Here is a 106,052-nt window from a genome sequence, read left to right on the forward strand (position 1 = left end):
GAGCTGGTATTGGCATCATGTTTGGAATATACATTGTTGGCCAAAGAGGCTGTTCCTGTGCTTACTGACTTGTACAGGTTGAGTGAGTGGACAGATGCAACATGTTATCCACTTTGGTGGCAAGAACAAGAAGGCAGATTATTATCTCAATGGTGTCAAATTAGGAAAAAGGGAAGTGCAACAAGACTTGGGTGTCCTTGTACACCAGTCACTGAAAGTAAACATGCAGGTACAGCAGGCAGTGAAGAAAGCTAATGGCATGTTGGCCTTCATAACGAGAGGATTTGAGTATAGGTCCTTCTGCAGTTGTACAGGACCACATCTGGAGTATTGTGTGCAGTTTTGGTCTCCTAATTTAAGGGAGGACATCCTTGCTATTGAGGCAGTGCAGCATGGTTTCATGAGGTTAATCCCCGGTATGGTGGGACTGTCGCATGAGGAAAGATTGAAAAGACTGGGCTTGTATTCACTGGAATTTAGAAGGATGAGAGGGGATCTTATAGAAATGTACAAAATTATAAAAGGACTGGACAAGCTATATGCATAAAAAATGTTCCCAATGTTGGGGGAGTCCAGAACCAGGGGCCGCAGTCTAAGAATAAAGGGGTGGCCATTTAAATCTGAGATGAGAAAAAACATTTTCACCCAGAGTTGTGAATTTGTGGAATTCTCTGCCACAGAAGGCATTAGAGGCCAATTCACTGAATGAATTTAAAATAGATAGAGCTCGAGGCGCTAGCGGAATCAAGGGATATGGGGAGAAGGCAGGCACGGATTACTAATTGTGGATGATCAGCCATGATCACAATGAATGGCGGTGCTGGCTCGATGGCCATATGGCCTCCTTCTGCACCTATTTTCTATGTTCTGTGTACGAAGGAACTGCAGATGCTGGTTTAAACCGAAGATAGACACAAAATGCTGGGGTAACTCAGCAGGACAGGCAGCATCTCCGGAGAGGACTGTGTGATGTTTTGGGTCAGTCTGAAGAAGGGTCTTGACCCAAAACATCACCCATTCCTTCTCTCCAGAGATACTGCCTGGCCTGCTGAGTCACTCCAGTATTTTGTCTCTATCTTACTGTTCTGTGTTCTATACTGACAGCCAAAAATGAATTAATAAAAAAACATTACTGCTAATTCTAACCATCACAAGACTACAATACTGATTGCAGGCCCAAAAGGCAATGTCTTTGTCTCCAGGAAAAATAGGATTAAAGGTATGGAATTAATGAAGCCACACACACTGTGGTATCTGGATTTATATGCCCCAAACTCTGAAGTGTAACTTGTCCTCATAATTGACTAACAAGAGCACCTCCCACTGAACCAGGGTTGACACAAGTAGGCCCAGAGCACATTTTGGATAAATTATTGATTGTGGTTTACTGCCTCTTCCATGATGTCTTAACTTTCCATCAAGTTTTTGGTTATCTATCAGAATACTGCAATTCTTCCTCATAAGGTTACACATAATTTAAAAATACTGTACAATTAGAAGTAATTTTGCTGTTGCTTAGTCACAAATTAGAAAACCCATAAAACAAGCATCCTCATCAACACTGTATTTAGTGTTAGAGATATTGGCAAATATAGGTTTGTAAACATGGCATTTACAATTGTGTCATTGTGTTACCAAACTGTAGATATCAAGATAATGTTACAAAAGTTATAGTTACCCTTTTAAATATGAGAAAATGTTTTAAAGAGAACATTGTGTGCCAGATAGGAAGTATGTTTCCAACCAACCTTTTCTCTTCATGAAATCAGTGGTTTCTTGATGTAACAGGAATAGCCCTTTACATCTCAATGTTCCCTTGAGTATCAATAGAATCTTAACAACAACTTGAATTTAAGCAGCATCTTTCACAGCACCAGTAAACTTTCCAAGGGGCTTTGCAAGCGAAAAGATTTTATTGTCCAGCAAAAAAAAGCCAATTTTGTCAGAAAACAGAGATTTTCTCTCAAACAACCAACGGTTACACTGGTGCACTGGACTGGAGGTAGTGGTGAATTTTGTCATCAATGTCTGTTTTAACAGAGAGGTGGCTCCCAAACTACATTCCACATTCAAATTGTTATTATCCGGCTGTGGGAATGAGGAGATACGGATTAGTAAAGGATCTTAATTTTAGAGAGCTTTAGTTTAGTTTGGAGATGCAGCGAAGAGATCACCTTTCAGCCGGCTGAGTCCACGCCGACCATCGATCACCCATACACTCATTCTCGGTTATCCCAATTTGACATTCTAACGCTAAGGGCAATTTACTGAAGCCAAGTAATCTACAAACCTGCACGCCTTTGGTATGTGAGAGGAAACTGGAGCATCCAGAGAAAACCCACATGGTTACAGGGAGGTAGTACAAACTCTGCACAGACAGTACCCGTTGTCAGGATTGAACCCGGGTCTCTGGCGTTGTGATGCTGCAGCTCCACAGCTGCCCCAAAGTATAAGCCCCATTCTCTTCTATGCTTCAGTGAACCGGTTAATGATTACTGGAAGCTTAGACTCTGAACATGCATGTAAGTAAGTGTCATCCGCATAAGATTACTTAAGTTTGAGCAACTCTCATTCCAGAGTGGAGGTGTCACAGGTTACACAGCTTCCCATTCATCCTGCAGATTAGTTCCACTCTAGTAGGAAGCAGATTGGATCAGAGACGCAATGTTATCAAGAGGAAAATTGAAGAAGGGTTGAAATGATGACATAGATTTGCTTAAACCACTGTGCATTGGAATTGATTCTGTAGTGTCCCCATAGATTCGTCATGCAATGGATGTAGAACAGAGATGAATTTCTGTGAGGAAGCCAAATTTGAGAAGGGTTGTCTAAAGTCCCTCATGATTCAGTCAAAGGCATTTCTTCGGACAGCAAGGCTATGTATGACAGTTGAAACTGCTTGCTGTATTATTTTTTGGAGTTGCCACCAGTGAGCATCCTTTCCACCATAGCTTTTCATGGACAGAATCCACTGCAACTTTGGCTACCGGGAGGAAGGTGTTGAGGAAGATCCTTTTGTTGACTTTCTCTTTGACAAAAAGCAGGGGGATTCCCCCAGCAGTCAGTGTAATTTATAACTCCTTTCTTGAAGATGGACACAAATATGGTTTTTCCAAAGTCCTTTACTGTGCTTTCCTCTTTGAAATGAAAAACAAGAGTTTCTGTTAGATGTTCCTCTCTACTAAGTTTTATAAATTCAGCAGGATACCATCTGGGATGAGTTTCTCAGTTGGTACAGGGCCCTTTTAACCCCTTGCCAGTCCACAGTGGTTGTGAGACCTAAATGGATAGTGTGGTTGGGAAAGGAGTCAAGCACATCATCATCAAGGATATTAAATTGGTTTGGATAGTTCTTCAAAGTGTTTCTACTGCTGGCCACTGTCTTCCTTTCTGTCTTGGTTAAAATGTCCTCTGTTGGTTCTCAATGGGGTGGACCCTTGGGTGTTTGATTTTTGGACAGTTTTGACCATGCTGATGGTTCCACTTGTTGCTGGATCACCTGCACACATTTCACCTGCCCTTTAGATCACCATTTTTTGTTGGATCTTGACATTCATCTGCCTTTATGGTTGACTTTTTCCCTTGAGACATGATAAGTTTCAAACCCAAGAACTACTAGTATTTGTGAGTAATTTAGCTCCTGAATCTCTTGCCCAAGTTCATCAAACATAAGTCTGAGTGTTTTCAGGTAGAGAAGCTATGTCTCAACAACTAATTTAGTGTAATACTGGAAACAACATTTTAATTATTTTAAGTTTTATATATTCTACTTTATAGGCGGTCCCCCAGGATCAAAGGTGACTTACTTCCAGTTTTGTAGGTTCTGCGGTGATGAAACCAATGTGGGAACAACAGACAGGTGGGGCAGAGGGTAAACAGATGGGTGATTTGTGGGTTTGTGCTGCCTTTCCACCATTTAAACAGAGCCTCTATGTTTCCAGTGCATGGACTCAAGGTCTTCTACATATATTTATATCTACGAAGAATATGTACATACTGACTTTGCCATGGTTGCTGGCGTCCTGTGAATGAATAAAAAATGCCGTACAGGTTAATGTTTTAAGGTTGTGGTCAAGGCACATTACTACAGAAGGGCAGAACATCTTCAGTGGCTAATCCAAATTGCACAAACTCTGCGAATACTTGGGCCCCTGAAATTTACATGCATATGTAGAATTTGATAGCAGAGACTGCCTAACAGATCCCTGCATGACAAGAACCTCCTCCAACCTAATTATGCAAAATATTCTAGTATTGAGAATGCTTATATTGGGTAAGATACAAATTTCACAGCAATCTTGAAGAAAATATTAAAATTATGGCCATTGAACAGATTATCTTAAAATTGCAAAAAATTCAGTTTTCCCCTGATGAGTATTTTTTGAATAGTCATGCCTGCAGTTCGGGAGATAAGGATGAAGGTGCGGCAGATTCTGATGTCTGAATTTTCTCTATCTTCAAATTCTAAGCATTTCTTTTTCTTCTATTACCCTCTTATACCAATTCAATTCTCTAGAAACCTGTCCACAAAGCAACCAGCTTACATACAGACCTAAATATTGAATTGCTGAAGGAAGGCTGGGTCTTGTCATTCTTTTCAAGGATCTCCTGTCAGAAACATAGTACAAATTGCTTCTGGAGGGTAGCCTCAAGCAAGTTAAGCAAAATGCAGTTTACTGACTTTATGGACAAACCTCTGGAAAAAATAGCCTTTTTGTGAACGTGTCCATAGTTTTATGCTAAAGGACCAAAGATCGATTCACAATAAGAGCACCAATAATGAAGGTGAACATCAAAAATATTCCATTCTAAAATGGAAATAAGATGAGGAGCATAGCCTCTTGTATGTTAAGACTAAACATTTTGGAAAGAAAAAAAAAAGAAAATAGCATGGATTTATATAGCACCTTCAGCAATCTCAGGACATTTAGTTTAGCTTGGAGATTCAGCGCAGAAACAGGCCCTTCAGCCCACCGAGTCTGCACCAAACAGCGATCCTGCACACTAATACTATCCTACACACACTAGGAAAAACACAATTTTACCAAAGGCTGAACCTACAATCCTGTACGTTTATGGAGTATGAGAGGAAACCAGAGCACCCAGGGAAAACCCAGGGAGAATGTACAAACTCCATACAGACAGCACTCGTAGTCAGGATCGAACCCGAGTCTCTGGCGCTGAAAGGCAGCTACTCTACTGCTGTGCCATTGCCCCAGTACATGCCAAAGTACTTTATTGTGTGGTGTTATCATGTCGAAAATGCAGAAACCAATTTGTACATAGCAAATACCCACAAACAGTAATGTGATACTGACTCTTTGCGGTATTAAAAATAAAATGAGAAAATGCTGGAAATACTCATTAGGTCAAGAAGCAGCATCAGTGAGAGAGAACACAGTTAACATTTCAACTTTGTATTTTCTCTTTCCACAGATGCTGCCTGAGTATTTCCAGCCCATACATTTCTATTTCAGATCGATAATTTTTGTTGTCTTTGTGATATTGGCAATCTGTTTGGCAAGATGTCCTCTACTCAATTGCAAAATAAGTGCCTTTTTGAAGATGCTTTTGGGCCTCTGTTTAATGTTTCATCCAAAAATCAACAACCCTTCAGCACTGTCTGGGATGTCACCTTGGGTTTTATATCTTTAAAAGATAAAGAAGAATATACCTTTACTCATAAAAATTCATCTTTTTTTTAATTAACCACCAAATATTAGAATTATAATGACATAATATAGAGAAGTGGCAATCTGGGGTACAGCTGAATTGAAGCATTAATCTGCAACTGTGAAAAAGGAAATTGCCTGAAAATTGGACTTCAGGGCCTATTGTTGCACTGAATGGGTTCTGGATAAAGTGTTAATGTCCACAGATTTTTCCTGTGAAAAATCCCTGGATTGGCTAAAAATACTGTTAAGAAAACAACCTAGAGTGACAAATTAAAGTGGCCTGAGCTGCTTCACATGACAATTTATCAGACAAGCACACATTTGGCTGTGCCTTGACCTCACAGGGGCATATTCTCCAGCAATGCAAATAGCATCCATGGTAGCAAGGGTTGACAGTGGCTGCAGGGAAAAGGGAGAGAGCTCTTCAATTCACCCACATGACTGCCAAGAGAAGCCAGGCTGATGCTAAGATATTTTGGAAGAGCTGGTTGGCAAGTTGTCTTGTTGCAATAAAAATCAAAGTACCACGGGAGAGTAGTGTGAGTGGGCCGAATGGTCTAATTCTGCTCCTTTGACATGCGATAATGATGGAAGTATCATGATTTGAGTATAATGTCACCTCGGACTTCAGATATAACTTGGACTCGAGCCACCTGCAGAAGTTTTCAGATGACTCTGCAATTGTGGGCTGCATCAGTGAGGGGAGGGAAGCGGAATACAGAGGTGTAGTCAACAACTTTGTTGAGTGGTGTGAGCTGATTCACCTGCATCTCCACACCAACAAGACTAAGGAGTTAGTGGTGGACTTTAGGAGGAGAGGAACACCCCTGTCCCCCCTGTCTCCATCAATGGTGTGGATGTGCAGTTTACCAGGGAGTACAAATACCTTGGAGTGTATCTGGAAAGTAAACTGGACTGGTCCAGAGTGCTGAGGCCCTGTATAAAAAGGGACAGAGCAGGCAGTACTTTTTGAGAAGGCTTCGCTCCTTCAACATCTGCAGTATGGTGCTGCAGGCATTCTAACAATCGGAGGTAGCCAGTGCCATCTTCTTCGCTGCCGTGTGCTGGGGCAGCAGGGAGAAGGCCGCGGACGCCATTAGGATTAACAAACTTATCAGTAAGGCTGGCTCCATCCTGGGAGCGGGGTTGGATTCATGGGAGGTGGTCTTGGAGGGGACGATGCTCCTCAAACTGCGGAGCATCTTGGACAATACCGTTCACCCCCTCCATGACACACTGGTCAACCTGAGGAGTACCTTCAGCAACAGACTGGTTCCACCAAGATGCAGCACAGAATGCCACAGGAGATCCTTTTCCCTGTGTCTATCAAACTGTACAACTCCTCCCCTTCTGTCACAGGGTAGACTGACCCCCCCCCCTCCCCCCAATCTTTGCACATCCCCAATCCTTTCCACTCGTCCCTATTTCATGTATTTTGTGTTTTTGATGACTGTTGGCAGATCAATTTTCCTCCTGGGATAAATAAAGTTCTATCGTATTGTATCATCTCGAGATACATAAAGTCATACAGCGTATCACTTTTGATACACATGCACACGTACACGAGGACACATAATAGGACACACACACACCACCATCAACATTTCAGCACCACAGTCCCTACTGGGAGGTTGAATATTTTCGCAGAAACTATCACGAGTCTACTAATATCATTTATCTTCCTCTGTTTGGGCAAAAGTTGCTAAAAGTAAGAGAGATACATCATATACTGCAGGGAGCCCCCACAAAAGGCAACCGTTATCAGACAGAACATGAGGAGTGTCCAAGTAGAGCGTAGAGGGTGTCATGCCATTAGTGGAGGTCACAAGCACTTCCTGGCAAGAAATGTCATAGTGTTCAATTGAGCAGGCACCATCTGCAGTGGACACACAGATTGACGGTCCATGGTCTGAATGCATTCATGCAAACCCCATGTACTCTGTAACGCATCTGACACATGGAGGTTGCTTAGTGATCTAATGGAACCGTTATTGGATGTCTTGTGGAAAGGATTGAAAGAGATGCCACAAGTAAGCAGACAGCTTTTCTCATGAAGCAAAGAAATGCCAATCATGAGCAGGTTATTGAGGAATGTTACCTCATCAGCTTCCAGGAACAACGGGATGCTGCTGTGGACTATGGGTGAATATGTTGCTGAGAGATTGTAGTGCGCAGTAAGAGAGATAAAACATGTCATCTGATTTGTCATCCTGCATGAACAGAGGAAAAAAAACATGTAGATAGAATTCTGATCATTATCCAACCATTGCATCATTGTCTGCCCTGTTTTCTGAGAGGTGCCCTGCAGTGCAGGTCAGGACAGTAATAACTCATGGGCTGTAAAAATACCAGATACAACATTTCTTCCATATACATACCCATGCCTCACAACCAACAATCCCATACTGATCCCTCAGATGGCTGTGGACAGCAGTCTGAAGTTAGCCTCTCTCACACAACAATTTCTCATGGGTTTTCAATGTAATTTGTTCACAGTCGTAAGGGGCAGCCTTCCAAAAAGGAAAATCTAACCACACCCAGGAGGTATCAATGAAATGTTAGGAAATGGAAATCCACATGTAAAGCAGCGAAATGTGAGGGGCACTAAGGTGATCCTCTCAAAGACAGATTGTGTCTTTAATTTAAATTCATGTGGATGAAAAGTGTATTGTTATTTTTGTGATCATTCCTATCAACTGAGTGCAATTGACCATGCTGTGGCATCTGCTGGCTGGTATGCCTCAATTTGGAAATGTGCAAACTGGATGCATGCATTGTGATTGTGCTCCATGCTTTTCCTCATTTGAATGATGCCTTCCCACTGATGAATACAGTTGAATGGCAGGTATTGTAAGATTTGAGAAGTTTTCCCTCATTCTGAAAGCAACACCAAAACCAAAGAGTTGCAGTTTGGACATTTTAAATGGGAGACTGGGGCTGATAGCGGAGAAAGGCTGCAGTCAGTTTACCAAGGGATGTCACAATCTGTGGGTCCTAAGATGGCTGCAGGACCTCGTGACCAGCCACAAAAGTAAAAACCTTACAGCCCAGTCTCTAGGTTTCTGCAAAGCCACGGCCAGAACAATGGATGGGTATTGGCCATGCAGAAACCTGCGAAACCAGGTCGAAGTCCAGACACTGGGGCGCTGACATCAGCATACTCACAATGCCCCAAGCCGACCTATACAGTTAATCTCGTTAAGGGGGCACAATAGCCCATAGAAAACTACCTGGTAGGTGATGGGAAACCAGTTAAACCCATCACCTCGCAACGAAATACCAATTAACACCGTCTGGCCATCCCCGGTACCCCCGGACATAAGCGCAGATCAGAGAGAGAACTCATACATATCTTTTTAAACAAAGAGATCCCAAGATCTGGCGGGAGATAGGACGGGCCAGAAATATTATAACTGGCCACGACCTTTGGGTTTTAAAGTCAAGCTAGAAGAAACCTGCAACTCACGCAAGAAGGAAGTCAAACGGATGCAGGACGAAGAAAAGACAGGCAAGAAGAACGGATGCAAGAGAGAGGAACAGGCACGCAACTCGAGAAGAAATACTGAAAACCGAACAGCCAGTAACCCCAGTAATAGCCCCATGGTGAGCATGTACCCCGATCTTACATATCCTGGACATAGTTTAGTGTAGAGGGGAGGGTGGTTTGAATAAACGTGGGTGTGTTAAAGGAATATGTGTTGGTCAATTTTGCGATGTGTCGTACGTTCCCCATCTTACAGTCGTGTATATGTCTTGTAGAACTGTGCGTTTTAGAATTCGGAGTAAAAGGTATTCATGTATTCGGTATGTGTCTTATGGATATGTCTTATAGAACTGTATAAGTATTCATGTACAATAGTCCCAAGCGCTAAATAAAAGCATTTTTCATTTAAACCCTGGTTTTCAAATCTGGTCTGGTGGAATTTTCTGCACAATAAACGCTCCTGCATCTAAGTCCAGTGTCTAGAACCGTAAGGGGTGAGTGGGTCGAACCACTCACGGGGAACCAGTGTGCGCGGCCTGGTCAAGGGATCAGAGCAAGGCACGGGGACCTTAGGTCGGGCGAAAGCTCGGCGCAGAAACCCCTTACAGATAATGGCGACCACGAAGGGACACTGGCAGCAGGATGATAGTGTACCAGAAAAGGATTTTAAAACTAGGGATGTAATGGACGAGCGCATTGCGGACTATGTTTTTAGCAAGGTGAATATCACCAAACAATGGATGTGTGGTTTGTTAGAGAACAAGCGCCCACTGGATGCAGCGATCCGGTGGACGGCCAGTAAAGCCCACAAGAAATCGGTAGAGAAGGCGGTCTGGCTGACCTGCTATAAGAAACAGGTCCAGCTTTTGGACCGCGTGGTTGTGGCACAGGCAGCCCAGATCAGGGACCTTCAGGAGGAGGTAGAGGAGAAGGCTGCGGGTGGGAACCAATTGATCGAGGCTCTGGACTCTTTAAACAAGGAGCGCCGGGTCGTGACCAACCGCCACGAAGCCAGGGTAGAGCTGATGGAGTGTCAGATCACTGAGGCTATGCGCAGTGAGGGCAAGCTCAGGGAGCAGTGCGCTGTCCTGAGCCGCCAGCTGGAGACCCAGGAAGAGAACCTCAAGGGGGTTAGGGCAGCCTACAAAATGGTTTTGGAGGACAGGTCGGAAGGGGCCGACCACGGGGCCTGCCTGCAGGAGATAGAGGGTCTGCGGAGTGCTTTAAATAAAGTAAAAGGGTTGGTTTATCTAATGAACCCCCCAGCGGGCCAGTCGTTGGCGGTTGCGAAGGTCCCGGTTCCGGTCCCCAGAAAGACCGTGGTGGCTTCAGCCCCCAGACTCCACAATTCCCCTAGCTACGAGGCATCCTGGGAAAGGGGTAGTGTAGGGGAGAGAGAGAGAGGGGAGCTCCCGGTCGAGGACTCGGCACCGACGCCCATGTGCCCGGTCCTGGAAACCAGACGGGGACCCCGGACCCATTCAGAGCGAGATCGTGGTGCCCCACAGCTCCCAGCAGTTAAGAGCTATGATCGGGCATGTAGCAAAATTGTCCGAATCAGGGGACCCTTCGCTGCATTTTAGGGAGGTTGAGCAAACCGCCGCAATCAACGGTTGCGACGAGGGAGAACGGGCAAAAATGTTGCTGTTCTCCCTGGACAGCTCGATCCTCCAATGCCTCTCAGATGAGAGTAAAAGAGGGACCAGGACCTACGATCTCCTATGGGACGAGGTCCTGGAAGTTTTGGGGATGGGCGATGAGGGTCCATTTGCCCGATTGGGGAGGATCCTCCAGATGGAGGGAGAACCCCCAAAGGTTTTTGCGGCGCGACTGTGGACAGTGTATCAGAGCAGCTGCCCGCACGTCCCCGCGCGGGATGTCCTGGTCGGGAATGGGAGAGCACAGTGGCTCCGATGCTTGGTGTCAAACAGCTTGGCAGCCGTCAGGGAGCAGGCGAAAGCCTGGTTTGATCCCACAAATAGCACGGAGGAGGCGGTTTTGGACCGTCTCACGGTAGGGTATAGTAACACCCGGAGCACGTCTACCCGACTAGTAAAAGGGAAGGTGCACGTAGCGGAGGCTATTGCACCGGCCCAAAAGGGGTGGCGACAGAAGGGTAACCCTACCGCACAGTCCAAGTGTTTCAGGTGCGGTAAGGTGGGGCACTGGCGGAAGGATTGCAGGGCCCACACCAAGGAAGATAGGGTTGGCACCACCCTGCGCGCCGATGTCCCAGTTAAGCCCGAGATCATCGAAACGATGATCGAGGTGATGCGGTCCCTCATGACCGCACAGGGGAAGGTGGCAGTCGCTACCGGCTCCCCGGGTGCGAGGGGGCACTGGACATTCCCCAATGACATCAGCCCGCGCAGCCTGCCTATCTGTGTCCTCTCCGCTACGATGCGTGGAAGAGGCCGCTTGTGGAGATGGTAGTGGAGAGGCAAAGGGGCAGTTACCTGTCGGACACGGGGGCTTCATGCACCGTGGTCCACACAGAGGAACCCTTTGACTCTCCACGGGGATCCCTTTCGCACTGGCGGGGTTCACAGGGAAGGAACAGGCTGGCGCGCGTTCCATCCCGCTGCCCATTCATTTGGGAGCACTCCATACCACATGGGAGTGTATCCTGATGAAGTGGCCTAGAGCACAGGGGTCAACCACAGTTGCCAGCCCTGTGAGTGGGGACTCACAGCCAAGGATGAGGCAGGTCACGCAGGCAGGCAAGGTTGCCTGCGTGAGGGGGGAAGACATTCTCCAGGAATGGAGGGTCTCGCGTTTTGGGTGGGATTCAGATGAGGAAGGGCCTGATCAGCTCGACCAGGGGCTGGATCCCATTACGGAGGAAGAGGAGTCAGAGGGAGACGACAGTAACGTCCCCGACTCAAGCACCAGGAAGGCGAGGGTAGCGGGCGAAGGCTCACCACCTGTAGGTACAGGCAGGGTGAGGCCGGATGCCGCGGGTATACCCAGCACCAAGGGGGCAGAGCTGGATGAGGCGGGGCCAGGGTTGGCAGCTGCGGGGGGTACCCGAGCTGCGGCACGGCAGGAACCGGTCCTCAGCCAGGCTGTCCAGGGGGCAGTGCCTAAGGTGATTCTCCGTAGGTCCAGCAGGAAACCCCAACGTAGAAAGCTTTGACCAGAGGTCAATCACGCCCCGAGGTACGGGAGCCAAGTGAGGAGGAGGGAGCTAACGTTTCAGAGGAGGCCTAGCCCCCGCCAGGCAGCGACAGGCTGCGGAGGATCAAAGGTGGGAGACAGCGCGGTGCAGCCGCAGGAGACGACCCGCTGCAGCCCTGACAGGGATTAGCTGAGCCGCCCTGGGAAGGCGGCGCTGTATTATATTTTAGGTAATATAGATAAGGATTAGGTATTTTAGATAAGGATAAGTATTTTAGATAAGTTTGTGGGGATACATAGTTGTAAATAAAGTTGATGCGTCCAGGATGTGTGGGTGTGGGGTGCAGGCTGGGGGTCAAGAGACCCGCAATGGAACACTAGTTTAGTTAAAACCTCAGGGGTCTGGATGTGGAGAATCGGGAAAACATTGCTCAACCACATTATTTAATTGATTTGATAAGCTGGGGTTATGCAAATCAACAGGAGGGACTATACGATTTGAGAAGTTTTCCCTCATTCTGAAAGCAACACCAAAACCAAAGAGCTGCAGTTTGGACATTTTAAACAGGAGACTGGGGCTGATAGCGGAGAAAGGCTGCAGTCAGTTTACCAAGGGATGTCACAATCTGTGGGTCCTAAGATGGCTGCAGGACCTCGTGACCAGCCACAAAAGTAAAAACCTTACAGCCCAGTCTCTAGGTTTCTGCAAAGCCACGGCCAGAACAATGGATGGGTATTGGCCATGCAGAAACCTGCGAAACCAGGTCGAAGTCCAGACACTGGGGCGCTGACATCAGCATACTCACAATGCCCCAAGCCGACCTACACAGTTAATCTCGTTAAGGGGGCACAATAGCCCATAGAAAACTACCTGGTAGGTGATGGGAAACCAGTTAAACCCATCACCTCGCAACGAAATACCAATTAACACCGTCTGGCCATCCCCGGTACCCCCGGACATAAGCGCAGATCAGAGAGAGAACTCATACATATCTTTTTAAACAAAGAGATCCCAAGATCTGGCGGGAGATAGGACGGGCCAGAAATAGTATAACTGGCCACGACCTTTGGGTTTTAAAGTCAAGCTAGAAGAAACCTGCAACTCACGCAAGAAGGAAGTCAAACGGATGCAGGACGAAGAAAAGACAGGCAAGAAGAACGGATGCAAGAGAGAGGAACAGGCACGCAACTCGAGAAGAAATACTGAAAACCGAACAGCCAGTAACCCCAGTAATAGCCCCATGGTGAGCATGTACCCCGATCTTACATATCCTGGACATAGTTTAGTGTAGAGGGGAGGGTGGTTTGAATAAACGTGGGTGTGTTAAAGGAATATGTGTTGGCCAATTTTGCGATGTGTCGTACGTTCCCCATCTTACAGTCGTGTATATGTTTTGTAGAACTGTGCGTTTTAGAATTCGGAGTAAAAGGTATTCATGTATTCGGTATGTGTCTTATGGATATGTCTTATAGAACTGTATAAGTATTCATGTACAATAGTCCCAAGCGCTAAATAAAAGCATTTTTCATTTAAACCCTGGTTTTCAAATCTGGTCTGGTGGAATTTTCTGCACTATAAACGCTCCTGCATCTAAGTCCAGTGTCTAGAACCGTAAGGGGTGAGTGGGTCGAACCACTCACGGGGAACCAGTGTGCGCGGCCTGGTCAAGGGATCAGAGCAAGGCACGGGGACCTTAGGTCGGGCGAAAGCTCGGCGCAGAAACCCCTTACAGTATTCATTGAGAGTTGCAAACTCATGGCATTGGTGACAAACTGTAATGCCGTTGACTGCATCTGAGTGATGCCAGGTTAATTCTGCCTTCATGATGTTTCATCCCTTCGTGTTCTGCACTACCTCCAGTTATCATAGCCACTTATGAGGCAGGTAGTAAATTATGGGTGAGAGTTAGTTGCAGAGATTTAAAATCTTTTACCATGGTTCTAAGAAAATTATTGACCTTCATTTTGGAGCAAAATCAAATGAATATGTTTCTGTGAAACAGAAGTTGATTGTGCAGGGAAGATGGTCGTGCATTGTATTATGCTAAGAGTTTAGTGAAGAAAAGAGTTTCCAGCACTTATAATCAACAATGCACCAATTTCTCTCTCCCTGCAACACTCTGGTTTAAAAAAAAGGCCCATTTGTTCAATTATCCTGGATGACCCTCAATTGGAATCTTGTCAGGCCGTTCTCAATCATTGAGGTCAGACTTGACTGCCTGGAAATGTTAACCTCTTGGAAAGCTCTCACAGGCCACCAAATACCAATCAGATTGCAACATCTATATATCTATATACTAAAACTCTTATGTTTGTATGCTTGTTTATTCCTGAACTACAGCCAAAACGGTACACAGAACGCAACAATTTTAGGCCCACCTTACTCACCGACGTCCCTTTGGTGCTAATAGAAGTTTCAATGAAATCAGTGTTATATTTTTGAAGTTATTCGCATTTTAAAGTTTAAATCTATCTCCTAGGGAGGGAGGGGGAGGGGATGGAGGGAGGGGAGGGGGGCGGGTGGGAGGGGGGAGGAAGGAGGATAAGGGGTTGAGGGGGATGGAGGGGAAGGGGGAGGGGAGGGGAAGGGGGGTGGAGGGAGGGAGGAGTGGAGGGGGAGGGGAGGTGGAGGGAGGGAGAGGGGGAGGAGGGAGGGGGAGGAGGGAGGGAGGGGGAGGGGAGGAGGGAGGGGGAGGAGGGAGGGGGAGGAGGGAGGGGAGGAGGAGGGAGTTGGTGGGAGGGGGAGAGAAGGGAGAGGAGGGGGAGAGAAGGGAGAGGAGGGAGAGAAGGGAGAGGAGGGAGGGAGGGAGGGAGGGAGGGAGGGAGGGAGGGAGGAGAGGGTGCTGCACCAATGCAGGAGCGGTTTGGGCCCAACGGGTCCACTTGGTCTAGTTGCTATATAACAGGGTGTGACAATAGACAATAGACAATAGGTGCAGGAGTAGGCCATTCAGCCCTTCGAGCCAGCACCGCCATTCAATGCGATCATGGCTGATCACTCTCAATCAGTACCCCGTTCCTGCCTTCTCCCCATACCCCCTCACTCCGCTATCCTTAAGAGCTCTATCCAGCTCTCTCTTGAAAGCATCCAACGAACTGGCCTCCACTGCCTTCTGAGGCAGAGAATTCCACACCTTCACCACTCTCTGACTGAAAAAGTTCTTCCTCATCTCCGTTCTAAATGGCCTACCCCTTATTCTTAAACTGTGGCCCCTTGTTCTGGACTCCCCCAACATTGGGAACATGTTTCCTGCCTCTAATGTGTCCAATCCCCTAATTATCTTATATGTTTCAATAAGATCCCCTCTCATCCTTCTAAATTCCAGTGTATACAAGCCCAATCGCTCCAGCCTTTCAACATACGACAGTCCCGCCATTCCGGGAATTAACCTAGTGAACCTACGCTGCACGCCCTCCATAGCAAGAATATCCTTCCTCAAATTTGGAGACCAAAACTGCACACAGTACTCCAGGTGCGGTCTCACCAGGGCCCGGTACAACTGTAGAAGGACCTCTTTGCTCCTATACTCAACTCCTCTTGTTATGAAGGCCAACATTCCATTGGCTTTCTTCACTGCCTGCTGTACCTGCATGCTTCCTTTCATTGACTGATGCACTAGGACACCCAGATCTCGTTGAACTCCCTCTCCTCCTAACTTGACACCATTCAGATAATAATCTGCCTTTCTATTCTTACTTCCAAAGTGAATAACCTCACACTTATCTACATTAAACTGCATCTGCCATGTATCCGCCCACTCACACAACCTGTCCAAGTTAGAATCTGCAACACACTACCTGAGAGGGTGTTGGAGGGAGGTGCTCACCCATTTAAGAAGTGTCCAAATGATCTCTGTATTACTAATGCAGAGAACGTTAACCCTCAAAGTACCCATGTACTTGGCAGTTGAGATCTTTGAACAGAAGTTAGGGAATTCTGCTCAGCATTAGCCTGGGGCATCTTAGCCTGGGGCATGATGATGATCAAAAACATTTCAATGCAATTCAGATTTGATCAGTAGTGTTACACAGTCCAAAGGTTTAGTCATGGCTCCTTCCTCAGTGCTTAAAGTAGTGAAACATCACGTGATCCATTTACTCATATAATTTAGGAAGATTAAATTATTTAAAAAAATAAAACATCAACACCAGACATCATTTAAAAAAAATGCAAATTGGGAGCTTGGATGCATGAATCCAAAATCTAAGTGCACACCTCTGAAAGCATTGTTTTCTACAGGAAGCCACAATTTCATAAAATTGCTCAGTTTAATGGCGTTTTAATTACCATTCATCATATTTTGAGCAGTATGTTTTAAAAAATATATCGACTCATAGGATATTCAAAATAAATATATTGATCATATACATTTAGGAATTGAAATTGTTTTCACTTCATGAATTTGTTTCAATGCTTCCTAAAACATTGTGGTTTGGTCTCCCATCTGTACTCTAAATGTACCATCTAGATGCATATAACACTGCTGAAATAACTGTACTGTAACAAAGTATGACAAATAGTTCTGTTTAAGACATTTTCTCATCTGATATGTATGTTTTCAAACTTTTCACTACTGATGTGATTTACACCAACGTAGTTGTTTAATATGGCTTAATGGTCCATAAAAGACACATTTTTACTTGATTTTTTGCTGATGTTCCATTCTTTGTCATATTATATAACGGTCCTGAATCCAGCCTTATGAGTATATTAAAACAATGAATAGACTGTAAATGCTAATTGGGTGTTCAAACATTTTGGGGTATTCTGAGATCATAAAAAATGTTACTTAAATGAAAATGTTCCTTTTATGTCTTATTATTTTTGTTCACCTTAATTGGTGGTAATAGCCATTGAAGATAAATGAAAATAATGTGATGACTGTTAAGTACTTTGTATTGGATTGCAAACAAGATATCTAGTTAAATTAAATAGTTTTGAATAAGTAGCTGCCGGTTATAATCTTAGCATTGCTTTAACATTAGGTGTGTACATTGGTGCTACAAAATGCAGCTTTTTGCAAAATGTATTTTGTTTTGAAATATTTAATTGTGAATTGTCAAAGAAAAAAGGAATCATATAAAGTATATTAGAATAGTTAAGCAAACCAATAACCAAAGTCAGACAACGTTTAAACTTGATAAGAAAGCTCTTAAGTCCACTTCTTAACATGCAAATTTAATTAAGAGCTACAATAAGTAGTCGTGCATTATAGTATTTTGGGAAATCTATTATTCCATTTGGTTTTGGCTGGGCATTTCCCTCATATTCATTTTCGTTTGTTCATCTTGGGGAACTGTTCAATCATCATGTGACTGAAAAAAATGCTATTGGATTCTGCCAGATCCCTTGTACACATAAGATAACGATGCCTGCGTGGGTGTTGACATTGAAACAGCCTAATCCAATTTTTAAAAACGAACATAACTACCTTGTTCAAACTCTTCCACTTCGCAAGCTCAAAGAGATAAATAATTCTCAGCAGTGTGGAGAAAATGGACACAATGGAGAGTACCCAGAATACCAAGGATCAGAAGATTCCAGGTAACATTGTTTATCACAGTCAGTAACAATAGATGTTGCACCTGCATAAAATTCATTTGGTCTACAGTTTCTTTGGATCATATGTTCGTGGTTGAATATTTCTCAAAATTTTATTTAAAAAAATCTTATGCATTATATTGCGAATATGTGAAAAAAGTCAACAAATGAATAAGGTGTCTGCTAATAATAGCAAGGTTTGACTTTACGAACTAATATTGCACAGTTCTGAAGCTTCTGATGAGTTATGTTTTAGTTGTTTTCAACTGATAGCTATGAATTGGTGTGTAATATAGACTGTTTTAGCAAAATGTGTATGCTATTACATAAACATTATTGTTATTAAAGTTAATATAAAATTGGCAATGTTAAGGAGGAATTATATTTTACTGTTGTGTGAAACCCACTGAGCTGTAATAATCTAAAACAAGACTGATCCTTACATCAATGAAAATGCAAATTATCCTGATGGTGGAATGGGCATTGAAATATTTTGTAAAGTTTGAGAGAGTACGTAAAAATGGCACAACAATATATCCATGTCCCATTTTAGCATCTGAAAATCAAACACTTCAGATACTGGAAATTTGAAATAAAAACAGAAAGTAAGGGAAGCATACAGCAGGTCAGGCAGCATATGTGGAAAGAAAAACCAAGGTAACTTTTCACATCAGAACAATCTCAACCTGAAAGGTTAAACATCTTTGCACTGTTGCTGCCTGGCTTGCAGAGTGTTTGCAACTTTTACTTTTTTAATGGCTCCATACCATCAAGTGGCACATACGTTTGCACCCTAAACTAGCTGTCCTTCATTAGTTTCTATGTGAGCTCGATGGACAATGCCAGAATATATTCTCAAGAACTATTCAGATACACTTGCTGAGGAAAATTTAACCATATCTTCCCATTTAAAAATATTGCTTATGATGTGTATGATATTTTAAATGCCTTGAATATGAATGCAACAAGTAACTTTGCAGTAAAGTTATTGAAACTTTGATAGTTATTTTGTGTTAAGTAGAAACTTTTACTTAGCAATTTATTTTTCTTCTGTATTTCTTCAAGCTTCGCAATGTTTCGACTTGCACAGCTTAAGATTCTGTCCCCTTTCGCAATCATGAGACCTTTGCAACATCTCAATCTTATCCTCACACCCAACCTTGTTGCTGGCACACCCTTCTCTGAGATCCCCAGATCTGGATTCTTGTGGGTCTCCATTTTTTTATCACTAGATCCAATGATGCCTGTGACTTCATCTGCTAAACTTTAAAACTTGACCATAAATCACTTCTTACTTTTAAATGCTGCTTCCAATCTTCCTCTTTAACCAAGTTCCTGTTCACTCAACCTTGTGTCTCTTCATGCAGTTTTAGGTCACATACTTAAGTTTCTGAAAAATGGAATCAGCATGGTCAAAGATACAACACAAATGCAATTTTGAATTTTGTGTTGACTGCTCAACTGCACTCATGCATAAAATTTACAAAGTAATTAATTCCATATTTGTGGAATGCATGAACCATTTTATGTTTCAAACATTTAGATGCACTTTAAAAAAAAACTACATTAAGAAGAAAGACAGTTGTAGACAAAAAGAGTGAAGGAGTGAGACTGACTGAATGGCTCATTGTGAAAGCTGATGCAAACTAGTTGGGACAAATGGCTTACTCTTGTCCTCTGGTATTCCACAGTTTCATGCCCTGTAAGTCCTTCCCACTATGTTACTCTTCTCAATATTATTTTGGGTCAACTATTCCTTTGTTTTGTGCTCTTACATTGCATTTATAATTTGTACCATGCTTACAATTATTAAGTAGCAGACATTTTTGCTCTTTAAACTCGTGGTCCTCCTCAATTTCTTCCGATCCTCATAAGAGCAGCCTGAGGAAGGCAGTTAATGTCATCAAACACCCACAGCAACCTAGCCACGCTCTCTTCTTGCTGCTACCATTGGGAAGAAGGTACTTAGAACCTTTACCTCCAGGTTCAAAAACAACTTTACTCCATTAATCATCAGGTTCTCTAACCACCCTGCACAATCCTAACCATAATCCTGCCTCTGTACCTAACAACTATGAACTTCGTTTCTACCTACTATTAATTTTGTCATTGGGTCTAGTGTGCCTCTGAAGCTGCAGCAAATAAGAATTTCATTGTTCCAGTTCTTATCCAGTGTATTTGACAAATAAACACTCTTAATCTTGATCTTGACTCAATTAATTCTGATTTGAAAAATGCATCATAATATTACAACCTTCATTTTAAGTTAATTTCTTACAGAAAGATGAAGTCTCGTAATGATAATCAGTATCAGATTAATTTTTGGTGAGCATTTTAAAAATTAACTGCAAACTACCAGATAGACACATCAATGAGACACTCAAATACCTACATATCTTTAATATGTTATTTTTCTATTGATCCCCATAAGCATTTATTTTGATTGCAGGTGATAGACATTCTCCTTGTCCTTTGCAATCGCACATTCTGGTCATATGCGCCTTTCCACGCATAATAAAAGTATCACAATAATAAATTACAATGAAGCGGCATTTAGAAAACAAAATCTCATGGCTGCATGGAATCAATAATTATCTTAATTTACAAAGGATAAACAAGAAAACTAAGTATAAAATTGAGCATAAATCTTGGGTTTCTTAAAGAATTATTAAGGTAGATTAGGTAGATTATTAGGTTAACACAGCTAAGCTAGCGTGAAAACACAATAGCCAAGGATGATTTTCTCCTCCATGAGTTACTTGAAATGTAAGAATATACTTGAGAAAAGTAGAGCATATTAAATCAGAGATTATGTTAATAAGAAAATTTACAGTGCGTGAAATGTTTATTTGCTCTGCCACTAGGAGTCTTTCCATACCGTTTGAGAGACCGTGAACAACTCAGGAAAAGAAAGCTGGAAGCACAAGAGCATAAAGGCTCACAGTGGGTGTTTAAGTAAGATGTTTTATGATAACACGGAATGGAATAATGATTTACACCCAGGCCAAAGTTAATGGGATGGAAGTCTGCACTCTCTGTTGCCTGTAAGGAATTCAAGCGAAATGACTCTCAGGCAATACATGATCGATGTGAATTCAAGACCAAACCTGATCCCAACTTGGCATGGGTGGGATTTATAGATTAATTTACTGTCATGAGAATTGGTTCCAAGGCTGCTTGTTCATTTAACAGCATTTTTTCCCCCTTGATATAATATAAAGGTAGGCAATATATTTTTTAATCTCAGGCTGTATGAAAATACCCTTCTACATAAAGAGTGTGTGTGTGTGTGTGTGTGTGTGTGGGAGGGGGGGGGAAGCAGGAGAATTTGTTTTTGTAACATCAAAATACCCATGTTTTATCTGTTCATCTGGCCTCAAACAACAGGTCAGGGGATAAAGATTTTTGCTGAGCAATATTGTCATGAACGGTGGCGCAGCGGTAGTGTTGCTGCCTTACAGCACCAGAAGCCTGGGTTCAATCCTGACTATGAGTGCTGCTTGTATGGAGTTTGTATGTTCTCCCCTTGATCACGTGGGTTTTCCCCGGGTGCTCCAGTTTCCTCCCACACTCCAAAGATCTACAGGTTTGTAGGTTAATTGGCTTCGGTAAAAATTGTAAATTGTCCCTAATGTGTAAGATGGTGCTAGTGTACGGGGATCGCTGGTCGGCCTGGACACAGTGGGCCGAAGGGGCGATTTCTGCGCTGTATCTCTAAACTAAATTAAATTAAAAATACATTCCAGAAAAGTACATCACATGTTTCAGTTTACATAACAGAATTTCTGCCCCATATTCCTTTGAAAGAACACACTTGCAATCTAGTCATGGCTTGAGTATATGTAATTTATATAAGCAAAATTAGAAACCTGCTGAATAACCTCTCTCAGAGATACTCGGTTTACAAAAATGTTAAATCTTTCTTCAGCCCTCACTGTGGAAAGTTTATGTTGATTTATATTTCTCCAGTGTTCGTCCTTTCACCCAGTGTCTTCTCCAAGTTGATCTTGTCCTGGCAACCTGTCTTCTGATTCCCCCAACCCTATACCCTCTTGGCTGCTATCTAATCTGATACTTTTAGCCGTTAGCTCTCCTCAAGTGCCTTCCTTTTTTTAATCTCATCACACCCTTTGAAAAAACATTGACCCCTCTATCCTCACAAACTCCAGCTCCATTTTTAACATCTTGTTCCTCGAGGTCCTTGAAACGGCTGTTTGCTCCCAAATCTGCACCTAATTTTTATAAAATCGCCTGTTTAAAGTCCTCGGATCAGGATTCTCCATCTGGTACGTGACTGAAACAGATCTTATCAAATATCAATAACTTCCTAAGTTACTGTGACAAAGGTGATCCATCCCTCCTTGTCCTCTCAACTCTCCACAATTTTTGTTACTGATAATCACACTATTTACTTCCAATAACTCTCACTCAACATCCAATAGGTATAACTAAACCTGTCCCATTCCATTTTTATGTACTCAGCTGTGACCTGTGAGGATCCTGTGCCCTTTCCTATTCTTGTCGACGTGCTTGTTAATATCATCTGAAAATACAGTGCCAGCTCCTATTACCTCTCCAGATCCCTCCACTGCATCAAAATTGCCATACTCCTTGCCTTAGATTCATTCCGAGATCCACAGAAATGTCCTCAATGTAAATATTGAGAAAGTCTGACGCGACTATCAATTTGTCCTTTCAATATAATTCCTGGAATGTTATTTCATCCTTAGCCCTCGTAATTTTCTGAAATAGCACCAGACTATTTACAACCTAGGAGTCTCATCTGACCCATGGATGGCATCACATTTCACGTAGGAATGAGCAGCCAACCAAATAATGAAACTATTTCTACCTTTACAACATCACGTAACTGTGATCCTACCTCAACCAAAACAATCACCACCTTCTTACTTTTTTCCTTGCATAAACTTTAGGTTTTTCAAAACTCTGCTACCTGTGTCATAATTTGCACTATCACTCTCGTTATTGCTAACTTACATCAGGGATTGTACACTTGGAACAGCAAAAAATTCGAGGACTTTCAAGGTCCAAAAATCCCATTTTCAAGGACCAAAATCCAGCAAACATTGATGTTTTTCCCCAGTTTTTCTCCGTATAGGTAAGAAAATACTGTATTCAAAACTGTTCATTTGGTGTACATATGGTTAATTAGTAAAAACTACGATGATTTTGTAGGTTTTTTGCTTTATACGACGAGTTCCCCTCAACTCTCCCGGACTCTTTAACGTCGCGGAGCTGTGGAACCGCGGCTGTGGCTGCGGGGACTGGAGGCAGAAGCTGCCAGCGAAGTTTCACCGGAGAGCGGACTGCCACTGACCCAGAGCCGGGACAAGGCGAGAGATCGCAGCGCCCCCTCGCAAACAACAAACCCAAGGAAACTTCCCTCCTTGCCACCACCGCCGCCGCTCACCCCGGGGATGCGGGGCTTCTGAACAACAACTACAACACTTGTGTTTGTTCTTATTTCACTGCGCTAGATGGAGACGGGGCCGGGGAAGAGACTGGAGGATCGGCGCAGATCTCGCTGGCACTGGGAGAGAGAAAGTGGAGAGAGAAAGGGGAGAGAGAGAGAGAGGGGGGAGAGAGAGGGGGAGAGAGTCAGGGTAGACCCTGGAGTAGCGGGTGAGAGTGGGAGCGCGGGGAGGGGGTCAGAGGGTCTGGTGAAGGAGTGCCGCCTCTTGCGGGGGCTGCTCCCTCCCTCTCCTTCTCCCCTCTCTCTCTCCCAGAGCCAGCAAGATCTGCGCTGCACCTCCATTCTCTTTCCCGGCTCCGTCTCCCTCTACCGCAGTGAAATAAGAACAAACACAAGTGTTGTAGTTGTTGTTCAGAAGCCCCAGGGTGAGCGGAGGCGGCGGCGAGGAGGAAAAAATCGGCAAACATGTCTAACAATGTTTCCCAACTTTTAATAAAAATACGCATTATAAACAACGAAAAAACGCCACATTACTCTGCATGAATTAATACTTTTATAATAAAAAGTGAATTTTTAAGGACTTTCAAGGACCTATGATAAATCCAAGGTCTTTCAAGGCCTTGAAAAACAGTTTCAAATTCCAGGACTTTCAAGGACCGTACGAGCCCTGTTACATGGGCTCTCAGTTAACCAATGCTTCAAATTTAATATTCTTATGTATGTTTATAAGATCCTGAAAGGGCTTGCCTTCATCTACCTCTGTAACTTGTTTCAGCACTACAAATCTGTGAAACAATTGCACTGCCCCATTCCTAAATTCTGAACATATATTATCTTGTATGGTCATGTCTTGTGACATATTCTTCCCATGGATTATTTTTAGATGAATAATTAGTTAAATGGAATCAAGCCATAGTTTGTGCAATAAGAAACCAGTAGAAACTGGGGGGAAACAAATTCCAAGGACCACATGAAATATCAGTTTTTATTTTTGATTAAACAATAAAACTTTGAACTAGGAATACTAGTCGAGCAAGCAGAATCTACAGGAAAATAACTGCAGATGCTGGTACAGATCGAAGGTATCAAAAATGCTGGAGTAACTCAGCGGGTCAGGCAACATCTCTGGAGAGAAGGAATGGGTGATGTTTCGGGTCGAGACACTTCTTGAGACTGATGTCCTGTCCCTCTCATTCCCCTCCCCTTCCCAGTTCTCCCACTGTCTTCCTGTCTCCAACTACATCTTATCTTTGTCCCGCCCCCTCTCGACATCAGTCTGAAGAAGGATCTCAACCCGAAACGTCACCCATTCCTTCTCTCCTCAGAAGTTGCCTGACCCGCTGAGTTACTCCAGCATTTTGGTTATACAAGCAGAATCTACACCTTCATTCATTTTGCTTTCGGAATGTTGCACGCCATTTTCAAAATGGTTATAAATCTATTGACCAATTGGATTTGCTAACGGAAGATAGACACAAAATGCTGGAGTAACTCAGCGGGACAGGCAGCATCCCTGGAGAGAAGGAATGGGTGATGTTTCGGGTTGAGATCCTTCTTCAGACTGATGTCAGGGGATTGGGCGATGCAGATTAAAAATGTAGTCGGAGACAGTAAGACTGGTGGGAGAGGGGGAGGGGATGGAGAGAGAGGGAAAGGAAGGGCAATTGGAAGTTAGAGAAATCAATGTTCATACCACTGGGGTGTATACTGCCCAAGCAAAATATGAGGTGTTGTTCCTCCAAATTGTGCTGGGCCTCACTCGGACAATGGAGGAGACCGAGGACAGAAAGGTCTGTGTAGAGATGGGAAGGAGAATTAAAGTGTCCAGCAACCGGGAGATCAGGTTGTTTCACGCGGGCTGAGCAAAGGTGTTCCGCGAAACAATCGCCCAGTCTGTGCTTGGTGTCGCCGATATATATGAGTCCACGTCTTGAACAACAGATACAGTAGATGAGATTGGAGGAGGTGCAAGTGAATCTGCCTATCCTGAAAGGACTGTCGGGGTCCCTGGACAGAATCGAGGGAGGAGGTATAGCGACAGGTGTTACATCTTCTGCGGTTGCAGGGGAAGGTACCTTTGGAGGGGGTGGGTTGGGTGGGAAGGGATGAGTTAACCAGGGATTTGCGGAGGGAACAGTCTCTGCGGAAGGTGGAAAGGGGTGGAGATGGGAAAATGTGGCTCGGATGCCGTTGGAGGTGGTGGAAATTTTGGAGGATTATGTGTTGTTTGCGACGACTGATGGGGTGATAGGTAAGGACTAGGGGGACTCTTACGACTAGGAGGAGGGGGAGCAAGGGTGGAACTGCAGGGTACTGAGGAGACACGAGTGAGGGCCTCATCTACGATGGGAGAGGGGAACCTCCATTTCCTAAAGAATGAGGATATCTCGGATGTTCTAGTATGGAACACCTCATCTTGGGCGCAGATGCGGCATAGACAGGAATTGGGAGTAGGGGATAGAGTCTTTGTAGGAAGCAGGGTGCAAAGAAGTGTGATCGAGATAGTTGTGGGAGTCAGTGGGTTTGTAAAGACATCAGTCAATAGTCTATTTTTTGTGATGGAGACTGAGATCAGGAAAGGGGAGGGAGGTGTCGGAGATGGTCCAAGTAAATTTGAGTGCAGGATGAAAATTGATGGTGAAGTTGATGAAGTCCATGAGTTCTGCATTGACCTTTCTGTCCTGGGCCTCCTCCATTGTCAGAGTGAAGCCCAGCCCAAATTGGAGGAACAGCACCTCATATTTCACGGGCAGCTTAAACACCAATGGTATGAACATTGACCTCTAACTTCAAGTACCTTTGCTTTCCCTTTCTCTCCCCTTCCCACTTCTCCCACCAATCTTACTGTCTCCGATTACATTTTATCTCTGTACCGCCCACTCCCCTGACATCAGTCTGAAGAAGGGTCTCGACCCGAAATGTCACCCATTCCTTCTCTCCAGAGATGCTGCCTATCCCGCTGAGTTACTCCAGCATCTATCTGTGTTTATCTCGATTTAAACCAGCTGCTGCAGTTCTGGTTTAAACTGAGCTGCAGTTTAATTTGCTAATGGTATGAGCTGATAAGTAACATGATGGTAGTGGAAAAGGATGAATGTGTAAATTATTGAAATGGGACAAAAAATATATAGATGTTTGCAATTGGGTGGAAGAAAATGTCTCGTTTGGCAAGAAATGCCTGCAAAACGTTTAGTTTGTAGAAGAATTAATTAAAGTAACACCTAAAATAGTCTGTTTTTTCAATTAGTTGAATCTTATGGATACTGAAAGTTGATATCAATGTTGAGTGGAGTTAGTTTTTCCAGGAAATGAAAATATTAAATTTTACTGAATTCTAATAAAATAAGGAAACAAAAGAAATTTGCCTTATTAATGTTAGTTTCAATTAAATTAAATGTGTCATAATAATATATTCTGATAAAGTTAGATATCTGCTTAAAGGTTTAAAAACTGAAGTCATCATGTTCACCCTTTATTCAGAATTTTGAGTGGTTTCTTTGGAGTTTGGTACTTGCATTGAACTTAAGATGCTATTTTCATGGAATTCTTACTTAACATGATATTACTCCACACCTAACCTCACAACTCTAGCATAAATAAGCAAGTAAATTCCACCCTGTACCACAATCTTGCTGAGTGCAACACAATTTAAGTACTATTTATGAATTCACAATAGTACTTAAGTACTATTCAATGAATTAAATCCATTTGAGACAGCCATCATCCTCCAGGTTGGTCCTCGTTTATGTTTTTGTTTTCAGTGTTCACATGCACCACGATGTTCACTGAATATATCCTCAGGACTCCATCCCCTTTATCATCAAGCATCTGGTAGCCTCTTTGCTCAGTCCCAGCACAATCCCATTTCCAAACACTGACTCCAGCGAGATCCTAGCACCATTTGCCTGAATCTGTCTCTAAACCTCAAACATTCTGTTTCTCTGTCTTAATCCAGAGGCTTTTGCAGAGGGGCTATGACCTCATGCACAATAGAACTTCACTGTTGAAAGCCCCCCATAAAACAGCACAAGTACTGCGTTATTTTCATGTTCCTCTGCCCTCTTATTCTTAATGGCAGAGAAGGAAGCCATTTGATCCATTGAGTATGCCGTCTCTCAGAGCAATCCCTTCAAATTAATTTCCCCACTTATTTCCATGTAACATATACTCTCTCACACTTGTTCTCCTACTGCGACCTGGCCAGTTAAATCACTGACCAGCATATTCTCGGGACGTGAGAAGAAACCAGAGCACCCAGACAAAACCCACATGGTCAGGGAGAATTTGCAAACTCCAAACTGACAGTAACGGAGGTCAGGTTGCTAGAGCTATGAGATCACAGCACTACCTGCTGTACCACAGTACCACTCTCTCTCTTCCAATCAAATATTCTAATTATTGCCAACAAATCTTTCTTTAAGTTTTGTTTTACAGAAAATTGCCATTGTCTGTGCATAGTTTATAATATATTGGTTTCACCAGTAACAGGATGAAATATAAAAATATTTTATAATCACATTGATGCACAGGGAGAAATCAAAGACAAAAAGAGGAAGAAAGGCAAAAGCCAGTGGAACAAGCAGTAAACTTCCCAAAGAACCTGAGCCTGTGCCTGAGCTGGATCCCAAGCCTGAGTCTGAGTCGAAGCCTGAGCCTGAACCTTGTCTAGAGCCAGTCCCTTTGCAAGAAGAAGAAGAAGAAGAAAAAGAAGAAGAAGAAGAAGAAGCAGCAGCCACAGGAAAAGTAGCAGAATTGAGTCCTGAAAGGGCCCCACGGCAGGAAAGTGTAAACCTGGGGATTACTGGGGATCTGGTTGCTACTTTAACAGGTACTCAACATGACCAGTTATGCATTACATAGCTGGTCCGAAGGATTGGGTCCACTTTATTAAACACTCAATTTAGTTAGCAACAAGTTATTTCATTCTAAAAAAATATTTGCATGCAAAGTATCAATGTTCCCTAGAAATTATATCAGGATTATAGAAAAACAATGTAGAATAAAGCTGATAAGAAGCAATGTGTTCGGCTATATACCTCATGAAATATTTAAAATACTGCCTGATAACCATGACTTAAATGCTTATATTGTCTTTTCACTTGGGGGATTATCATACCATACCTTAGCAATGAGAATAAAATACTGTATTCCTCAACTTTATTCCAGATGAGCTTGGAGAGAATACCCGTGTGAAAATACCAGAGATTTTACCACTGCAAGTAGAAGATGTGCCTGGGGAAAATCCTCCATTTTAAGAACAAATAGTTTTGTCTATGTAAAAACTACACATCTAAAAAATCGTTTTGAGTTTTATCTGATATTTGTTATTACACAGGGGAGATAACAATACCACTCACCCCCACAGGCCAAAACACTCTTTACTAGAAGGTATAAACTTGCATCCTGTCCCAATATATAGTTTGATACATCAGGGCTTCAACGAAAGTTGACACCTTTCTTTAATGTGCCACATTCTGGGAGGATGTGAAACCAAATCCCGACAATCTCCTGTTCTTTATGATGCATCGTGCAGAGAAAAACAAGAAATGGAAAAGGTAGTACTTTTAAAGTAAAAGAGAATTAACCCTATAGACAGGAATATTACAAGGAGTACTACGGGTACAGCCACAGGGCATTCAGGTCAACTGATCTAAGCAAGACACCATTTCAGAAATACAAAGCAGGTACAGCCATTTAGTCCTTTGCGACTGGTCAGGTTTTCAATAAGATCATGGTTAAGCCTAAGATTCTGAATCAAGAGAAAATTCAACGGTCCCTTATATACATTGCCTTCAATAAGGGCTTGACTGATTATATGCCTAAAGTTTTTCTTCTGAGGCCTCCTATCCTCCGATTCCCTCCATGTCCAAAAAAATGAATGGTCTCCACGTTGAATATATTCAGCCGGAGCTCTCATAATCTCATTCTAAATGGCTGACCCCTGAGACTGTGTATCCTGGTTCTAGACTCTCCAATGTGAGGAAATAGCTTTTCTGCATTTCCCTGTCAATTTCTATCAGAATAGATTATTTGTCATTCCATTAAAATGTACAGGCTAATCTTGGTTACTTTAGCAACTCCTTCATCCTAGGTGTGTATCTAGTGAATCTACGCTGCAAGACTACAAAACAATTGCATCCTTCTTTACATACAGAGCCCAAAAATCCACAGTACTCCAAATGAGCTATCACCAAATTCCTGTATAAGCTTATTAAAACTACTTCACAATAACGTTCACCATTGTGGATGATATGGAAATTGGTGATGTTGCTGATAGTGAAGGGGATAATTTTAATTTAATTGATCAGCTGGTAAGTTTCGTGGAGCAATGGTGGATTGTATTTAATCTTGGAAAATGTGAGGTCAAATAAGGTTAGAACATGCGCCATGAATGGTAGGACCCAAGGGAGCATTGAGGAACAGACCTTGATATTCAAATCCATTGATGTCTGTACGTGGCAGGACAGGCAGATGGGGGTTATGGGTGGCAAAGAAGGCATAAGGGATGCTGGCCATTAATAGATGCTGCATAAGAGCACAGAGGTCATGGTACAACTTTATAAGACATTGGTTATACAACATATTTTACATTAAGAATGGTGTGCAATTCTGGTTGCCACAGAATAGAACGGATGTTATTGCTTCAACAAAGTTGCTCGTGTGATTTACCCCGATGTTGCCTGGTATGGAACATTTCGATTATGAGGAGAGTCTGAATAGACTGTGTTTGTTTACGGAGTAAAAAAGGCTTGGGAGTTTGGAAGAGAAACTGCTAGAAGTATACAAAATTATAAGAGGCATAGATAGGGTGGACAGTGAGAAATATTTCCCATAAGAGAAGTCTAAAACCAGAAAGTTTAGGTTTAGTTTTAGATATATAGCATGGAAACAAGCCCTATATCTTGCTGAATCTACGCTGACCATTGATCACCCATTCACAATACAATGTTATACTATGTTGTCACCCGCTCCCTACACATTATGGGCAATTTTATGGAGGCCACTTAACCTACAAACCCACAGGTCTGGTATGTGGGAGGAAACTAGAGTGCAAGAACGAAGCCGCGTGGTCACATGGAAAACGTGCCAACTCCAAATGGACAGCACCCGAGATCTGGATTTAATCTGGGTCTTTTGTGCTGTGAGGCAGCAGTTTTATCTGTTGAGCCGCTGTGCAGCCCCTTGAAGAGTAAATAGGTTAGAGGGTGATCTGAGGAAAATAAAATCATGCAAAGTTTGACAACAGTCTAAGAAGGTCATGAAAGCAGGTACACTGACAACATTTAAAAAGTATCTGAACAGCACCTGAATCACTAAAACATATAAAGCTATGGACTAAGTGTGGCAAATGGGATAATTATAGATGGGTACTTGCTGGTCAGCAAGGATGTGATTGACAGAAAAGCCTGCTCCATTCTCTGTGATTCAATTACTGTTTGCCTTCTTACTTGTTTGCTCTACTTGCATATTTATTTCCTATGTCTCATGATCAACGTATCAAGATCCATCCTTACACCAATATTCATTTGTTTCCTTTGGGTAGGTGGGTGTTGAGGACTTTATAAGTTTAATTTATAATGACCTCAACACTTTTCCTTGAAGTTTAACTGTCATCACAATGGTTAATTTTCCAAGATTAAGTATCCAAAAATCACAGTTGATGTATCTCCATATACATCTTTGCCCATTTCCCTTTGAAGGTACTTTGGGTAACAGAACTAATTCATGCATGCTTAATCTTATGTATCAGAATATTCTTGCAATCATTTCTCTCTCGTGTGTTTATCTGTCAACTGATGCATCTCATCTCTTCATCTTAATCACTCCATGTGATAGTGAGTTTCGCATTCTCACCGTCTCCGAGTGAAGGAGTTTCTTCTGAATTCCCCATTGGATGTATTAGTGAGAAAGATAAATGGATAACAAATGCAGTCAACTCCACTTTACAATTTTTTTCCCCCAATGTCCTTGGAAATTAACATTCCAAGAAATTCACATTCCAAGACACCCAGTATAACACACTTGGAAATTATACATTTCAGCTTCCTATACAGACTCCAATTTCAAAGCTGCAAGAAGAGAGCAAAATTCTCACTGAGTCAGAAAATGTGGTACAGAGATGCAACAATCCGATTAGCAACTGTAAGTTGCTCCCCTTAATGATGTAGGAAAATAACTGCAGATACTGGTACAAATCGAGGATATCACAAAATGCTGGAGTAACTCAGCAGGTCAGGCAGCATCTTGGAGAGAAGGAATGGGTGACGTTTCGGGTCGAGACCCTTCTTCAGACTGATGTCAGGGGGGGCGGGACAAAGAAAGGATATAGGTGGAGACAGGAAGACAGTGGGAGAACTGTGAAGGGGGAGGGGAAGAGAGGGACAGAGGAACTATCTAAAGTTGGAGAAGTCAATGTTCATACCGCTGGGCTGTAAGCTGCCCAAGTGAAATATGAGGTGCTGTTCCTCCAATTTCCGGTGGGCCTCACTATGACACTGGAGGAGGCCCATGACAGAAAGGTCAGACTGGGAGTGGGAGGGGGAGTTGAAGTGCTCAGCCACCGGGAGATCAGGTTGGTTAAGGCGGACTGAGCGAAGGTGTTGAGCGAAACGATCGCCGAGCCTGCGTTTGGTCTCGCTGATGTACAGAAGTTGACATCTGGAACAGCGGATACAATAGAGGAGGTTGAAGGAGGTGCAGGTGAACCTCTGTCTCACCTGGACTGTTTGGGTCCTTGGATGGAGTCGAGGGGGGAGGTAAAGGGACAGGTGTTGCATCTCCTGCGGTTGCAGGGGAAAGTGCCTGGGCAGTGGGTGGTTTGGGTAGGAAGGGACGAGTGGACCAGGGATTTACAGAGGGAATGGTCTCTGCGGAACGCAGAGAGGGGAGGGGATGGGAAGATGTGGCCAGTAGTGGGATCCCGTTGGAGGTGAAGGAAATGTTGGAGAATGATTTGTTGGATACACTGGCTGATGGGATGGAAGGTGAGAACAAGGGGGATTCTGTCCTTGTTACGAATGGGGGGAGGGGGAGCAAGAGCGGAGCTGCGGTATATAGAGGAGGCCCTAGTGAGAGCCTCATCTATAATGGAAGAGGGGAAGCCTCGTCAGTCACTAGGCTGTCTCCTGTGATGGAGATAGTGAGATCCAGAAACGATCGGGAGATGTCGGAGATGGTCCAAGTATATTTAAGAGCAGGATGGAAATTAGTGGTGAAATGTATGAAGTCAGTGAGTTCTGCATGGGTACAAGAGGTAGCACCAATACAGTCGTCAATGTAGCGGAGGTAGAGTTCGGGGTTGGGGCCAGTGTACGTCTGGAATAGGGATTGTTCGACGTATCCGACAAAGAGGCAGGCATAGCTAGGGCCCATGCGACTGCCCTTAGCTACGCCTCTGGTTTGGAGGAAGTAGGAGGAGTCAAAGGAGACGTTGTTAGGGGTAAGAACCAGCTCTGCTAGGCGGAGGCGAGTGTTAGTAGATGGAGATTGGCTGGTTCTGCAGTCGAGGAAGAAATGGAGGGTTTCAAGACCATTTTGTGGGGGATGGAGGTGTAGAGTGACTGGACATCCATGGTAAAGATGAGGGAGTGGGGGTCTGGAAACTGGAAGTTATTGAGGAGACAGAGAGCATGTGAGGTAGGTCATAGGATTTGACCAGGGGGATAGCATGGAGTCGAGGAAGGTGGAAATAAGTTCGGTGGGACATGAACAGGCAGAAACAATGGGTATGCCAGGACAGTTCTGTTTATGGATTTTAGGGAGAAGGTAAAATCGGGTCATGCGGGGCTGGGGAACGATAAGGTTGGAGGCATTAGAGGGCAGAGCGCCGGAATTGGTGAGGTCAGTTAATGATGTGCAGGATTGACAACACCTTTTCGACAGAAATTCAGTGTTAATTTTGTAAATGTTACAAGGCATTTCCCAATGAAGTAGTTCATTCTTATCAAATCTTTTATGTTCTGGATATGACTTTGTGACAATGTGATATGTTTTATACTGTGTAGTAGATACAAAAGAAAAAGTAATGTTAAAGGAATGGGAAAATAAAGAAATTATTTACCCCTGCATTTCAATAGATTGTTCAAATATTATCCCAGAGGACAACCGAATACTTTATTTAACTTTACCCAAAATATAATATTTCACTTTACTTAATGAAATGGTACCAATTTCTCTTCCTAACCTTAGGTACGCGTATTTACTGGTGATATAAATGATAGATTCTAAATCAGTAAATGGAAGTCTTTTGTAGTCATTTAATACAACAGCTGCAAAATTTGTCTGAGCAATTGTGAATTCACATGAAGCATGGAACCAAACTGCATAAATGATACTGTTTTAGTGTACTCAAGTTCAAATAATTCAAAGCTTTATGACTACATTTAGCATTCTTTACTTAAGCGTGCTTTTCCATTGCTTTGTTAATATTAATGTCACAGAGCCCTACAAGGCAAAGGAGCTGAAATAAGAACTAAAAATACTCAGAAGGTTAACCAGCCTCCATGGATACAGAGAAATCATATCTGCTAGATAACAATAGATCAGAACAGGTCAAAGATAAAGGCAGAGTATATTTAATGGAATAGCTGGCATGAAATGAGGGTTGGGGGAGTAGAAGTAAATGGTTTGTGATAGCATGGATGGCAGATGAAATTAGATTTTTAAAAAAGGACAGGACAATGTAAAAGAGTTGATAGACACAAAATGCTGGAGTTGCACAATGGGTCAGGCAGCATCTCTGGAGAAAAGGATTAGGTGACATTTTGGGCTGAGACCCTTCATCAGACTGAGAGTCAGGGAGGGGGACACTAGTCGACTGGAACATGTTCCAAGAAAGTTCCAGAGACGTAAATGAGTTTGCGGAAGCGGTTACGGACTTCATTGCCACAATAGCCGATACCATCATCCCCACGGTAAGGGTCAGTATCTTCCCTAACCAAAAACCCTGGGTGAACAGGTCTATTCGCGTGGCCTTGAATGCTCGCACCGCTGCTTACAACTCCGGCCTGGCATCCGGCAACATGGACGACTACAGGGGAGAGTCATACCGACTGCGAAGGGCAGTGAAGGACGCAAAAAAGAGGTACCGGGACAAGATGGAGTCACAGATGGAGCAGCAGGATACCAGGCGCCTTTGGCAGGGGCTACAGACTATAACTAGCTACAGGTCCAGCACCCCCTCAACCGGAAGTGCCGGCTCCTCCTTAGCTGATGACCTGAACTCTTTTTACGCACGGTTTGAGACGGGTAACACCACCAGCTCGCCGTCTAAAAACAACACCGAAGGGGCGCTGGCTAGCGAGGCTGGAGGGGGATCCACCGCCGGGGATGTGCACACATTCTCGGTGTCCGAGCATGAGGTGAGGTGGGCTCTGACGCGTGTGAACACGAGGAAAGCTGGAGGCCCAGATGGTATATCTGGGCGAGTACTAAAGTCTTGTGCTACTCAGCTTGCTCCAGTGCTCACCACAATATTCAACCTCTCCTTGGCAAAGTCCGTGGTCCCTGCATGCTTCAAAAGATCCATCATTATACCGGTGCCAAAGAATGCCTCTCCAGCGTGTTTAAATGACTACCGACCGGTGGCCCTCACCTCGGTTGTCATGAAATGCTTTGAGAGGCTAGTCAAGAAGCACATCTGCGCCCTCCTTCCTCGCAATATGGACCCACTACAGTTCGCATACCGTCCGAACAGGTCCACGGATGATGCGGTCTCCCAGGTTCTACACACACACTGGGAGGGAGGGAAAGCAAGTGCGGAGTTAGGGGATACCGAGAACACATGTGTGAGAGCCTTATCTATGATAAAAGTGGGGAACCCCTGTTCCCAAAAGAATGAGGACATCTTAGATGTTCCTGTATGTCCTGTGTTGGCCACAGATGCGGCGGCGATGGAGGAATTGGGAGTAGAGGATATAATCTTTGCAGGGTGGGAAGAAATGTAGTCTAGATAGCTGTGGGACTCAGTAGTTTTGAAATAAACGTCAGTTGATAGTCTATCCCCTGTGATGACAGTGAGATCAAAAAAGAGGAGGGAGGTGTTGGAGATGGTCCAAGTGAATTTGAGAGGAGGATGGAAATTGGTAAAGTTAATGAAGTTCATGAGTTCTGTAGGGGTATAGGAGGTAGCTTCGATGCAGTCATGAATGTAGCGGATATAGAGTTCCGGGATAGGGCCAGTGTACGCCTGGAACACCATCTCCATCTCAGGAGATGGCCTGGGTCCATTTTTAATTTATGTCCTCTTGTTTTGGGTTCTATTGGAGAATATAGTTTACTTTAGTTAGAGATGAAAACATGCCCTTGGGCCCACCAAGTCTGCACTGACCATCTAGCACCCGTTAATATAGATTTTCTCTATATGCAATTTTTAAAAATCAACTTGAACATTTCAATAATGTGAAAGGATGAACTTTCAAATATTCACATTCTCCTAATATAATCACTGTGCATTGAAATGAGTTAGCGGCAGGTGCACATGGTGTTAATTGCGCTTTAAAATTGTTAACAGTGCCATATGGTTCTTGCTGCTATCACACATGAAGCGCAGACAGTGCTCTTCGGTTACCAGAGCAACAACCATGAAACATTGGGACTATCTTTATCAGTATTTCACAGGGAGGGTCCTATTGCACAAAAGATTTGAAAGTTTACATTACATTCTTCTTGCTTTTAAGTTGCTTCACTTCGTTTACACAAGGGATTCACAAGCAATTGCCAAAACAGAGAATTCAAGTCCCAAAATATCAAAAGTTGATATATCAAATGAAAATAACTGTTGACATGGTATTGTTTTGTTTTGTTAAAATGCAACTTTTAATTTCATAGCCTGAAGAAAAGTCACAACCCAAAACATCACCTGTCCATTTCCTCTCAAGATGCTACTAACTCGTTGAGTTCTTCCAGCACTTTGTGTTTTGCTCTGAATTTCAAAATGAATTGAATCTAATGAGATAAGATTAATATGAGGCCATACATCCAAAGCACTGGACATAGTGAATGGTTAATGCAACCATGTCTATGGCAATAGACATGGCCATCACATTCTGAAGAAGTGTCTCGACCATCAGTCTGAAGAAGGGTCTCATTCTGAAACGTCACCCATTCCTTCTCTCCAGAGATGCTGCCTGTCCCGCTGAGTTACTTCAGCATTTTGTGTCTACCTTCGATTTAAACCAGCATCTGCAGTTCTTTCCTACTCATAGTCATTGAATCATACAGCATGGATAAAGGTCCTTTGGCTCAACTCGTACATGCTGACTAAGAAGCAAGATGAAAGCTTTGCTAATGTCTTGTACAATTGTAACATAACATCCTAACTTCGATATTCAATTCCCTGACTGATGAAGGCCAATGTTCCAAAAGTCTTCTTCACCACCCTATTTATCTGCAACACCACTTTCAGGGATCTATGTACATGTACTCCTGGATTTCTCTGCTCTACAACACTGCCCATGGCCCTAACGTTCACTGTAAATGTCTTGCCTGGTTTGATTTCTCAAAATGTAAGACATGACACCTATCTGAATTAAATTCCATTAACCATTCATCTGCCTACTTGCCCAGCTGATCAAGAATGCATTATTAATCTTGATAACCATCATTATCTATACCACCTACTTTAGTATCATCTGTAAACATACGAAACATGTTTTGTACGTTCTCATCCAAATAATTAATACAAATGATAAACACCAATCAGACCAGTACCAATTCTTGAGGCACACACACAGGCCTCCAGTATGAAATACAATCTTCCACCACCACCCTCTGTTTCTTACCAGGAAACAAATTCTGTATCCAGTTTGCCTGCTCTCCCATGTCATCTATCCTTCCAGAGCAGCCTACTATGCGGAACTTTAGTCCATATACACTACATCTACAGCCCTGCCATTGTTAACATTCTTGGATACTTTAAAAAACTCAATCAAATTTATGAGACATGATCTTCCATGTGCAAAATCATGCTGACAATCCCTAATCAATCCATGCCCATCGAAATGCATGTATAGCTTAACCTCAGAATCCTTGAGTAACCTTTCTACCACCAAATTTAGGATTACTGGTCCATATTTATCCAGATTTTCCTTTGCAGCCCTTTTTAAATAGAGACACAACATTATCCACCCTGTAGTCACCCAGCACCTCACTCATGTCTAAAGATTCATATATCTAAGCCGAAAGCAATTTCTTCTGTAATTTCCCAAAATGCCCTTGGATATATCTGATCAGGCCTGGGAAATTTATCTATCATCATATGTCTTAGAACATCTAGCACCTCTGACTGTAATACAGACTACCCTCAAGATATGTCCATTATTGTCCCAAGTTCCCTAGTCCTCATGTCTTCCTCTGCAGATGAGTAATATTCATTGAGGACATTGAATATACTTCACACCTACAATCTTTCTCCATTTGGATAAGAGTCTGCCTTTAGATTGCTCATACCAAATTAAACGACCGCACACCTTTCCACATTATACCCCAAAGGTCAAGTTGCCTTATTCATTCACCTTATTCATATCCTATTGAAGGATCCAAATATTCCCGTAACGTGCAATCCCACTTATTATTGTGCTATTAGCAAATTTGAACACATTATACGATGTTCCCACCATAAATAATTGAAGGCAAAGAAATGATCCTGAGTCGCTCCAGTAGGTATATACTTTCAGCCTGAAAAAGACCTATTTATTCCAACTTTCTGTCTTCTATGTGACAACCATGCTGATCATTGTGTCCTCAATTGATAAGAAAGCTACTAATGCACGTACTGTATATAGCTCCCTCTGTAAGTGTGGAGTAAATTCCATTTAAGAATCCAACTCTAATTATACATTGTGACAAGGGGTCTTTAGCCTGAAATGTTAATTATGTTTTCCTTTCCGCAGATGATCTACAGGCTTTCCTTGCCGCCTGACTTGCTAATAATTTTCTATTTTAGTTTCTATCTCTTTATTCCCCAATTGTATATGGTTCTCCAATGGCACAGTTCTACATCTTTGCACCCTTGCATTTGTGCCAAAAATGGGCCACTATCCTGAGCAGCAGTTGCATTCTTGAGGAGCCTGCATAGCCATGCAATATGTCCTATCCAGTACCTATTAAAAGGATTGAATCTCCTTAAGTAGGTATATTGATGCTGGGTAATTGTGTTATTACTGACTCAATGGCTTGCTCGCTGCCTACTCATCATCATGTTCTAAACAAAAAATGGTCAATGCCCTTTCCATACAATAATTTTCTCATCCTTCAAATAGAGCTAGAGAATAGAAATAGGCCCTTCAGCCCACTCATTCATGCTGGCCATATTGCCTAACCAAGTTAGTCACATTTGCCTGTGCCTGGACCATATCCCCCCAAACTTGTCCTATGCATGTGTAAAAGGATGTCACTCGTACGCAGAGTCTTTTACTAAATAAGTTTATTAATAGCACTACACACATTATGCCCTAGCTGTCCGTGGTCATCACTGGCACTAGAGAGCGGGCTGGAGGTGGGGAAGCTACAGTTATACAAGAGACCATGGGGAGTGGTTAGTAGTGGTGAGGTCACTATGTTAAAGGAACATGCACTGATCTACATCCTTCCTCTTGGAAACAAAAGCGACCACGGCTCATACGCTAGACTTAAACTATAAGCAGGGAGCAGATAGAATGCAGCACCGCACAGACTACTCGTACCCACCGTACCGGACAGGCGGCTTGACCACTCGCCCAGAGCGGGTGCGCAACCCCCCATCCCCTTCGGCCGAAGGAAGAGCAGGGACGGGTGCGGGTACCGAGGCAGGGGAACCAGGGGAAGGAGGAGAGCGGGGCGGCGATACCCGCAAACGCGCAGGCGAAGGAGGGGAAGGGGGCTGGGGCGAGCCGGGCACAGACAGTCGAGACGGCGCAGGTTGGGGCACGCGAGGATGGACGGGAGCAGGAGGCACATCAGGCACCGGTGACTGGATGGGAGGTGAATACGGGACCGCGGGAGGCGGTGCAGGCTCGTTGACCAGCATCAGGTGCTGTCGGGTACGACGGTACACGGTGCCCTCGTAATTAACCAGGTACGACCGTGGAGAGTCAGCATTGCCGACGACCACGGCCAGCCGGTGGTGACCCGAGGCGGACTCCATCCGGACAACCTGGCCAGCGAACAGAGGGGGAAGGGGACGGGACGATTTGTCAAAGGAGCGTTTCTGAATCACTTGCTTTTCGATGATGCGCTCCTTGACAGCTGCAGGGCTGCGAGCCGTTGGTTTCAGGGATTGCTGGGAGACGGGGATGGGGGGTCTAGTGGTGCGGGACATGAGGCGCTGGGCCGGGGAGCCGAGCGCGGGGTCCCGGGTGATGTTGCGGAGGTTGAGGAGGGCAAGGTACAAGTCAGAACTGGTAAACCGACAACGTTCCATGAGTTCCTTCGCGCTGCGGACAGCGCGCTCTGCAAGTCCATTGCTTTGCGGGTATTCGGGGCTGCTGGTGATGTGGCGAAAGTTCCACAGGGTGGCGAAAGCGGCAAACTCCGCGCTGGTAAACTGGCTCCCGTTGTCGGACTGGAGGGATGCCGGGGAACCAAAGGTAGAGAAGTGGCGGCGAAGCTTCCCGATGACGGCAGCAGACGTGAGGGACGGCAGCAGGTCCACCTCGAACCAGCTGGAGTAGGAGTCCACCAGGACCAGGTAGTGTTTGCCACGCCACTCGAAAATGTCGGCGGCAACAGCCATCCACGGCAACTCGGGAGCCGGCTGCTGCAGGAGAGGCTGGCGCTGCTGATGAGGTAGTAGGCGGTTGCAGGCAGCGCAGGCGGAGACCCTGTCCCGGATGTCCCGAACCATGCCAGGCCAGTAAAATTGTGCTTGGGCCTGGGATAAAGTGGCCTCCACCCCGGGGTGTCCGTTGTGGGCAGTCTTGAAGTAGTGATCTCGCAGCGCGGCCGGCACCACGACCTTGTGACCCTTCACCACTACGCCCTCGTGCAGCACCAGTTCATCCCGAACCAGGAAGTAGGGCACGGCACCAGCCGGCAGGGAAGACCGTCGGTCAGGCCAGCCACGGCGGATGACGCTCTCCAGCTGTTGCAGGGCAGGATCAGCGGCAGTGTGTGTGACCAGGGACTGCATCTGCCAAGATGGAACGATGTTGACGTTCAGCACCATCAGGTCAGCCGATTCGTACGGATGGCGGGAAATGGAAGGTAGTGGGGCACGGGACAAAGTGTCTGCCACGAACATCTCCTTGCCCTTGCGGTACACGATATCGAAGGTAAAGCGCTGAAGCTGCAGCATCATTCGCTGCAAACGGGACGAGGCTGCGTGGATGGGCTTGTTCAGAATAGAGACCAGCGGTTGGTGGTCAGTTTCGATGGTGAAGGTGTTGCCCAGAACGTAGTCTTTGAATTTGGAGCACGCGAACACCACGGCAAGGAGCTCTTTTTCAATCTGCGCGTATCGCTGTTCAGCAGGGGTCATTGTGCGAGAGGCATAGGAGACTGGCAGCTGCCGGTCGTCATAGAGCTGCAGGCAGGCAGCACCAAGGCCGAACCGAGATGCATCGCAGGTGAGGACGATTGGCCTGTTCAGGTCGAAAAACTGCAAAGTGGGGGTCCGTGCGAGTCTCGACTTCAGGGCCACGAAGGCCGACTGGTGGTGCGGGAGCCAGGCCCAGGCATATTCCTTCTTGGTCAGCTCCCTCAGGGGGGCACTCAGTTCGCTGAGGTCGGGTATGAACTTGCCTAAGTAGTTGACCATGCCCAGAAAGCGCTGCAGGCCGGGCACGTCAGTGGGAGCGGGCATATCGGTGATCGCCGCCGTCTTCTCGGGGTCTGGCTTCAGGCCCCCCGCCGTGAAAACATGGCCAACGTAGGTGACTTCCTCAACGCGGAATCGACACTTCCGTTGATTGAGTTTGAGATTGATCTCACGAGCCCTGTCCAGGACTTGGCGGAGGTGTCGGTCGTGCTCGGCGACGTCCCTCCCGTACACCAGGATGTCATCCACAATGATGGCGCACGGCAACCCGGCAAACAGCTGTTCCATTGTACGCTGGAAAACCTCGCTTGCTGAGTTGAACCCAAAAGGCATGCGGAGGAAACGGAACCTGCCAAAAGGTGTGCTGAAGGTGGTCAGGAAGGAGGAACGTGCATCCAAAGGGATCTGCCAAAAGGAGCTCTTGGCATCTAGGACCGAGAAAACTGTGGCTGGACCAACTGTGCCGCGACGTCCTCCACCGTCCGCATGGGGTAGTGCGGGCGTTTGATAGCCAGGTTCAGGTCTTTTGGGTTGATGCAGATCCTGATCTCGCTCGCATCCTTCTTGGCAGCGACCACCATGGTGGAGACCCACTGGGTGGGGGCACTCACCTCCTTGAGGATGCCCATGTCCACCATGCCACGTAGTGTGGACTCCACGCGGCCCTTCATGGCAAAAGACACACGGTGGGCCGGTCTAACCACCGGGTTGACCAGCGGGTCAACAACGATCTTGTAGGCACAGGGCAGCTTCCCCAGGACGTCATCAAATCGGTCGGGATACTCGATCAGGGGGTCCATGGGGGCCTCCACCAGGTGGATGTCGCGGTGGAATGAAACCAAGCCAAAGTCCTGGCATGCACGGGCGCCCAGCAGGGTGACGTTGTCAGATGCTAGCAGGAGGAACGTGAGGGGCCGAGAGGTCTTCAGAACAGTACAGATAACCGTTGCCTTCCCCACGGCAACCAGAACACCTCCCCCATAGGCATGAAGGCGGGAGTCGTCAGGAGTAACCCTCTCCCCCGAGCTTATCTGCTCGAAGAGGCCAACAGACATAACATTTGCAAAAGCACCAGTATCGACCTTCGCAGGGAAGGAGTGTCCATTGACAGTAACATGCACGGAAGGATCCGTTATCAACGCAGGTGCACCCAAAAGCGAAAACACTGTATCTGGATCGGGGAGTTCCTCGTGTTGGTGCTGGGAACCGGTTGCGCTATCACTGTTCGCAAGGTTGTTTAGACTCCTTCTAGGAGCAGGGACAGGTCTCCCACGAGAACGACAGGCTGCAGAGAAGTGGTTCATTTTCCCGCAGGAATTACAAGTTTTGCCCTGCGCTGGGCAAACGTTAAACTGGTGTGACGAGAAGTTGCAGTTTGGGCACCGGCGAGGGGTGACCGTAGTGGGCGCGGAGGGGTCGACCCTGACCGGCGGGGCATTTAGCCGCCGGCGTCCGGTGAAATTTATGTCATGGGACGCCGGCCGAGATACTGAGGCAACAGCAGAAGCCATGCGTGCAGCATGCACGGCGTCCTTTAGCGACAGGTCAGGCTTCATCAGGAGCTCGTCACGTAGCTTGCAGTTTAGGAGACCGTTGACCAGGACGTCCCTGATCATCTCGTCGGGTGTGATCTTTTCAAGGCGGCACCTCCGAGCCATATGCCTCAAAGAAGCAATGAAGGTGTCAACGTGCTCCCCAGGAGCCTGACGACGCGTGAAAAAGTTAAAACGCTCGATAATGTTATTGGTGGGTATATCACACAGGGCAGTGAACTTGGCCATGAGACATACCGGGTCGTCGCGGTCCTCCGGAGGGACGAAATCGAACGAAGCATATCGTTCCATTGCCTCCGGACCAGCCAGGTTGAGGAGCAGGTGAGCTCGTACTGCAGCAGTTGCATCAGGATGGGCAATCGCGATATAGTGTTCGTAGTCCCGCTGGAAGACCGTCCAGCGGTGCACTATGTCCCCATCGAAAACGAGCGTGTCCGGACGACGACACGAGGAAGCCATAGCAAAGTGGAAGGAGGGGACACAATTGGGAGAAACAAATAATAAAATAAAAACCGATAAACAGGAGACGCAAGTCTACCGATCTGACACCATGTAAAAGGATGTCACTCGTACGCAGAGTCTTTTACTAAATAAGTTTATTAATAGCACTACACACATTATGCCCTAGCTGTCCGTGGTCATCACTGGCACTAGAGAGCGGGCTGGAGGTGGGGAAGCTACAGTTATACAAGAGACCATGGGGAGTGGTTAGTAGTGGTGAGGTCACTATGTTAAAGGAACATGCACTGATCTACAGCATGTACCTGTCCAACTGTTTTGTTGTAATTTTACCTGTCTACTACAGATTTAGTGTATCAATCTGTTTTGCTTGAATTCTCCTGTTTGTCATCCAAACGGGTGGACATTGTCTGGTCCATAATGAGTATTGACCTCCAACCATCACAGGGATCTACACAAAGTGCTGCCTCAAGAAGCCAGGCAATATCATCAAATAACTGAACCACCCTGGCAATGCTCTCTTCTCACTACTACCATTAGAAAGAAGGGACAGGAGCCTGAGAACCATTACCTCAAGGTTCAAGAACAGCTCCTTCCCATTAACCATCAGGCTCCAGAACCGCACCGCACAATCCTCACCACAACCCATCCTCAACATCAAACTACTATTTGCTTCCTATCAGCTGTATTACTTTCTTCGGTCTGGTTATGGTCAGGTTACCTAGTAAACTGATAACATATTGTACTATTGTTCATTATATATTTATTTGTTGTATTGTTGCAGTCAGTGAGAATTTAATTGCTCCATTCCAATGCAAATGACAATGAAAGACTCTTGGCCTAAATATTCCTGCATGCTCATTCTGAAAAGGTCTTAACATTTCAACCTTAAACCATCTCTTTCGATCCTGTTTGCACTTATCCAATATTAAAGTGCACTCTCATCTATGGTGTGTGGGGATAATAAATTTGCTAGCATTACAAACATACAACAGGTAGAAATGTCCTATTTCGACTTTCACAAATATACACTGTCCTCCCCAGGACCTCAATTTACTTCATTTACTTTAAACAACATTTGCATCCATTTCATTTTTCAGGATCTGAGCATAAATGACAAGGCCACCATTTATTGCCCTCCTAATTGTTCTTGGACTCTGTGGCTTGTTGGACAATTTTAAAGGACATTTAAGAGACAGCCGTATGTACAGTGTGACAGTTGCAACCTCTCATATATCTTTGCTCAGCAACTTCCCCCACATGTTCACAAACTGCCATGTTTTCCCTAACACTCGATTACTGCCTTGATACTTCCTCAGCAGTAGATGCCAATCCTTGTCATCAATGTGACATTGGTAGGTTCCTCATGTTGCTATTGAATAAGGCAAATAACAAGATGAAGCTTTTTGTGAACCATCTTTACTGATGGTATGTAATAGTCGACAAACAACAATGGCCAATACATAAATGTATCAAAAATCATGTCACATGGTACAGATAGTTCTTGACGATGTAAGCACATTCAATATATACCATAGTTAGGTTCCCACCCCCCTGACAATCCAGTGAAAACTCTTCCCAGCTGCAATAACAATCCTCTCATCAAGTCCCTGCCCTGTGGAATTGCAAGCTGTTTGGATTGTACTGATCCCATCTCCCCAGAACTGGTCCCAATGCCACATGATTCCAACATGCTCCCTTCCACATGATTCCAACATGCTCCCTTCTGAACCATCTGCTAGGCTACACAATCATCATTGTCTCCTTCTTCCGTGCTTACTGACATACAGTATGATAATAATAATTTTGAAATTACTGCCTTTAACATCCTAATTGTTAAACCCCTCCAATGTGGATCACACACAATGTGTGACCCCTATCCCATTGGATTGTTCTGCAGCCACTCAGCGACATCCTTGAATCTGGGACTTGGAAGGCAAACACAGCATTGTGAAATCACGATACGGAAAAAAACTGCATCTCTGTCAAGATAAGAGATTGAAAAAAAGTTGCCCCCAACTCCCCCCCCCCCCCCCCCCACATAAAACAAACCAATGAACACTAGAACATACTTTTAACACACACTTAAAATAACAAAACAGAAGAAACGACAGACTGTTAGCGAGGCAGCCATTGCTGGTGGCGCCACTATCATTGCCTACCATTCCCTATCATTGTAACTTTTCCAACCCCTTCCATGGCACTGTAGTATGGGGAGGGGGTGGGAGTCCCACCCAGTGGAAGTCCTACCCCCTCCCCATACACAGTGCCATGGATGACTCAGATTGTCCTCCTTTGCAGAACCATTGTTCCTTTCAGTATTAATCTAAGAAAACTTTGATTAAAAGCAAGCCAACCAAAGACACTGAAAAATGGCCAGTCCATAATTCATTTTAGTCTGGCTCTGAGGTAGGAACAGTGGAAGAAAATCAGACAACAGCTAAATGCTTTCCAGGCAGTTCTAATTATATTCGATTGTAAGGTAAATCTTTGAAACTCTGCAATATGCTATTACTTTGTGAAGGAGAGTATGTGGTTCCTCATCAGTGCCCAGCAGACTGATTGCTCAAATCTGCTCGACTAATTGGGCTCTGTTTTGCTGCATGATGTGATGCAATTCAATAAAAATGTACAGCACCGAAGCAACCTTCACAGTGATTGCCTCAAGTTCAATATTGCTTATAAGGGCAGTCACTCACTCTGTGTATAGGATGACATGAAGCACATTAATTTGAAAATTCTTGCTGCTTGCTTGTTTGCCAATTGTGCAGAACTGTATATCTCATGCCTTTCTTTAAAAAAAATGGTACTCTGATAGTGTCATTTGACAAAGGGCAAATTAAAACATGATAATGGTCTCAGAAAGCAAAGGAATATATGGCTTAGTTGGGAACACTATCGACTGCTGGTAGATTTTTTGTTCATCCCACTCAGGGATGAGCATGAAAATGCAGGTTGACGCATCACTGCGTTACTGTCTGAAGTGATGAGCTGCTGAAAATCCCACCAGATAAATGTAAAGGATCCTGTTTCTCAGATCATCATTTATCCTTCAATACTTAGAAACAATGAGGCACATTATTTACGATGTCACTGTGAGTGGATCCTTATGGTACATAAATTGTTTACCATGATTCCCACATTACAGCAGTAACCAAGCACCAAAAATACTTCATTAACCATAAAGGGCCACAGGATGTCCTGAGGTCTTGTAAGCCCACTGAAATGCCAATTGTTCCTTTGATCATTTAAGTACTGTAAAACTGACACATCGGAATTGTTTACATTTCTACACCATTTTCATGGCACCATTTGTTTATTGTTTTTCTTGCCACTTCGCTCTGCAGGTCCGAAGCACACAGTGATCTTTAATTCAAGGTAACTGGTTGTAAGATAATATTTCTCTATGAATAGTACTTTAGCTCCCTCTGGAGTATTTGCAAGAACATACACTGACTGAGGCCAGACAACCAAGGTCGTCTTTCATGAGTATTTTATAACTGTCCCATAAGAAGCTTTTATTTTGGTGTATGAACTTTGTGCTTAGTGAAGGAATCTTGTGCTGGCAGTAAAATGCCTTACATTTGCATGCCTTCAGATTTTACTAAATATTATTATTCTTAGATGGTCTTTGGGATCGATCACTATCTTCTTTGTCTTGCTGACATTGAGGGAAAGGTTGTTGTCTTGACACCAAGTTATGAGTTTCTCAATTTCCTTCCTGTACTCCGTTCCTTCATTATTTAATATCTAGCCCACTATAGTGGTGTAGTCTGGAAATTTGTAAAATTGAGTTGGATTTGTATTTGGCTGCACAGTCGTGGTTGTATAAGAAATAAAAAAGGTGAATGAGAATGCATTATTGCAGATTATCATATAGAATGATTTGTCACCTATCCTCACTGATTGTGGTCTGTTGGTCTGGAACTTGAGGATCCAGTTGCAGAAATTTTTGCGCCAAGTGGCTGCTCCAGGTTCCATGAGTTTGGAACTCAAATTTACTTGGACCATCTCTGACACCTCCCTCCTCTTTCTTGATCTCAGTCTCCATCACAGGAAATAGACTATCGACTGATTACAAACTATTACAAACCCACTGACTCCCATAACTATCTCGACTACATTTCTTCGCACCCTGCTTCCTGCAAAGATTCTGTCCCTAACTTCCAATTCCTCCGTCTACGCCGCATCTGCTCACAAGATGAGGTGTTCCATACCAGGTCACCAAGATGTCCTCATTCTTTAGGGAACGGGGGTAACATAGTTCTTTAGGGAAACATTAGACTGGGCAATCATTTCGCTGAACACCTTCACTCAGCCCGCCTGAACCTACCCGATTTTCCGGTTGCTAAATACTTTAATTCCCCTTCCCATTCCCACAGACTTTTCTGTCCTAGGTCTCCTCCATTGCCAGAGTGAAGCTAACGCAAATTGGAGGAACAGCATCTCATATTTTGCTTGAGCAGCTTACAGCTCAGTGGTATGAATATTGATTTCTCTCACTTCAGGTAGCCCCGGCATTCCCTCTCTCTCATCCCTCCCCCATCTGTCACACTACCTTCTCGTTTTCACCCAACAGCTAACAATGTCCTTTATCATCGTTATTTTTTTGCATATCTTTTATTCATTGTTGTTTATCTCCCTACATCATCTATATCTCTCGTTTCCCTTATCCCTAACCAGTCTGAAGAAGGGTCTCGACTCAAAACGTCACCCATTCCTTCTCTCCAGAGATGCTGCCTGTCCCGCTGAGTTACTCCAGCTTTTTGTCTCCATGAGTTTGGAGGTGTGCTTGATGGGATAATGGTATTGTCAGGATGGGGGAACACACATCTAGCTCCCTCACCCTGAACATAGGATCCCCCCAGGGCTGCGTCCTTAGCCCCCTACTGTACTCCCTGTACACACATGACTGTAGGGCCAGGTTCAGCTCAAACTCCATCATCAAGTTTGCTGATGACACTGTGGTGGTGGGCCGGATCTCCAACAACGATGAGAAGGCCTACCGGGAGGAGGTGGCTGATCTGGCACTCTGGTGTCAGGACAATAGCCTCCTCTTGAATGTCACTAAAACAAAGGAGCTGATTGTGGACTTCAGAAGGGCTAAACATCCAAGGACGTACACGCCACTGGAGATAAATGGGTCTATTGTGGATAGGGTGAGCAGTTTCAAATACTTGGGAGTCCGCATCGCAGAGGATCTGACGTGGGCAACGCACATTGCCGCACTGGTGGGTAAGGCTAAGCAGCGCCTTTACCACCTTAGACAACTGAGGAAATTCAGAGTGTCGCTGAGGATCCTTCATTGCTTCTACTCTGGGGCTGTAGAGAGCATCCTGTCCGGCAACATTACAGTCTGGTTTGGGAACAGCTCTGCCCAGGACAGGATGGCCCTGCAGAGAGTAGTGCGTTCGGCAGAACGCACCATGGGAACTACACTCGTCCCCCTGCAGGACCTATACATCAGGAGGTGCAGATCCAGAGCAAGCAAGATCATGAGGGACCCCTGCCACCCCAGTAACGGACTGTTCCAGATGCTACGGTCAGGCAAACGCCTCCGCTGTCACGCTGTGAAAACGGAGAGGATGAGACGGAGCTTCTTCCCACAGGCCATCAGGACCGTCAACTTTGATAACCCCAGAGACTAAATTTTTGTCGACACTTTTTGTGCTATGTTTAGTAACTTATTAACTTTATTTATATGCTGTAACTGTAATTATTTTTGTGCACAACCCGCAGGCATTGCCACTTTCATTTCACTGCACATCGAGTATGTGTATGTGACAAATAAATTTGACTTGACTTGACTTGATTTGACTTGAAAGCAGAGCTGTAGTCTATGAATAGATGTCTGATGTAGGTATCTCTCTTATTCAGGTGTTCCAGGAATGAATGTAGGACCAGGGTGATGGCATCAGCCGTGGACCCGTTGTGGTGGTAGGCAAATTGCAGTGGGTCAAGGTTTCTTGGTAGACAGGATTTAATGCGTTCCATGACCCCAGCCTCTCTAAGTACTTCATGATGGTGGATGTCAAGGCCACTGGTTGGTAGTCATTAAGGCATGAGATCTTGCTTTTCTTCAGCACCCGGATGATAGTGGTCTTCTTGAAGCAGGTGGATTCTTCAGAACGAAGCAGGGAGAGATTAAAGATGTCCACGAACACTTCCGCTAGTTGGTCCACGCGTCCAGGGACTCTGTCCAGGCCAGTTAATCTTCAGGAAGACCAATCTAACTTCTGCAACAGTGACCCTGGGAAGTGGCACACTGGAGTCTGATTGAACAGACGTCATTGCCCCGCTGGCCTTCTGATTAAAATGAGCATTAAATGCATTAAGCTCATCAGGTAGCACTGTACTACTAACAGCGATGACTTCACTTTGCAGCCAATTATAGTATTCAGACTATGCCACAATCTGTAGCTGTCCAAATGATTATAGTGGGTCTCATGTTTGCCCCGATTTTGTCTCTTGGCATTCTTGTTGGTTTTGTGAAGAGAAAGAGAGTGTTAGAGAGAAGGGCATGGATGGCTATATGTGATTTTATTCAATTTTATTAAAGCCATTTACTAAAGTCGTTAATCATGAAGTTTGAAGAAACTTCCTTGAATTTAGCTGCTTGTTGAAATCAGTATTCTTATCATGTGTGCTTCATGATGACATGCCATGATCCTTACTAACATGTCTGCACCAGAGCCAATCTGAAAGCAGCCCAGTGCCAAGTAAGGAAGCATTATTACCCAACTCATTTTTCAGGATAATTCATCAAAGTGCTGTACCTCACCTCAGCTATGTCTCCTGCTGAGGTGAAACTAATCTGCAGAAGTGCAAAGTATTAACAGTAGAGAAGCAGCCAATGTGGTCCAATGAGATTGTTGCTTTTTATCTTCCTCTCACTGTACTTCATCTTATTTGATCAGAGTATCCTACTATCCCCAAAGCAACAAAGAAAACTGCAGCTGCTACATATTGGAAATAAAAACAACTAACTGGGAAAGGACAATCAGGTTTAACTGTTTAATACAGAGGATGATGAAAATTTAGGAAGAAAATAATGCAAAAATGGGCATGGTTGAATTTGGTTGACATTTTAAAGAGGGGGTGCCTGGGACTGAACAGGCAGACTGCATTTTTTCCCCTTAGATCAAAAAGCTTTTGGTTCACAAAGAAAACCACAGTTGAACCAAGACCTCTCTCACCCATGTCCACTCTTAACATACATTTATAGTGAGAAACGGCATGCAAATAAGTCATCCCCTTATTGGGTCTGCGCTGAGCACCAAGCATACATTTTAACAAAATCTAACATTGCAATTTTATTCTCCCAAAATGTCCCTTAATTCCCCCCAGATTCTATCATTGCCTATATACTTGGGGAAATTTACAGCAGCCAATTACCTACCCATCTGTATATTTTTGGGATGCGAGAGGAGACCAGAGCACCAAGGGCAAACTTACCCGGTCATGAGATGAATGTGCAAACTTCACACAGACAGCACCTATACATACAATCTAGTCTGAAACTTAAATATACAATGGAAAGAATAGAAACAATTGGCATCCCCACTGTTCTTCACTCCATGTGGCTCATCTTATTTCTTGAAAAGATTCAGGGATCTTTTGGTTTGTGACTCACTGTCCGGAGAATAAACTTACTAGACCCCATATCACCCATTATTCCTTTTCCTCTGCAATTGTTTATTTGTAAGTAACAGCTTGAATTGATCTGGCACCTTTTAAATAATACTTAATAAGACACTTAAAGTTTTGAAAATATTTTTGAGAACTTTGCGTCTCAACAGTAGAAGGCAGTCACTAAAGGAAAATTGATCAAAATCTGCCAACTATCAGAGATTGTATTTGGAGCATAGAGACTTTACAAGACTGTAGAGAATCAGAAAAGATTATAAACACTCAGCAGGTCAAAGCAGCATTTGTGAAGATCTGACAAAGGATCTTCAACTCGAAGCATTAACTTGTTTTCCTTTTTCACATATGTTGCCTGACCTGCAAGTCATACAACATGGACACATGCCCTTCCACCCATCTTGCCTATGCCGACCAAGATACCTTATTTACACATCTGCCCGCCCTTCTTGGCCCATATCCTTCTAAACCCATTCATGTCCCTCTCCAAATGTATTTGAAATGTTTTATAGTACCTGCCTCAACTACCTTCTCTGGCAGCTCGTTTCAGATACCCACCAGCCTCTGTGTGGGTTAGCGCTGCTCAACTCTGCGTGCGAGGGTGGCCATCAACAACACCTCTAGCAGAGAACAAACCAGGCCGCGAAAGCAGAACCGCCCCGCCCCCGCCATCCAGCCCGTTACCATGGGAACAGAGGCGCTCCGCCGGACCCGGGTCGCGTAGGAGCGCCGGCGCCGCGCGTGTCACGTGCCGGCGGCGGGTGCTTGTGTCATGGCCGCGGCGGTCGGGAGCGGCGGTTGTAGCACCGCGCGCGCGCCCTGGCCGGTGGAGCAGGCGCGCGCCCTGAGAGCAGAGCTGAAGAACATGAGGTGAGCGACCGGGCGGCCGCCGGCGGTGGTTGGTGTCTGGCACCAGTGGCGGGCCGAGGAGCGGCGGCATCTAGTCCCCGGCACCAGTGGCGGGCTGAGGAGCGGCGGCATCTAGTCACCGGCACCAGTGGCGGGCCGAGGAGCGGCGGCAACTGTCCCTGGGAGCGACTGGCTGGCCGTAGCTGGTCCCTGGGACCGACTGGCCGGCCGCCCGCCCGCTTCCCCCTCCACCCCCTCCACCTCACCAGCGGCCCAGAGCGGCTGGAGACACTCGTCCTTCTTGTCTTTGCAGAGCCCTCTACCCGTTACCGAACCATTTGGTAGATCGATGGAGTCTCGACCCGAAACATCACCTACTCCTCTCTAGAGATGCTGCCTGACCCGCTGAGCTACTTTTGTGTCCATCTTTGGTGTAAACCAGCGTCTGCTGTTCCTTCTTACACATTTCGGTAGCCGTTACGATCGTGCTGATCTGTCACACATCAACAACGCAAGCCCTTCTACCCAACTCCCTCATGCCAACCAAGATGCCTTATCATATCATCATATCATATATATACAGCCTTCTTGAGTAGTTGATTAATTGGCAGCTTGGCAGCAATTTCATTGGATCCGTATGCACTCTTAATTGACCGATACTGGATGGAACACTCAAATTTTAACACACCCAACCTTTTCCTTGGCTTTTGTATTTGTGATCTTTCAACTCTTCCATTGGTGTAATGATGGCAAGGTCATAATTAGTGCATGTTTTTTTATCTAGAAGAAATGGAGACACAAGAGACTGCAAATGCTGGAATCTTGAGCAAAACCAAAATGCTGGTGGAACTCGGCATGTCAGATAGCATGCGTGGAGGGAATGACATTTTGGGTTGGGACTGACCAGGACAAAGATATCTGACCTGAAAGGTTTTCTGCCCAATCCCTCCACAGATGATACCTGACCTCTGAGTTCCCCAACACTATTTGTATCCTGAAAAGGAGATGGTGGGCTGCTTTTCTGTGCTTCACAGTGATTGTAAGTGCAACTGTATTGCCCATTACAAAGGGAGCAAATCTGATGGGGTGCAGTAGAGTCCCATTTGCTTGTAATTGACCCATATCCATCTAAACCTCGTGTGTAGGAAAGAACTGCAGATGCTGGTTTAAATCAAAGGTAGACATAAAATGCTGGAGTAACTCAGCGGAACAGGCAGCATCTCTGGAGAGGAATGGGTAATGTTTCGGGTCGCCTCTCGGTTCATGAATCTGTCTAAATGTTTGGGGTCACTACTTGAAGTGCCATGGTGTGCAATGGGAGATCTGAAAAGCAACAATGTGATAAAGCAAATAAAAGCACAAGAAATGCCAGAGAAACTCAGCAGAACTGGAAAGAAGGCGAATGAAGCTTGTAAAATAGCAGGGTCGGTGTGAGATGTCGTGTTTTAGGAGGTCGAATGTAAACCAAAAGTATAATGTCAAGACCCTTAACAGCATTGGTATACAATGATCTTGCAGTCCAAGTCCATAGCTCCCTAAAAGTGGCAACACGAGTAGAGATTGTAATAAGGAAGGTGTTTGGTATGCTTACCTTGAAGGGTCTCGATCTGAAACATCACCTATCCTTGTTCTCCAGAGATGCTACCTGACTTGCTGAGTTGCTCCTGCATTATGTGTCCTTTTTTTCATTGGCTGGGCTACTGAGTGAAAGAATCAGGAAATCGTGTTGCAGATTTACAGAGCTACGGTTAGGCTGCATTTGGAGTATTGTCTATAGTTCTTGTTGCCCCCATTACAGGAAGGATGGTGGAGGTTTTGAAAAGGTGCAGAGGAGGTTTGCCAGAATGAGTTCTGGATTAGGGGGCATTAGATGCAGGGAGAGGCTGGACAGAAATGCCAGAAGTTTTGGGGAGACCTGATGGAAGAAAAGCAACTTATGAGAGGCATAGATGGGGTAAACAGTCATAACATTTTTCCCAGGATGGAAACATCAAGTATTAGAGGATATGGGTATAAGGGGTGAGGGACAAAGTTTAAAGGAAATGTGCGGGGCAAGTTTTTTTACACAGAAAATGGTGGGTGACTGGAATGGGATGCCAGCGATGGTGGTGGAGGCAGATGCGATAGTGGCGTTTAGGAGGCTTTTAAATAGGCAGGCGGATATACAGGAATGGAGAGATATAGTTTAACTTGGTAGTATAAGAAAATAACTGCAGATGCTGGTACAAATTGAAGGTATTTATTCACAAAATGCTGGAGTAACTCAGCAGGTCAGGCAGCATTTCGGGAGAGAAGGAATGGGTGACATTTCGGGTCGAGACCCTTCTTCAGACTGATGTCAGGGTGGCGGGACAAAGGAAGGATATAGGTGGAGACAGGAAGATAGAGGGAGATCTGGGAAGGAGGAGGGGAAGAGAGGGACAGAAGAACTATCTAAAGTTGGAGAAGTCGATGTTCATACCACTGGGCTGCAAGCTGCCCAGGCGAAATATGAGGTGCTGTTCCTCCAATTTCCGGTGGGCCTCACTATGGCACCGGAGGAGGCCGATGACAGAAAGGTCAGACTGGGAATGGGAGAGGGTGTTGAAGTGCTCGTTTGGCCAACGCGGACCGAGCGCAGTGTTGAGCGAAGCGATCGCCGAGCCTGCGCTTGGTTTCGCCGATGTAAATAAGTTGACATCTGGAGCAGCGGATGCAATAGATGAGGTTGGAGGAGGTGCAGGTGAACCTCTGTCTCACCTGGAAAGACTGTTTGGGTCCTTGGATGGAGTTGAGGGGGGAGGTAAAGGGACAGGTGTTGCATCTCGTGCGGTTGCAGGGGAAAGTGCCCGGGGATGGGGTGGTTACTTGGCATCACGTTTGGCACAGGTATGGGCTTAAAGCCAGTTCCTCTGTTATTCTGTTATATGTACTATGAGGGAACTGTCTCTGACAAGGTAAAATCAGGGTGACAATTGGGAATAGACTGTAAACAGGGCTATCTGATCAATGAAGAATGGACCAGTTAAAGAGAGGGAATGTCAAAAGAATGAGGGAATTGTGAAATGCAGATTATTCATTTTCAAAACAGAAGAAAATTGAATCAGCCAAGTCACGGTAGCACAGCGGTAGAGTTGCTGCTTTACAGCGAATGCAGCGCCGGAGACTCGGGTTCGATCCTGACTACGGGTGCTGTACTGTAAGGAGTTTGTACGTTCTCCCCGTGACCTGCGTGGGTTTTCTCCGAGATCTTCGGTTTCCTCCCACACTCCAAAGACGTACAAGTATGTAGGTTAATTGACTGGGTAAATGTAAAAATTGTCCCTAGTGTGTGTAGGATAGTGTTAATAGTGTTAGTGTGCGGGGATCGCTGGGCGGCACGGACTTGGTGGGCCGAAAAGGCCTGTTTCCGCGCTGTATCTGAAATATGAAATATAATATGAAAAGTCAGTATTACAGGATAGTAACTGATACAAACCATGAAATCAAAGTTAACTGAAGTTATAGATTTCAATATAGAGGCCAGAAGGCTGCAATGTACCCCATTTTCCCATCTAAGACTTCTGGAGTACCATTGGAGAATGGGTTACTGTGCTGGCACATTGCAGCCTTCTAGACTCAATGTTGAATTCTACAACTTAAGGTTACTTGATTTCTCTGTATCATTTGTCCATTCTGTGATATTAGTTGAGCATATTCTTCAAAGCTTCTTTAGTCTCTTTCCAGTTCTGACATAGGGTTTTGGACGGGGATTGAAGAAGGGACATGACCCAAAACTTCACCTGTCCATCCCCCCCCCCCCCCCCCCCCCCCCATAGATGCTATCTGACCAGCTGAGTTCTTCCAGCACTTTGTGTTTTGCTAAAGGTTCCAGCATCTGCAGACTCATTTTGTCTCTCTTCGATATTAATTCCGTTTCACTTCCCATAGGTATGGCCTAACCTACTGAGTATTTCCAACCTTTTCTGTTTTTGTTTTAAATTTTGTATGAAGCAGTTTTTTTTTTGTGTAATGTGAGAAAGACTAGACACCACATTGATGTTGAATGCGGAAAAAACATTGCTCTCAGGACAGTAGAACTCTCCTGTTCATTCATACAGCAGTCCTGGGATAGTTTATATTAAAAAGCAGATATTGCTGGAAAATCTCAGCAAGCCAGGCAGCATCTCTGGAGAGAGAAAGTTAATGATTCAGATTAACAATTTTTTTAAAGATATCCAGCATCTGCATTTGTTTTATTTTCATTCACTGGAATCTTTCATCCATTTGCGAGGACAGTAGACCTATTGATAGGGTGTGCAGCGCTCACTCTCTACTCCATGGAAGACTGACTTGATTTTCCTGTGCTCCAATCTCTGAGTGGAACTGAAACTCGCATCATTCTGCTGCAAAGAACTGGAAATGGGATGGATTATGCAAGAGTTTTCAATTGATTTGACATAGTATCACCAGCTTTTGTCCATAAATTGAACCTTTAAACAAGGAAATCTAAAGGTTAATACACAGTTAATGCTGTTTATGAAATCCAGGGTAAATTATCTGCAAATCTCTTGGGGCATCCTGAAATTGTGAAAAGATTTATATATTTGAAACTCCTTTACTGCATTTGCTTTAAAAAATAATGACTCTACACATCACTTGGTCTAATCAGTTAAATACCTTGTCTAATAGTTCCCAGGTGCCTCTCAAAAGTTTCCTTATGTGTAAAAACGGCCCAACAATCCTTCGAAAACTCTTATCTTCAAGCTCTTTGTTCAATGTCCACCACTTCTTCCCTTTACTTTTGGTGATCATACCATCAGATGCTTTGGTCCTGGAATTGTCTATTTTGAATCATTCATCCTCTTACTGTCCTCAAAGCTCGTCTTTTTGAATGAGCATTTTCCTACCTCCCCTAATATCTTTATAGGTCCAGCATCTATGATGGCCTTCATTCGTTTCAAACGTGCCATTGTAAATGTAAATTGTTCAAAGCTCATAGTGGTGCTCTAAATGCATCCCAGAACCAAAATATATATTCGGAATATGTTGAAAGATTGCTTCACAACAGGTGGATATCTCTTAAACCTGCTGCAAGGTATTCCCTTTGTTGTACCCATGCACAACTCACTGACTTCATAAATTTCACCACTAATTTCCATCCTGCACTTAAATATACTTGGACCATCTCTGACATCTCCCTACCGTTTCTGGATCTCACCATCTCCATCACAGGAGACAGACTAGTGACCGACATCTACTACAAACCAACTGACTCCCATAGCTATTTTGACTACACTTCTTCCCACCCTGTTTCCTGTAAAAACTCTATCCCCTACTCCCAATTCCTCCGTCTGCATCTGTGCCCAGGATGAGGTGTTTCATACTAGAGCATCAGAGATGTCCTCATTCTTTAGGAAACGCGGGTTCCCCTCTTCTATTATAGATGAGGTTCTCACTAGGGTCTCCTCTATATCCTGCAGCTCTGCTCTTGCTCCCCCTCTCCCCATTCATAACAATGATATTCCCTTTGTTTCATGTACACTGTAGTGTATTAAATGACCCTGCTGCAAAATATATTTTATAATTATTAGTTAATGCTGTCTGATTAATTCAGAGTTGCAAAGTTGGAGTTACTCTAAAATGTTTTGTATCTCTATTGCTATTTCATGATTTTAAATATATATCATAGGCAGGAAATCAACAAAGCTGTTTATGTACATAAGAATTCTATTGAGGATTTACGAACTCTCCTGCATAGTTTGAAAAGGGAACCTATCCAAGACAATGTTCCCGTCCAGAATGATGAACCTATCAGAAATCAAACGCCTCTATCTTTGGAGAAAGGTAAGAAATAATAATTGGTTATTTATTGGATTAATGCATTAAGCAATGTGTTTCTCGGCACTAATTGACACTTTATTTAATTTCATTAGGTGTTTATTTATGGTTTATAGTATATTTTTAAAGAATTGTTTGGACAACTCAATGGTAACAAAGTAATTCTTTAACATTAAAAATATTTAGATTATTTTCAGCTTGCTCGCCATGACTAACTAGTGGAACCATTGGTGACTGGTAATGGAAAACATATTAATTTTATTGTACATTTGACTTTGTGACTGTGCTAAATTGCTTTTAATTGATCTACTAGTCTGATTTTGAAATACTACTAGCCGGGCGTGGACCCGTTGGGTCCAATCCTCTCCTGCGGGCCTGGCAACTCTCCGTCCAAACCTCTCCTGTGGGCCCGGCAACCCTCCCCCAACTGGTGACACCCCAGGCATGTGAAATTTCCGCGGATTTCCGCGTTTTTAAAATCAATTTTCCGCGCTTTTTGCATGGTTTCCGTATTTTTCACTTTGCCAAATAAACGGGGAAATCGGAACGAAAAAAAGAAAGAAGAAAAAACCCGATGTATACGCTTGTAACGGACACTTGGTTTCCGCTAGAGGTCGCTAGGGGTTCTGCGTGAAATCCCCCCCCCCCCCCCCAACGTGCCCGGGAAGTCTCTCCGAAAATGTGACACCTAGTTCATGTTCAAGTTCAAAAACACTTTATTTGTCCCTGTGGGGCAATTTACAAAGGCACGTAGAGTAGTACAAAAACTATTGGGGGGGGGGGGGGGGGGGATTAGCAGGGTGAGCAGCGGGACAGGGGTGGTTGGGAGTTGAGGAGCTGATCAGCCTTGGGGTCAAAGGTTGCCCTTCTCTGTGTCCCACAGCCTGGGCAGCGAAGCCAGCGTTCTGAGGGGACCACCCAAACGCAGAGAACAGGACATGTGAGGGGTCCTGTAAAATCCTGCTAGCTGACCTTAGCATCTGCTGGTCGCATAGGATGGAGAGCAGACCTTCCAACCCCTCCGAATTTGGCGGAAAGTTTCCACTTTCTTATTTCATTTTCGCCATTCTGATTTCGCCTCACATTTTTCCGCAAAACACTGCCGCTGTACTCGCCCCGCTGCTGGCCCCGCCCCGCCTCATCGCTGGCCCGGTCTCGTCTTGCGTCGCCTCGCCGCTGGCCTATCCTCGCTGCGGAGTGTGAGGCCTGTTGATGTTGAGTGTAGTGGGAGGAGGGAGTCGGGGGAGGGAGGGGGAGAGTGGGGGTGGGAGCGGAGTGGAGGAGGAGGGGTGGGGGAGTGGATTTGGGGGGGGGAAGGGTGGAGGGGAGGGGGGTAGGAGGGGTGAGGGGAGTTGGGGGGGCGTAGGAGGGGTGGAGGGAGTTTGGGGGGGGTGGGGGTGACATGGACCGTTGTGATTTGCTATTGACCACTGGAGCAAGTATGTCTTCAATTAGAAAATTAGGTATGTGCAGTTTTTTAAATGAAACTCTTTCTTCATAACTTAGTCATTCATTTTATGACCATTGTTCTTTTATTCAATACCAAGAGAATTGGGATATGTAAGGAAAAAGCAAAATAGAAAAAACAAAACAAAACAATTTTTTCTTTGTTGTAAAAAGTATTCTGTTCAATAACCTTTCTATAATAGTAGAATATTGTGGCGGCTCCCAAGGGTCAGGCCACTCCCATATCGAACCTTCCAGCACGGTGATGGACAGGTCCGGGGGCGGCTCCCAGCTACACAGATAAGTAGCAAGGATTTTGGCGCGAGCCCAGTCTTCAGTCTCTCACTGAAGTGGAGAGTCGTGTGCTGTGCTCATTAAAGCCTCTACAGAATTTGCCTGGCTCCTCGCCTTCATTCGGGCTTTCCCACGCACCCGCCACACTGGACCCGCGACGCTCCGTTACAGGTATGATGGAGCCGAATACGACGCTCGCCGGACCGTCCAACACACCGCCCGCCGTGCCGCCTGCCTCACCAGCCGACCATGCCCAGCTACATGCGGTCACGTTAAAATTGCCCAGGTTCTGGACTACCCAGCCTCGCGTCTGGTTTCAACAGGCGGAGGCCCAGTTCCAACTGCGGGGCATTACCTTGGACGCCACCTGTTTCTATTATGTGGTCGGCGCCCTGGACCAGGAAACGGCCGGCTACGTCGTATCCTATCTGCGTGACCCCCACAGCCGATGGCGAGCTCCTGCTCCATACCTACGGGCTAACCCGAATGGAGCGTGCGGTCAGGATCCTCCGGATGGACGACCTTGGCGACAGGTGACCGTCAGTCCTGCTGATTGAAATGCTGGCGCTGCTGGAGGCGCACCCCGTGCATTCTATTCGAATATGCTTACCTGCAGCAGCTGCCGGACGACATCTGCCTGCAGCTTGCCGAGGCCTCCTTCGCCGACCCCCAAGCACTCGGCAGGCGCGCCGACACGACGTGAATGTGCTGGCCGGTAGCCCTGCGGCGTCCGAGCTCCTTCACCAGGGCGGTGGAGCCGTAGATGCAGTTGCGGCCTCACCCCGAAGGCCCGTGCGACCGCTCTTCGTGGCTACCGTGCATTTCTCCGCTGCAATCCCGCCCCAGCAGGCTCCGGGGGCGCTGGTGCTTTTTCCACCAGCGCTGGGGTGCTGCAGCCCGTCAGTGCCGCCAACCCTGCACATACCCGGGAAACGCCGAGGCCGGCCGCCAGTAGTCGCTGTGGCGGCCGGCCAGATTCACCACCTCTTCGTCTGGGATCGGTGTTCCGGGAGTCGCTTCCTGGTCGACACTGGGGCAGAGTTGAGCGTCCTGCCCCCTTCAACAATGGACATCCGCTCCGGCAAGCGGGGTCCCACGCTCACCGTGGCGAACGGCAGCCCTATCACAAGCTATGGGGTTCGCACGGTCCCACTTATCTTCGCTTCACCTGGCCCTTCACGGTTGCCGACGTCTCCCAACCCTTGTTAGACGCAGACTTCCTCCGGGCTCACTCCCTCCTGGTGGATGTCAAACAGCGGCGTCTGATCCACTCTGCGACGCTTGAACCGATCTCTTTGCGCCTTGTCGCACCTGCAGCGCCGCCTCGTGACCCGGTGTCGTCAGTGGACAACATACATGCGCAGGTACTGGTTGAATTCCCCAATATTCTGACTCCCCAGTTCCACTCCACGAGCCCCAGGCACGGGATGAGGCACAGCATCCAGACTTCACGCCCGTGCACGCCGACTTCCACCAGACAAACTCCGCATCACCCGGGAGGAGTTCCGTGCCATGGGCTCTGACAGCCCGTGGGCTTCCCCACTCCACATGGTCCCTAAGGCGAGCGGAGGCTGGCGGCCTTGTGGGGATTATCGGCGGAAGACAGCGAGATGTCCGCCTACCGGACTGCCATTTCTGGACTGCAGCTGGAGGACGTGCCGTTTGGTCCAGTGGGGAGAACGTTCCTGTGCGACGTCTCGTCTGGTCAGCCACGTTCCATCGTCCCTGGCGCTGGAGAGTTTTCAACGTCATTCATGGGCTGGCGCAAACTTCCATCCGGGCGACGATAGCTTTGGTGGCCGCCCGTTTCATGGTTTTAATGACCTTCTCTGTCCTCCTTACGACTGGTGAGTAGGCTGGTGCAAGCAAAATTGTGTGGTGGTCAGCAGAGCCAAGGGGCGGGAGAGCGACGGATCTGTATGCATCTGGGACTGAACCATAGCATTTATCCAGTGTCTTTCCCAGGCGGGTGGTGCATGTGACATACTGATAAAGACCGTTAAACGATTTGTCAGCTGAGCAGTGATTAAAATCACCCAGGATGAATGTGGGAGAGTCAGGGGATATGAGTTCAAGCATGTCTAGTGTTCTCATGATGTGCTCTATGGTTGTGGCTGCATTTGCTTTGGGGTGAATGTAAACCAGAATGAAAAAATGCTGTGGGAATTCCCTGGGGAGATAGAAAGGGCGTAGGGAAACAGCCAGGAGTTCGATGTCGGTGGTACACAGTTTCCCCCGAAAAATGAACATTGAGCACCAACGTGTGTTTACATAGAGACAAACGCTGCCGCCATGTTGTTTGTCTGTGAGCTCATTATCTCGGTCAAGTCTTAGGGGGATCCCGAAGCTATCTGTGCAGAGAGTTATCGTCGTTATTCTTATTTAACCACGTTTCCGTGAATGCAAGAAAGGAGGCAGTCCTGTATTCATACATGTGATTAATGTTGGCTTGTAGTTCATCTGTTTTCTTGCGGAGGGAATGCACATTAGCCAGGATGACTGAGGGGAGCGGTTGGTGTTTACATTTCTCCCGTTTAAATCTGGCTCTAATGGCACCCTTTTTCTTTCCCCGTCTGGTTACCTTTTTATTGCGAGAAGAATCCCCTTTTTTAAAATTGTGATCAAAAAATGTATTCAATTATTTAAAAACAATATTTACCATGCAGTAAAACAAAACAGAACCCACCACCAGAATACAATACAAACAAATATACCAAATGAAACGATTATACAATTATATTACAATCCCTATCCAGAATGCATCCAATCCCCCGCGGTGCCCACCGGTCCCGGAAATCCCCCAGGGTACCCGTGGACGGCGCACAGTCCCTCTCCAGCATCACCCGGGTGTGGAGAGAAGAATCCCCTTGTTTGGAAGAGTACTTGCATAGTATTTCCTCTGGAAACTTCTCTGTAGTAATGACTTGGTGGGAGTGAAGTCTTAGCTGCAGCAGAAAATCTCTGGAGTATGTGACTCGTAGGCTGTCGGGAAGGTTGTGTCCAGTTGCTAATACATACTCCAAAAACTGCAGAAACACCAGTGACCAAAAGAGTCTCCGGCTATCCATGCTGCTGGTCAACGTTCAATGTTCCCAAAATACAGTCCGATATTGTAATCCAACAGTGAGCAGTCGTGGCAGTAAACAAGGAAGTCAGGGACGGAAAAAAAAAAGCGAGCACAAAATAACCTCGCTAAAAATTCATTAAGACTGCAAAATAAACAGCCAAATATCAAACACATTATTCCAGTGTATATAAATGTAGCACGAGTGACATACACAAAAAATAACACACCAAAAAAAAAAGAAATATAAAACCTACTCTACGAGCAGGCCGGTCGAGCAGTGACCCGGAAGGCAGCCAATCTCTACCTCATCGGGACTTCCATGGCCAATTTGTCAATGAGGTCGCTAGAGGTTCCGCGAAAAATCCCCCCGTGTGCCTGGAAGTCTCCGAAAATGTGGCACCTAGGCTGGGCAAGGCAGCCAATCTCGATCTCATCGGGACTTCCACGGCCGATCGGTGGGCTGAATTTGTAACCCGCGACCGGGGCTCTGGAACTTCAGCCCAGCTGGAGCCAGCAAATCTATCCCCATAGCCGGCTTCCTGGGCCTGCTGGATAAACCAGCAAAGCTCTGAAACCAAGAGTGCCAGAAAATCAGTGGTGGAATTGTAATGACTAAATATTAAATTTAAGTGCAAGATTATATAACTAAATTAATTAAAACAGGGTTAAAATATAAAACACAGCAGAAAAGCCAATTACCACCTTTTTGGGCTGATTATCAATTAATGTGCGAATTTACTTAAATGGTATTAGTGTACAGTGACATATTCACATTGTTTTGTAATGTCTGTTTTTACCTTGAAATGCACTAAAAGAGGCTTGTAACTGGTAATTTTGTGTGTAAATTTTCAAAAACGTTCCAATTTTTTGACCCCCGTTGTACGCCTCGCGCAAGCGCTTGGCTCTTTTCCTCTTTTTTTTTTACCTCATTCACATGCCTGCACCCACTCCATCCCCCCTCAACCCCCCTTAAAATTACCCCAGGGCCAGAGGGGCCAATGGGAGAGGGAGCCACTCACCCCGGCCCCGGGCAGCCATCGCGTCGGCCAGCAGCCGGAGAGCTCTCCTTACCCCCCCCCCCATTGGCCGCCACTCTCGTCACTCGGGTGGGTCCCGCCCCCCTCCTAGCGGCAACTGCGCAAGCGCGGATCCGGCAGCCATCTTATGTAAGTATTAGATCAACGGGCCCCAACTGCGCAGGCCCCATCGGGGTCCCATTCTGACGTTGAACGCGGAGGTATTACTGCGCAGGCGCGGCTGACAGGCAGGGAAAGTGGAAAAGGGATTTATTAAAATTTAATAAGTGATTTTTAAAGTTTAAAAAGTGAATATCTTTAAAAATATGACAACCATTTGAACCGCAGGCCAATGGTGTGTAAGGTGGGCCTAAAATTGTTGCGCTATCGTGTACCATTTTGGCTGTATTTCAGGTATGTACAATCAAACTAACAAAGCAACAAACAAACAAACAAGATGAGAATTTTAGTTTTATATATATATATATATATATATATATATATATATATATATAGTCTAGAGCAGACCATATGTCAAGCATCACTGTATCAGCTAAATATCCTTTTGTTTCACTCACATTTTGATGTTACGTAGGCTTAATTATTTCTCTCTGCAGTCTGATGAAAGGACCTACATGCAAAATGTTAACTGTTTCGCTTTCTACAGGTGCTGTCTAATCTGCATTTCCCATTTTCTGTTTTTATATCATCGGCTCAGTTTTTCTCATCCTACTTGTAGAGTTAAACCTGCTGAGTGGTTCCCCCAACCTCCCAATTAACTACTCGTTATTCAGAGCTTGAGGCTTAATGTGCTGGTAATGACTTTCATACCATTTCGACTCATTCTTGACTCATTCTACAAATTCCTCTTGCCCCTTCTTACCTTATTAAAATTTAATTTGCAGCTTGCTGTCTTTCTCCTTTTTGATGAAGTGTCACAGACCCCAAGTTCTGCCTCAGTTTTCGAGCCTTTTCTACTTTTATTTTAGACTATTGTCTATGTTACTGCAATAAGTTTCATTGTTAAAGTATTACTTTTTTGTATTTGGATTCAGAACAGTCGGTGCCATGTTAGTATCAGAACAAATTTTTGTACAGTGCAGAAATCATGATGTCCTATGCTATTCTGCCAATATTTATGTAAAATAAGGCCTGACTAATTGAGTGCAATGGGATAAAACCATACGTATTAGGTTTGGGTTGGATTGGCTTAGCTTTAAGAAAGTCATGTCCTTAGTTATGGTTTGAATTGGATTAGGAAGGACCGGCACTTTATTAATAAATGTATTGATAATCAGGACTTTATTTATAAAGTTGTGCATTTATTTATGTACATTGTTACATGTTGGTGGTGGTTCCAAATCCTGGGTGGTATGTTCATATGTCATATGCCTAGGGTGAGCCAGGATTCCAAATGGCGATTGTTGGGCATCAAAAAATAAATTCTAAATCTGTGTGCACATGTTGAATTTGGGTAGGTTAAGTTTGTCAATAAACCATTGATTTTGCAGTTCTAGGTTTAATATATACACATTGGTGGAAGCCTTTACCAGTTTTTTGTGAAAAAGATCCCAAATACAACCAAGAGTGGCAAACCCATAATGGTAACTGAATTAGGAAGCCAGAAGAAAAGAGAAAGTTGGAGGTTTGCGTTGTTGAAATTGCATGTTTTTACTGAACTTTATAATTAATCTGACATGGGAATATTATGACAGAGAATTAGAAGTCTTCAATTTGTGGAAACTTCACCTGCAGAAGCAAGTATAAAATCTTTCAATGTAGAATATATATTGTTGAACAACAATAATTGTACTTGCATATCTGGGAATAAATATATCACTAAGTCACATTTCTCTCCTTGTATGTAGCTTTATTGTACTCATGTGCTTACATTTTAATTCACCTTTTTTTCTCTCCAGACATGCTGATTAGAAATGTAAATGGTATAATTCCACTGCAACTATGTCACGAAATATCACAAATATATTTTGCTAATTATTCAGGAAACATCCAAACTGCACCCATTGGATATATTGAATCGTGCTTCTCTGCCAAAAATGGCACACCTCGACAACCAACAATTTGTGGTTTATCTCGTGCACGACTTAAAATTAGCAAGACTGTTTTTACCAATGCGGAACATTCACTCATGGGCTTGGAACAATTTTCACATGTCTGGTAAGTTGGCTTTAATTGTAAAATTGCATATGTATATGACCTGCATCTTTTAACTTTTGTGAGTGATAATTAAGTTCAATGTTGCAATATGAATTAAAATCATTACCAATTTCTCTAGAGAATTGTTGTTAAGTCCTTTTATTCTTTAGGCTGACTACTCGATTGTGACAAAAGATTAAAAATATTAACTGTTTTGTGAAATTGACTAATTGGCTGGAAATGTTGGCTGTCAGCAAGTTCATTGTATCCAACAGTTTCACTTTCTGCAATCTTAATTGATTGATTTAATTACTTGTGTAGGAAGGAACTGCAAAAGGTCTCGACCCGAAACGTCACCCAGACCTCCCAACCTTTCCGAATTTGGCGGGCAGTAACCAGTGGGGTACCGCAAGGCTCGGTGCTGGGACCGCAGCTATTTAAAATATACATTAATGACTTGGATGAAGGGATTAAAAGTACCATTAGCAAATTTGTGGATGATACAAAGTTGGGTGGTAGTGTGAACTGTGAGGAAGATGCTATGAGGTTGCAGGGTGACTTGGACAGGTTGTGTGAGTGGGCGGATGCATGGCAGATGCAGTTTAATGTGGATAAGTGTGAGGTTATCCACTTTGGTGGTAAGAATAGGAAGTCAGAGTATTATCTGAATGGTGTCAAGTTCGGAAAAGGGGACGTACAACGAGATCTGGGTGTCCTAGTGCATCAGTCACTGAAAGGAAGCATGCAGGTACAGCAGGCAGTAAAGAAAGCCGATGGAATGTTGGCCTTCATAACAAGAGGAGTTGAGTTATAGGAGCAAAGAGGTCCTTCTGCAGTTGTACAGGGCCCTAGTGAGACCGCACCTGGAGTACTGTGTGCAGTTTTGGTCTCCAAATTTGAGGAAGGATATTCTTGCTATTGAGGGCGTGCAGCGTAGGTTTACTAGGTTAATTCCCGGAATGGCAGGACTGTCGTATGTTGAAAGACTGGATCGACTAGGCTTGTATACACTGGAATTTAGAAGGACGAGAGGAGATCTTATCGAAACATCTAAGATTATTAAGGGGTTGGACACGTTAGAGGCAGGAAACAGGTTCCCAATGTTGGGGGAGTCCAGAACAAGAGGCCACAGTTTAAGAATAAGGGGTAGGCCATTTAGAACTGAGATGAGGAAAAACATTTTCAGTCAGAGAATTGCAAATCTGTGGAATTCTCTGCCTCAGAAGGCAGTGGAGGCCAATTCTCTGAATGCATTCAAGAGAGAGCTAGATAGAGCTCTTAAGGATAGCGGAGTCAGGGGGTATGGGGAGAAGGCAGGAATGAGGTATTGATTGAGAATGATCAGCCATGATCACATTGAATGGCGGTGCTGGCTCGAAGGGCCGAATGGCCTCCTCCTGCACCTATTGTCTATTGAAAGTTTCCAGTTTCTTATTTCATTTCCGCCATTCCGATTTCGCCTCAGTTTTCTGCAAAACACATGCCTCGCCCCTCGACCTGCCCTGCCGCTCCCCGGCATCACCTCGCCTCTCGTCTGGCCTGGCCTTGCCGCGTAGCTTGAGGCCCGTTGATGTTGAGATGGGGTGGGTGAATGGGGGGAGGTTGGGGAGAGGAGTGGGGGTGGGGGGAGGAGGAAGGGAGGGGGGAGTGGGGGTGGGAGGGGAATGGAGGGGGGAGGGTTGTGGGGGGAATAGGGGTGGGGGGGACATGGACCATTGTGATTTGCTGTTGAAGACCACTGGAGCAAGTATATCTTCAATGAAATTAGGTATGTGCAGTTTTAAATGAAACTCTTTCTTCATAACTTAGTCATACATTTTATGACCATTGTTCTTTTATTCAATACCAAGGGAATTGGGATGTGTAAGGAAAAAGCAAAATAGAAAAAACAAAACAAAACAATTTTTTCTTTGTCTTGTAAAAAGTATTTCTGTTCAATAACCTTTCTGTAAATAGCAGAATATACTCATGATAGGCCTGACATTGTAAATGTAGTCCAAGAACTTCAGACTGTTGGAAATAATAGTCGCTTTTCACACATGAATGAATGTAGCGCAACACGTTTGCGCATTTGGTGTGCATACTTTTTTTTTTGCTTACATTTTTATGTAAAATTATGAATTTTGGACATAAAAATTATGAATTTGTAAAATCAAATCTTGGGAGGTCTGCATCACCCATTATTTCCCTCCAGAGATGCTGCCTGTCGTGCTGGGTTACTCTGGCTTTTTGTGTCTATCTTTGATATAATTGGTGGAGGTAATGACAGATACTTTGCGTTTCACGCGTGTTTGATTTATGCATTTTTGATATAGAGCACTTGTTCTTTTCATACCTAAGCTTGATTTATGCGCTGGTATTTTTGGAATAACACGCTCAAATTTATTGCTGACAGCGTAGTCATGTGTATATTTAATTGACTGTTTTTTGAACTGTGTGCTGCGTTTCAATGTGCATAAAATGCGTGGTGCCTATAGTTGAGCAGTAAAACTTTAGCATCAAACAAATTGTCTCTTGGGTTCCTCCTTTTTTTATATATCTGATCTTTTCTATTAGGCTTTCCTTTACTGTAAAGACTACAAGGTTATGATTAATGCATACCCTGTTACTCTAAAAAGGAGTTGGTGAGCTACCTTCCATTGTGCTTCATGGTAATTGTTACTGCAGCTACATTGCTGCATTCTATCAAATTTATGCGAGATGGGAAGAGTTATTTATACCATATCCGTCCGGTATGGTAGATTTCCTTACCTGACATTGGTGAACAAGTAGATACAAGGAACTACAGATGCTCATTTACAAAAAATACACAAAGTGCTGGAGGAATTAAGTGGGTCAGGCATCAACATAAAGTGTCGGAACTTTGTGTCTTTTTATGTGTGAACCAGTATTGTTTTAATGAAAAATCAGCAGCCATGTCACCTTGTGTGTGATGTTACTATATTTAGCAATTTCGATTTCATAACTTGTAGTAATAGGATTGAAAATCACTCCCTCAGAGTTTCCAGTCTTGCTTTTCTCACCTCAATAATAATTGAAAGTATACTGTGATCCACATTGTGAGAAGTCTCTCTCCTGAATTCCCCACTGGATTGATCAATGACAAGCTCTTATTTCTAACTTCCAGTTTTGAATTTCCAAATTGAAAATATTCGATTTATTATGTCTTTTTTTATCTTGTGAAACTCTAGAGGGACCCCCCCCCCCCCTCTATCCACCCTGTACTTTATAGAGGAAATAACTTCAACTAATTCAACCTATCTCAATGAATACAAATTGTCAGATTCTAACTTTTTTTTGTTCTATTTATGGATACAAGAAATATCTGTCTAGGACTGCAGGTGTTTAATAAAGCGTCTCTACTTTTCAGATGTACATGTATAGAATTGAACTGTGCAGATGTTTGTTTCTTATGGTTCATTTACCTACATTGGTATTTTTGGTCGTTTGTCCACCTGTGCTGCTATATTCCAATGAGCAATGCTGCAGAAAATAAACAAATACATTATATTAAATTTGCATTCTCATACAGATTGTGTAGGGAATGTTTGGAGTTAACAGCAAGGCAAATAGGCTACTCCACCATGAATTTAGCTTTTATATTTAAAGGTTTGAATGTTAACTTTCAGCAAGATAAGAAAAACGATGAATTATGTTTCAGTTTAGTGCTCTGCACTCCCAGTGGAGTATAATGCTGAAAGAAGTAATAGCAACAACACCACTGCACCGTTTGGTTATCTCAGATCAGCATTCCCTTTTGGTGTAGTTCCCAGCTAGGGGTATCGAATTACTGAATATATCTTTTGACTAAAGAGCAGAATGAAACCACTTTAGGAGAGTCTCTGACTCGCATTCCCACCCTGAAAGTCTCCAAGAGAGCAATGGAACCTTGCTAAATCTTTTCTTAGTTTCTTGTCCTGTCTGAAATCTTTCTGTAAAGTGATAGTGGGAATGGTAAATATACATTTTTAAACTGGTTACCCAGTATAGAAAGGATGTTGTTAAAGGTGGAAAGAGTGCAGAGATTTATGAGGATGTTGCCAAGATTTGAGGGCCTGAGCTACAGGGAGAGGTTAGGCAGGCTAGAACTTTATTCCTTGGAGTGCAGTAACCTGAGGGTTGATTTTATAGAGGCGTATAAGATTGTGAGGGAAATAGAAAGAGTGGATGCAGTGTCTTTTATCCAGAGACTGGGAATCTAAAACCAGAGGACATAAATTTAAATAGAGGGGAAAGATTTAATAGGATCCTGAGGGACAACCTTTTCACACATGTGACCAGTCATATTTGATCTCTGACACTAAACAAACATTGTCAGCATTACATATAAAAGTTTCTCTTGATAAACTTTGATATATATGTCATATATACAGTACAAAACAATATACCTGTAATGCTTTCAGAATTAGAAGAGATGTATTCCACAATTTTTCACATTTTTGGTCACACACATGACTAAGAATGGCCCTAATGCACTAAAAGTATTAAGAAAGACCTATCTTTTCAGAACTGAATGTGTATATTGTGTTGAAGTAACATGCAGAGTGTATTATTTTAATGTGACTTTGGCTTTCCTTAAAGAATAGAAACATTTTCTGCACAAAGTTTATGACATTTGGGTACAGATTTTGCAAAATTCTTCTGTCATGAGTCGTACTAAATATTCCTCAGGCTGGATATTGTGTACAATTTTAGTTTCTACATTACACGAAGAATATGGTAGATTAGAAAAAGTTCAGAAGAGATTCACCAGGATGTAGTCTGGAATGGAAGACAACGTTTAAGGAGAGGTTGGATGGGCTGGGTTATTCTCTCTGGAATCTAGATGGCTGAAGGGTGACTTTATAGAAGTTGATAAAATTGGGAGGGGGCAAAGATATAATATATAGTCAATGTTTCTCCTGGGTTTGGGCAGTCTAAAACTAGAGGACATTGGTGTAAGGTGAGAAGGGAAAAATTTAAAGGAATCTGACGGGCATGTTTATCACACAGAGGGTGGTGAGAACATAGATTGTGCTGCCAGAGGAAATGGAAGATGCAGGTACAATTGTGAAGTTTAAAATGCCCTTGGCCAGGTACTTGGGTCGGAAAGGATTTGAGGTATGTGGGCAAATGGGATTTACGTGAACAGGCATCACAGTCAGCATGGACATTTTGGGCTGAAGGGCCGATTTTTGTGCTGTACAATTCATTGATTTATTTAAAGTTAAATGTTAATGATAGCAATAAATTGGATGTGATGGCTACAGTGAGGTATTCAAATTCAAAGGAGTCAAGAGATTTAAAGTTGGTGCAAAAAGGTAGCGTCGAGATAAAGGGTAAGGCATGAACTCATTCATTGATGGAACTGGTATGAGGGGTTGCTTCTATTTCATGTATCTCAAGACAACGATGCTTAACTTCAATCTGTGTATGAACCATTTTTGTGTTCTGCCACCGATAATCAAAAGTTAAATTGCAGGTCTAGTTCTAGATTCTTTACAATTTCTGTACTAATAAATAACCTTATTCTTATTTTTAAATATAAACATTTTTTATTGCATTTCTAAATTCTAAATATGAAACAATTGATTTTTGCAGGATTATCTTTGTTTTTCACAAGAATGGACATCAAAGTTGCAAAGCTAAAGTTAAGCCACCTCGGCTGAATGGATTAAAAACTGGAGTATTTTCAACAAGAAGTCCTCACCGCCCCAATGCAATTGGTTTAACACTGGGGAGGTTGGATAGGATTGAAGGTAAGCTGCTTTAAAGATGTTCGATATGTAGGTAGAATGCTTTGCTGCACGTGAAAAGCCAACTGCATTGAAACCAGGAAAAGGAGGTTAAGAATTTTGCTCCCATCTGCATGAATTTCAAATTAAAGCGGCAGTATCAAAACTTGTACATCTGAGGGTGAAACTTTTTCTCAAGGCAGAATATTTCTTGCATGACTAACTGTATTGTTCATAAAATATGAGCAGCCAGTAAATCACTAACATAGTGAGTGGTATGAATATTGATTTCTCTCACTTCAGGTAGCCCTGGTATTCCCTCTCTCTTTATCCATCCCCCATCCAAGTCGTACTAGCTTCTCATTTTCACCCTACAAACAGCCTTTTTCCTTTATCATAGTTACTTTTTTGCATGTCTTTTATTCATTGTTCTTTATCTCTCCACATCACCGTCTATATCTCTTGTTTCCCTTATCCCTAACCAGTCTGAAGAAGGGTCTCGACCCAAAACGTCACCTATTCATTCTCTCCAGAGATGCTGCCTGTCCCACTGTTTTACTCCAGCTTGTTGTGTCTATCGTCGGTTTAAACCAGCATCTGCAGTTCCTTCTTACACAACACAGTGACTCCAACAGGTTAAACTTTCAATGAAAATGTACCGGTGAAGTAATCTGAAAAACAAGCCATATAACCATATAACAACTACAGCACGGAAACAGGCCCGTTCGGCCCTACCAGTCCACACCGACCACTCTCCCTGACCTAGTCTCATCTACCTGCACTCAGACCATAACCCTCTAATCCCCTCTTATCCATATACCTATCCAATTTACTCTTAAATAATAAAATCGAGCCTGCCTCCACCACTTCCACCGGAAGCCCATTCCATACAGCCACCACCCTCTGAGTAAAGAAGTTACCCCTCATGTTACCCCTAAACTTTTGTCCCTCAATTCTGAAGCTATATCCCCTTGTTGGAATCTTCCCCACTCTCAAAGGGAAAAGCCTACCCACGTCAACTCTGTCCGTCCCTCTCAAAATTTTAAAAACCTCTATCAAGTCCCCCCTCAACCTTCTACGCTCCAAAGAATAAAGACCCAACCTGTTCAACCTCTCTCTGTAGCTTAAGTGCTGAAACCCAGGCAACATTCTAGTAAATCTCCTCTGTACCCTCTCCATTTTGTCGACATCCTTCCTATAATTTGGCGACCAGAACTGCACACCATACTCCAGATTCGGCCTCACCAATGCCCTGTACAATTTTAACATTACATCCCAACTTCTATACTCGATGCTCTGATTTATAAAGGCAAGCATACCAAACGCCTTCTTCACCACCCTATCCACATGAGATTCCACCTTCAGGGAACAATGCACAGTTATTCCCAGATCCCTCTGTTCCACTGCATTCCTCAATTCCCTACCATTTACCCTGTACGTCCTATTTTGATTTGTCCTACCAAAATGCAGCACCTCACACTTATCAGCATTAAACTCCATCTGCCATCTTTCAGCCCACCCTTCCAAAAGCCTATAAATCTTTTTTAAAGTGCCATTGGCCGTAATGGAACAGTAGAGGTTGGGAGAGCAGAAAGGGAAACATTAGAAATTTTGTATTTCACACGCTGAATGCACAGGTATTTGGCACCACTGAGATTCATCACTTGTTCCTACTTGTCTTCAAAAGTGGTGAAAAGCCACAACTTTGTACAGTTGCAGATAGTATAGTGAGGTTTCTCCATAGAAAGTTCCAGAATACAGACTTAACAGTGATCTAATTCCAAGTCCAGTTGATTTGGTAATTGTTGGGGGACTTGGATTTAAGACTATTGCCCAACCTAGCTCACCTGTTGAAGCTTTATTAATATCATAGAGTCATACAGCATGGACACAAGCCCTTCAGCCCAACTCATCCATGCCGACCAAGATGCCCCATCGAAGCTAGTCAAATTTGCCCATGTTTGGCCCACATTCTTTTAAGCCTTTCCTATCCATTTATTTGTTCAACTGTCCTTAAAATGCTGCTACAGTACCCGCCTCAACTACCTCCTCTGGCAGCTCGTTCCATATACCCACAGCTCTCTGAATGAAAAAATTGCCCCTTGGGTTCCTATTAAATGGTGCCTCTCACTTTAAATCCATGTCCTCTGCTTCTTGATTCCCCTACCTTGGTTAAAAGTATCTGTGGGTTCATGCTAACTGTTCCCCTCATTATTTTTAAACACCTTTATAAAATCATCCTTCAGCCGTTGGTGCTCCAAGGAATAATATCCTTGCTTAGCCAACTTTTCCGTATAGCTTATGGCCTCAAGTCCTCGCAACATCCTCTTAAATCTTCTCTGCCTCTTTCTGGCTTACAATATTTTATTTCCATATTTTTTAATTGTATTTCATCAAAAATAGATCAAATTGATTCAGTCTCTGAATTTTAAATGTTGTGGATAATCATGTTAAAACAATATGAAATGAATGTGATTTTTTTACATGTTTAAGAAGGAACTGCAGATGCTGGTTTAAACCAAAGATAGACACAAAAGGCTGGTGTAACTCAGCGGGACAGGCAGCATCTCTGGAGATGTTACATGTTAGATGTTACATGAATTTTTACATGTTTGATGTGTAACATATTTCTAAACCTTTCTTAGGTGATGCTCTTTACCTTTCGGGTGTTGACATGATACACGGAACACCAGTACTGGACATTAAACCATATATTCCAGATTATGACACACCTCGCGTTGACCCAATGAATAATATAAATGAGTGTCAACTGCATCAAGTGCTTTCTGTGCCAGATGAGCAATGCCAAGGAATAACCAATCCAATCTCTGCGATGGTAACTGAGGAGAGTGAGGATAAGAAATCTATTCCTGTCAAGGTGGCTTCAAATGTAGCGTGCGATCGTTCTACTGAAGGGCAAGAACATTCTTCCAAGGATGGTATGTGTCCATTCAGTAAGATAAAAGGTGAGACGATGGTTGATGAAGGCAAGATTGCAAATAAATCACCATCATTCATCATCAAAACTCCCAAAAAGAAGTATGAACATCAACTAAGTGAGAAAGTTGATCAGCCTACTGGAAAAGAGAGTGCTTCTTATGAAAGCATACTCAGAACTGTGGAGAAAATCCAAAGTCAACTGGTTCATGGTGACATTGTAAGCCATATAACAGAAGAAGACCAGGCAATTTGTTTAAACCCTGAGAAATCTGTGGCGATCTTTCAGATGAAAAAAACAAAGAGCCCTGTTGCTATTTACACGCCTCTGAATAAAGTGTCCAATGGTAATATTGCAACGTGGATAAAACAGTCACCCGTGACTTCTTTAGATGTTCGATTCACCCCTCATGCGGAAATGGATTTGCAGCAGTTTCAGGCTCCAGGAGGGTCAGGTATGAGTAGTGGTGGAGTGGTGGTGTAACTGGTGGAGTAACTATTAATGACAAAACTGAATAGTGGAATCCTGATCTCTGCTTTCTGACGGTTCACCAACTTAACAATTAAAATATCGGATCAGTCATGACACCGAAGTCTGGTGTTTTGGCACACCATGTCTCTCTGTCAGTTCCTTGGTAAAGTTCTTGGTTCCTTCTCCATTACTTGTAATCCTGAGATTTTTTTTTTTCGTATTGTTTTCTTTTTAAGTATCCAATTTGCCTTTGAATGTTACTAATCTGTTTCCACCTCCCTTCCATGTGCCTGTTCAATATAAGTCATAAATTGCTGAATAAAGTAACTAATTTTCTCACTGGTTCTTTTTACCTATCACTTTAAGTTCATATCCTTTGGCTGCAGGCCCTGCTGCCCTGGAAAAATGTACTTGTGTTCTGTATCATAACACATCATGATTTTCAAAGACCCATATTAAACCCATGTATTTCTTCACTTTTTTTCAAATGATTGATGTTCCTGATCCCTTGCATCTCTCCCGCAACCTCTCCCTGATCTTCACATCCTTTCTTCGGGTGCACTCTCCATACCAGAACCCAGCACTGCAAATGAGATCAAACTAGTGTTTTATAAGATTTAATAGTAACTTTGTATTTCTACTGTATGAATAAGTCCAAAGATCCTGCATGTTAAAAAGATGAGTACAAGTGCACCCACCATGCATCAATGGCCTTGCATAGAATTTTAAAAATGATTTAAATTAATCCTAGAATGGAAGATGTAGGAAGAGAGGATTAGTACTTTTTAAATTAGGGCAGTTTGCATTTAAATCACCAATTATGAAACAAGCACAAATTCCACACCATTATTTTTCACTTAATATGCCAATAACGGGTTTGTTCACAGATAGGATGCTGCATTTTGAGAGCACTAATCGTGATGTCGTTGAACGTTTTTGTTAAAATGAATGAAATTTGTACATTTTGATATTTATGAAGATTGGTTACTTTTGAATGATGTAGAATACCTTGATCAAACAAACCTTGTGGCATTTGTTAAGTACTTAAGTTGTACTTTATGTGTTGGGTGTGGCTCGCTGATTAACAGTATTTGAGGCAGAAACATATGGGTTCAAGTGCCAGTTTTGAAAATTGAGAATAAAATCTGGGTTGATACAATAGTAGACTGAGGAAGTGCAATGCTGCTGGAGTCTTTTAGATGCCACATTGAGTCTGCTCTCTCGTGAGACATAAAAAGCTTAAGGAGAGAGAAACAGAGATGATGAGTCAAGCTAATGCTCTGCTGAAATGAATATCATTGACCTGAAATGTTAATTCCGTATCTCTTCCCATGGATGCTTTTAGATCTGTTCAACATTTTCAGCATCTACCACCAAACCCCCACACCATCTGAAACATTTTTTGTTTTTATAGTCCTTTTTGTGTTTCTTAGATTTGTTTTAATGCCTGACCTCTGGTCTTAAATTTTTCATTTTCTTGCCATTTACAGATCCAGACAAAGTGACATTGAAATATTTCCACTCGGTAGAGGAAATAAAGTCTGCCATGGTGGCTGTATTATCAGCTGATCCAAGATCTATATATCGAAGGAAACAGTGCCAGGACATGCTCTTTTACTTCACTTTGGATACTGCCCACGTCACAACTTGGTTTGGAGATGACTTTACTGAAATCTTGAAGATAAAACCTATAAAAGAGGAGCCGGATGTTGGAACTGTCTGCACTTAAATTCTTCTAGTTTGAGAGCATTGCACTTTCTGTAAAATAACAGATCTATGTTAATGATCTTCCTGTGATCAGCCACAATACTGATCCAGCAACGGCTCTAATTTTACAACCTGCATTTCCATTATTATTACACTGAAGGCCCCTCATTTTAATCATGAAATTACCGTCCAAAATGGCAGTGCTTAAAATATGTTATAAATTAACTTGTGAAGATCGCAACCAATAATTGACTTCAGACTGGAAATGGTTTGTAACCTATCCTTAAACCCTTCAGTTGAAGATAATAATTTATTTTGACGACTACTATGATTGTTTTCATCTTTTGGTCGGGGCCACTTTTCTGGCAAATTTGATGGTTTCCACCAGTAATTTTAATTTCAAGCCAGTTTAATATCAATTTTATTTTGATCACAAATTAGCTCAAAAGGATCATAGGTAGGCCCATTTTTAATCCTGTGCTATTTCATTATGATTTTAAAACTTTCAAATTTGGCCACCCATGTCACAGGTTGGCATCCTTATTTACGGAAATACCCATATGCAAGTTTTAACATGTAGCTTTCAGTTTTAGCTTGTACATAAGCCTACTCACATTCCCGAGTCCCCTTGACCCTGGCTCTGGCTGCACACTTGGCCCATAGGAGGAGGAGGAGGAGCCAGCGCTGCCGTCGCAGCTGCGGCTTGCCTGCAGTCCGTCTGTCTTTTGTGTTTTTTGTTGTTTTTGTATGAATTGTAGTTTTAATATGGTGTAGTGTTTGTATGTTATGTGGGGGGGAGGGGGTGGGAGGGAACGGGAACTGTAAAAAAAAAAATAATCTCCCTAACGGAGACACGAACTTGTTTCTGTGTCGTGTCTCAGTTCCCGTTGCGGCCTACCATCGGCCATGCACCTGGGACCACCTGGGGCTCTGGTTCGCAGAGCCCACGGCCCGGACTCACCACCTGCGGCGCTGGCTGCCTGCGGATGCTGCGGGAGCGGCTGCGACTCGTCTCCGGAGGCTCCGGCACGGGCCGCGTGGACGTCGGAAGCCCGCAGGCCCCTGGGTGGGGGCCGACATCGGGAGCTCCGGCAGCGGCAGAGGAAGCGTGTTCGCCCGCCCCGAATCGCGGGGCTTGGGTCGGCCCGCCGCGGACCTTTCACCGTCCGGCGCGGCCTGGAATAGGCCGTAGACCTTTCACCGTCCGGCGCGGTGCTCCAATGTCGGGAGCCCCGACCGCCCCGACGTGGCAAGTTCAACAGCCTGACCTCGGGAGAAGACGGCAGGGAAGAGAAAAGACATTTTGGCCTTCCATCACAGTGAGAAGGGACTGGAGGAGACTCACTGTGATGGATGTTTCTTTTGTTTGGTGTTAGTGTATGATTGTATGTGTTATTGCATTTTTATTGATTATTCTTATTGGTCTTAGTGTTTCAACTGCGGGTAATGTTTCATTTCACTACACATTTATGTGTATGTGACAAATAAACGACTATTGACTATTGACTATATAGTCATGACTCTGGCTCCGGGTGCCAACCTACTTGCGCTGCTGAACCCAGGTGTTTCTGATCCTGACCATGGCTCCAGCCACACACCCAGCCCATACTCTGGAACCTTCCCCAGCCACAGACATAGATCTGTGCATCCCACAGTTTTGAAAGATGTTGCATCATTAGTGCCCATTCCTTAGGTTGTCATAGAGTCATACTGCCCCTTTGGCCCAATTTACTCATGCCGACCAAGTCAAGTCAAGTTTATTTGTCACATACATATATATACAAGATGTGCAGTGAAATGAAAGTGGCAATGCCTGCGGATTGTGCTAAACCACAAAACAGAATAGAAAAAAAAAATTAACACAAAAAATTTTTTAATACAGTAAATTAAACTAGTCCCTGGTGATATGAGAGTTAACAGTCCTGATGGCCTGTGGGAAGAAACTCCGTCTCATCCTCTCTGTTTTCACAGCGTGACAGCGGAGGCGTTTGCCTGACCGTAGCAGCTGGAACAGTCCGTTGCTCGGGTGGTAGGGGTCCCCCATAATGTTGCTGGCTCTGGATCTGCACCTCCTGATGTATAGGTCCTGCAGGGGGGGCGGGTGTAGTTCCCAGAGTGCGTTCAGCCGAAAGCACTATCCGCAGAGACTTCCTGTCCTGGGCAGAGCTGTTCCCAAACCAGATCGTGATGTTCCCGGACACAATGCTTTCTACAGCCCCAGAGTAGAAGCACTGAAGGATCCTCCGAGAGACTCTAAATTTCCTCAATTGTCTGAGGTGGTAAAGGCGCTGCCTTGCCTTACTCACCAGTACGGCAATGTGTGTTGTCCATGTCAGATCCTCTGTGATGTGGACTCCCAGGTATTTAAAGCTGCTCACCCTATCCACAGTAATCTCCAGTGGCGTGTACGTCCTCGGATGTTGAGCCCTTCTAAAGTCTACAATCAGCTCTTTAGTTTTTGTGACATTCAAGAGGAGGCTGTTGTCCTGGCACCAGAGTGCCAGATCAGCCACCTCCTCCCGGTAGGCCTTCTCATCGTTATCGGAGATCAGGCCCACCACCACAGTGTCATCAGCAAACTGCCCCATCTACATTAGTCCCACCTGTAGATGGACCAACATGCCCCATCCACATTGTAGATGGACCAACATGCCCCATCCACACCTGCTTGTGTTTGGCCCATACCCCTCTAGACCTATCCTATCCATGTACATGTCCAAATGTTTTTTAAACATTGTAATAGTACCTGCCTCAATTACCTTGTCTGACAGCTTCCTCCATATACCTACCACCCTTTGTGTAAAAAGGTTACTCCTATTAAATCTTTCCCATCACTCCTTAAACCTATGTCCTCTGATTCCCCTGCTATGGTTAAAACACATGCATTTACCCTATCTATTCCTCTCATGATCCTACATACTTCCATAAGATCACCACTCATCCTCTGTGCCCCAATGAATAAAGTTCTTGTCTGCTCAACCTCTCCCTATAGCTGAGGCCCTCGAGTCCTGGCAACATCGTGAATCTTCTCTGTAGCCTTTCCACCTAGCATCTGTCCTATAACAGGGTGATCAAAACTGAACACATTACTCTAAATGTGGCCTCACCAATGTCTTGTATAACTAACAAGACTTCCCAACTTCTATAAAGTGCTCTGGGTGATGACGGCCAATGTGCCAAAAGCCTTCTTGATCACCCCATCTACTTGTGATGACACTTAAGGAAAGTGCCAATGTCCTATGTTCTGGTAATCGATCTTTAAACATCTTTATTTTTCTCTCCCCCCTCACTCCTTCAATTTAAGATTCTTTTAAAAATGTACTTTTTGCTGAAGACCTTCGTTATCGATCCTAAAATTTCCCTATATGAATTGTCAGATTTTGTATGATATTAATCGTGTGAAATACTTTGATAAATTGCGTAAATTGCTAAATCTGATTCATGACTCTACATTGATTATTTTTTCCTTAGTAACGTTTTGTGTATAATTAACTAGATCAACAGCAGTTGAACGTATCAATTGTTCTTCAGTGTGATTTTCAAACTCACTGCTCTGAAAAATAACCATTCTCATTTACTCAGAACAACCAAGATTTGCTCAGCCTATTTTATTTAAAAGGCAAACACACAAATTATATTCCATCTTCACAGAGATCTGTGACTTCCTGCCACCTCTAATACATCCACCCCATGCGATTTAATTGCTTTATCTGTGGAGGATATGGTCATGCTCAGCTTCCTGACCTCCAGACTATTCCTAGCTGCTGGAGCTGATCTTTACCACATTTATAGTCTGTTGCTCACTGGTACCATTTGCTTTTCCTTCTATCCATAAGAGCATGTGTGAGTTTATGCCTGCATTGAAGATACTCCCAAAGTCCGTTGCTTTAAACTCATGTCCTTACAATGACTGCCCAGGCAATCTCCTGCCAGGAGCAGTTTACTGTAAACCTGCAGGTTCCCTGTGGTTTCCTTGCACAAAGAACATGCTATGATTTTTTACAGCTTATCCATGTCCATCCCATTTCCAGGTGCACTCTCTCATCACCATCATCAACATTAATGGATCATTATTAATTGTGTTGCAACACTTCCTTACAACTTGATGAGTGTTGTTCATAATCTGCTATATTTCTCCAAGAGCAAAGATTGCAGCTGCATGCCCAAATGCAGTGTGAACTTGAGATACATTAATAGAGAGCAGCACACTGCAATCCAGCACAATATTAGACAGAAACACTTGACCTTACTATTCTGTGAATCTCTCACCTGGGATGTCTCTAAAGATCTCTCCCTGTATGCAATGTTCTGCCAACAACAGGGGAATGGCTCATAATATTGTTTTTAGGCATTAAAAGGTGGTAAAATAAATTTCAACCCTACATCTCATTGAGCTGGTGGAGCAGATGAGGTGTGAAGGAACTATTCCCAGAATATTCCTTTATTTAAAAATAAAATGGGCAATAAAGATCTTTCTCTAAATGACAACATCTTGCCTCAGCCAAAATGGTCAAAATTAGATCAAGGAATTTTTGAAAATCTCAGTTTTTAACTAACATCGAATGTAATCCATTTCATGGAATAAATTTCAAAAGGCCCCCTATCCCTTAATCCCAAACAACTATTTAAATTTATTGGAATATGATCTGGTTTCCACAATTTCAGAACCACATTATGGAGACCACAGTTGCTGTTCCCGAGAAGGATAAGGACAGCAGATACATGGAAACAATATCTGCTCCGTTCCCTTCCAATCACATATCACACTTTGCGGAGCACTTTTGGTCAGTGCCCCTGAACTTCCAGTTGCCTGCCACTTTATGTAGAGATACACCGTAGAAATTGGCCCTGCAGCCCACCAGGTCTACGTTGACCAGTGACCACCAATGCACTAATTCTATCGTGCACGGGAGGGACAATTTACAAAAGCCAATTAATCTACTAATCTGCACACCTTTGGAGTGTGGGAAGAAAGCAGTGCACCCGGAGAGAACCCACACGGGTCACAGGGAGAAAGTACAAACTCCGTAAAGACCGCACCAGTAGTTGAGACAAACCCTAGTCTCTAGCTCTGCAAGGCATCAGCTCCACCTCTGCATCATTGTGCCATCACCATACTGCTCTCACTTTGACCTTTATGTCTGTGGCCTCCCGCACTGGTACATCATGAGCCAACACACCTTATCTTTCACATTTGCAGCCTTTCTTTTACGTTTATTTGTACACTCTGGTAGGATGAGTATATCATAATAGTGCCAGACTAACGTTACCAACACATTACACAGACAAAGAAACTTGGCACAGGTTTTCCACCTATCAGAGAACTACAGGGAATTTGTATTATTCCACCCGCTGCCTTCCCCTAATTTTTTGCAGCGACTCAAACCGAAATGTTGACTATCCCTCTGCTTCTGCTGCTCCACCTGATGACTTTCTCCAGCAGTTTGTATTTTGCAGACTGGAAAGGTAATATATATTGGCTTTACTTGCATAGTCCTCAGCCTTTAAGTATATTTTAAAAAATGAATACCACTATGTTTTTGGTCAGAAATAGAATTCTATCAACGTTTAAGAAACATTTGGACAGGTACATGGATAGGACAGGTTTAGAGAGGTACGAGCCAAACATGGGGAGGTGGGACTAGTGTAGATGGGACATCTTGGTCGGTGTGAGCAAGTTTGGCCGAAGGGACTGTTTCCATCCTGTACGACACTGACTTTATGAATCTACCTACTTGCTTAACAAAGCACATCCCAAAGTCAAGAGTATCGCTAAAAGTAACATACACTGACAATTGTTCCCATCTTACTTGACTCCACTGAAATTAATTATCTGTTTGAACTGTATGCAAATTGCAAGCTGCTTTTCCTATAAAACAACCGTGTCCTTTCACAAAAAAATGGCTACACTTCAAATAGCAACAACCATAATATCAATTTACATAGCATCTATTATAAAGCGAAACATACTACAATGCTTCACTCGAGTGTTGTTCACTAAATAAAGATGCTAATAAAGAAATATCAAAGGATTGGATTGTAAACTAGGTCCAAAGCTGGCCTTTTACGTGGGAAGAGAGGGAAGGAATTTCAGAGCTTTTGTCAATTAAGTATTGGAAAGATCAATAAGCCAAATTTAGAGGAGATGGAGGAGGGTTTTAAGACTGAGATTAGAGAGATATCAAAGGGTGAATTTTTTTTAAGTATTTGAAAACAAAGATAAAAATTGGAATGTTGAGACATTGCTTAAGCAGGAGCCAATGTAAAACAGACACACCGCATGATGGTGAACAGAAGCTGTTGCAAAATGACATTACTGCAACAGAGAGTTGGATGATCACAAATTTGTATAGGATAGGATGAGGGAGGTTGGTTTAGAGTGTATTGGAACAGTCAAGTATAAAAGCATGAAAGTTATGGATGAGAGCTTCAATAACAGATTATCTGAGGTGGGCATAGAATCAGATGTTTAATATAAAGATGGTTGATCTTAGTGATGATTTGAAGCTTGATCTTAAGGTCAAATAGGACAATTGAGTTATAAACATGCAGGTTGGTTTGAGTGAAGGATGAACCCAGTGTCTGGAGAACAACATTGACAGCATTGGTCTTGCAATATTTAAAAGAAAACAGTTTGTGTCCATCTGGTCCTGTATGTTGAGCAGTTTAACAATTTAAATATAGTGGAAGGGACAAGAATCTGTACTGAGATACTCGTAAGTGTGCATTTAGTTCATTTTGCATTGTTGGTATAAATGTCTAGGTTTATATAAGGATGTAAAGGATACTTTTTATTGGAACATTTGAATTTGACATGAAAACAAGAAATTGAGACCAAACAAAATCATAATGATTTTTTTCATTTAAAAAAAGGTGCTTTCTAATGCACCATTAAGGTGATACATCTTTTTTTACATCAGAGATGTAAAATAATTGGACGTGACTGAAACTTATGGAGACATTGGGAAATGACCTTCGTGATTATTTATATCTTGTTAACCAGATACATTTTGGTTTATCAACAGCCATTTTATCCATCTTTTAACTTTACTTGTCTTACCTTAGCACACATCCTTATAGTTACATAGTTATAGATTACTTATAAAATTTGCCTGAGTAATGGAAATTAAAATGATTTTACAAATAATTATGGTTTGGGATTTTCTTAAATTAAAAATTTAAAAATAGGCATGAATTTGAGTTTTCCTGAAAAAGTATCAGACAGCGTCTCTGCAGAAAAGGACGTTTCGGGTGGGAACCCTTCTTCAGACTGATTAAATCCAAAGATGGGGTTTCGACGCGAAACGTCACCTGTTTCTTTTCTCCAAAAATGCTGCCTGACTCGCTGAGTTACTTCAACATGTCGTGTCTACGGTATAAACCAGTATCCACAGTTCCTTCCTACACAAATTGGCAGATATATTCACTTGACAACAGACAGCCACAATTTTGCCCTTCATTACTTTGAAGCCCCTTGTTAGCCATTTTCATTTGCAAATCATTAAAACAGATATTCACCTGTGAGACAACGTGGAAACAGGCCCTTCAGCCGACCAAGTCCGCGCCGACCAGCGGTCACCCGTGGACTGGTTATATTCAAGGCACTAGGAACAATTTACAGATGCCAATTAACCTACAAACCTGCATGTCTTTGGAATGTGGGAGGAAACCCGAGCACCCGGAGAAAACCCATGCGGTCACAGCGAGAACGTACTAACTCAGTACACACTTCTATCTCGTAGTCAGGAGGATCAAACCGGGGTCTCTGACACCGAAAGGCAGCAACACTACCGCTGTGCCACTTGTTGAAATAGTCCAGGTAATACAAATACTTTAAAGTTTTTACGTTAGTATACAGTTGGAATAAGCTTTTGGCTAGAGTAGATTTGATGCTCCACATATTTAACTGGCAATTTAAATATATATATATAATTAATTAAGTATAGGCTGTCCCTTTATCTTATCCAATATTCTCCACTTCAATCAATTAAATCAATCTTGATTCTTGATACTAATTCTTACAAGATGTAGCATAATATGTTGTTTCTTTTCTTTTGAAAGGATAATGTTAATGGTATCAATATTCAGTCTGTGGTACATAACCAATCTATCGCCTTTGTATCTTGGCATTGTAGTCCAATGAAACTTTCCCAAGCAGAAATTGAAAATATTGGTGCATTTCAATATATTCCATGGAATTCATGTACATAAAATCCCAATCTAAGCCTGCAGTATATTAATATTAACGTGGTGCGACCATGAATCTAACTTCAAACTTCAAATATTCTAATCAATGATTGAATATTATTTTGAAGATAGACACAAATGCTGGAGTAACTCAGCGGGCCAGGCAGCATCTCTGGAAAGAAGTAAAGGTGACGTTCGGGGTCGAGACCCCCTGAATATGATACTGTTTGCTACTCTACCAGGGCCGAACCATACAGCATTTTGAATGTTATACTACTGAGGGGTTGTTGCTTTAGACCGAGCTTCTGCCTCTGCTTCTGAGGAGATGTTTTCATGGAAAAACATGTCAAAGAAAAATCACGACGTTTTGCCCAGTGTCCAAACCAATATCCATCCCTTCATGGACATCACTAAAATAGTTAATCTGGTCATTATCTTTAAATATATATATATTCTGGGATCTGGCTGTGCGTACTGTTTCCTACATTACAACATAATACGTTCGAGTAATTAACTGGTTGTACTGCAGCACTATAAGTCCAAATCTGTACCTCTTCTGCAATCTCCATACTGAGTAGAATGTCACCCGCTGCCATTACATTAACCTGTATAAACGAAGCTACAATCGATTAACTTTCTTTTAAACACTGCGCATACTTTATGCTTTATATCAAACTGTGCATCGCTGTTACATTAATAATGTATTGCAGTGCCTAATTTTCAAACCAAGAGTCATAATCAACAAACTGAATCAAAATAACGTGGAAACTGTCTTTGTACAAGTTAAATAATTATTCGCGCTTATAACTGTGCTTTACTCGACCTCTCTAAAAGTCAAGAATTGAGATGAAATCTAATAGATTTGATGTCAAAATACTAAATATTCCCTATTAGCCTCAAATCATTCCAGGTAGTAGATGAAATGGCTCCAAAACGTTGCATTTCCTGAATCTCAGTAGTTGATGCACATTCTGTTTTATCCCCCCCCCCCATTTTACGTCTTCGGGTTAAACAAAAACAATGCACTTCGGTCGGTTTCAATAACTAAACAAAATTGTTTTCGATTCCAATGAAGAGACAATGTCGTTATATTTTTCAAACAAACAGCTCAAATGATCAGAAGTGTTATATAAGAAGTGATAACAAGTTCATAAAAAAATACAAATCTTTAAACTGTACTGTAACCTGCACTTAGATGTAGCCGTATAAAATGCAGATATTCGTAAATCGGACGACTGAACCACGTTAAGTTGGTTTCACTTTAACGCCCGGACAGTTTACATCTGCTTCTGTACGAGTTCCCCCTGAACCTTTTAAAGTTTGTTGTAGTTTTCAGTGGAGTGTAGAAACCCTTCGACTTTTGTGTAGTAAGTGGGGTGATTAATGCATGCGCTGGTGCAATTGATTTGCCCGCTCGCGTTATATTGTCGGAGTGATGAGAACTGTCCAGAAGAGATTATTCCGAAGGGGCCCATTGGCTCATTATTTACGGGGGAGTTCAGGACGGGGAAGCGACCAGAGACGCCATACGCTTGGTTATTGGCGAGATGATACCTTGATGGATCCATTTCCACATGTGAATTAGATCTGGTGTAGGGGCAGGAATCAGTGCTAGAATTCCTGGGAAGCACTGCTCCATTGCAGACCTGAGGGTGGTAAGAACTCAGCCCAAGGTTGGTATAACCAGCACTCAACTCCGAAGGAAACCGGCTGGTTGTGTTGTTGAACAAATCTGACCCCGGATCGTGGTGCTCCGTCAAACTGCTGAAATTGTACATTCGGGGCTGGCTGGTGTTGAAGGCGCTGGTTGGGGTGGTGTAATGGGCAATGGGGTAAGATGGGAGAGTTGAAGCACAGTTGGAGTTGATGCTCACGTTGGCATAGACTGGCCTTGAGTACGGTCTGCTCGCTGGTACCGGACTGAAGACGTTGGGTTCTTGGATGTAGCTCGGGTATGTGGACATATCCGACCTCTTGAATCTCTTACGCCTTCGCAAGAAACTGCCACTCTCGAACATGTCATCAGCCGCTGGGTCCAGCGCCCAATAGTTGCCCTTTCCCGGCCGCCCTGGCTCTCGGGGAACTTTGACGAAACAGTCATTGAGGGTAAGATTATGCCTGATGGAGTTCTGCCATTTCTTGGAGTTCTCCCTGTAGAAGGGGAATCGTTCTGTGATGAACCTGTAGATGCCGCCCAAGGTGAGCTTTCTGTCCAGGGAATTGGCGATGGCCATGGCGATAAGGGCGATGTAGCTGTAGGGAGGTTTGCCCCGTTGCAGCGGCCGCTTGCGCCTCTTTCCGCGATGAAGCTCCGCATGGCTTGTCTCCAGCGGCTGCCTCTCTACCTTCACCTCCGGCTGGCTCCTAATCCACGCAAAGCACGAGGCTTCGGAAGGCGGCCGCTGGCCCTCGGCAGTCATTCCTCCAACATCAAGCCAATCGCATGGCACAGGATATGTTGCAAAGTCCCCTATCTCCCCCGGACAGGGAGGGAATGCGCATCGGACACCTTCGCTCCTGACTCCGGAGCGCCGAGTCTGTGTCGAGGCGTGTGCGCTTCCTTCAAGCACCAGGCAGTCACTCCCACTGCAGGGCAGCGCTCCCTATTTAAATGGGAACATTCACACACATGCAGAGTCAGGGAAGATGCTGTACAGTTTACGAGTTGAGCTATTTAAGCATTAACTCTCAATAGCATTCCCGTAGGATGAGCTCTACAATTTCCCCCTTAAATCTTAAAACTGATACATGTGCTCTAGAATTGCCCCCCTAAAATCCTATGACCGGCATCCGGTTGACAAGACGACTTTTCGTTGCAGTCGGTGCCTTGCTACAGTTTAAGATTTATGAAAAACTTACAGTCGGTAATAAAGCTCGTCTCTATCGTCTCTATCTCAAAGCGTCTTACAGCTAACGAATTAAGTTTGGACGAGCGGTCACTGCCGTAGTCAAACGTGGAAGTCAACGATGAGAAAATGCCAAGATAATTTGCTTTTTAATGATGATGCTTGAGGATAAACATTGACGTCCGTGCACTGGGTAGAACACTTTAAAGTAATGCCAATGTGTCCTTCATATTCACCGAAGAGCATGAAAGAAAGCTTGCGGAAAAAAACTGACAGTAAAAGTTTCTTTAGGTCTGTAAAAGGGAAAAGATTAGTGAAGACTAATGTCGGTCCGTTGCAGACAGGTGAATTTATAATGGGAACCAAGGAAATGGCAGAACAGTTAAATGAGTACTTTGGTTCTGTCTTCACTAAGGAAGACACAAACAATCTCCCGGAAATACTAGGGGACCGAGGATCTAGTGGGAGGGAGGAACTGAAGGGAATCCACATTAGTCAGAAAATGGTGTTAGGTAAACTGTTGAGACTGAAGGCTGATAAATCCCCAGGGCCTGATGGTCTGCATCCCAGAGTACTCAATGAGATGGCCCTAGAAATCGTGGATGCATTGGTGATCATTTTCCAATGTTCTCTCCACTCTGGATCAGTTCCTGTGGACTGGATGGTAGCCAATGTAACTCCGCTTTTTAAGAAACAAGAGAGAGAAAACGGGGAATTTATAGACCTGAGTCCAGGATCAGGGTTCACGGTTTAAGAATAAGGGGTAGGCCATTTAGGACTGAGAGGAGGAAAAACCTTTTCACCCAGAGAGTTGTGAATCTGTGGAATTCTCTGCCACAGAAGGCAGTGGAGGCCAATTCACTGGATGTTTTCAAGAGAGAGTTAGATTTAGCTCTTAGGGCTAAGGGAATCAAGGGATATTGTGGAAAAAGTCGGAACGGGGTACTGATTTTGGATGATCAGCCATGATCATATTGAATGGCGGTGCTGGCTCGAAGGGCCGAATAGCCTAGTCCTGCATCTATTTTCTATTTGTTTCTATGAAACGTCCACGTTTAAAAGTCCTCTTTAAAGGCCTGTCAGAATGTCAGCCTACATTTTTGCCCTCAACTCTCTGGAGTGAGACTTTTATTTACCATTCCCAAAACAATTACAGAGTTCGCTAGGTGTGCTTTAAATATTTATATATATTAAAAAACATGGACAACGGGACAAAGCAGGGAAGATGTACTAATGGACCTCTCCCTCAGAGTTCCCATTGACCGGATGGATAATTAATTAATTGCATCTTTTAAAAGAAAATTCACATTTATAGCTGCTGTGACTAGTTTGAATATATTTTACCATAGTTAAAATAGATATATATTTTTAAAGGATCAATTGGAACAATGGGGGTTGTGGACAGGTAAATAAAAATAACTAACATTTACTGTATCGGTTTGTGATTTTAAAAAAAGTAGGATAGGCTAAATAGACAATAGACAATAGGTGCAGGAGGAGGCCATTCGGTCCTTCGAGCCAGCACCGCCATTCAATGTGATCATGGCTGATCATTCTCAATCAGTACCCCGTTCCTGCCTTCTCCCCATACCCCCTGACTCCGCTATCTTTAAGAGCTCTATCTAGCTCCCTCTTGAATGCATTCAGAGAATTGGCCTCCACTGCCTTCTGAGGTAGAGAATTCCACAGATTCACAACTCTGACTGAAAAAGTTTTTCCTCATCTCAGTTCTAAATGGCCTACCCCTTATTCTTAAACTGTGGCCCCTTGTTCTGGACTCCCCCAACATTGGGAACATGTTTCCTGCCTCTTGTTCCCAATGTTGAAATGTTGCGATGAAACATTTGTGCCTTAGTTAACCACGTCTGCAGCTTTGGAACCTTTGAAAAGTTAATGGCTCGCAATAATGAAACGATGTCACTGTTACTGCTACTCCGTAGATGGTGAATGTATTGCATCCTGTCCTGTACTTCAATCGGGAGTCAATAATAGCTTCAAGCTTGGCCTCTGGCATGTGCACATGGAATATTGAAAGTAGCATGCAAAAGATAAACGTCCTCAACCAATCTGCCTCCGCGTTTTAATTTTAAACATAGACGTTATTCATATAAATACATACCTGGAGTTGAATATAATAGTTAATAGAATACAATCACGTGCGTTTTACATTCATTGTGCTATTAAACCAACAAATTCTCTTTATTTTGCAACGATTCTACTCACATTTCCTTTTTAAACAGTACATCCGTGAAGTGTGATCTGCCTCCACTGTACAATACTATCCTCTGACATTAAGATTCAGTACGAGAGGCTGGATAAAGTAAACCATTTTACATATCTCAGGAACCATCTCTCAGTAATGACAATGGGTATTGACAATGAAAAAAAAAATCAAAGGTAAACAAAAAATGCTGGAGTAACTCAGCCGGTCAGGCAGCATCTCTGGAGAGAAGGAATGGGTGACGTTTCGGGTCGAGACCCTTCTTCAGACTGTCTCGACCCGAAACGTCACCCATTCCTTCTCTCCAGAGATGCTGCCTGACCCGCTGAGTTACTCCAGCATTTTTTGTCTACCTTCGATTTATACCAGCATCTGCAGTTTTTTTCACACATGAAAAAATATCAAATTAGTTTATTGTCATATACACCAAGCACTAAACTCATTGTGTACCTGCAGCAATGATCCCTTTCCTCCTATTTACTTCCGAGGCTTGGACTACTTGCAGCAGACACTTAAGGCAATGGAAACATTTCACCATATATTGTTTTCCTCCGAATTCACTGGAAGAATAAACAATTCAATGTCCGTGTCCACTCTCAGGCCAGCATCCAAAGCGTTGAGACTCCTCTAAAGTCAGCTGAGTGTTCCCATGCTCAACACCAAACTCCCTAAATAGACACTCTGTATCTATACAACACGAAAACATCTCCTCAGTCCAACACTTCAACGCTGAGCACATCACATACCTGAACTGCCCATTTGCCTGCGTTTGGACCATAACCCTCAAAATCTGTTCTTTCTATGTACCTGTCTAACTGCTCTTTGAAGATTGTAATTACACCGTCTCTACCGCTTTCACTTTCTCATTCCACATATTTAATGTCCTGCATGTGAAAGAAAATGCCCATCGGGTTGCCTTTAAAATTTCCCCTGTCATCTTAAATCTATGCCCTCTAGTTTTAAACTCCCCAAACGTGAAACAAAAAGAAAGTGACCATTCATCTTATCATGCCTCTCATGATTTTACACACCTCGATAAGGTCGCCCCTCAGTCACCTCAGCTCCAGGAGACAAAGCCCCAACCTATCCACTCTCTCCTTACTGCGCAACCTCTTCAGTCCCATACGAATCGCGATTTTTTTGCACCCTTTCCATCATTCCCATAGTTGGCCAACCGGAACTGCATGCAATATTCCAAGTGTGGTCTCAGCAACGAATTGTACAGCTGTAACATAACATTCCAACTCTTGTACTCAATACACGGACCGGTGAAGGCAAACGTGCCCTTGACTACCTGCCAATCTATGCCATGGCCTTCAGGGAATTGCCATTTTAATCACAGGTCTCTGTTCTCCAGGGCCCTGACATGTTACTATGTATCCGCAGAGCTCTGCTGTTCACTGCACGAGGTAGAACTTACTAACCCAACAATGGAAATGTGTAAGGAGGAACTGCTGATGTTGGTTTACACCGAAGATAGACACAAAGTGATGGCGTAACTCAAGCGGTTAGGCAGCATCTCTGGCGAAATGGAATTGGTGACGTTTCAGGTCGGGAGCTTTCTTCAGATTGAGAGTCGGGGAGAGGGAAACTAGAGGTATGGGAAGGTACAAAACAAAGCAGGAAAGGCGGAACACACGATGGTTCATTGTTGCCCGGGACGCGGTGATAACGAAGGGATACAAACTCACTGTGATGGGTGTTTCTTTTGTTTGGTGTTGGTTATGATTGTGTGTGTTATTGCATTGTTATTGATTATTCTTATTGGTCTTATTGTTGAACCGCGGGTAATTTTTCATTTCACTACACATTTATGTGTATGTGACAAATAAAAGACTATTGACTATTGATATTGACCGCGAAATTAGCAAAACGACTAGGATGGGGGAGGGACGGGGAGAGGGGGAATGCAAGGGTTATTTGAAGTTAGATAAATCAATATTCATGCCACTGGGCTGCAAAGTGCCCAAGCGAAATATGAGGCGATGTTCCTCCAACGTGCGTGTGGCCTCAAAGCCTCATTGAATAAATGCAGCATCCACCCCACTATCTTCCCAGAACTTGTGAAGTTCTGGCCCAAGACCGCACAAAGTAGAGAGTGTGATACTTAGAACACACGGAGTACACCCCTTCACCACCTGCCCACCTTCTGTTGGTCTGTGGCACAGTATGCAGTTCCCGCATAGATCTCAGTAATCACCAAAGTGCCAAAACACTGGAGTGGAAGGAACATCCTCGAACCCGAGGGAGTGCTTGAAAAGAAGATGGCGGACTGTCGTTGCACGTTTCGGTGTATTTGTATTTGGAAACATTTGGTTTTATGCAATCAAATCAGAAATCAGGTATTTGAGCAGGAATCTGCCCTCGAGTTCCCATCTTTTTCAAATATCCTGGTTTTAAATTTGTTGTATTTTCAAATAAAATAGTTTGAATATTTCCTTTCATGGTAAGAGTATGATAATCATGAATATTCACACACACATTCGTGAAAGTAAGCAATTGTATCTAAACTCGTGAGTTTAAGAAAAGTGTTTCCAGAGCTACACAATGTCAGAACTCCCGGGTAAGTGAAATTATTACCCACGTTGATAGTGTATTAAAAAATATGAGCTACATTGATGGTGTATTAAAAAATAACACCTTTAAAATAATTTGTTTAACATTGTCGATAAAGAGCGCGCTGTGAGGATATCTTATTCTTTAAAGTTTCAGTGGGTGGCATGAACACTTCGTTGAATATTACAACAATGGAAAGATCAACAAAAAAAATCCCGAAAACGAAGAACAATTTCAGACCAATTTTGCATGCACCGGATTAAAAATGGAAAGATAACCAATGAACCGCAAATGAAGGTCTTTACACGCACAAATGGATGAACAATTCCAGGGACCAAGATGGGGATTACATGGTGCCGGGTGACGATAATAAAAGATGTTCGCATTTCTTCTGTAACATAATTCCAACATTTCCCGGAAGAAGCTGCTGTTTGTTCAGCTGAAGATCTTTCCTTGGGTCTTTTGACCAAAACCTTTGCACTACCCCTCTTTATCTGCAACCACTGATCTCTGTAAACACACTTAATCCGGTCGATCTGCTTTTTCAGCCAAATTAAGACAACGTGACTTTCTTGTGGAAGGGAACGAGAAACTAGTCTGCTCTCATTTAAAACTTTACATTGTTTTCTCTACCAGGTGGTAGATTCCATTATTTTAACCCCACCCCCACCTCTCTCTCTCTCACACACACAACATTTTGCTAGTAAATCCTAGCTTTTGCAAACTACTAAAAGGATTTGAATTTCTGCCACACATTGCTAATAGAAATATATATTTTACATTAAAAAGGAAACACCTCTGCAAAACGCGTCTATTGAAAATATGTAAACTTGACAGGGCTTTCTTGTTTTCATCAACAATATCGATTAATAAACAGCTTAAAATTAAATCAGAAATGCAGTATGGCGCTTCATGTGAAGGTAGACAAGGAAATCTCCAGCTGCTGATGAAGGACGTTAGAAAGGGCCACAGTTCTAACCCACAGTTTAGGTCTTTTTTAAACAGCTGGCGAGTGGCCAATGGCTAGACTAGAGAGATCGGGCGTAAGATTGATTTTTGCAGGTGGTACAAAACAAGCTTATTGCACAGTATGTAATCAGCCTCGAATCACAAGAAAGAAATACAAGGCGAGGAATTCGCCAACAGGCTACTAGGTTAATTCCCGGATTGGCGGGACTGTCATATGTTGAAAGACTGGAGCGACTAGGCTTGTATACACTGGAATTTAGAAGGATGAGAGGGGATCTTATCAAAACGTATAAGATTATTAAGGGGTTGGACACGTTAGAGACAGGAAACATGTTCCCAATGTTGGGGGAGTCCAGAACAAGGGGTCACAGTTTAAGAATAAGGGGTAGGCCATTTAGAACGGAGATGAGGAAAAACTTTCAGTCAGAGAGTTGTAAATCTGTGGAATTCTCTGCCTCAGAAGGCAGTGGAGGCCAATTCTCTGAATGCATTCAAGAGAGAGCTAGATAGAGCTCTCAAGGATAGCGGAGTCAGGGGGTATGGGGAGAAGGCAGGAACGGGGTACTGATTGAGAATGATCAGCCATGATCACGTTGAATGGCGGTGCTGGCTCGAGGGGCCGAGTGGCCTCCTCCTGCACCTATTGTCTATTGTCTATAACACGGCCAAAGAACACGTCAGTCCGTTTCCACGAAACATTTCTTTGGGAAGGTCGGTGTCCACTGCGAAGAGAGCGCAGAGGACGTGCGTGGAGCAGACCCTTGCTGCAGAGACTGCGGGAACAACGTGGATCCGCCAGGGTCGGATCAGTCAGGGAAGATCATGGCAACTTTCACTGCTAACACGTTCTACATCGGCAATTACAACAACTCGTCGAGTAAATAGTTTAAAACGTTCGTTTTAAATTGTGCAACACATAAAATGTTGGCGGCGTCTCGGGTCAGGACTAAGTTGTACCAGGATTTCTCTTTCGACCTAAATACGTATCAGAAGGTCTATATTAAGTTGACGTTTTAACCATTTTTAATTCGTCCATATTTCATTAAACATTTATTACTAATTTCCCTGTAAATACCAGTCGTTTAAAACAATACAATTTTCGAGCCGATCAGGAGATGTTCGAGCCAATGTGGATTTTAGACAATAGACAATAGACAATAGACAATAGGTGCAGGAGTAGGCCATTCAGCCCTTCGAGCCAGCACCGCCATTCAATGCGATCATGGCTGATCACTCTCAATCAGTACCCCGTTCCTGCCTTCTCCCCATACCCCCTCACTCCGCTATCCTTAAGAGCTCTATCCAGCTCTCTCTTGAAAGCATCCAACGAACTGGCCTCCACTGCCCTCTGAGGCAGAGAATTCCACACCTTCACCACTCTCTGACTGAAAAAGTTCTTCCTCATCTCCGTTCTAAATGGCCTACCCCTTATTCTCAAACTGTGGCCCCTTGTTCTGGACTCCCCCAACATTGGGAACATGTTATCTGCCTCTAATGTGTCCAATCCCCTAATTATCTTATATGTTTCAATAAGATCCCCCCTCATCCTTCTAAATTCCAGTGTATACAAGCCCAATCGCTCCAGCCTTTCAACATACGACAGTCCCGCCATTCCGGGAATTAACCTAGTGAACCTACGCTGCACGCCCTCCATAGCAAGAACATCCTTCCTCAAATTTGGAGACCAAAACTGCACACAGTACTCCAGGTGCGGTCTCACCAGGGCCCGGTACAACTGTAGAAGGACCTCTTTGCTCCTATACTCAACCCCTCTTGTTACGAAGGCCAACATTCCATTGGCTTTCTTCACTGCCTGCTGAACCTGCATGCTTCCTTTCATTGACTGATGCACTAGGACACCCAGATCTCGTTGAACTCCCCCTCCTCCTAACTTGACACCATTCAGATAATAATCTGCCTTTCTATTCTTACTTCCAAAGTGAATAACCTCACACTTATCTACATTAAACTGCATCTGCCATGTATCCGCCCACTCACACAACCTGTCCAAGTCACCCTGCAGCCTTATTGCATCTTCCTCACAATTCACACTACCCCCCAACTTAGTATCATCTGCAAATTTTACATGAACGACAAGCAATCAATATAGTGCAGTAAATATATTTATGAAATTGACTATTTAACGCATGTTGCCACGTCCCCCCCTTCCCCCCCCCCCCCCCCACCGCAATGTTCATATCAACTAAAGTTAAAATCAAACTTACTCGATTTCATTGATAGCACATCCAAAATCAAAACTTCCTTCTGCATATGTGGGTTCTCTAGAAATCAAAATTCCGATCTACCGTTTTTGCAACTTCAAGATTTTTTGAAAGAAAGCCCCATCGTTAACTATTTTAGTGCATCGTTCCTCACTGCCCTCTGAACGAGTAAACGGCTTTATTAGGAAGAAAGGATGACTAAATGAAAATAGATGCTAAAAGCTGGAGTAACTCAGCGGACAGGCAACATTTCTGGAGAGAAAGAATGGTGACGTTTCGGGTTCAGACCTAAATGAAATCCCACTGAGAAACATTGAAAACAGGTGCAGGAGTAGGCCATTCGGCCCTTCGAGCCACGCCGCCAATTAAAGTGATCATGGCTGATCATCCACAATCAGTACCCCGTTCCTGCCTTCTCCCCAGATCCCTTGATTCCTTTCGCCCTCAGAGCTCGGTCTAACTCTATTTTGAGTGTTTTTCAATGCATCCAGTGAATTTGCCTCCACTAACTTCTGAGGCAGAGAATTCCACAAATTCACAACTCTTGGGAGAAAAAGTTTTTCCTCATCTCAGTTCCAATTGGCTTACCGCTTATTCTTAAACAGTGGCCCCTGGAACTGGACTCCCCGAACATCGGGAACATGATTCCTGCATCTAGCTTGTCCAATCCCTTAATAATTTTATATGTTTCAGCGAATAACCCATAGCGAACTTCAGCGAATAACCCATACTAAACGTCGGTTCAAACCTCCATCACTTAAAAAAAAGTGGTGATATTCTCCCTGTGGTGGTGAAATTAGTCTTCAACTCTAATTGTGTTTTTCCCCCAGCCCTCAACACTGGAACTTTACCTGGTACAATATTCAGTTGCTCTTCAGTTACAAAACTGATTTAGGGACTGCTGGTGGTTTACAATATATATGAAATGCAGGTTCATCATATATAATATGAGACTAGGTCAGAGAAAGTGGTCGGCGTGGACTGGTAGGGCCGAACGGGCCTGTTTCCGTGCTGTAATTGTTATATGGTTATATGGTTAATAAGATCGGTAATTTGAAGCTCTAACTGGGTTTGGTCACAGGCACTACACTGATCTACAAAATACATTTTTTTTTTCACTTTCCATCAACCATAATAATAATTATTGCCCCCTTGCTGCATCGAACAAGTTGGTTTCAAACTGGTTAATGTTGTTACATTAAATCAGTATAATTCGGGCTTTCGTTCATTCTATTTTTTTTTCGCATTCTCTCTTTTCCTATCTCGCCCGTCTCACCCCAAATCCCAGTAATATTTTGACGTCTTTAAGAGTTGCAGCTCGAACTGTAAATCCACAAAAAATCTGATCTACTGAGCATATTGTACGTTTGCAAATACACAGGAACACCTATCCGATTCAACTGTCTTCTTAATACCTAACCGTATACAATATCTACCATATACCATAACAAAACGCTATGTAAAAAAATCCTTTGTAGTAGGGTGAGACGTCAAATTGTTTCCATACGTGAGCCGGACATTTATTTTACACGGTAGACTGTAGAACAAATTTCGACAAATTTTACCCTGAACGATCAATCGACCCAAACCCATGTAGATAAGTTTGGTACTACATCGAGTTTGGTACTACGTCGAGTTCGATACTACATCGAGTTCGGTACTACATCGAGTGCTCCTTCCTTTCTTTATATTCTCACCATTTCCATGCATACAGCGAGATTCTATTTCACTTCAGGAAGTGACAGAAAAAAACGCTGCAATCCACTCAATTTATATAATTCCTTCCAATATATCTGCCGCAGCATCACTTGGCGTTGGCAAGTCTTGCCTTTATAGTATGTTATGCTTAATCGAATAGTTTAACATTTAGAACATGCCCTAAAAATAAAATAATGACGTTTCTCTTCTGGAATATTCATATTTTTTTGCTTTGAGTTCTTTTCAGATCCAAATATTGTGACCAAAATATTTTAACATATCTATTAAGATAGTACACAAATCAAACTTCATTAAAAAAGTATCGTAGTTGATGGAAAGTGGAAAAAAAAAAAATATATATTGCAAGTATTTTGTAGATCAGTGCCTGTGGCCAAACCCAGTTAGAGCTTCAAATTAAGGACTTATTATATCTGATGAACCAGCGCTTTATTTATTGCAAACCACGAGCAGTCCCCAAATCAGTATTTTAGCTGAAGAGCAACAAGATTGTACAAGGTAGAAAGTTTTAGTGTTGAGGTCTGGGAATGAACAATTAGAGTTGAAGATTAATTTCACCACTGCAGGGAGAATACAAAATGTTTTAATTGCAGATGAGCAGCTAGGTTGAGGGGAGAAAGAGCGTAAGATATAGAACATTGAACAGTACAGGCCCTTCAGCCCCCAATGCTTGTGCCGAACATAATGCCAAAATAAACTAATCTCATCTGCCTGCAAGAGATCCACATTCCTCCAGTCCTGGCATATCCAGCTGCCTACCTAAAAGCCTTTAAATGCCACTATTGTATCTGCTGCCACCACTAACCTTGGCGGTATGTTTTTGCAAAAATAAATGTCTTGCACATCTCCCTTAAACTTTAATCTTTGTTCCTCTCACCTAAAAGCTATGTCTAATCTTTAACATTTTCATCCTGAGAAAAAGTTCAGACTCTACCTATTTTTGCCTCACATAAGTTTCTATACTTATATCAGGTCTTCCCCCAAACACTGGTGTTCCAGAGAAAACAATCAAAATTTTTTCAACCTCTCCTTATAGCTAATACCCCATAATCCAGTCAGCATTTTGGTAACCTTCTTCTGCATCATCTCCACGTTCTTGGTGTAACTGGGTAAACAGAATTGCATGCAATACTCAAAATGTGGCATAACCAAAGTCTTATTGAGCTGCATTTTGACTACCTGACTCTTACACTCAGTGACCCAACCAATGCATGCGAGCATAGCATACGTCTTCTTTACCACTCTATCTACTTGTGTTTCCACTTTTAGGAAGCTATGGACCTTGACCACAAGATCCCTCTGCACATCAACGCCTTAAGGGTTTTGCCACAACTGTATACCGTCTACATACATTCAACCTGCCACAGTGCAACACAGCATACTTGTTTGGATCAAATTCCATCTGCCATTTCTCTGCCTGTTTCTGTAGTAGATCTATGTCCCATTGTATACTTTGAGAGCCTTTCTCACTGTCTGCAACTCCAGCAATATTGGCGTCATCTGCAAACTTACTAACTAACCCATTTGCATTTAGATCCAAGTCATTCATATACACCACAAGCAACAGAGATCCCAGCACAGTTTCCTGCAGAACTCCACTGGTCACAGACTTCCAGGCAGAATAATGCTCTTCCACCACAATGCTGTGTGTTCTGTGAATAAGCCTGTCTTCTAATTAAGGATTTAAAAGGGTTATGAGGAACAACTTCTTCACACATAATAAGGTGTGTGTATGGTTTTCTAATTATGCATTTTTGCGTGGGTGGGGAAGGGTCCAGTCTTTTCAGAACGGAGTCAGGCTGTGAGTACGCATGAATTGCTGCTTGGGGAGGAGTGGGTGGGGAAGGGTCCAGTCTTTGCAAACTGGAGTCAGTCTGTGAGTACGTGTGAAGTGATGATATGGGGAGGGGTGGGGGGGGATGCCAGGATTATGTTTCTGGTTCTCGAACCTGCAGTAAAACTCGTTCAGGTCATTGGTCAGCTGGCGATTGTCCAAGGAGTGGGGGGTTTTCCTCTTGTAGCTGGTGATTTCTTGCAAGCCCTTCCAAACTGAAGAAGCATCATTAGCTGAGAACTTGCTCCTCAGCTTCTCAGAGTACCTTTCCTTGGCAGCTCTGATTCCCCTTCTAAGCTTGCACGTGGCCTGCCTGTAGAGGTCTGTATCCCCACTCCTGCAGGCCTCATCTTTTGACTGGTGGAGCTGTCTGAGTTCTGCTGTGAACCAGGGCTTGTTGTTGTTGAACCAGATCCGGGTCTTTGTGGGACTTCAATGTACTTGTGTATGTGACAATAAACCCGGCCACTTTGTTTGACTGGAACAAGTTGCCAGAGGAAGTGGTAGAGGCAGATGCAATTATGGCATTTAAAAGATTCTTGGACAGCTACATGCATAGGAAAGGTTACAAGGGAGGCAGGCAAGTCGCAGGCAAATGCACTATTTTGGTTAGGCAATTGGTTGGCATGAAGGAGTTGGGCAGAAGGGCCAGTTTCTATGCTGCATAGGTCTATGATTCAATGATAGACAATAAATGCCATAATAAATGACAATAAAATCAGTTATGTCCACATCACAAAGAAATTAATAAATGATAATCAATCCATTACTAACAAAATGACTACAAGCTAAGTTCAGTAATATTCTACCCCAGGTAAAGGTGTTTGATGGGAATATCAGTAGAGTGTTAGTGAGTATCGATGAGAGAACATGAAACAAGTGGGGGAATGTGATTAATGGCTTTGGTTTGAGAGCTGGCATAGACTTAATGGGCTAAATGGCCTTTTTTGTTACAAAAATCTATGACAAAAAGAAAACATACAATGATGTGCACATGAATTTAATTTGCATCATGGCAGTTTGGGAGTGCATGTGGAGGAAGGAACTGCAGATGCTGGTTTACACTAAAGATAGACACAAAAAGCTGGAGTAACTCAGCGGGTCACACAGCATCTCCGGAGAAAAGAAATAGGTGATGTTTCAAGTTGAGACCCTTCTTCTCAACCCAAAACGTCATCTATTCCTTTTCTCCAGAGATGCTGTCTGACCCGCTGAGTTACTCCAGCTTTTTGTGTCTATCTACAGTTGGGGAGTATAAATTGATTAAATAATCTGGAGTTAATTTTTGGAAAAGCTAGTACCAGTGATAATGACAAAACTGGATTATTCTATTCCATATTTCTGTGTTTCCTTGTGACATCAAGAAGGTCATTTCAACCCACCATCTAACACCCCCTCCCCCCCCCCCCCCCATCCTCCACCAGCTGATTCATGCATTTCTGCTGGTGAAAAAAGTCTTCCATTATTGGTCTAATCCAAATGTGACTCTAGATTATCAAAGTCATTGCTGACCAACTGCCTGTGAAATGACAAATGACCCAACAAACTAACACTTTGAAGTTGGCTCACTTAAAGGTAATTTGGTCTAGGCGTTAATTGCCAAAGCATTCAAATGCTGTAAGGGAATAAAAAGAACTTGACTGAAATGTTCCAAAATGCACAATTCAATGTTATTTCAGTATTTCCCAATTCGTTTAGCTTAGAGATACAACATGGAAACAAAACCTTCGGTCCACTGACCACGATCACCCATACATTTGTTCGATCCTACACACTAGGGACAAATTACAGAAGCCAATTAACCTCTAAACTTGCATGTCTGTGGAATGTGGGAGGACGGCGGAGTGTCCAGAGAAAACCCACGCGACCACAAGGAGAGTGTACAACTTCATGTAAGTAGCACCCACAGTCAGGATCGAACATGGGTCCCTGGCTCAGTAAAGCAGTAAATCTACCACTGTGCCACTGTGCTGCCCAAAGCTGGTGTATTATTGATATTTCATATGATGTGTTAAATAAAATCAGGGTTTCCAAACAAAATTGGAAGAAATTGCACATATGTGCACGGAGGATTGATTTTCAGGTTAATTTAAACCTGTTTATAATCATAATATTTATACATCATATCAAATTGCATTGGTGTTGCTCAGTAATGTTGTGACACTAAACATGACCCTAAACCATATAAATTAGGTGATCAAGAACTTGGATGAAAAAGTAGCTTTTAAGAATTAGGTTTTTAGATGAGAGTGAGGTAGAGAGATTACATTGTATACATTTCAAACTCATGGAATGATTTGTTCCTTTATCTTTGTTTATACTGGACCCAGAACGACACAGTTCCATTGCTGTGTAATACTGCCAGTTTCACCAAAGGGGTTTTATACCATTGAGTGCAGTTTATTGAGTGAAACCTGTGCCTTTCGTCAGCTAAAGATTGATTGAATTACCTGTAAAGGAGGACACTGTATCAGCAACTCAATTTCATTAATATCTTAGCACAAGAAATAGTCATGCAGCATGGAAACAGGTGCTTCTGCCCATCTTGCCCACGCCAACCAAGATGCCCTCTCTTCATTAGACCCACCTGACTGTGTTTGCCCCATCTATATACTAAAACTCTTGTTTGTTTGTTTGTTTGTTGTTTGTTTGTTCCTGAACTACAGCTAAAACGGTACATGATAGCACGACAATTATAGGCCCACCTTACTCACTGCCATCCCTTTGATGTTAATGGAAGAAGTTTAATTGAAATCGGTGTTTTGTTTTTAAAGTTATTCACATTTTAAATCTATCTAGGGAGGGAGGGGAAGGAGGGAGGCAGGGAGGGGGGTGGAAGGGGGAGAGGGAGGGAGTGGGGAGGAGGGAAGATAAGGGGGGTTGAGGGGGATGGAGTGGGGGGAGGGGAAGGGGGAGAGAGGGAGGGGGAGGGGGGAGGGGAGGATGGAGGGAGTGAGGGCGGGGGGGGGGGGGGGAGAGGAGGGGGGATGGGGAGAGGAGGGGGGGGGAGGAGAGGGTGCTGCACCAACGCAGGAGAGGTTTGGGCCCAACGGGTCCACTTGGTCTAGTATGCTTCTAAACCTTCTTTATTTACAATTTATTTTTTCTTTAAGCTTCTTCTTTATTTACAATTTAAATTAACGTGAAGCAATTTACTCAACTATAGTGACCCATCAAATGTACAACGCTGTAACTTAAGGTCTCAGAACCAATGTCAAGCAATAGGTTTGTCCTAAAGAGATGTCTTGAAATCACGTACACTCATCCATTCACAGGAACTCTATCCAGCTGTGTTTCCAATGATGCACGTACAAGGCAAACTATTTTGTTAATATTAAAGAAATAAAAAGACAAACATGATGACCATGTTACATTATTTGCACATCAGTAATTTAAAACTTGGGTTCAAATGGGTAGCTTTCTGTAAGCATGTTCACCATTCACATTTTGATCTCCTTCATGTTGGTAAATGTTCTTCCCATAGAATAGAAATCTTATTTATGTAAGAGTTTTACATTCTGTGATTCATTGCACTGCAGATGCCTTTCTTTTTGTACAATGGTAGTCAATCAACCAGCTAATATGTACACTGTCAAAGAACTAATGCAATTTGTACTGCTTTGGTACAACATCCATCCTGTTACATTACACAGGTGCCTCAGGGCTCCTTTTGTCTGCTCAGATTGTAATGTAGGGTGGGGTCCATATATATTTTTTTGTCTCATAGATTTTCTCCCTTCTTAATTATTAAGATTCAGGTCATTTCTCGGACCAATGCATTTCCTATTTTCTCTTACAGTCTGGTTCTACTTTTTTTCTTCTCTCTTACTTCTCTCTTCTGTTTTATATTTTATGTAGGGTCTCAACCCGAAAGGTCACCCATTCTTTCTATCCAGAGATGTCGCCTGTCCTGCTGAGTTACTCCAGCATTTTGTGTCCAGGTTCGGTGTAAACCAGCATCTGCAGTTCCTTCCTACACACTATTTATTCACAAAATGCTGGAGTAACTCAGCAGGTCAGGCAGCATCTCAGGAGAGAAGGACTGGGTGACGTTTCGGGTCGAAACCCTTCTTCAGTCTGAAGAAGGGTCTCGACCTGAAACATCACCCATTCCTTCTCTCCTGAGATGCTGCCTGACCTGTTGAGTTACTCCAGCATTTTGTGAATAAATACCTTTGATTTGTACCAGCATCTGCAGTTATTTTCTTACACTTCCTACACACTAACTATTTTATGTGTCGGCAAGTGGGTATTACTTGGGTGTATAACATTATATATTAATTTAGGTTCCACACTAATTGCAAGCAGAATTTGAAGCAAAAATCTGAAGATGCTGGAAATCTGAAACAAAATCTGAACATATTGGAAGCACACAGCAACTGGGGAAAGAAAAAAGATTGATGTTTCATGTTAAGGACCCTTTATCGGAACTGGAACAATTTGAAGACAAAGGTATTTTAAGATGTAGGGGTGGGTAGAGTGTGCGGGGAGAGAGAAGAGAGAGAATGCCTGATAGGAGATACAGATACGATATTGCCAAGGTAACAATTCCCTTCATAACTGGTAGTTGGAGACAGAAAAGTAAAAAAAGATACATATTGAAACCAAAAGGTACAGCCACGTCAGAGGTAGAAGACCTCTATAAATTGTTAGATTCAACACTGAGTCCAGAGTGGTGCCGTGTGTTGTTATGTAGAGGATGAGATGTTGACCTTTGTTGAGCTTATGTTGGCCATTGTTGGAGCAATGTGGGGGGCCATAAATTTCAGTGGTGCAGAGAATTGAATTGACAGCCATCAGAAGCCCAGGGTCATCCTTGCAGAGTGAACAGGGGGGTGTTGCAAAGCTTTCACCCATTTCTGTTCTCCGTTGTAGGGGGGGACAAAGGTAGACGGGCGATGAGAGGAATCAAGAAAGGCGATGGCTGGAGGCCAGCAACAGCCTGGGGCTTACCTGGATTGGGCAACGCTCAGAAGAACAGAGTATGGACTGGACTTTGAAAATGGCTCCAAAACATGGCACGTCTTGCATGCGGGCTCAGTGGACTACTTCTTATACTTTGCTAATTGGGGGATTGTGCTTGGGTATGGCAATATGCTATTGGACTTTTTGTAAGAAACGAATTTCACTGTGAATTTGCACGTGACAATAAAGTACCATTGAACCATCGAACCATTGTTTTTCTGTTTTTGTTACAAACACAGAGTGTTTGCATCGTGCGAGTTGGAAGTTGGGGAGAATATCTCTTGACTGAATGTTGTCACCGAAGTAAAAATTTAGAACAGGATATGTTCACACGTAATTCATATTTAAATTAGAAATCTGCAGATTGAAATGCTTTCAGCCATGAAACCTGGGCTGCTATATCTTTTAACTTTGGGCTGGAAATTGAATAGAACATCCGAAGTAGGAGAAGAACTGACCGCTTGGCACCTCGAGTGTGATCCACATTTAATAAGATCATGGCTGATCTGATTGAAACCTCATCTCTACTTTGCCATCTTGCCTGGGAAATCTTCACTCCTTTGCTCACCAGGAGTCTGGCCGCTTTTGAAAATACTCATAGAATTTGTCATGATTTTATGCTTCTAGAGTTTTTTCCACAACGAACCCTGGCCTATCCAATACCATACATCTAAAATAACCTGTTCTTCCTCAATGTGCTACATCCATCGCTTATGATGGCTTTAAATTCTTAATATCATTATATCCCAACATTTTATTTACTGAATTGTCAAAGAGTCATTGGAGCAAGCTCTTCTGCCCACTCAGTCCACACATATCATCAAGCACCCATTTGCACTAATCCCAATTATTCTTCTCCCCTACTTCCCCAGATTGCACCACAGCTACAGACATGGAGATATTAACATAACAGCTCAAAATTAACTTCCCAGCATCTGCAGCAAACCTACACGCCCATCACTCACCACACTGCTTGCTTTGTATTCAAATGTTCTGACGGAAGTGATAACCTAATGCATTCTCTTGGATATGTGCATTGTCATTATCATTGGTTTGGATCAGAACAATATGCATGGATGAGATTGTTGGTGATTATAACTTGCCAACCTATAACCAGATAGATTGATAGACGTAAACAGGCAATGCCATACAGTCAGCAGCAACGAGTTGAAGAGACTTGAGGCTGGCTTTCCGTGGACAATCATACTCCTCAGTAAGCACTTTAAAGATGTGCATTGATTTTCAATTGTGCGTGCAGACAGTTGCCAAAAATCTCGTACTATTTCTCTCTGTGCAGATGGTGTAAATCTACTATTTTCGGTTATATTATTCACACTGTACAAAATACTTTTCCCTTTGCCAAAAGATACTTTTCTTCCTTTATTCAACACAGTTTTCAAGAAGAAGAATATTTTTATTACTTTTACTGCCCCAATTTCCGTTTTATTTTTCTGTCAGAAATTGATGACTATGGACCATCCAGTGTACAACCTGTACCTAATGCACAACAGGGTGCAAGGGAAAACAGTTCTGCTCTCCATCAAAATATCACCATGTGATCTTTTGCATCCATGTTGGAGAGCAGACAGGTCAATAATTTAGTCCTTCTAAATTGGGACTTTGAAGGAAATTGGAGGAACAGCATGTCATAGAGGGGTGGTTCAACTGATGGAGTAGGGGGGAGAAATCTGGTAGAGAGAGGTTGGGGCAATAACTGGCAAGTAATGGGTGGACTTAACTGAGGAGGGATGATTGGCAGAGGTTTGAGATGGTAACAAGGCTAGAGGTGAAGTGGAAAGAAAAGGGTGCAGATGTGGAATCTGATAGGAAGGAATGTGTAGCAAGGAACTGCAGATGTGGGTTTACATTGAAGATAGACACAAAATGCTGGAGTATCTCAGCGGGACAGTCAGCATCTCTGGATAGGAGTGGGTGACATTTTGGGTCAAGACCCTTCTTTAGGCTCAGAGCCAGGGGAGAGGGAGCCACAGGTATGAAAATGAGACATCAAAGGGGATGAAGTCCGAGGAAAATGTAGAATACATCATTGTTAGCTCGGGGAAGGTGACAATGAAGCATATGAAGATAACAATTTAATCAAGGGGACAATCAGACTGGTCGGAGAACTATGATGGGGGTGTCATGGTGAGAGAGGGAAAGTCAGGGTTACTTGAAGTTAGAGAAGTCAATATTTATACTGCTGGGTGGTAAGCTGCCCAAGTGAAATATGAGGTGCCGTTCCACTTTAACTCCCCCTCTCAATCCCAAACTGACCATTCTGTCCTAGGCCTCCTCCACTGTCAGTGAGACCCAACGCAAATTGGTGGAACAGCACCTCATATTTCGCTGGAGTAACTCAACGGGTCAGGCAGCATCTCTGGAGAAAAGGAATAGTTGTTATTTCAGGTCCTTCTTGGAACTTAAATATGCTTTATT

At 43.6% G+C, this 106,052-nt stretch overlaps 3 protein-coding genes across 4 annotated transcripts; 2 read left to right on the plus strand and 1 right to left on the minus strand.

The window, feature by feature from the left end:
• The first annotated feature begins 17,660 nt into the window (after positions 1–17,660).
• LOC144591335 (uncharacterized) lies at positions 17,661–30,593 on the plus strand. Its single transcript, XM_078395566.1, has 4 exons — positions 17,661–17,821; positions 20,683–20,773; positions 27,782–28,080; positions 28,419–30,593. Exons 1-4 carry the CDS (start codon positions 17,773–17,775, stop codon positions 28,505–28,507), a joined length of 528 nt encoding a protein of 175 aa, XP_078251692.1. The 5' UTR covers positions 17,661–17,772; the 3' UTR covers positions 28,508–30,593.
• A 20,662-nt stretch (positions 30,594–51,255) lies between these two features.
• trmo (tRNA methyltransferase O) lies at positions 51,256–76,908 on the plus strand. 2 transcript variants are annotated; one of them, XM_078395548.1, is made up of 6 exons: positions 51,256–51,512; positions 57,142–57,296; positions 65,117–65,291; positions 70,851–71,008; positions 73,630–73,950; positions 75,884–76,908. In XM_078395548.1, exons 1-6 carry the CDS (start codon positions 51,415–51,417, stop codon positions 76,120–76,122), a joined length of 1,146 nt encoding a protein of 381 aa, XP_078251674.1. In that variant the 5' UTR covers positions 51,256–51,414; the 3' UTR covers positions 76,123–76,908. The 2 variants fall into 2 exon arrangements, with proteins under 2 accessions (XP_078251674.1, XP_078251672.1); XM_078395546.1 differs by having other exon boundaries at positions 51,259–51,512; positions 73,630–74,376.
• Positions 76,909–85,600: 8,692 nt separating this feature from the next.
• On the minus strand, positions 85,601–86,707 carry foxe1 (forkhead box E1). Its single transcript, XM_078396902.1, has one exon. It carries the CDS (start codon positions 86,705–86,707, stop codon positions 85,601–85,603), a length of 1,107 nt encoding a protein of 368 aa, XP_078253028.1.
• Between the last annotated feature and the right edge of the window lie 19,345 nt (positions 86,708–106,052).

The sequence above is a fragment of the Rhinoraja longicauda genome, chromosome 3 (assembly GCF_053455715.1).
Source record: "Rhinoraja longicauda isolate Sanriku21f chromosome 3, sRhiLon1.1, whole genome shotgun sequence".
NCBI lineage: Eukaryota > Metazoa > Chordata > Chondrichthyes > Rajiformes > Arhynchobatidae > Rhinoraja > Rhinoraja longicauda.

Bases quoted from the DNA above. Each gene is read 5' to 3' on its own strand.
- foxe1 (XM_078396902.1), bottom strand. From the start codon at position 86,707: ATGACTGCCGAGGGCCAGCGGCCGCCTTCCGAAGCCTCGTGCTTTGCG.
- trmo (XM_078395546.1), top strand. From the start codon at position 51,415: ATGGCCGCGGCGGTCGGGAGCGGCGGTTGTAGCACCGCGCGCGCGCCC. The intron at 51,513-57,141 runs GTGAGCGACCGG...TATATATCATAG, and splicing joins GCAGAGCTGAAGAACATGAG to GCAGGAAATCAACAAAGCTG. The intron at 57,297-65,116 runs GTAAGAAATAAT...CTAATTATTCAG, and splicing joins GCCTCTATCTTTGGAGAAAG to GAAACATCCAAACTGCACCC.
- LOC144591335 (XM_078395566.1), top strand. From the start codon at position 17,773: ATGGACACAATGGAGAGTACCCAGAATACCAAGGATCAGAAGATTCCA. The intron at 20,774-27,781 runs GTAAGATGTTTT...ATTGATGCACAG, and splicing joins GGCTCACAGTGGGTGTTTAA to GGAGAAATCAAAGACAAAAA. The intron at 28,081-28,418 runs GTACTCAACATG...ACTTTATTCCAG, and splicing joins TCTGGTTGCTACTTTAACAG to ATGAGCTTGGAGAGAATACC.